Genomic DNA, 143,715 nt, shown 5'->3' with positions numbered 1-143,715 from the left:
GCCGGGGAGAGCGACCTCACACGTGCCCTACGCCTGGTGGACTGGGTAACCCACACCTCCAATGCACGAGCGAAAGTTGTGGGGATAAATGCCGTTGGGGCAATCCTGGCCGGAAATCCCTATCTCCACCAGGTCCGGGGATTTACAGACTTAATCGCTGAGCTGCATAAAGCCCAGGAAGCGGTGCAAGCTCGGGAAGTAGCCAATTGTGCCCAGCAACAATGGACTACGACCGCCACAAAGCATCCGTCTCAGATTCACCCACCGGAGGTTTCACGGCCCGACCCCCCCAGAGGTTTTTCCCTGCCTGTCGGAGCCGTCAGCGGTGGGGAGGAAACATTCGCGCCACCGACGCTTCACCCCACAGCCGGATTCAGGGACTCCTGTGCGACCAGCTGTGGTGAGTGTTAAGGACGCTGGTGCTTCTGGGACTGTGTTTTCTGGGGCCGTTCATGGGGAGGGTAAAGACAGTACACGGCGTTTACCTACCTTCGTGGTAACTGACCTCTCACAAGTTGGCATTTTCAAAACATCCATAACAGTAGCTGACTGTGTTTCATCCACTCCACCACCAACTCCAGTCTCACTTCAACCAGTACATCAGCCTTTAGCCAGTTCATTAGCCCAGCCTGCATCTATGCCATTAGCCCGATCACCCGTTCCCTCCATACTGGAGGCTGTGTCTGTGCCACCCATTTTGAATCTCGTTCCTAGCACCCATTTTGAGCGGAGAGACAAATGCATTAAAACCACTCTAGTTTCTCAGAAACTGGCTAATTTAGAGACTGTTACTCGCCCCAGGGCCTCCCCAGAGGCTGGGTCTCAGCCCCCAGCAGACTCAGGACCCCTGGCGGTTAAGAAGCCAGCTGAGGACCACACCCGGCCGTCGCTGCCTGAGCAGACCCAATGCTCTGTGCAGCTGCAGTCTGCCATGTGTTTGCCAGAGGCCCGTGCGCCTGCTGGTTCTGTTGCGTCCCTGCCAGAGGCCCGTGTGCCTGCTGGTTCTTTTCTGTCTCTGCCAGAGGTCTCCGCACCTGCTGGTTCTGTCCTGTGTGTGCCTGGGGCTTTAGTGCCCACTGGTTCTGAGACTGTTTTTGCTGGGGGGCCCGAGGAGCCCGTCCAGCCTTCTGCCTCGTCAGCTGGGGGGCCCGAGGAGCCCGTCCAGCCTTCTGCCTCGTCAGCTGGGGGGCCCGAGGAGCCCGTCCAGCCATCTGCCTCGTCAGCTGAGGGGCCCGAGGAGCCCGTCCAGCCTTCTGCCTCGTCAGCTGGGGGGCCCGAGGAGCCCGTCCAGCCTTCTGCCTCGTCAGCTGGGGGGCCTGAGGAGCCCGTCCAGCCCTCAGCTGCAGTCTCATCACCAGCTGCAGTCTCATCACCCTCGCCTGGTCCAGCTTCTGCTTCCTCATCAGCATCGCCTGGTCCGGCTCCAGCCTCCTCATCAGCATCGCCTGGTCCGGCTCCAGCCTCCTCATCAGCCTCATCAGCTTCGTCTGGTCCAGCCTCCGCCTCGTCTGGTCCAGCCTCCGCTTCGCCTGGGGCTGCAGGGGCCACGCAGCCTTCAGGTCCCCTACTACCACCTCCACATCGTCGGTCATCTGCCAGGCCGCTTGTTGGGCATCTCCGCCACTGTGGACGCCCTCCTGAACGCCGCCACTACCTTCCACGTGGCCGGCCTCCGGACTTGTTTCCACACCGCTGTTGCCGTCCGCACAGTCGGCCCCCAGAGCTGTTTCCACGCCGCTGTTGCCGTCTGCACGGTCGGCCCCCAGAACTGTTTCCACACCACTGCCTACTGCGTGGCCGGCCTCCGGACCTGCCCCACTGCTGCTGCCTTTCACGCGGTCGGCTCCTGGAACTGAACTGTTTTGGCCTCCGGGTCGGCCCCCTGACCTTGTCCGTCTGGGCCTTTTCGGACTATGTCCCTCCGTCCTGGACCCCCACCGCCCGCCCTGGTCGGGTCGTTTTCTGTTTTTTGGTTCGTGGGGGTTTTTTTTGGCTTTGGTCCGTTTTTGTGTTTCTGTTGGGCTGTCTGGTGCCAGCCCTTGAGGGGGGGGGGGGGGGGGGGGGGGGGTACTGTCATGGTCCTGAGTCTGAGGACTCAGTGTTTTGTGTTCCTTGTGCTTTTGTTCATTCAGAGTGTGTATTCTGTTGTGATTTTGCCAGGTTTCTGTTCTTTGCCTGCCTGCTTCCACTTCTCTGTGTTCCCTCTGTCTGTCCATGGTGTTATTGTGTCTGCTCATGAGTCTGCCTGTCAAGTTCAGTGTCCGGTCTGGTTCTCTGTGTCTGTTAGTTTCCTGTTTTATTCTGAAAGTTCATGTCTCATGTCAGTGTGTTCAGTTTTACCTCTCCCCTGTCTCGTTAGCCTTATTGCTCCCAGCTGTGTCTCCCTCCTGTGGCCCATTCCCTGATTACTCCCCATGTATTTAAGCCCTGTGTTTTCATGTGCTCTCTGTCGCGTCGTCTGTTTAACTCCATGTCAGTCTGCATTATTCTGTTACCTGGTATTCATTCTGCGTCTCTCTGCCATCTCTCTTTGTGCATTTCGCTGCTCCTCCCATGAGTGTCTGGTTTAAGTTTTGTTCTTTAGTTTTCCCAGTTTAGGTTTGTTTACTCCCCGCTCTGCTCTTCCTGTTTTGTCACTTTATCACCTCTGCAAATAAATTTTCACTCGCACCCCAGTCAGTGCCTGCATCTTGGATCCTTTTCTCAATTCACCACACGACTGCTGTGCAGCCGTGACACATACATACATAAGTCACTTATAAATAAATAGTTGGAAAAGAAACATGTGTAGTTGTAGCAGCAAACAGTGTGTTAAGTGGATGCGTTGTACAAGGAGATGGCCACAGGCAGGAAAGATTTCCTGTGTCGTTCAGTGGTGCATCATGGGTAATCTCAGTCTCTCACTGAACGAGCTCCTGTGACTGACCAGCGTGTCATGGAGTGGGTGGGAGGTGTTATCCAACATTGTCTTTATCTTGGACAGCATCCGCCTCTCCGACACCACCTTGAGGGAGTCCAGCTCCATCCCCACAACATTGCTGGCCTTACGGATCAGTTTATGTCTGTTGGCATCTGCGACCCTCAGCCTGCTCCCCCAGCATGCAACAGCATAGAGGATCGCACTGGCCACAACAGACTCGTAGAAAATCCTCAGCATTTTCTGGCAGCTGTTGAAGGACCTCAGTCGCCTCAAAAAATAGAGACTACTCTGGCCCTTCCTGTAAAGTGCTGTGGTGTTTTTAGCCCAGTCCAGTTTATTGTCAATGTGTACTCCAAGGTATTTATAGTCCTCCACAATGTCAACACTAACCCCCTGGATTGAAACAGGGGTCAAGTGTTTCCTGGTCTTCCTGAAGTCCACGATCAGTTCCTTGGTCTTTGCCACGTTGAGCTGCAGATGATTCTGCTCACACCACGTGACAAAGGAGTCGACCACAGCCCGGTACTCTGTCTCATCATCCCTGCTGATGCATCCAACCACCGCAGAGTCATCAGAAAACTTCTGAAGATGGAGGTCTCTGTGCAGTGGCTGAAGTCTGTGGTGTAGAGGGTGAAGAGGAAGGGGGAGAGGACAGTCCCCTGTGGTGCCCCTGTGTTGCTAATCACCTTGTCAGACACACACTGTGGGAGACGTACATATTGTGGTCTTCCTGTCAGGTAATCAACAATCCAGGACACCAGAGAAGCATCCACCTGCATCGCTGACAACTTATCACCCAGGAGGGTCGGCCTGATGGTGTTGAAAGCACTGGAAAAGTCAAAAAACATGACCCTCACAGTGCTCGCCGGCTGGTCCAGATGGGTGTAGACACGATTGAGCAGGTAGATGATGGCGTCCTCTGTTCCGAGACGAGGCTGATAAGCGAACTGAAGGGGATCCAGATGTGGTCTTACTATGGGTCGCAGCTGGTCCAGGATGAGCCTTTCCAGGGTCTTCATGATGTGGGAGGTCAGTGCCACGGGCCTGTAATCCTGGGGGCCACTGGGACGAGGCGTCTTTGGTACAGAGAGAATACACACTCACACTGGGAATTCCACAGTGTGTCCTTTAATGCACCTGATAATGGATTGCATTTATATAGCGCTTTTCGAGACGCTCAAAGCGCTTTTACAATACCACTATTCATTCACTCTCACATTCACACACTGGTGGAGGCAGCTACAGTTGTAGCCACAGCTGCCCTGGGGCAGACTGACAGAAGCGAGGCTGCCATATCGCGCCATCGGCCCCTCTGGCCAACACCAGCAGGTGAAGTGTCTTGCCCAAGGACACAACGACCGAGACTGTCCGAGCCGGGGCTCGAACCGGCAACCTTCCGATTACAAGACGAACTGCCAACTCTTGAGCCACGATCGACCTTCTCTTCGGCAACCATATAAGCCCGGTTGAACGGCTGCAGCTTAACAAACATAGTGTTTACAAACATAGCACAGTGTTCGTACAACCCATAACGTTGCAAAAGAAAGGTGTCTGGAGAGGTAAAACATAAAATCCGTCCCTCCTCATGCACTAGCGTGCAAGCACATGTCCACACATTCACAGAGAGGGCAGTGGCGCATACCGATGACAACATTAACCCTCAACTTGGGTTGTCTTAAAGAGACACTATACCACTGTGACTTTTACATGTCACAGCAAAAAAGCCACCAACAGCAGGTTGAAGTGTAAACGCTGTGGGGAAACAGGAGGAGTGATACATCTCCTGTTTCCCCACAAAACAGCACAACCAAGGACTTAGAAGCACAATATAAAATACAAGTTAAAATGCTGGGTCACAAAGAACCGTGACAGACTCACCTTTAACTGCCCAAGACAAAGTTATGTGACATTAGTGATGTTTGTACTAACTTGGTTTTAAAGCTTTTACTTTAACTTATACGCTGTTCAATAGTTGTAGTTGATGATTTTATGGATAATTAAAGTCATATATAAGGAGGATTTTTGCTTCGGTTTTCTCATATTTTTTTCTCAGTCTCATCTTTTGTCATTTCAACTCCATGTGTGGCAGATTCCAACCTCAGCCAAGCTTTCCTATAACTATAAAAGACTATAAAGACACATCTCCGGGATGCACTGGTACGCATCTTCAGTGATGTATCCTGGGGTCATCAGGTGTTTCGGGTCTCACAACATCATACACCCTCGCCCAGGCGACCCAGCTGGGGGTGATCAGGCCCCGACTTGCGTACCAGTAGCTACCCACGGATCAGCCCTCTTGATCCACAGCCACCTTGTGGCTTTCTCTGCCGCTTCACTCACAGCCTGGATGGCCCTCTTCTTGGCTGCCCCAGCCATGCCCAGCCAGCCTAGGACTTTGCATAGTGATCGTCCTGCAAAGCCCCTACAACCCACTTCTATGGGCTCATAGAAAGTCTTCCAGCCCCTTCCCCTGCACTCCTGCACTAGTTCCTAGTACTTTCCTCGTTTCCTTTCATTGGCCTCCTCGATCTGCTCTTCCCAGGACACTGTGAGTTCCAGCATGATCAGCTGTTTTGAGGCCTCAGAAATAATTATCATGTCTGAACGGAGGGATGTTTTTGCAATGTTCTGAGGGAACTGTAGCTGTTTACCCAGGTCAGCCTGTAGCTGCCAATCAGAGGCTGTGTTGAAGAGGCCGGTAGTTAAATTCGGGCGCACCTGGGGTTTCTCTCCAGCCTTAATGAAAGAGATTGCCTTCCTCGGAGCATGATGATGCTTGCTGGTGCTGATTGCTGAGGCAATCTTTTCAGCAACTACTCTGAGCACCTGGTCGTGCCGCCAACGATACCGACCATCGGCCAGGGCCCTTGGGCAGCTGCTAAGGAGGTGTTCTAGGGTCCCTCTTCCAGAGCACAGGGGACAGACAGGTGTCTCGCTCTTCCCCCACAGATGGAGGTTTGCTGGGCTTGGCAGAGTATCGTATACTGCCTGCACTAGGAATCGGATCCGGTGGAAGTCTGCCTGCATGATGTTTGCCCAGGTGACCTTGCGCTGCAAGGTGCTCTCCCACCTTGTCCATGCTCTCTGCCGCTTAAGGCCTACAGCTCGACTTACTCGCCCCTCCTCCACACCTGCTCGGACCTCTTCCTGGAGTAGCTGGTGTCTCTCCTTTCCCTGTGCCCTGCTGACCTGGGCCTTTGGGAAGTACCCCAAGCCTGCTCCCCCTGTTGCTAAGACCCTCACCAGTGTTTTCTGCCTTAGGTGTGACTCCGCCACCTCAACTGCCTTCTCAGCCTTCCACTTTCTTCCTGTCCTTACCTCAATACCTGCTGATGCCACCTTGCAGTCTTTAGAATCTCTGTACTGTAGGGCTTCTTCTAGAGCGGGTATTGGACGAATGTCACCAATTTTCTAAAGAAATATATTTCAGAAGGTTCTGTTGACATGAAAATCTCACCAGATGTGGCAACAACCCATCAAATCCACACATGCAAAGTAATCAAACCACACGTTTCCATAGATTATGTGTAATAAAGAGAAATAAGACAGGGAAAAAGTCTTGAACACACTTGCTGCAGTTTGTTTAACACTTTGTACAAAAGCCTTTGTGTATGATGACAGCATCAAGATGCCTCCTGGTGGACAAATTAGTCGAACACATGTATTCTGTGCGCTGTGGGCGTGGCTCTACACAAAGTGACAGATAGTCTCTGAGGTAACCACCATGAGATGCTCAAATGCTCTTAACTTGCACATTACATGTGCTCAGACGTTTCTCCACATCAACAGGGCCCCTTCTATAAACTGTGAGGATTCAGGTCAATGGCCGTTCTATCAGCTTTAGTTTCTCTCTCTGAAACCAGCTGGCTGTGTTTGGGATCATTGTTTGCTGAAATGTCAACCCTTGTTTCATCTTCATCAACACAAATTTTACACTAGAGGGTGTATTTACAAATGTACTTACAATGTCTCAGAGTTTATGAAAAATCTAATATTAAACAGTTCCTAAAATAAGCACACTGGTCAACTGGCTGATTCATTTCTTTTATTTTTGTGTCTTCAGTCTCCTGTGAATGTGGAGTCAGTGTTTCTTCCCCAAGATCTATGTTTGAATTTTAAGTTGCTTTCAGATCATGTGAATGATCACACAGATCAGACTTGGTGCAGATAAAGTTAAAGGTGCAGATACATTTGAATTAAACTTGAATGAGCCCTTTCCACATCTGATCTCTGCTCTTGTTACAGTCACAGTTTCCAGGAAGCTCCACAAGTGTGACGTGCTGGAGAAGAGGTTTGTTTGGCAGCCTGACAGTCACACACTTCACTAGTGGCCAATACCACGTCTTTGCCTTATTACCTTCTCTTTGTCTTGAATCATTACTTGAAGAAGAAATGACATAACTAAAAGTTCATATTAAATAAACTGAAACTAGCAAACCCAAAGTAACAAATGAGTTTTGCATCAATCATTGGTTTTTAATTTGAGATTGTTTCGAGTTCGAAAAATGTTGAGCAACAGAACACACCAGCAGAGGCTCAGGAGAGTGCAATCAGACAATGAGTTTATTAAAACACACGCAGGAGAAGAAGTATACAGCATCACATCAGCAAAACGCCTCCCCCTAAGAATACACAAGATGATGATTTCATAGCATCAGGGTTTTACGCCCCCTCGTGCGTCAATTACAGATTAAAATACATCGATTACAGTCAATGGTACATCTTAAATGTGTAAAAAGAGATACAAAAGTTCAGTTTTTGATAACACCTGCCATACATGGTAATACATTTCAAGCCTACATGGTCCCTGAAGACTAATCCCTTTCTTAACTGCTCTCCTGTCATCTGTTACCAAGTAGACTAACATGCAGTTAGAAGCTAAATGAATTCCAGACCTTTGGCCTGGCAAGTTTCTAGATTATATGTGTTTGCAAGCGTGTACGCGGCCTTCTATGTTCCAGGTCACCCACACAATGGATTGTGAAGACATAGCGCTTCACAAAGCTTGAGACCTTTAATAGACTGAACATCAACTCTGAATGAGCACAAATATGCAATGTGTATAAAATGATCATAGCTACACCTGTAATGAAAAAGGTTAATATGATGGCAAACATCTTTGATACAATATCAATCCTGTAAGTAATATTATTAAGGCAATGTTAATAATGCAGGTTATATTATTGCAGTAAAAATAATTTCTGTATCTCCACAAGATCTACGTATGTCCAAGAATGCTAATCACAAACTGCTAATGAACTTCTACCATGGAGCTCCTTCTGCTGCACACTGTGGTTCAGCTGCTGTGGAGGACAAGAGGAAACTGCAGCGGGTGGTGAGGGCAGCAGAGCGGCCCTGGGCCCGACACTAACCTCCCTCAGAGACATTTATATACTGGCAATGTCATCCTCAAGGACCCCTCGCACCCTGGACACTCACCGTGCACCACCACCCATCACATTGCACCTTATATTGCACTGATCACCTCCTCCTTTGTCTGGCATATAACTTGTATATAAAAAAAGCAGGAACTCCAGCAACACTTGAGGGAAGAAGAACAACTTTAATAATTGACCACCGCGTTTCGGCTTGTGGCCTTCATCACGGTCATAGTAAAACATTGTAAAGAATTGCTTAAATACAAGACAGGAAACAGAAAAAAATTCAAATTAACCAGTCAAAACTTCATAGATAGGTCAGCTGACATATAATAGGTAGGTATTGGTTAATTGGTTAAGTCCCGCCCAAGTAAATACTGGGCTAGATCATTAATGATGAGGAGGGGGAGACATAACCCCCATATGTCTGAAAATAACACATGCATGAAATGCATAAGAAGGATGCTATAAATATACACACAGATTTTAAACAAACAAAACAAAAACAGGGGGGCAGTCTTTAATGGTAAAAGCACGTTAGAATTAGAAAACAAGATTACATCATCACATGGGAACACATTTGTTAAAAGAACCTTATTTATGTCTCTAAATTGTAAAGTCTCTAAAGATTAGACTTAAAATGTAGACTTAAGATGAGATGTCTAGCACGCTACTCCTTCTTTGGCTGAACTAACAAGATTACTTGAATAAACATTACTCATGTGAGAGTAATTTAACTGATAAAATTAGGATAAAAAAATAAAAATAATTCTTTTTAAAAAAGATGTAGTTCATAAAACCTCATTGATCGAAAAATGCTCATTCATACCTCTGGGGTGCAGACTCTTAAAACGGAATATCCAAGATGCTTCTCTTTTTTTCCGGATAAAATTTATGTTGCCACCTCTTTGGTTTAGTTTAATGGCTTCAATGCCGGAAAAATAATGGTGAATTTGGATGTTTATCATTGAAGTGTCTTGCAACAGGGCTGGTTGAATCATTCCTCTTGATCGAACTTCTGTGTTCATTAATTCAATCTTTAAGAGGGCGGGATGTTTCTCCTATATATATCTTATTGCATGGGCACTGTATCATGTAGATTACATTTTTAGTTCTGCATGTGATAAAGCCCTTTGTGGCAATGGCTTTGTCACCTATAGGGTCTTTGAATGATTTGACATTTTTGGTGTATTGACAATTAATGCATCCCCCACACTTGAAATGACCATGTAGGTTATGAGTTATCAGGGTTTGATCTGGAGCGTCACCATTGGTGATCAGGTAGATTCTGTTCCAGTTATAGTCCCATAAATCATGAAGCTTGCTGCCAGAAAAGCTTCAAATCTCCTTTAAAAGCTATTTGTGGTCTTGGTTGTGGTCACTGATATCATTTGCAAAAACCCCAGTGTGAGAATTGTTGTGTGTGTGTGTGTGTGTGTGCGTGCGTGTGCGCGTGTGTGCGTGCGTGCGTACATGCGTGTGTGTGTGTGATTAACATTATCGTGCAAACGAACCAACAGAGTTTGATTCTACCATGAAGCTTCTGATGAAACTTATCACAGTAGATCACCACCTTAGTTAAAGTGGGTGAAAGGTCACAGATAGAGACAGGGTGGGGCTGAGTGTCAGTGATGTGGGTGGAGATGGTGGAGATAAAGTGAGCAGACCAGAGGCGTCCTCGCTGAGTCTCCTGTGAGACGAGCAGTTAAAGGACTCCAGATGTTCACCACAGCAGAGACAGTGAGGGGACGGAGGCCTCCTGTGGACTCACAGTCAGCTCCATGTGTGTCATGGTCCCCGCACCTCGCCAGCTGACGCCAGTCAGACACTTAGTTTTGTTCATTCTCCCTCTCTCGCCTCTGCTCTCTCTTTCTCCTGCCGGGGCGGAGCTCAGTGTGGGCTCCCGCCCCTGGCCCACGCACCTGGGGATGATCAGCACCCCTGCCACCGATCACGAATTAGAGCACTACTTAAGATGGCGGACCTGCTCAACTCGTCGCTGGATCGTTGAGCCGTCAGCATTCCCCCTGGACCCGTTCCCTGTGCACTGTGACTGAGCGTGAGCCAGAGTGCTGGTGGAGAGAAGAGGAGCTGTTTGTGAAATCCGTGTGAAAACCTTCTCTTCCTGGACTCCGGCCCCTTTCACACCCGGACCCTGGAATCCCGGCCCCTTTTCCCAAACACCGTTGTACACATGTTTCACTGTGGAGAGCACTGTAAATAAATTCACTCTTGTTTGAAGGAGTTTCTGGTCTGCGCTGAGTCTGCCTCACTACCCATGACAATGTGTGTCTGTTTGTGTTATTATCCTGTCAGGAGAGCTTAGAAGTTATTATTACATTTGTGAGGAGAATATAACCGACACCTTAGTGAAGGGGGGGGGTTGTCTAAAATATCTGCCAATGTCCCGTTACTGAGACAATATGACAATGTACATCAAAGGCAACACAATTTGTCTAACATACACCTTTACAGACTAGTGTCTAAAACGCGTCTGTGTATAAGGGGGCCCCACAGTGTCAGGATCAAAGATGAAGTCATTGTATAAATTCACACTGAAATATCACTTTATAAAACTCGCCCCAGTATGAGGAGACGGGTGTGAGTGGTATGTGCACGGACGGAGGGATCAGGTCTGGAGGGGGGTGCCCGCGCATTCATGAAGGTGGTGTGGACGTGGAGAAGACAGGACCCACTCACAGGCTGAGTGGTCAATAAAGAGATGCTGAAAGCGTGTTCATGGAAACATCGTCGGGTCTGCCGTGGTATGTTTACAACGGGACTTCTGCTCCTGAACCTCTGCGCACAGCGTCTGCAGGTCGGGGCTGTACGAAGTCACTTTATCTCTACAGGACTGTAAGCTGTCGTCTGTGAGGCGTGAGCGTGTTTGTTTGAACACAGTTCACGGTGGAGCTGCTGACATAATGTGGATCCCAAGATCCATAACTGGCCTACCTGGGGCTGAAAGTCTCCATAAATGCAGGCGTTTCGGCGGCTACACCGGCTTCCACGAGTGTGACGCTTATTTTGAGAAAATAATAGAATATAAATTTATTTTTATATTTCAATATCACAATAATCTTCCAATGTAGAACTACAAGTTAAAAAAGAACTAAGATAAATCAAATCCACTTCAGCTAAACACTTCTAATTTCTTTCCATCTTACATGCTGTGACTGCAGCCATTCCCACATCTCTGTGAATGGGACTCATGGACATGGATCAGTGGTTGTTGATCAATGGTCCTGAGAATCTGCATAATTAAGATGAAGGAACGGAGCTCCCAGCCCATCGTTCCTGCAGCTGCTTTCAGTCTTTATGCAAATGTCCTGTTTGTAAGACTGAAACCTGCAGCTGAGACTGAAGACGTCACCTGATGATGACGACACGTTTCTCCCACAAAACGCTGCGTCCAGATGAACAGAAGCAACAGACTCACTTTCCTGGATGATTGAGATGCATCAAGACTTCATTGTGTGTTACTTCTCATTCAGCACAGACACATTATTCCTGTTAGGTCATGTCAGCTGTCACTCAGTACAAGCACAACTGTGAACAACACAAACTTCTCTTCAATGTGTCACAGAAACACTAAGTGTGAGAGCCTGTATGACACACAGGACAGACTGTAAGCTCTGCTGGCTGCACAGCACTTTGTAGCAGTTTTCCAACATGTCCTCCACCCGTGATGTCAGTGGTGGGACCCCAGTCACAGCACTCAGCACCACCTCCTTTAAATGTATTTTATAGCAGTTCCTCCCGTTACTCGGTGCAACGCTTCTTAAATGTGTTTTTGCAGGATAAAACACAGCAGGTGGTGTAGAGAGGACGTCAGCTGACGGAGCAGAGGGAGGCAGACTGTGGATAAATGACAGAGTGAGAGGAGAGCAACCATGACAGAAGCACAGGTGTGGCAGATAGAAGTGGCTTTATAGACACTTATTGTCAGTCCTCGTGCATGCTGTGGAAATAAGTGTCTGTGTCATGAGGTGACATGTGAGCTTATCTTTGGTCAATAATGTCATGATCGGCTGTGTGCAGGCAGGAATTTGACCCAAACGCAAACTCACTGGAGACAAGACTGAACTCAAAATGGCAGCTTTTATTGCTGAACACAAAACTCTACAAAACCTAAACTGGGAAGACTCTAACAAAACACACATAGGGAGCCACAGGTAGAAACAGAAAGAGAAGAGAAAAGAAAAGAAGAAAAAAACAAAAACAAAAACAACCCCCCCCCCCCAAAAAAACAACAACAACAAACAAACAAACAAACAAACAAAAAAACTAGGGTTAGGAGGCAGCAGGGCAGCCAGGTTTACGTAGTACTCAGGGTTGTAACATCGTACACAAAATCACACCTCATATGCTTAACATAGTCTGTCCATTTAGACCATATTCCCTGGAAGTTTAAGAGAAAATGACACTTTTTCCATCGTATAGATCTCTTGTACAGAATGGATCCAGTCTTCTATCGTTGGTGGTTCAGGCTTAAGCCATCTTCTCGTAAGAGGCTTTTTACTTACGGCCAGAAGGATGTACAGGAGTCTTCTGTCGTTGGAATCCAGTTTATCCACTGGTGCATTGCACAAAAACATGGTCTCAAAAGTTGAAGGAAAAACAAATGAAAAAACATTTTGTAAATGATCATGGATTAGAGAGCAATACTGGCGAATATCTTTACAGTCCCAAAAGATGTGGAAATGGTTAGCTCCGTCTCCCCCACATCTCCAACATTTATCACCAAGTCCTCGATATCTTTGTTGAGCAGGGGTAATGAAAAATCTCATGATGCTTTTCCAGCTAAATTCATGCCAAACATTAGACCCAGTGGTAGCCCACTGTATCTTGCATGCGTGAGCCCAACACTTCTCTGTAATTGTCAAATTACCCTCCTTTTCCCACTTCGCTTTAATATACAGAGTGCTGTCGTTTTTACACCGCCGGATGCTGTTATATAATTTAGAAATAATTTTACTTTGCACTTCAGATTTGGTTAGTAATAAGAATGTTTCTACAAATTAAGTTGTGATTAAAATAATTTCTGATCTGTAGATATCTAAAAAAATCATCAGATCCCAAGTCATGTTTACTCCTCAAGAGATTTATTCTAAAGACACTTCTTCAGCTGAGAATCTAAAGGTAGAAACACACAGACGCTGCAGCTTTTACTTGCAAGGGCATGATCACAGATGCTCCCACCAGAGTGGGGCCTGTGATGTGCGCTCTGTTCTTGCACTTGTCTTTATTTATATACAAACGCAATACAACAGTGAATACATCTATTCATAGGCAGAGGGATGTTAGTGTGTAGGGAGTGTGTGTGTGGTTCTCTTCTTGTTAGTGCAGATAAAGTGTCCAGCTCTCCTCTTCCTGGCAGGAGTGAAATAATCACAGCTGGTTCAGCTTTTATCGCTGTGAGGAAGAATTTATCAAATCTAAGTCATCAAAAGGTCATCATGCAGTATTCTGTCACATGCAAACTTATATCACTCAAAGCTTATACTGACTGCTAAGTACAATTTTATATTGACAAACTGAAGGAGGAACACACTGAGAAAAAAAAGGAACAAAAAAGGGCAGCTCTTGGATTTACGTGAGCATCTCGCGTGTGTTTAACACGATTGCCTCAGGCTTTAAAGATCTGTACGAAATTCAACTTCATTGCATCAAATACAGGAAATCATAGCTTTCCTGTATTTCCTCCATTGTTGGCATGCTGGTTAGTGCTGTTGCTCCACAGTAAGAAGCTCCTGGGCTCAAGGCCACAGTCTGGCTAGTTTGCAGTGGTTTCTCTCTGGGTATTCTGGTTTCCAGTGTGAGAGGAAAAGTCAGGCAGTTATTAGAGCTAGGTTAACTGATGATTCTAAATTATCCATGAATGTAAACGGCTGTGTGTTTCTATCTGATAGACTGGTGAGCTGTCCGGGGTGTACCCTGCCTGGTAACCTATCACTTCAGGGTTATTTCCCGGCCCTGCTGCAACCAGGATAAAGATAGGAGGATGGTAGTTGTTGTAGACCCCTTCAATTTTTATGGTAACCAGGATCTAGACTTGATACTGAGACAAAAACGGTGCCGACTTTAGGATTAGTGAATGTCCACAACAATTCACCCAGCCTGTAGAAGAAGGGTGGAGGTTTTGTCTTGCTTTGTTTTGTGTTTGCAGGAGCAGAAGGATTACAGAGACTAAAGGGGGAGGCTGTAGCTTCACATGAGTGTGAGCTGCAGACTGAACCCTTTGGTTGCTAATGTTGAGTCACTGATGTTTGCATTAAGAAAATTGTGTTTTATTAGCTGTGTTTTAATTAAGGTATCACATTATATTGTTGGGAATGTTAAATGCTAAAGTGAAGAAAAGCTTTGATTTCACTCATGACTGAACATGTTATTATTAACCATAGCAGGCCACTGTAAAGAGTCAATTAACTGTTATAGAGGGAAAAAAGGCCAAAAACTCTGTGAATACCTATGAATAACAGGCAATGATAGACTTGTCACATTCAAAATAGAGATATGTAATAACAAACACGGGTCCGTGTCATTTAGGTTCTCCATTGAAATAGTCAATCATTTAGAAAAGTAGAATATATATATATATGTCTCAACGCTGTTTCTCAATAATATTAAAAACCTAAAAACTATTGTTGTGGAAGATAGAAGTCACTGTGACAGCCCTCTGACTGTGGAGGACGTTTGTAATCCTATTTCTGCACTTAAGGCCAACAAATCTCCCGGCACAGATGGTTTGACTGCAGAGTTTTATGAATCATTTTCTAATCTCCTGGCTCCGTTCTTACTGCAGCTTTTCATAGGAAGTGTAGAGAATAACAGCCTCCCTCCTACTCTTACTCAGGGTCTCATAACACTTATTCCAAAGCCAAACAAAGACTTACTTCTTATTGATAATTGGAGACCCATCTGTCTGCTCAATGATGACTATGAGATTATGACTTTAGTACTTGCTAACAGAATGAAAGAGTTCTTGGACACAATTATGGATGAGACACAATCAGGCTTTATGAGAAACAGACACCTTTCTAAGAACAATCCGTCCAGCCCTTAGTGTTATTAGTGATTTCTCTGAGGCATCTGCTTTATGTCTAAATCTTAAAAACATGTGAATTACTAGCAATTAAAGGCTGCACTGCAAATGCTCTCTGTAACATTTCTGTTAAACAAGAAGTCACACACCCAGGACTGTTAACATCCAAAGACCAAAAGTCAAGATGCTCGTCAAACTTGTCAAACAGTGTTGGGGAATTCTCTTTTTTTTTTTTTTTTTTTTAACGATCAGAAATGCTTTTATTTCTCAATGTATACGTTTTAAACAGTCATCGTAATTTCTCTTTTTTTATCAGCCATAGTAGACATGTCCAACTGGGACTTAACCCACATATGGTTGCTGGAGTCTATCCCAGCTATCACAGGGTGAGAAGCACCATACAATCTTAGCAGTTGCAGGTTTAACCATTCATGCTCACATTCACACCACATCAGTTTAGAACCACAATATAACCTATTATGTCAGCATTGAGGGCAGGCTGGGGGGTTTGTACCATTTTCTCTCCAGGAAGCTTTGGGTGGTTCCTTCCGGTGGAGCTACCTTCCTGGGCTTTCTGTTCCCTGCATCTGGAAGTAATAATTCATTAGAGACCTCCATATTTAAGGACCGGTTGTGGCCGTGATTTTCTGGCAAACTGTTATACCTACCTTCATGAATTTATGATCCACCTGCTCAACCACCAGAAGAACTCTCCTGTTTCTCTTTTTTTCACTTTCCCACTCTCAACTGGCCCTGCTTCCTGCACCTTCCACATTGCTCCCCACCTCTGTGAGACTCAATATGCTCTGGACCCAAACCACCATGCTCTTTACCCTGCTCCAGAACCCAGCCTGCCCACAGACCTACCTCCTCTCTTCCTCCACTCTGGGAGCCACAAATCCTCCCAGACCCCCAGCATCCGACTCCTCTCCCTTCACTACTGCACCTCTTGAAAAAAATAAAATAGCTCCAACAGAAAGACTCAAACAAGGTGATGTGGCATGGAAAGCTTCCAAAGGTTGCATGAAAACTGAGTAAATTAAAATAATTTACTGCAGTTCTAACTGTAAAAAAATCATCAGTAGAAAAAACACAACTCTGCTAAGATTAACACACATCTATATAAAGCAGGAAAACATCAGTAAATCATTTTTATCTTTCAATAAGGGGATGGGAAAGTCTCACATTAGGATGTGCTAGTTACTGTTTTCTACTGAATACATTTTTAGAAATTGTGACCTGAATATTATTTTGCTGAATGTCTTTAACCGAATGACTGACTTTCCTGTCTTTTTCTTTCGTTTCATTCCTCGCCTCAGCTCTCACACCAAAAGAAACCAATGATCATTTTATGACAGTTAAAAATAGAATAATGGTGGACACAGATTGCAACGTGATTGGAGAATAATGTGCTCAATTATTTGTGTGTGTGCGTTTTAAAATACATGAACACAAAAAGTGGGTAAGACATCTTTTCTGAGAGTGTATCTTTCAAAGGTCTCTAGAAAACATCAGTGGGTACTTCTAGTGTTGGGTGGTTATCCTTCAACTTGAGGGTATTAACTGTTAAACATTATGGTGTTAAGGTTAGGACAATGTGCTTGATTTTTTTTTTTTTTTTGTCCCGTTTGGATCTTTAGCATCAGAATTGTTGTCTTAAGGCCAAGAAAGATGCCAAGCGGATTTATTTTACCAAGTGGATCATCATGGCCTTGCCATATTGGTCCATTTGATTGACCTTTATTATAATTATGAATTTATTTTATTTTCAGTTGCTACAAACGGGACAGACATGACTGGGGGATAGGACAGGGAGAAAGAATGAAAGAAAGAGGGAGAGAAAGAAAACCAAAGGGGAGAAGAGACGGTGAGAAAGGGGGGGAAGAGAGAAAAAACAAACACCTGGGTCACCTGTATGGAGAAAAAAAACAGAAGAGAAAGCAAACAACAAAGAGCAACATAATAAAAAAACAGCACCATCACAATAAACTAGCTAGCAGTAGATATCAGTAGATACTAAATAATAAACGATATTGTGCAGCACGCAAGATAGACAGTGCACAATGTGCTTTGAGGCAGCAGCCAAGAAAGCTGTAGTCCGCGTCTGTGAATACCCGTGTGTACACCTGTGTGCATACCTGTGTGGATCAGCATGCTTGCATTCCAAAGGTTTCTCCATGTAATGATCTGCTAGAGGGTGTGGGGGGGCCACAGCCCCGTCCTCCAGGGCATGAAGCAGGTATGGAGGAGATCAAAACTCGAGACATCCAGAGGCCCCCAGAACACAAGAGACCATGGAAGACCAACAGAGGGGCAGCCGCGCCACTGTCCCAGAAAGAGCTGAGGAGAGTCCCAGATGAGGGCTCACTCAGCAGCCGCGGAGCAGAAGCCAGGGGGAGTTGCAGTGACGCGCCCGTGAGCTCCGCCGGCAGCCAGCTGTGCCTGAGTGACCGAGCCCCAGGCCGAGAGGCCGGGGGCACCCCACCTCCAAAGTGGCCCGAGCGAGCCCCAGGCTCCAGGCCCCGATAAGCGGTCACCAGGGAGTGAGCCGGTGTGTACCTGGACACCCATCCCCACACACAAAGAACCACCAATGCACCGACACCTGAGGGAGTCCGCCACTGGCAGGGGAAGTGGTGGTAGGGAATTCTCAATGGTGCTTGGTGCCATACCCTCAGGGACTTTAATGTTATATAAAAACACTGACAGCTCAATATCTGCCTCAGTCACTCTCCCTGATCCAGCTGAGTCAGCAGTGGGAAAAATCTGCTTTTCACAGGAACTTGGTAACAGCAATAAGAGAATACGTAGTTTATTCCAAGAAGATATCGTCTCTCTCCCATATATAGAATATCTTACTGGAACCGACATGTTCCAGATATCACCTGGAAGACAGTCTGGATGATCCCATAAATATCTAATTGTGAACAAGGTGAAGGAAATCTCATATAAAATTCTTCATAAATGTGACCCAGCCAGTCACTATATGGTAACATTTAAAAGAGACATAAATACTAATTGAACTTTCTGTGGGGATCATCCAGAAACTGTGGCACATCTCTTTTGGTTCCTCTACACAGAGATTCTGGAAGAATTTAGCAGTTTTGTTATTGTCTATATTTTAAGGGAGTTTTCTTTACGATGGGAAAATGTTTTATTCTGTTTCTTTAAGTTCCCCAGGAAGAATGATAAATGTTTTTTTTATAAAAAATTTGTTAATACTTTTAGCTATTTTATATCCATAAATGTAAGTTTATTAATAAAACACCATATTTCTGCCGTTTTATAAGGATATGAATTGTACATACAATCAATTTCAGACTCAACCAACAAAAAGCCTCTCAGAACAATATTTATATGTAGATTTTTTTCGCCTCCTCATATCATCATTTTTTTACTCCTGGTTCTGTATGTTCATGTTCTGTTCTTTTGTAAACTTCATCTGTTTGTATGTTGTATACTCATTGTGTTTCAATAAAGTTCGATTTAAAAAAAGGTACGTTCTAAAGGAAGCTTCAGACGTCACTGATCACGTGACTCTGGCCAAACGAATCAAGCCTCGACACGGTGCTTCTGAAGCAGCGCGTTGATCTTTCTGACACACGCACCGGAGCGTCAGCTTCAAGCGGACCATCACTACGTCTCACATCTAAAGGTGTCAAGGTAACTTTGAACTGAGTTCAGTCAATCTGGAGTTTTTCCAAGTTTTCTGTTGCTCTCTGTGAGAGAAGAGCGTTAAAGGCGGGGCTCTCCAGAGTCCAGCAAAACAGGAAACCACAGCTGGGTGTGTGTAAGTGTGCAAACCAATAGAATGCATCGTGGTGGGGGGGGCATCACGGGCAAGAAAAAAATAAAATAATCGGTCGTACCCATGCTTCCCCGACGTCATGCCAGCGCATATTGGGAAATTCGTAGGCACCGATCGGTTTTCTATCAGCCATTTGCTGGGAGTAAGGGCGCCCTCCGTTTGCGAGGTGCGCCTGCTGCTGGCGGCACAGGGAGGAGAGGGCGGGGCGGCGGGGAGTCTCTGGCTGGCTGGAGCGGCATCTAATAACCAACTCGCAAAACAAAATAAAAACAACAAACAGATATTATGATACAGACTTATAATCTGCACCCATGTTTTTTCTACATTCTATAAAGTTAGCGCGAGAGCCCTCGGTGCGCCTGCGCGCTGCTGAAGTCAAAGTAAACTTTATTGTCATCTCCGCTACAGACAGTCCAGCATATAGAGACGAGACGACGAGGCTGCAGTTACAGCGGTGCAAGTAAACAAACAATAAATATAAGAAGAGTAAGAAAATAAATCTACACTTTAGGACTCGGGGTAAAGGATCAATAACAATTTAATTTATAATTTACAGTTTGATGATTTAAAGTCTCACACAACCCGTCAAAAGGGGCGGGGCCGGCTGCTTCCAAGTAGAGCACATTTCATTTATAATGATGTAAATCCAAGCCCATCATGGATTCACGATCTGAATCCTGGGTTGTGTGAAATCCCAGAAATCAACCTTAGACAAAGTGAATCTGTGAACTAAGGTGTAGGTCTGTTAGGTTAATTGTGCTGATCCTCGGGTTGGGGGATTTGTGTTTGTACTGGAGCGCAAAATTCAAACCAATGGCAGATGGACAACAAAAGTTCAAAGCCATCAGGTGCTCAGTTTATGTATTTATTTTTGGCCTGCATCAGTAAGAAATGCCAAATTATATACACAAAGTTACAGGAATCACCACTCCTGTTATTCATGATGATTTCAGTAACATCACATAATAACATGTAACATCCTGTAAGCACAGTCTGCCTGTGTCTTTTCTCTGCAAATGAACATTTTCAGCCAATATAGGTAATACATCAACATGGCTGCCGTGGCTAAGTTAGGAATATTTATAATGTCATTTCAAAACTTGCATATGATCTGCAATTTGTAGCAGATCTACTGACTGTCACAGCAGCTGGAGCAGTCTCAAATGCAGGTCAGTCCACTGCTGCCCCCTGTGGCCAAGTGCCATAGCTACTGCTGGATGAACTCGTGACACATCTGCACCTGTTTCTATGAACACATTGAGTCTGAGTGGCTGCACTTACACTGGTGCATTCAAACATATTGAAAGATGGCAGCAATGTGGATTGTCAAGACTCAAACCAACCATTGAGCAAAGACAGCAGGATCACTTGTTTCTGTTTGTTATACAGCCAGATTTACTCGTGACACACATGTGCAGCTGCTTTATCACCTATTCTGAATTTGTTTCAAGCACAATACATTTGTTACACATGTTGGGATATTGTGTTTGTTTTAAATGTTATATACCTGTGTGGTATGTGACTTGTGTTGCCATGACGCCAGGTCTCTCTTGGAAATGAGATTTTTAATCTTAATGAGATTTTTTTTTACCTGGATAAATAAAGGACTAATTTGTAACTTTCAGTGTTTTCCGGTCTTCCAAAAGAAAAAAAACCTTCAACTACATGACATGCAGTTGTGTATTTGTTTTCACCTTATCATACACTTGAAGTTTTACAAATCCCCACTTCTTTAGTGAATATCATTTCAGTCTCAGACAACCTCGTTTCTCTTACAGAGGTTGAATGCACCTTCTGCGGATGGCGGTACCACACAGTGTGCGTGGACTTCCCCTGCACAGAAGGCAACTACAAATGCTGTGAATGCTAAATAAACAGAAACAAATGATCCCTGTTGTCTTTGCTTGATGATTGGTTTGAGTCTTGACAATCCACATTGCTGGCGTTGCATCTTTCAAAGCCAGCAATGGCAGGTATCAGTGCTCAAAGCTTTTGTGTTTGTTTCCAACAAGTTGCCCACCTCGGGAAACAAAAATGTGTTCTTTTACTTGTCAGATGAACATATGAGACACTTTGACTCTTCAGTGCAGTGTGGAGCCTAACAAAGATCTGTTTTGTGTCCCAGCTGATCAGCAGGAGGAGGAGAGTCTGACGGAGCAGCAGAGGAACATTTTCAGCTACTTGGACTCAGCTCAGCCACTACAGAGGAAACAATGAGCTCAACACAGAAGGTGACAGACAGAGCAGGACCATGTGACCAAAGATATTTATCACCATATACATCTGAACATTTGCCATAACGATGTAGCTGACGATAGAATTGACAGCAGACAAAATACTTTACAGCTGCACAACTTTATTAAAAAGCCATCAATGTATTTTCACTGAAACAAGCAGCTGTTGTTTATGTGCATTAAAGTTATATAAAAATGTAACAGTGCAAATGCAAATTCCTCGCTGACAGTTTAACCAAAAGGCGTTTCCAGTGGAAACTGGCCGACACATCCTGAGCATAACCATGTATAATATCCACTAAACTTCAGAAGAGGTTATACAGTCGTGGCCAAAAGGTTTGAGAATTGCATAAATATTGGAACCTGGAGAAGTTGCTGCTTAAGTTTTTATAATAGCATTTTGCCTGCACTCCAGAATGTTATGAGGAGTGATCAGATGAACTGCATCGTCCTTCTTTGCCATGAAAACGAACTTAATCCCCAAAAAGCCTTACCACTGCATTTCATTGCTGTCATCAAAGGACCTGCTGAGACCATTTCAGTGATCGTCTTCTTAACTCAGGTGAGAATGTTGGCGAGCACGAGGCTGGAGATCATCATGGCTGTATCCCGATTCAGGTTCTGCAGCTTTAAAGTCCTCAAGGGCCGCGTACTCAAAGGCCGCTAAGGCCGAAGTGCGAGGCTCGTAGGCTCGTGAAATGGGACGTCTAGCCTCCGTCGCGCTGCCCAGGTTGCCTAGCAACCATGATACTAACAGCTGGAAACGTTTCATACAGCTGTGTTTGACAGAAATGAAGGAGAACATATTTAGTTCATTTGTTTCTACATGAGCTCTGTGTGATTTGATGAGTATCTGAGGCTGAGACCACAGGACTGTGAAACATGATTGTTGGGCTTCATTTCTGTGCTGAACAGTCGTTTAAGATTAGCTGTAAATAACAATTAGCTGATGTTGTTCATGAGACTAAAGTCATCTCACTGTGGTAATGTAAATATAATATGGCCAATATTATAGTTATTATATTAATCACTTCACTCACAGACAAGTATCTGTGACAGTGTGTATACAGATGTGTTATACATAAGAGACAAATATTGTTCATTTAATATGTTGGTACTAAATTTGGCTCAATGCTTACATACATGTGTAAAAGCAAATGTAGGAGCTGTGATAACTGTGTCTGATAGAATGAAGAGCAGACTGATATATGAAATATTCCTTTATTGGGTGAGAAAATCAGACCATGTCATAACTGCTGTAAGTCACACAGAATAGATATCAGAGCCTTAAACAGGCTGACGTCTGCTAAATGGGTCAAACTGGGCAGAAAGTCTACAAACACATAACATCCTTATAGAATATGATGTAACACTATAGATCAACTTAGCTCAGAATATATAAAGCATATAAACAATTACAGCAATATGATGCAACACACACAGCAGCTACTGATCCAAAATACTCAAAGCTTCATAGAACTGAAACCAACATTTATTTTAGCTCCATTCTGCTGCTGATACAGACTTTAGGTTTCTGAACATTAAACTTGTTGCTGCCTTTCATAGTGTGTAACTTGAAGGCCCTGAGTACTCTGAGTACTTTCTCCCACACTGGAAACACTGGGATGATCACATTATGTGAACATTACCTAATAAGACTGATTCAGCACAGACAGTTATGTTAAACTTTCCTAGCAGTCCTTCACAAACAGGGAACAGTCTGTCTATTCTCTCCATCTGTCAGCTGCTGCTGGCTCTTCCTCCTCCTCTTCCTCACACACTGCTGAGTTTGTCCTGGTGGATCATCAGGGCTGCAAAGCCTCACAGATGATGTGCAGCAGTGGGTCCCTCAGTCTGTCCTCACTCTGGACACTTGCAGGTGTCACACATGGAAATCAAATGTGTGATAAGCTGCAGGATTCAAACACAAGTGTAACTTATAAACACACGTTCATACTTTTATTCCACAATCAGAGAGAAAGAAACAGAGAGAGAGTGCAGGACAGACAGACAGGTGACAGTCTCAGGTGTACACACTGCTACACAACAGCACAGAGAAGCAGGATTTAGTGTTTGTGTTATTACGAGTGTAAACAAGAAGAGTTCCAGATGGTGCAGTGGACACATGTGTGACTGCTGTGATTAAAGCATCTTTCTTTCAGCTTAACGAGTGAACCGTCAGCTCGTTCAAACACACGTTAAAGTGCGTTTGGCTCGACACCACCGAACAGAGGCAGCAATATAACACAGCTAACATTAACAGTGCAGTGAATCCTGCTTGTGCCGTGATGTTCAGGACTGCAAACCGAGCAGCATCACTGACTTTCAGCTTGTTGTGTTTGTGGATATATGACTGACTTTAATTATCCACAAAATCATCACAATCTCTGTCAGATTAAGGTCGACTATTGAACGGCGTATATTTTAAAGGCTTTAAAACCAAGTTAACGCTGAAAGTACAAACATCACTAATGTCACATAACTCTGCCGACAAGGCATAGCTATGGCTATGAAATGCTCTTTGTGTATCACTTCTTCATTATGAAAGATGTCATTAATGCACTAGTAATGTCTCATCTGGAGTATTGTTCAATCATTTGGTCAGCAGCTAATAAGACAGATCTTAACAGACTTCAGTTAGTCCAGAATAAGGCGTCCAGATTAGTGTGAAGATGTTCATACTATACTAATATTGATCAAATGCATAATAACCTTTCTTGGCTTCCTGTACAGGCTAAAATATTCTATGGCTTACTTGTAGTTCTAAAGAAAGCAATTCTGTTAAACACACCACATTTATTCTGCTCAGCTGCAGTATCCAGATGAAATACATCATCATATTACACAGTTTTCAACAAACTGCAATTTAGTAAATGCTCGAGTTAAAAGTAACGTTTTGTAAAACTGTTACATTTAGAGCAACTTTTAAGTGGAATAAGTTGCCTTAAAAAATTAGAGAATTATTCAAAACTTCAATGAACACTTAAAAGCCGATTTACAGAGCTTTTAGTTGTTGTAAATATTGTAAGACATGATTTGTTTTTGAAATTTGTGTAATGTGCCTCAATGTTATTGATATTATTATTATTGATTGCTTATATTTGAACAATTGTGAAACCTCACTGTGGATGTAAGAGTGAAATTATGTGGATATCTTGAATCCACTTTATTGTGTAATATTTTATGTGAGTATTTGACGGAAGACGAGCAACATCTGTTGTGGAAGCTAACGGGGTTCCTTTAGAATAAACAAACAGGATTTATTATCACTGAATAATTCTGTATAAATCTATACAAATTATAGAAATATGTAATAGGAACCAACAAAATAATCTAAATTATAAAATAATGTGTGTGTGTGTGTGTGTGTGTGTGTGTGTGTGTGTGTGTGTGCATGATTTTAGTGTTTGAACAGTCATGAATTATCTTTAACAGCAGGTTGGATGTAATGTGTTAGAACTACCAGCAGGTGGGGATAAGAGACCTTTAAGGTGTTTGGTGCCACGCTCCACCTCCAGGTTTAAAACTAGTGTTAATGGAGTTTGAAGGCTGAGTTTGTTCCACGACTGCATTTCACTCACTGCCTCTGTTTGTATCTCTGTCACTGCAGGACCAACATGGAGCCAGAAGTCAGCGCTCTCAGGAGGCCGACAAACCTCACAGAAGAAAGGGAGAGAAAAAACACACCTGTGACGAGTGTGGGATGGAGTTTACTCTGAAGGCTTCACTAAAACAGCATCAGGTCATCCACACTGGAGAGAGACCGTTCAGCTGTGAACAGTGTGGAAAGTCTTTTTCCTGGATGCGTTCCCTAAAAACACACCAACTCATCCACAGTGGAGTTAAAGCGTACAGCTGTGATCAGTGTGGCAGAGCTTTTACTCACAGTAGCAGCTTACAGAGTCATCTAGTTACCCACTCTGGAATTAAGCCATACAGCTGTGATCAGTGTGGCAGAGCTTTTACTCGCAGTAGCCACTTACAGAGTCATCTAGTTACCCACTCTGGAATTAAGGCATACAGCTGTGATCAGTGTGGCAGAGCTTTTACTCGCAGTAGCCACTTACAGAGTCATCTAGTTACCCACTCTGGAATTAAGGCATACACCTGTGACGAGTGTGGGAAGGGTTTTACTGAGAAGGCTTCACTAAAACATCATCAGGTCATCCACACTGGAGAGAGACCGTTCAGCTGTAACATGTGTGGAAAGTCTTTTTCCTTGAAGCGTTCCCTAAAAAGACACCAACTCATCCACAGTGGAGTTAAAGCGTACAGCTGTGATCAGTGTGGCAGAGCTTTTACTCGCAGTAGCAGCTTACAGAAGCATCTAGTTACCCACTCTGGAATTAAGGCATACAGCTGTGACATCTGTGGAAAAACTTTCAGCCAAAGAGGGCACCGAAATGAACATCTACGCATTCACACCAGACATGATGTGTACTGCTGTGAACAGTGTGGCAAATACTTTACAACAGACGCACAGTTACAACAACACATGTTTACCCACACTGAGGAGAGACCTTATCAATGTGACCTGTGTGAGAAGACTTTTAAATCTCCACGTCACCTGAGACGACACCAACAGATCCACACCAGAAAGAGACTCTACAAGTGCAGCTACTGTGAGGTATGTATTTATATTGTTATCTTGTCATTTTAGCCTGACTGTTTGGAACAACTCTGCTCATTAAACTGTGTTAGCATGTTAGCAATTCTACTGCATGGAAAAGCAGCTCTGAGTGATTATTCAGATTTTCCTTTCAGTTATGATTTTAGTATTACTGTAGTATTATGGTGGTAGTATTGTAGTTATTGCAGCCCAGTAAACTGAGTGTGTTAACTGAAACAGTCAAATGTAGTTGGACGTCTGCAGAGATGCTCTTTATTTCAGGCGACGTTCAGGATACAAATGTTGAAGGACTGACTTACACTGTCTTTGTGTCTTTGTTTAGAAGCAGAGCGACACAGATGGATCCAGTTCTCAACCCTGTCATCACCGTGGTGGTGGGAAAGACTTTCTTTGTGACCTCTGTGGAAAAATCTTCAGTCAGCAAAATACCCTAAAAGTACATCAACGTAGACACACTGGAGACAAACTGAAATACTGCAAAGAATGTGGGAGAAGCTTCCCCACATCAGGTGGATTAAAAACACATGAACTGATTCACAGTGGGGTTAAAAAGCACCTCTGTGATCAGTGTGGGTCATCCTTCACCACTGAAGGTGAACTTAAAAGACACAAACGAGTCCACACAGGAGAGAAACCACACAAGTGCAGACACTGTGAGAGAAGCTTCTCACATTCACATGGTCGTAACAGGCATGAACGTACGCACATGGAAGGAAACTACAGCTGTGACCAGTGTGACAAGAGCTTCAGGAATCTCAGTTCATACTCTGCACACAAACGATCCCACGTTACTAATAAACTGTTTCACTGTTACCAATGTGCCCAAACATTCACCTCATTGTCTGCTCTGTGCAAACATCAGCGCGATCACTCAGGGCTGAAATCACTCCCATCACTGGATCACAGTGAATCTGAAGACACAGAAAGATCCTCTGGTTTCTGTGTCGGACTCAAAAAGCTTGAGATCAGGCTCCACAGAGTTCAGATAGAATCATTTAAACTTGTGTTGAACTGAACTGGTTGCTGGGCTGAACTTCTACATAATACAGATTAGAGCTGGGCGATAGAACGATAACGATATGTATCGCGATATAACTTTTACTCGATAGAGAAATTAAGCTATCGCGATAGACTTCGCCGCTCTTGTCCTCTTTAAAAAAAAAAAAAAAAAGGTCAGCCAATCCAAATTAAGTAGCGCAGAGCCGAACCAATCACAGCCGCAGCGTCACGTCGCGTGACTTGTTACGTACAGCACAAGTGCCAAGCCACACGTGTTTGTGTTTGGGAAGCAGCCAGCGGGTAATGGAGCCAGCGCGTAATGGAGGAAATGAGTGTGCCGACTAGAAAAATCAACCGAGCGTGACCGAAGAGAAAACAGATGATGGTTGCAATGCCGGAGAGATTGTCGAACGGAAGAGCCATAGAAGTTCCGTAGTGTGAAGGTATTTCGGCTATTTCAAGTCTGACAAAAAACAGAGTAGCGTGCACTGTAAATGTGCCGAAAGCAAGTCTGGAAATACAATAAACTGGTGCATGCGTCACACTGTGCGCCACGTTATTGTTTCGGTGAAATGAATTTCTACAATACTGTTACTGTTAATTCTACTCTCTGCAGTGTTTAAATGCTTACATATACACACAGTTACTGTCCCTCCACACATACGACTCGGTTCTGCTTCTGTGCCCCAGCTTTGTTTACTTTTTCCCACCGAGGCTTCTAGACTTCTGATTGGCCAACATTTCTGCACGGTTAGGAATCTAGCGCCACCTGCTGCTTTGGCATGTTCATAGCAGCGTTTTCCTTCATTTCTGCCTTTATGTGTGGACGGGATTATTTTTAAAACGAAAACGGAAAATCTCCGTTTTCAAAAATACCCGTGTACGTGTGGACGTAGCCTCAGTCTCTGACTGGAAGCGCTAATTCGTCATTCGGCTTTTGTCAGACGAAAGTAACTGTTAAAACTGTTTGAAAAGCTAAGCTATACAACAAGGAGAGATTGAGAATTTCCTTTTAGTTCTCAGTTTATTTGATATTGACAAAAGTTAGTCAGTTTTGTCTGTTCTTCTGTAAAACAAACTAAGATTTATTTTTAGAATTAATATTTTGTTTCTAAGTGGAATTGACAATTTAGTCTGTTTCGTTTGTTCTATTTTGAAACTTAAACGCTTTAGCGGCTGCCTTTTGTGTAGTTTGCAATATTTGCCTTTATCTATCTGAAAAAGTCTCATGTTCCTTAAGTACATCTACCCTGTTGAACTTATTATGGGAAATAAATATTTAAATAAAAACAAGCTGCTGATTATTTCACATTTTACTTGTGAGCAACGGCACATTTAAATCTTACAAATATAGTTATTTGGCTTATATCGTGATAGATATCGTTATCGCCTGAAATGAAAAAAACATATCGTGATATGAAAAAATCTCATATCGCCCAGCTCTAATACAGATCTACATGGGATCTTCTTTTCTGTTGTTTTACTGAGTCAGTTTTGTCCTTTTTTCTCTGTCCTGGTTTTGCTCGTCTGTAAATGATTGAAACTCAGTCAAATAGTTCATTGTTCTCCAGCAAAACGTTTTGGAAACTCATGTTTAACCTTTGAAACTCTGACATGTTTTAGCACACAAGGCTTCATCGGGGAGTTCACTCATGATTGGACCATGAGAACAAAGGATTTTAGTTCTTTCAAAGAGAGTCTTGGAGATGTTTGATGTTTCTGTTTTTCTGAAACCACCTGAAAAAAAAACTATTTTTCTTGCTTTATGTAGTGTGGAAGTTTTTAATGTTTCTTCATCTGTGATGTTCTTGAATGTGTTCACGTGAAGATGGTACAAATAAACTGTCCTTTCAGCTTTAGCTCCTAATTTATTCATTATTTATGGATGTAGCACAGCAGCCGTCTCTTGATTAACACATGGAGGGCTCGGGATCTGATGGTGTCGTCTCCCTAATTTGCCCACTCAGTAAATCTCACTCATGGCCAAGAAATTGAAATAAACCTTGTTTCCCTGCTGGATAGTGATCCACTGTAACTCTGCTCCTCCTTCCTGTTTAGGATTTCTGTGGCTGAAGTAAAATTCCCTCTTTTACCAACCCGTTCTCACTCCCGACGCGTAAAATAATGACGATTTGTCACGTCCCTTAACTTCTCATGCTGACGCCTAAGGTACCCTTCCACGTTTTTATGTGACGCTGTGGGTTGTCAATTCATTCCAATATGAACGTGCTCGCGGCGATCAGAGATGCTTCGAGCAGAGGCTCCAGCCATCCATTTACTCCAATAATAACCCCGTCACGGCGAAACATGACGCCGTGAAGCACAATCTAACTGGAGACCCGGGGACCCTCTCCGCGAACGGGTTTTTCTCCCTAATTTAATGCTTTCTTTTAATGACATCGTTAACATTTCTCAACAAAAACACGTGAAAGTATCACTGATAATTCAACAATAAAATGGCTTCATGTTGTGGCCATCACACAGTGTTTTCCAAACTGATTCACGATCTGAAAGTGCGCAGATTTAACGTACATAATCCTTTGTTAGGTTTATTATTTTCATTTCACACGTAAAACACATTTATAGATTCATTCACCACTCCTGTTAGTTTTGGATGCGCTCGGCTCCAGCCAATCAGACGCAACCTGTGTAAGCAAAGGCTGACGGGAGAACGGAGAGACCCATTTATAAGAATAAGAAAATGAGGCGGAACTGATTGATTCTAATGCAGGTATGTAAAAAATACATATATTTAACATAATACCTTGATGTGTGTTTCAAAGTTTGTTTTTTCATAAACGCTTCAAACAAACAGAGGTAAACGTTATGTTATTTGAATTTTTGTTTAAAGTTTATGTCAAATTAAGTTGGTTAACTTAAGATGTTTGATAATCTTTGCTTTAATCATGGACTGTATTTTAGGTGTTCCCTTTTTTCCTTGTTAATTGCGTAGAATGATGCACGGAGTGAACCTCAGCCAAGACCAGTGCGCTGGAAAACACGTGACAGACAGGGAGCTTTTATTCCTCAAAGACCATCAACCAGTCGAAGTACTAGTTGCATGCCACGTGGTCAGTGTTCACACAACCATTGATTTTATCTCACAACTTGTTTTCACCGAAGAATTTCAGTAAGTAAATATTCTTCATCCCCCCCCCCCCAGTGTCCAGAGAGCAGCATCAATGTCCACGTGAAGAACCTGGTTATGTTGCCAGTGTCAACCCAACAAAAGGTACTTTACCTTCTTGTATATGTTGTGATTTCTGTTTACTTTTATATTTGTTGTTATAGTTGAGTTATGCAGGGCTTTTGTGGAGTCCTAAGAAACATACTGCCCAGAGTGTTTTTCACTTTGTGGAAGAGTTTCTTCCTTTCTTTATTTTTTTTCTGTTAGTGTGTGGAACTGAGGTGCTTCGTCAGGAGCTCCTTCAGTTGTTGGAGGATGGAGAAGAGGACGCAGCCATGACTTGTGAGACGTCGTCTGAGTCAGCTGCTACTCACTGGGCGATCAGAAATATGGTGTCCTCGCAAAAGTGGAAAGAGGCCAGGCCTTGTCTTATAGACAATATGTTAGCTACTCTGGATCCACAGTCACACCGTGTGTGTCAGTGTGGCAAACAAGTAGTTGTGAGGTGTCTGGACTGCCTGTCTCTTCCATTCCTTTGTGCTGACTGTGATATTGCAGTTCACACACGCTTTGTCCTGCACAACAGAGAGGCAGTAACAGGAGGGTTTTTGCAGCCTTCATCAGAGTTTCACAAGCCAATAGGTACAGTTTTTAAGTCTTATGCATTTCTTGCTATGTATGAGTATGAGTGGGTGCTGTTATTGTATATTTATTGTGTATCAGTTAATTTCTAATTCTTTTTATATATATTGTGTGTTTTAATGTTAGTTCGGCTGTTGCCTGTGCAAAGGCCAGACTGTGTGTGACTGCCCAGCAGGTAACGTTGAGGTTTCACCCGGCGCAATTGTGGCTCTTGTAACCATAAATGGTAAGTTGCCCTTTTGTCACACACTACATACACAATAGATGTGTTTGGAGGTTTTATTGCAAATTGTGCATTGCTATCTTTGTTTTAATTACCCTCGGCCCGCAGTATATGTGGGCACCTGTCAAAGGTCATTTGGATTTACCAGACCGATTTGAAAACAACATGAAAAAAATGAATGCTTTGAGCCATGACTGAATTTCTCCTGATCCTTTCTAAAGGCCGTTATAACCTTGCACCAGCTGTGGCCTAATGTGGTCCCCCTCAGTTAAGGACATCCTGGGTAGTGGATATTGGCCTGGCACCTTAAATTTCTGCACCCTGTTTTCAATGGATGTCTTTCAGTCTTTCTATGACATTAAGAAGGCTGCACCAGGGATGTCACTTAAGGCATTTGTCAAAATGCTGGATGAACGAACAGCCCATTTTGGAAGGGTGAGTTTCTAAATTTGCCAAGTTTAAGGAAATTGTGCAAATCAATGTTTATGCTGACTGTCCTTGAATATTCTGTTGTATGTCCTCTATGTAAAAGAATGGCCGAATATCAGCTGATGCCTTCAGTAAAAGTTTCTTGGAGTGGAGTGCTGTAAAGTTTGAGGTGGACAGGATGTGCAAGGAGCCATGCTTTAGCTGCCCTGCCTGCACTCCACACATGCTTGCCGTCTCAGTTGATGGAAACCGCAAGCTTTATCGCTTTCAGTCTAATGCAAGGTACATTATGCATTGTGGACATAAGTCAAATATGGATTTGTAGAAAAATGTATTTTAATGTTTCTTTTCAAACAACTGTCACTGTGTTCGTTCAGCACTTCAGAGCAGGGGAACTTTGAAGGTGTCTTCATTGAGAAAGATGAGGAAGTTGCTGAGTTTGTGAAATACATCCAGAGACACACAAATCATGTAAGATACACATATATATTAGTGCTGTTAATCTTGTTAAAATGACGTTAATGCCGTAACCATATACACTTACGTGTGTGTGTGTGTGTGTAGACATATATGGATGGGTCGATATTTTTTTTTAATTTTTCTCTTGGTGTTGTCGTAATACTATTTACTTTACTTTATCTTAATGTGTACTTAATTTTGTCACCATGTGTATTTAAAAAAAACAACATGATTTTTATTTTGTGTTATCAGTGCTGTCCTGGGGAGATCTGAGGTCTTGTGTGACTCGAGGCTAATTCAGCTAATTGTTATGCATTTGTTTTAAAAAGTTTGTCCCTGATAGGGCTTCATCATGTCATGTCTTTTATGTTAAAATCTTTGAGTGTATAGGTCCCGGGGAAAGGGTTGTGCGGATCTTCATCTTGGACTGCAGCAAAGGAGTCGTCCAAAAAGTCCACTGGGAAGTTGGATGAGGAGGGCATGGAAATAGCTGTTTGTCGCCACGGAGTCCTCTTAGCTGCATTGAACATGTTTCGAGGGGAGATCTTTGCTTACCCCCTTTTTCTCCAGAGGAAGTTGGCAGCTAGCGTCCCAGGACATATTACGTTCCTTTGCTCCGATGTGGCCTGTAAATATTTCCCCTATTTAACCAAGGTGGCTCAGCAGTGCCCTGAGCTGAGGAACCTCTTGTCAATGCTTCCTCTTCTCTCCGTCATGCATGCAAAGCTCACACTTGGAAATGCGAGGTATACTGCAGCTTGTAGTTTTGGATTAGTTTGAGACATTTTGTTATAAGGTTGAATGAATTCAGCAGTCATGTATTGTGACCTCCTTTCTATAGATCAAATGGGGAGGTGCGTTTCAGGATGGGGCCGGTTCAACAGTTGGAGAAGAGGTGGAACAAGTAAACAGTTTCCTGTCTAGGGCGGCCATCACAACGAAGTACATGTCTAAAGCAGGTGTGTGTCCGTGTCTGAGATTCCACTCAGTCTCCTGCTCATTAATTCTAATTTGTATACTAACTGAAATGCAGGGCGAACAGACATGCTGACCCTCCTGGCTTTGGGCTGGAACAAAAGGAAAGTGGAACAACTGGGCCGCACTTTGAGCCAGTGATATCTAAAGGTCATTTTTTCAACACCCATTTTAATGTGTGTGGTAATGGGGGGAAAACACCAGTACTCTTTTAATGTCAATATGAATGACATTTATGAATGCATTCTTAGATCATAAGGATCCTTAGAGAACAAGTGGAGCCTGAATGCGAGCAGAAATGAGCTGGGTGTGGATGACGACACACTGCAGCAATGGGCTGAAGGTGAGTCTCAATATAATAAGAGATAAGAGATAAGATAAGATAAGATAGAACTTTATTAATCCCTCGGGTGGGTTCCTCTGGGAAATTCGACTTCCAAAAAAAGCACAGCACCGACCAAAGTTACAGTTACAGAACTGTTATATATATATATATATACACACACACACACACACACACACACACACACACACACACACACACACACACACACACACACACACACACACACATATAAATACAGAGACAAATATAAATAAAATATACAAAGGGGATAAATAGAATAAATAGGAATAAAAAATAAAAATACAAGTGAATTGCACATTTCAAGTATTGAGTCTATTGCACTGTTGACTATTTACAAAAAGTATTGCACAAGGTATTGCACAGTGAGGTGCAGAGGCACTACAGCTTAGTTGTTCCCCCCTCCTTTGTCCTCCTGTTTCCCCTCCCTCTCCCCTCCAGAGAGGAGTTAAACAGTCTGATGGCGTGTGGGACAAAGGATGTATAACTCATGTATAACAATAGGACCCACCATGGCCTCATTAAAGAACTTAGAGTTAAGATCTTTCTGACAGTGTCAACAAACAATGAAAAATAAGCCTTGGAAAAGCAAATTTATGGCAGAGTTGTTGCGTTTCATCAAATTGGATAGAACCTGGGTTGAAATGATGTCGTACTAGTTGGTTTTATAAACCTGAACACCAACATACTTGTTATCTCATGATTATCATGAGATAGCAGCACATGAAGGCTCCAGATGTCTTATAATGAATGTCATCAAGTCAGTGATTACAGAGTCCAGTGTAGTTTGGTGACTGTTACTCATCCTGTGCTCTGATTAATATTCCTCTCACTTAGAAAGTGATCAAACTGATGGCAGCCTTGGAGCGTTGCAGGCACGAATAGAGGAGCTTGTCGTCATCATCAGAGTGCGAACACAAAGTCTTTACAGACAAAATGGTACGTCCCAGTTTCTTTGAAACGGACCGTTTGATGCTGAGTTTGTACAGCTTGTGCAGCTACTTTGTAAACAGAATAAAATCAGATCCAGGTTTGTTTAAGCTGGATGTGATTTGTTCCAGCAAACAAATTGATGAGTGTAGATTAAAATGTAACTATATACATTATGTGAAGGTGTGAATTTTTTATGATTATTTACAGATAGCAACAAGAGGCGACACAGAATTCGCAAGGTCATCTTAGTTGAGAAGAAACGCTTGGCGGCTGCTGTTGACGACTACAACAAGCTCGCTGAACCAACAAAGCAAATCGTATCCAGTGATGCCCTCATGCAGAGCGACGTTTGGCCCTGGCAGAGCACAAGTGAACGTAAGCTCTTGATTTCTAAATATCCTTTTTAAACAAACTCCCAGTATCTGAGCAGTAGTTGAATGTTTTGTTCTTGAATCATAATATGCTGCTATGTTTTCCCATCTGATGTTGTTAAACTGTAGCTGCTGCTGACCTCCGGACAAAGAGAAAGGTCTTTGAGAAGGTGATGGCTGTGAGGCGCCTGAGAGAGGAGGAGATGATGCTCTGCAGGGAGATGCAGCATCACTGGACAGTGTTGCGAATGCGTTCTGTGGTGTTGGGGACAATCTCCTCAGACTGTAAGCACTTTATTTATTTATAAATTTTTTTGATGAATCGATTGAAAATAAGAGCAGATGCTAAAGTCTTACTGGATCTTTTACCTATATCTAGATTGCTAGCTAACACTGCCTTCTCCCTTTTAAAAAAATGTTTAATTACAGCATCCTAATTCCTTGTGTTTATGAGGTGATGTTTTTTTTTGTTTGTTTTTTTTACTTTTCTCATATTTATTTGTTTTGTTCTTTTTACAGCCTCCTTTGTTGGCATGTCGGAGGATGCACAGAAGGGACTCTGTAGCCTGGTTTTAAAAAAACAAAGTGAACTGAAAGCTGAAATGCTCAAAGTAAAGGACGTGTACAAGAGAATCCTCAGCCACCAACCACTCCTGGAAATGGACTCGGAGGAGGAGGAGGACATTCCAGACGATGCCACTGAGAGTGATTTGAGCACTTCTGATGAAGACTGATTGTGTCATCATTGATGTTTTGTTTGGTAAAATAAAAAGTTAATCACATCTCTGTTCAATGTGATTTTTCAACAGACATTTTACATTTTGAGAAGAAAAATGGAATTTCCTTGGTGCAGTTGTTTACCCTGAATCATTATTTCCCATCTAATTTAATGACTAGTGTACATGTTCAGATACGATAACATAATTTAATTTATGGGATGCTTTCTGGGCTGCTCAAATTATCACAAAATTTAAAAGCACCAGGCAGCACACTCACAAGGACATGTTTTGTTCAGTGTTTTGTCGAAGAAATCAACAAGTACAATAGATGTTTGCTGTAGTGGTGTGTTTGTTAAGAAGCATGCCAGCACACTGGTGAACTGACAGTCCCAGAATGCACCCGAGCCAGTGACTCGCCCCAGAGCAAATGAAATTGCTTATCTAGAAAGACAACCGTGATCAAAGAAGAAGTAAAAGAGTAGGGAACAAATGGTAAGGGAAGGTACTGTGGGGTAGGAAAGAAAGGCCAGAGCTGTGCAAAATGACCTCCAGCAGGCCACAAATGTGCACGTCTGCTCAAACGGTCAGAAATGGACTCCATGAGGGTGGTATGAGGGCCCGACGTCCACAGGTGGGGTTGTGCTTACAGCCCAACACCGTGCCGGATGTTTGGCATTTGCCAGACAACACAAAGATTGGCAACTTTGCCACTGGAGCCCTGTGCTCCTCACAGATGAAAGCAGGTTCACACTGAGCACTTGTGACAGTCTGGAGACGCCGTGGAGAACCTTCTGCTTCCTGCAACATCCTCCAGCATGAGTTTGGCAGTGGGTCAGTTTTGGTGTGGGGTGGCATTTCTTTGGGGAGCTGCACAGCCCTCCATGTGTTCGGCAGAGGTAGCCTGACTGCCATTAGGTACTGAGATGAGATCCTCAGACCCCTTGTGAGACCATATGCTGGTGCGGTTGGCCCCGGGTTCCTCCTAATGCAAGACAATCCTAGACCTCATGTGGCTGGAGTGTGTCAGCAGTTCCTGCAAGACGAAGGCATTGATGCTGTGGACTGGCCCGCCCATTCCCCAGAACTGAATCCATTTGAGGACATCTGGGACATCACGTCTCGCTCCATCCACCAACTGCACCACAAAATGTCCAGGAGTGGGCAGATGCTTTAGTCCTGGAGTCTGGGAGGAGATCCATCAGGAGAGCATCTGCCACTTCATCAGGAGCATGCCCAGGTGTTGTAGGGAGGTCATACAGGCATGTGGAGGCCACACAGACTAGTGAGCCTCATTTTGACATGTTTTGAGGACATTACATAAAACCAGATTAATGATTCTGTATTGCATTGATCAAGGAACCAACCCAATAGGAGCTAAAGGAATCCTCTTGACATTACTTCACTCAGTAAGTTTATACTATGTTTAATGTGCATTTTCTTCATCAGTTTAGAACATAACATGTTAGCGCTCCCTGGTCCTTTTTGGAGACAGATCCTGAGACAGCAGGCAGCTATGGAGAACTCGTGTCAGCTGTGGTAATTAAGGAATACTTTGATTTAATATTGATTTCATCACAACTATCCTCAGGCACATATTCCTGGATATATACAATGACATAAGTAAACTCCCATTTTAGAATCATTGCCTTCTTTGATCTGACTTATTGCCTCAGACTTTGGCCCCGTGTCCCCAAAACTACAGAGAATCCATGACACTGGGTAAGAGGCCTTGATCATGTTATAAGTGAGAGAGTTTGGTGTAACAGTGGTTGAACATGCCAAATCAATCCACAACATACTGCCATTCCCCAGCTGTAACCTGCATATGCATCTAACCAAAATCCAGTACCACAGCCACATGATAGACGTACAGATGAGGTTAAAGGGCTGTCTCATTTTGCCAGATAGCTTCATCCCAAAAAAGATCAACATTCTTCAAAAACAAAAGTTTGTGAATATTTGCTTTTTTGCCAGGCCTAAACCAACCTGTTAAACTTATCAAATTATTGTCATAGATACGAACCTATTGATTGAAACAGAATAATCCATTGAAGCCTCCATCATCATCCACGATCACTGTTACTGTTCAGATTATTTTATCTCTGTTTTCCTCTAGAATGTTTTGAAAATCAGCATTTGATCAACAGACTTTTTAAAAGTTTATTTTGATCCTATTGTTTACGTGTGTAATTGCATTTTTATTGAAATTATGACAGGAAAACCCTCAATCAAATTGTATCTTTGATATCTAATAATAATATTAACCATAATGTTACATATGTAATATGTACACAATAATATTGTGCAAACAAACAAGAAAAATAGCAAAAAATGTCAATTTTTTTAATACCCTGTATATAAAAACCACATATGACCACAACTCCAAATGTGCAATTGTCACTGCATCTAAACATGACATATTACAAAAAGGTAGAAACATATAATATACAATATGTTCTGAAGCTGGTACTGGTGCAGTTAACTTTGCTTTAGGCTCCCATACACAGTAGGTGTTACTTGCAGTGCAGTATTACTTTACCTTGTAATATGTTATAATAAGCAAGTCACTTCTATATTTATGAGCATGTAGACAATAATGTTGGCTGATATGTAAAACTATGAGATGTCGAGTGCAGGGAAGATATTATTGATCGATCAGATTCATGAATATGTTAGGTACTTAAGCCACAATTAGAGAGTGAAACAGAGACACTGGTTGAAATGTATAGTAAATATTTTATTTTGAACTTTTATGCTGAACTACAAGCTGTGAACTGTGCGATCTCTGCCACCTGTGGTGCCTGGTTTACTGTGTGTAAAACTGCGCAGGTTCCCATGTGTCATCCCACACTTTGCCACTGTCAGGAGAAAAACATAACAAACAACAACCACACACAAAATAGGACAATTTAGGTTGTGACATATGACAATTTTTTAGGATGAAATATCTTCTATATTCATGTCATGCTTTATACACCTTCATTGTAATATAAATTAATCAAATCAAGTCAGAGAGTATTAATATATGAAGCAGACGTCAAGCAGGACCACAGCAGCAGCCACGATCCATCGGAACCTGCTGGATGAGAGAGCACAGAAACTCCAGGGAAGAAGTTTAGTTAGTAACATGCATGAACTGCATTACTGAGACATGTATGTTTACAGATGGTGGTGAGGGAGAGGGGGAGAGTTTTCAGTAAAAGGAGACGTGACTGCATCTTCAACCAATACTGAGCCTGCATAACCCTGAAAGAGACAGAGAGAGAGGGGGGGGACACTAACCCCCAGCAGTCTGGTCCTATTACAGCATAACTAAGGGCTGAGCTGAACCAGCCCTAACTATAAGCTCTATAAAGAAGTAAAGTCTTATGCCTACTCTTAAAAGTGTTGACCATGTCCACCTCCAAAACTCATAATGAGCATGATGTCAGGAGGACTTTAAAGAACGTAAACATCAGGAAGGCAGCATGACCAGGTCGTATCAGGTGGTCTGTTCTTATTTAATTTCCTATTTGGAGCGAAATCCTGACTCAGTGGCTGAATTAGTGAAGATTCATCAAATACAAAAGCTTATGGATAGTCAGTCAGGCACAGTTCAAATCTGGGAAGTCCAAAGACGCAAACAAATCTGCACAACAGCAGGCTAAATTACTTACATTTACAACTCTCCTGTCTACTATCTCTTCATATTTGAAAATCTTCTGTGTACGGTGTTTTCGGCATTCTGAAAAATAACAAATGAAATATTTACATGAGTTCTGTAAAACTGGAAAAAATGCAAAAATTAAGAAAAAGAAATCTTAACAAACTTAACGAACCTGTCATGTGTTTCGTACATTTACAATACCATAACGTCTAACCTTTCCTTGTCCTTTTTTTGTTTGGGACATCCGAGGTGTACACCGTAGAAATTGAGGGAGATGCAGGATGTGGAGATGGAGAGGAGGATGCAGGAGGAAGCAGAGATGGAGAGGAGGATGCAGGAGGAAGCAGAGATGAAGAGGAGGATGCAGGAGGAAGCAGAGATGGAGAGGAGGATGCAGGAGGAAGCAGAGATGAAGAGGAGGATGCAGGAGGAAGCAGAGATGAAGAGGAGGATGCAGGAGGAAGCAGAGATGGAGAGGAGGATGCAGGAGGAAGCAGAGATGAAGAGGAGGATGCAGGAGGAAGCAGAGATGGAGAGGAGGATGCAGGAGGAAGCAGAGACAGAGAGGAATATGCAGGAGGAAGCAGAGATGAAGAGGAGGATGCAGGAGGAAGCAGAGATGGAGAGGAGGATGCAGGAGGAAGCAGAGATGGAGAGGAGGATGCAGGAGGAAGCAGAGATGAAGAGGAGGATGCAGGAGGAAGCAGAGATGGAGAGGAATATGCAGGAGGAAGCAGAGATGAAGAGGAGGATGCAGGAGGAAGCAGAGATGGAGAGGAGGATGCAGGAGGAAGCAGAGATGGAGAGGAGGATGCAGGAGGAAGCAGAGATGAAGAGGAGGATGCAGGAGGAAGCAGAGATGAAGAGGAGGATGCAGGAGGAAGCAGAGATGGAGAGGAGGATGCAGGAGGAAGCAGAGATGAAGAGGAGGATGCAGGAGGAAGCAGAGATGGAGAGGAATATGCAGGAGGAAGCAGAGATGAAGAGGAGGATGCAGGAGGAAGCAGAGATGGAGAGGAGGATGCAGGAGGAAGCAGAGATGGAGAGGAGGATGCAGGAGGAAGCAGAGATGGAGAGGAGGATGCAGGAGGAAGCAGAGATGAAGAGGAGGATGCAGGAGGAAGCAGAGATGGAGAGGAGGATGCAGGAGGAAGCAGAGATGGAGAGGAGGATGCAGGAGGAAGCAGAGATGGAGAGGAGGATGCAGGAGGAAGCAGAGACAGAGAGGAGGATGCCGGAGGAAGCAGAGATGGAGAGGAGGATGCAGGAGGAAGCAGAGATGGAGAGGAGGATGCAGGAGGAAGCAGAGACAGAGAGGAGGATGCAGGAGGAAGCAGAGATGGAGAGGAGGATGCAGGAGGAAGCAGAGATGGAGAGGAGGATGCAGGAGGAAGCAGAGACAGAGAGGAGGATGCCGGAGGAAGCAGAGATGGAGAGGAGGATGCAGGAGGAAGCAGAGACAGAGAGGAGGATGCAGGAGGAAGCAGAGATGGAGAGGAGGATGCAGGAGGAAGCAGAGATGGAGAGGAGGATGCAGGAGGAAGCAGAGATGGAGAGGAGGATGCAGGAGGAAGCAGAGACAGAGAGGAGGATGCAGGAGGAAGCAGAGACAGAGAGGAATATGCAGGAAGAAGCAGAGATGGAGAGGAGGATGCAGGAGGAAGCAGAGATGGAGAGGAGGATGCAGGAGGAAGCAGAGACAGAGAGGAATATGCAGGAAGAAGCAGAGATGGAGAGGAGGATGCAGGAGGAAGCAGAGACAGAGAGGAATATGCAGGAAGAAGCAGAGATGGAGAGGAGGATGCAGGAGGAAGCAGAGATGGAGAGGAGGATGCAGGAGGAAGCAGAGATGGAGAGGAGGATGCAGGAGGAAGCAGAGATGGAGAGGAGGATACAGGAGGAAGCAGAGCTGGAGAGGAGGATGCAGGAGGAAGCAGAGATGGAGAGGAGGATACAGGAGGAAGCAGAACTGGAGAGGAGGATGCAGGAGGAAGCAGAGATGGAGAGGAGGATGCAGGAGGAAGCAGAGACAGAGAGGAGGATGCAGGAGGAAGCAGAGACAGAGAGGAATATGCAGGAAGAAGCAGAGATGGAGAGGAGGATGCAGGAGGAAGCAGAGATGGAGAGGAGGATGCAGGAGGAAGCAGAGATGGAGAGGAGGATGCAGGAGGAAGCAGAGCTGGAGAGGAGGATGCAGGAGGAAGCAGAGATGAAGAGGAGGATGCAGGAGGCTGACAGAGGGAAGATGTTGGTTCAGGCTCTAAATGAAGAATAAATTCCTGGTTTAGAGCCTCTGGGTCTGGGACTGGTCCAGCATCGACACTGTCAGCAGAGGATGGTCCAGCTGCTGGTGTAGAACGTTTAGCAGGAGGTGAAGCTTGTAATTCTGAAAAATTTTAAATATTAAACATTCATTAAAATGGGTTGAAAAAATGTACAGTACACATAAACACATAATAAGTAGTGATTTGCATGTTTTCAGTTAAGTTTTACTAAAGATACAACTGGTAAATATTGGCATCAAATAAGTCATCTCACACACTCACTGACCCAAATCATTCAGTACAAGTGCCCTCGGGGGTAGTGTGACATCTGTAGTGCTTTTCTACATTGTACATTAAAAAATTAATGAGTGTGACTATAAATCCAGATAGATAATGACTTTTTCCTCTGATGACACTACTTTCCTGACTTTGTAGTGAATAACATTTGACACTTCAAGCTAGTACTGTGACTTAGGAGTTTTGTACAATGGTGATGCTAACTACCTCAGGGAGGTAATCAGGTGACCTCTTAAGAAGTATATAAGTTATTTAAGAATCTTGGTGTTCATATTGGTAACATTATAACATTTGTTATACTAGAAAGTCTCGAAGAGAATTATCAGGTCTGGTTTTTGTGAAGATTTTTAAAATTACATTTGTATATACATGAGTGTGAAAGACCATACTATACACACACACACACATACAAAATTGTTCAGGTGGGTAACACCAGAGGTTCAGTATGGCTAGCTTTGGTGATGTGACCGACACATGGGGAGGTAATAAGGCAGATATAACACTATTTTCATGTTAGCAACAGGACATGTAGGGCAGCTGTCACCTCACAGCAAGAAGGTTACTGGTCTGAAACTTGGCTGAATAATAGAATAGAACAGAACAGAATAGAGTAGAGTAGAATAGAATAGCTGGTGACTGTTAACTATCCTCATCCTCACCATCTTGTTTGTCTCTATGTACCCCGTGATGATCTGCCTACTTATCTAGGGTGTACCATGAGTATCACCCAAAGACAGCTAGGATAGGCTACCTGATAAGGACACCTGGTTACAGATAATGGACAAAGCATATCTTACTTCTCAGAAGGTGTTCATAAAGCTTCCTCATCTTCATGAGGATGTCACGTGCAGCACCTTCCGCTGGTTCGATCTGAGTGATCACGTCCCCTACTATACGGCCCTTACGGTCAAACTGTCCAAGAAACAGAATTGGTTGGTAGCCCAGGGCGTGTAGCTTTGAAACCTGCAAGAACAACAAAGAAAAACATGCAGCCAGTCTTTCATGTAAGCAAACGGATGTATAACAAACCTTTAAGTTTCACATCTTTGTTGTTTTATTGTTGTCGATAGTTAAAAAGTATTTATGGTGACCAAACCTGTAAATGTATGATAAAATCCATCTTGAAATGTTTTGTCTCTCAGTTAATAGCCGATTAAATTAAAAATCAGAAGTAGCTTAAATAAAAATAGTTTTTAACAAGTTTTTTCTAGTTGGATGTCTTTAGTGTGATGATGTTATTCTGATGTGAATAACTTTTTTATTTATGCTCTTTTATAAATTAATATTTTATGTGTATATACATGTCTTGTTAGTTTCTTACTTCATGATATACAAGAAAACATTGACAACTGTGATTAATAAAGAATTGTCTAGCAGACCAACCACTTATTAGATCAGAACTTTTAAACTTACTGACAACTGGGCTGAATTAACCACCCTGCTCGCATTTCTGTTTTTTTTAACAGAGGCAGCCCAGTTACTGTTTTTAAACTGTTCTTGTTTCTTTTTCAATCCCTCCTTTAGGTTCAGGCTGCCCAGGCATCCACTGCATGTCTTCCTGTTGCAGGTGTTTGGGGCCTGACAGGAAGGGCATGGTTTGGTTTTTGGCTTTGTCATTTCTGCAAATGAAAATGGAACATGTAGGGATTATTTCAGGTCTGTTTTGGTGAAACGATTACAAAAATAATTTATGACCAAAGAAATAACTTATGTTACGAGGCAGTATTACACCATATTTAGAAAAAAAATCAATTACGAGATTAAAGTCGTTAATATTGAGTTAATTACGTGAATAGGGTTAAAAAAAAACCTGAATTGATTACAGAAAAGATACATTGCTAAAATAGAGCAGTACTAACATTAGCTGGGTGGCCAAGCAAGTGTCTTACACATGAGAATACATCACAAAAAAAATTAAATAAACTTTTGCAGAAGTAGTTCTCTTGGTACACAGACTGCTCTGTGAAAACATTTCAAGTTTAATATCAGTTTAATATCACTGAAATTAATATTTCAGTGAACATGCAAATTACCCACAGTTTATCACAACTTACTTAGCTAGGATCTGCCTCGTGTCCAGTCGAAAACTTCGCTGCAGGACCGTGAGTTGAAAGATACATTTACTGCGACTCCCAAGATGCATTGCAGTAAAAACCATCCAATCGCCTTGCTTAAGATCTGTTGACGTGTCGCTAAAGGCGCGCTGTAGATAAATATTGCAATTTGTAAAAAATAAAATACTAAAATTTGCAATTTTTAATTACATAATTAAACACTGGGCCAGTTTAATTTCGTATTATCGCTGGTTATTATTTTAGAGTAAATAAAGGAATAACGGGTAGCACCAAGCTGTTGTTATCTTCATTCCCATAGCGACGGCGGTCGAGGATTATGGGTAGTGTGCAGTTACGGGATTAGTGCGTCTGCGTAAATTGGTCTGATTGGCTGGAGCCGAGCGCATCCAAAACTAACAGGAGTGGTGAATGAATCTATAAATGTGTTTTACGTGTGAAATGAAAATAATAAACCTAACAAAGGATTATGTACGTTAAATCTGCGCACTTTCAGATCGTGAATCAGTTTGGAAAACACTGTGTGATGGCCACAACATGAAGCCATTTTATTGTTGAATTATCAGTGATACTTTCACGTGTTTTTGTTGAGAAACGTTAACGATGTCATTAAAAGAAAGCATTAAATTAGGGAGAAAAACCCGTTCGCGGAGAGGGTCCCCGGGTCTCCAGTTAGATTGTGCTTCACGACGTCATGTTTCGCCGTGACGGGGTTATTATTGGAATAAATGGATGGCTGGAGCCTCTGCTCGAAGCGTCTCTGATCGCCGCGAGCGCGTTCATATTGGAATGAATTGACAACCCACAGCGTCACATAAAAAGGTGGAAGGGTACCTTAGGCGTCAGCATGAGAAGTTAAGGGACGTGACAAATCGTCATTATTTTACGCGTCGGGAGTGAGAACGGGTTGGTAAAAGTATATCCTTGCTGTACCCTTAATGCTATTTATGCTAAATTAACCGCTGCCTTTGCCCCTTTGGGATTATTCTTATGTCACTGGGATGTTGACCTTTGACCTTCACATTAGAGAGATGGGCAGACATAATTAGTGTATGAATTTTAAAGTAACAGGTAATAAAGAGAGTGTAGCAAATGTAGTCAGGTTTATTACTCTGTATCACACATGAGTGCCCGAGGGAGGCGGGGCTGACTGGGGAGACGCAGGAAACAGAGAGACAGGGCTGACTCGACATGAAACGATGAAACGTGGGACACGGGAACAGAAACTAAACACAGGCTGAAATGAACACTGAGGGAGGGAGAACTAAGATTACTGAGAGCCTGATAAATAAGAAGAACAAAAAGCAAGAAAAACAAGAGTCAAAGAAAAGCAAAAACACAAAGCATTGGGCCAGGACCCACTGCTGTGACATTTATATGTGATAAAAACATTAAAAACTGCTCACATGTTGAAATCTTTCTACGTATACTTTAGGTTCAGCTCTCCAGCCTGGCATTTGGTTAAGCATGATTCAAACATTTGATTTTGTTTAACTGGTTTTAATTATAGTTACTTTTTGTGAACATTTGTTGCAGCATTTAAAAATACATCATTTATTTTCAAACTTTTATTTGATTTAGAGCATCATATTTGACCAACGTAAATGTTTTAATTTCATATAAAATAACTGAAACAGTGAACTAAATATCTGAAATCTTTCCTTCCTTAAAAGTTATAATCCTACTTAAGTTATAGTGCAAACGCTTAAGCAACAAATATACTTGATGCTAATTAATTAATATTTCCCTTTGATGTTGCAACTATGCGGTCACTTCTGTCTTTAAACAAAATAATATTTTCCAGTTACAGAAATCATAAAGTCCAAACTAAAGTGCTACTGTTGCTATATGCATTTTATATAAATCATGGATGATGGTCCTGACATGAAGGAAGAGAAAGTTACAGGTTGCATCCTTTGACTTTGTCTCCGTGCCTTTGGGCCATTTTCAGAAGGACAGATGTTTCTGTTCAATTCTTAAATCAATTTTTTCAAACACAAACACTATTTTAAAGCTTCTAGAGAGTAAAATATTAATGATAATTATAATAACAATAATAAAAACAAAAGCTCTCAGATCCATCAAACCAAGCAGCAGAAAGAACAATAACTGAAGAGAAAACTTTAACCTTGTAGACTTCATTATGTTCCAGCTGCTCTACAGACGCTGTGACCTCGAACTTAAGCAGGTCGTAACGTATGTGCAGCTCAATAACTTCATAATCAGACCCTGTGGTATTTAGGCAGCAGAACAACTAAGAATAACAACTACAAATAATGTTTTTAGGTTTCTGTTGTACTGCAAGGTTCTGTACAGGAGAACCAAACCAAGAGCAAATATTACGTCTCATTTACACCTGAGCACGAAGAGCCATCAACATTTAGCAAATTGAATCATCTTTGTTTAGATGCAAGAAGAATCATATAGAAATAAAAAAGTAGAAATAGAAATCCAGAGCAAAGATATCCTCTAATTCAGCGTAGCACATGTGCAGCTGCTGCGATTCACGTAAGCATTCAGCTCGTCGCTGCTGCAGATTTTTCTCTCGCTGTTCTGGCTCACAGCGCTGCAAACACAAAAATAAATATCCCCAAAGGTGTGAAAGGGAGCTAATTAGTAAGAGTATTGTTACTCTCCGCAGGAGTAGTCCAGCAGTAGAAACCAGTCCAATAACAAGGTGTGTAACATCTAGCAGGGTGACAGAAAAACCCAGGGTAACTTCTAAGGACCTCAACGTCTCTCTCACATTGTGTTTTTAAACATGCTTCCATTTGTCACTTCAGTCTTTACTCTGAAATACAGGAAGAGAAATCATGGCTGAAACAATTTCTCATGAAACCAGGGGTGTGGTCCAACAGTCAGTTTGGTGAGGAAGGTTCCTAACTGAGAGAAGTGACCCAGAAGTATCTGTGTAGCAGCCACAATGAATCCAGATCATGAGCTGATCCGTGACTGCCTTTGTACAACTTTTACAAAGTGACTGCAAACATTGTGGAAGGATTCATAGCGTTTGATTGCTTGTGTGAATGTATTAAACAGGAAACCAGGAGCTGCAGAAACCCAGTAATGCTGGGTTTCTGCAGCTGCGTGTGCGTTTATTATTATGGCTCCAGGTTACATTTCAGGTCTTCTCAGCCCACACCGCCCCACTCGAACTCTGCGCTCCTCCAGTCAGATGCTGTCATTAGTTCCACGCTCCCAGTTCAAATCTAGAGGTGACAGCTTTCTCCATTGCTGTCGTCCCCCTTTCATAAAATCCTCTTCATCCTTGGAAGTCTTCAAATCCAATCTGAAGCCCCTCCTATTTTCCAAGGATCTCTCTGACACCTCTGTTATTGTGTTTCAGCTATTCTGCTCTTTTATCTCATTGGATGATGTTTGCATGTGTAGACACGTGTACGTGTAGTTTAAGTTCACATATGTGTGCTTGAGTGTGAATGTGTACATTTTTGTATATGGATGTGCATATTTGCATGTACACATATTTTTTTACAAACATATACGGATGTCTCACTGTTTCTATGATGTTTTCATCTTATCTATTTTAATTCTTTTCACCATATCATCCCTCTGTTCAGCACTTTGGCCGACACTTGATGTCTTTTAAATGTGCTATATAAATAAAGATGACTTATATTTGCATCCGTGTGTCAGAGTGTGTGTTCTTACCTTTAATTTAGGACACGCACACACAGCATAGAGTGAACAGGGACTATTATTGTCCCACAAGGAGCAACAGGACAATTGACCTACTGTATGCTAATGTGAGAGGTGCATACAGAGCCACCCCCCTCCCCCCACTAGGGAAGTCAGACCACAACCTGGTTTACCTACAGCCACAATACACACCCCTCGTCCAAAGGCAGCCGGTCACAACGTGCTCCATCCGGAGATGGACCCCAGAAAAGGAGGATGCTCTGAGAGACTGCTATGACACCACAGACTGGGATGTGCTCCTGAGCCCACATGGTGAGGACATAGAGGGGGCGACACACTGTCTTACAGACTACCTCAACTTTTGTGTGGACACAGTCGCCCCTGCTAAGACGGTACGGTGTTATCCTAATAACAAACCGTGGGTAACACAGGAAGTCAAAGCTGTCCTCAACATGAAGAAGAAGGCTTTCAGGAGCAAAGTGAAGGAGGAGATGAAAGCAGCACAGCGGGAGGTGAAACGCTGCCTGAGGGAAGCAAAGGACACCTACAGGAGGAAGGTGGAGCAGAAGTTGGAGAGGAACAATATGAGGGAGGTCTGGAATGGTGTGAAAACCATCACAGGCCACAACACCAAGAAAAGCACAGTGGGGGGGACTGTGGAGAAGGCAAACGAACTCAACAACTTCTTCAACAGGTTTGACCAGCCCACAACCCCCCCACCCTCACCCTCACTACAGAGTCCTCTCCCCACTCTCCTGCCTCCCTCGCTTCCCCCCCTTCCTGACACCATGACACCCCCCTCCTCCAATCAGCAGCAAGACATCTCCCCCCCTCCCCTCCTCCCAAACATCTCCCAGTGTCACAGTGGATCAGGTCAGGAGGCAACTGAGGAAGCTTCGCCCCAGAAAGGCAGCAGGCCCAGACAAGGTGTGTCCTAGGATGCTAAAGGCATGTGCTGCTGAACTTGGGGAGCCGCTACAACGAGTCTTCAACCTCAGTCTGCGACTGGGGAGAGTGCCCGCCCTCTGGAAGACATCCTGCATCGTCCCGGTCCCCAAAAAGAACCGGCCCAATGAGCTGAATGACTTCCGACCGGTGGCACTGACGTCACATCTTATGAAGACTCTAGAGCGGCTCTTCCTCAACCTCCTCCGACCACAGGTACAACATGCCCAGGACCCACTACAGTTTGCATACAAGGCAGGTGTCGGAGTGGAGGATGCCATCCTGTACCTCCTACACAGAGCCCACTCACACCTGGATGAGGGATACTGTTTCTTGACTTTTCCAGTGCCTTTAATACCATCCGGCCCTGTATGCTTCAGGAAAAACTGAACAGGATGGAGGTGGACCCCTGCCTGGTGGCTTGGATCTCCGACTACCTCACCGACAGACCACAGTACGTCAGGCTGAAGGACATCACGTCTGACACAGTGGTCAGCAGCACAGGAGCACCACAGGGAGCTGTGCTGTCCCCTCTTCTCTTCACCCTGTACACCTCTGACTTCTGCTACAACTCTGAATTATGCCATATTCAGAAGTTTGCAGATGACACGGCCATCATGGGGTGTATCTGGGATGATCAGGAAGAGGAGTACAGAAGTCTGGTGAGGAACTTTGTCGCATGGAGTCACACAAACCACCTGCAACTCAACACCTCAAAGACTAAGGAACTGGTTGTGGACTTCGGGAGGTCCAGAGAAGGTCCACTGCCGGTTCAGATAGAGGGGGAGGAGGTGGAGGTGGTCAACAAGTACAAGTACCTCGGGCTGTGGGTGGACAATAAACTGGACTGGTCATGCAACACAGAGCACCTGTATAAAAAAAGCCCAAAGCCGACTGTACTTCCTCAGGAGGCTGAGGTCTTTTAACATCTGCAGGAAGCTCCTGAGGATGTTTTACCAGTCGGTGGTTGCTGGAGTACTTTTCTATGCTGTGGTGTGCTGGGGGAGCAGCACAGCAAAGAAGGACTCATCCAGGCTGGAGAAACTGATCAGGAGGGCTAGCTCTGTGGTCGGCATGAAGCTGGACACTCTGGTGACAGTGGCAGAGAAAAGGACATTAAAGAAACTGATGGACATTATGGACAATGCTGGGCATCCTCTGCACACGGCCATAAACAATCAGAAGAGTCTGTTCAGTGACAGGTTGCTTCTCCCCAAGACAAGAACTAACAGACTTAATAACTCCTTTGTCCCACACGCCATCAAACTGTTTAACTCCTCTCTGGAGGGGAGAGGGAGGGGAAACAGGAGGACAAAGGAGGGGGGAACAACTAAGCTGTAGTGCCTCTTCACCTCACTGTACAATACCTTGTGCAATACTTTTGTAAATAGTCAACAGTGCAATAGACTCAATACTTGAAATGTGCAATTCACTTGTATTTTTATTTTTTATTCCTATTTATTCTATTTATCCCCTTTGTATATTTTATTTATATTTGTCTCTGTATTTATATATGTGTGTGTGTGTGTGTGTGTGTGTGTGTGTGTGTGTGTGTGTGTGTGTGTGTGTGTGTGTGTGTGTGTGTGTGTGTGTGTGTGTGTGTATATATATATATAACAGTTCTGTAACTGTAACTTCGGTCGTTGCTGTGCTTTTTTTTGGAAGTCGAATTTCCCAGAGGAACCCACCCGAGGGATTAATAAAGTTCTATCTTATCTTATCTTATCTTATCTTATCTTATCTTATCTTATCTTATCTTATCTTATCTTATCTTATCTTATTAAGCGTGTGGCCTGTGTGTATCTATGCCAGTGAAACTGGATCTGCTCATTTTGAATATTGAAAAATATTGTGACTTAAGACAAACATAATAACTAAAACAGAGCAGAAACACGACAATTCAGCAGAAAAGTAACAACTTAAGCAGAAATATTGGAAAATGAGCAGCTGAAAAAAGATGAATAAGGTGACGTTCACTCAAAACTACTTGTTGTTCAACTGTGAAAAACTGGCAGAAATGTTAAAAACGCACGAAAGAACAGCCAGCAGATACACACAATTAGAAATATGAGCACATATGGAAACACAAATGCACAGAGACACACAGGATGTCAGTCAACCACTCTGAATATTCAATTTGAATCTTCCTGGTTTTATGGATTCCTGTCAAACGACTGGCCATAATTTCCTAACCGTAGGGGCTGGAGCGGTCATTCTTAGACCGTTCTGTTCAGAGGAGATGGGGGAATCTTCAAGTGTTGATAGTTCATAATTAAAATATAAATTATTAAAGATATATGGCTTATAATGCACCATAACTGAGTAGAGTTGAACTGCCTTGACTTGCCCTCAAACAACGGTTTGTAAGTCTAAATCTATTTGGAGCATCGATATCATTCTTTCACTGTCACATACAGCAGGCTTTGGTGAACAGTTAAGGCAATATTTTCCGGTCTCAGGCACATTTCATACACTGTGCTCTGCAGACAGGCACACGGACCTTTCAGGTCTACAAAAAGTTTAAAATGAAAAGCTCACAGGTGTGTTTTTATTAACTCAGTGTTGCAGAATCACAGTGATTCATTAAAAACGTCTGCAGAAGTTGCAAACTTATGATTCATGTCATAAGTTATGATACACTGCTCTCCCCTGCATAAGCTGTTTTTATAGTATCAGCATTGGTATCAGCAATACTGGCCATACATTTACTTGGTATCACATCTATCCCACAATCTGCAGTACTGCACACACTAAGATCACAGTGGACAGATTCTGTCTCTATGCTGGGAACGTCTGTTTTTCCCGGGATCAGCTGTTGCAGATTGTTGGTGCATGGAGGGCTGGGGCCTCTTCTGCCCCCCCTAACGGAGACCACGTAGGTAGTCGGAGGCTGTAAGACAGCGGCTCTCTGGAGAAATCTGATATCTCAGGAGGATGACAGGATTCAACCAGAGAAGCTGCTTCATTATAAAGTCTGTGGTTTATAACTGAAAGCTATGATACACATAAACAGCCGTCCATGCACTTAAGTAGTGAGTGAGTATTCACTCCAGTGATGACCTGTGAGAAAAAAACTGCACACACAGCGAGCGGGCGACCATAAGATTATTATTGCCAAGCAAGAACCTGCAGCTCGAGCAGGCTGAAGAAATCCTTTAATGCTGATGCAGGCTTCACAGTGTAGAAACGAGAACTCTAAGAAACAAAAGAGCAGAAGTCATGTATGAAACACAACACAGTTAACATGTGAAGCACTTAAAAGAAAACACAAATAAAACACTTCCAGTGAGGCGTGGCGATTTAAACATTGCCTGTACTGCTCAGCAGTTGTAATGGCATCAAGAATATCTGCACATAGTTCATAATTACAATTAGAATGAACATTTCTTTCACTAAACTCAAAGTCACTCATTATAGAGCGACATCACTATTTTAACGCAGATGCTCTGATGTAGTAGGTCCAAATACAGGATGGTGGGTCACCCACCCTCCTGCTCCAACATGGTAGGAAAATTATACGGTAGAAAATGTTTATATTCATAACAATGTGAATTTTCTGCTTTAAATACTTTTATATATGTTTTTAAAATGGTCCCTCCACCCACTTTTAGTCCTTTTTCAGACATTGAAATCGGAGGAAATGTTCCAAAAATGTGCTGATTTGAAAGTGAATGATGCCGATCTTTGTTTCCATAGCACAGATTTGTCTGAGACATCATCGAGTGTCAGCCTGTGCCTCTAAGGAGCGTCCAGCGTCCTGTTCATTGTCCATTTCTATCATAATGCACGCACTGGGGTTAAATATTGAATAACAATGTTCTTCCAACTTACGTTTTTCCCCACAGAGTTCAGACTCAATACTGTTAATAACAGACAATCATAGGGTCCTGCTGTCCACACTGTTATAGTTCTTACAAAAATACAGGCTGAAACATACAGATAGGAGCAGCTAAGAGAAGAAGAAATGTGCTGAAACTGTCAGAAAGGAGATTTATTTGTTTCCACTTTACATGTGTGTGAGCATGTGAAAGTTTGTGGATGTTCTTTGTCTGTGTGTCTGTATATAAGATGTAAGGGCGGTGGCCACAGAGATGGTCCTGGTGTTTCACTGGGATGCTCTCTCCACATTGCAATGTGTTTATTAAACCCACTTCAAATCAAGCTCACTGGGTGTGTTGCAGAGTATATAGTTAGTGTAGTTGTTGTTTTGTTTTGTGTGTCAGTTCTACTACTAAGTGTCTGTAATGTCGGGTTGTGTTTAGTGGTTGAGAGGAGGCGGCAAAAACACTTAGCAGGATAGTCAAAATCAGAATCAGAATCAGAATCAGAATACTTTATTGATCCCTGGGGGAAATTATTTTTTGTTACAGTGCTCCATTTTAAACCAACATTAAGACAAGACAGACAATACACTAACTAAGAATAGTACAATATATACATATATATACATACATACTGTCATGGTCCTGAGTCTGAGGACTCAGTGTTTTGTGTTCCTTGTGCTTTTGTTCATTCAGAGTGTGTATTCTGTTGTGATTTTGCCATTTGTTAGGTTTCTGTTCTTTGCCTGCCTGCTTCCACTTCTCTGTGTTCCCTCTGTCTGTCCATGGTGTTATTGTGTCTGCTCATGAGTCTGCCTGTCAAGTTCAGTGTCCGGTCTGGTTCTCTGTGTCTGTTAGTTTCCTGTTTTATTCTGAAAGTTCATGTCTCATGTCAGTGTGTTCAGTTTTACCTCTCCCCTGTCTCGTTAGCCTTATTGCTCCCAGCTGTGTCTCCCTCCTGTGGCCCATTCCCTGATTACTCCCTATGTATTTAAGCCCTGTGTTTTCCTGTGCTCTCTGTCGCGTCGTCTGTTTAACTCCATGTCAGTCTGCATTATTCTGTTACCTGGTATTCATTCTGCGTCTCTCTGCCATCTCTCTTTGTGCATTTCGCTCCTCCTCCCGTGAGTGTCTGGTTTAAGTTTTGTTCTTTAGTTTTCCCAGTTTAGGTTTGTTTACTCCCCGCTCTGCTCTTCCTGTTTTGTCACTTTATCACCTCTGCAAATAAATTTTCACTCGCACCCCAGTCAGTGCCTGCATCTTCGATCCTTTTCTCAATTCACCACACGACTGCTGTGCAGCCGTGACAGTACGACGCGACCACAAGATGGATCCAGCGGTCTTGGCCGGGGAGAGCGACCTCACACGTGCCCTACGCCTGGTGGACTGGGTAACCCACACCTCCAATGCACGAGCGAAAGTTGTGGGGATAAATGCCGTTGAGGCAATCCTGGCCGGAAATCCCTATCTCCACCAGTTCCGGGGATTTACAGACTTAATCGCTGAGCTGCATAAAGCCCAGGAAGCGGTGCAAGCTCGGGAAGTAGCCAATTGTGCCCAGCAACAATGGACTACGACCGCCACAAAGCATCCGTCTCAGATTCACCCACCGGAGGTTTCACGGCCCGACCCCCCCAGAGGTTTTTCCCTGCCTGTCGGAGCCGTCAGCGGTGGGGAGGAAACATTCGCGCCACCGACGCTTCACCCCACAGCCGGATTCAGGGACTCCTGTGCGACCAGCTGTGGTGAGTGTTAAGGACGCTGGTGCTTCTGGGACTGTGTTTTCTGGGGCCGTTCATGGGGAGGGTAAAGACAGTACACGGCGTTTACCTACCTTCGTGGTAACTGACCTCTCACAAGTTGGCATTTTCAAAACATCCATAACAGTAGCTGACTGTGTTTCATCCACTCCACCACCAACTCCAGTCTCACTTCAACCAGTACATCAGCCTTTAGCCAGTTCATTAGCCCAGCCTGCATCTATGCCATTAGCCCGATCACCCGTTCCCTCCATACTGGAGGCTGTGTCTGTGCCACCCATTTTGAATCTCGTTCCTAGCACCCATTTTGAGCGGAGAGACAAATGCATTAAAACCACTCTAGTTTCTCAGAAACTGGCTAATTTAGAGACTGTTACTCGCCCCAGGGCCTCCCCAGAGGCTGGGTCTCAGCCCCCAGCAGACTCAGGACCCCTGGCGGTTAAGAAGCCAGCTGAGGACCACACCCGGCCGTCGCTGCCTGAGCAGACCCAATGCTCTGTGCAGCTGCAGTCTGCCATGTGTTTGCCAGAGGCCCGTGCGCCTGCTGGTTCTGTTGCGTCCCTGCCAGAGGCCCGTGTGCCTGCTGGTTCTTTTCTGTCTCTGCCAGAGGTCTCCGCACCTGCTGGTTCTGTCCTGTGTGTGCCTGGGGCTTTAGTGCCCACTGGTTCTGAGACTGTTTTTGCTGGGGGGCCCGAGGAGCCCGTCCAGCCTTCTGCCTCGTCAGCTGGGGGGCCCGAGGAGCCCGTCCAGCCATCTGCCTCGTCAGCTGAGGGGCCCGAGGAGCCCGTCCAGCCTTCTGCCTCGTCAGCTGGGGGGCCCGAGGAGCCCGTCCAGCCTTCTGCCTCGTCAGCTGGGGGGCCTGAGGAGCCCGTCCAGCCCTCAGCTGCAGTCTCATCACCAGCTGCAGTCTCATCACCCTCGCCTGGTCCAGCTTCTGCTTCCTCATCAGCATCGCCTGGTCCAGCTTCCGCTTCATCATCAGCATCGCCTGGTCCAGCTTCCGCTTCATCATCAGCATCGCCTGGTCCAGCTTCCGCTTCCTCATCAGCATCGCCTGGTCCAGCATCTGGTCCAGCATCTGGTCCAGCATCGCCTGGTCCAGCATCGCCTGGTCCAGCATCGCCTGGTCCAGCATCGCCTGGTCCAGCATCGCCTGGTCCAGCATCCGCTTCAGCATCAGCTGCTTCGTCTGGTCCAGCATCCGCTTCAGCATCAGCTGCTTCGTCTGGTCCAGCATCCGCATCCTCATCAGCTGCTTCGTCTGGTCCAGCATCCGAATCCTCATCAGCAGCTGCTTCGTCTGGTCCAGCATCCGCATCATCCTCATCAGCTGCTTCGTCTGGTCCAGCCTCTGCATCATCCTCATCAGCTGCTTCGTCTGGTCCAGCCTCTGCATCATCCTCATCAGCTGCTTCGTCTGGTCCAGCCACTGCTTCATCCTCATCAGCTGCTTCGTCTGGTCCAGCCACTGCTTCATCCTCATCAGCTGCTTCGTCTGGTCCAGCCACTGCTTCATCCTCATCAGCTGCTTCGTCTGGTCCAGCCACTGCTTCATCCTCATCAGCTGCTTCGTCTGGTCCAGCCACTGCTTCATCCTCATCAGCTGCTTCGCCTGGTCCGGCTCCAGCCTCCGCTTCATCCTCGCCTGGTCCGGCTCCAGCCTCCTCATCAGCATCGCCTGGTCCGGCTCCAGCCTCCTCATCAGCATCGCCTGGTCCGGCTCCAGCCTCCTCATCAGCCTCATCAGCTTCGTCTGGTCCAGCCTCCGCCTCGTCTGGTCCAGCCTCCGCTTCGCCTGGGGCTGCAGGGGCCACGCAGCCTTCAGGTCCCCTACTACCACCTCCACATCGTCGGTCATCTGCCAGGCCGCTTGTTGGGCATCTCCGCCACTGTGGACGCCCTCCTGAACGCCGCCACTACCTTCCACGTGGCCGGCCTCCGGACTTGTTTCCACACCGCTGTTGCCGTCCGCACAGTCGGCCCCCAGAGCTGTTTCCACGCCGCTGTTGCCGTCTGCACGGTCGGCCCCCAGAACTGTTTCCACACCACTGCCTACTGCGTGGCCGGCCTCCGGACCTGCCCCACTGCTGCTGCCTTTCACGCGGTCGGCCCCTGGAACTGAACTGTTTTGGCCTCCGGGTCGGCCCCCTGACCTTGTCCGTCTGGGCCTTTTCGGACTATGTCCCTCCGTCCTGGACCCCCACCGCCCGCCCTGGTCGGGTCGTTTTCTGTTTTTTGGTTCGTGGGGTTTTTTTTTGGCTTTGGTCCGTTTTTGTGTTTCTGTTGGGCTGTCTGGTGCCAGCCCTTGAGGGGGGGGGTACTGTCATGGTCCTGAGTCTGAGGACTCAGTGTTTTGTGTTCCTTGTGCTTTTGTTCATTCAGAGTGTGTATTCTGTTGTGATTTTGCCATTTGTTAGGTTTCTGTTCTTTGCCTGCCTGCTTCCACTTCTCTGTGTTCCCTCTGTCTGTCCATGGTGTTATTGTGTCTGCTCATGAGTCTGCCTGTCAAGTTCAGTGTCCGGTCTGGTTCTCTGTGTCTGTTAGTTTCCTGTTTTATTCTGAAAGTTCATGTCTCATGTCAGTGTGTTCAGTTTTACCTCTCCCCTGTCTCGTTAGCCTTATTGCTCCCAGCTGTGTCTCCCTCCTGTGGCCCATTCCCTGATTACTCCCCATGTATTTAAGCCCTGTGTTTTCATGTGCTCTCTGTCGCGTCGTCTGTTTAACTCCATGTCAGTCTGCATTATTCTGTTACCTGGTATTCATTCTGCGTCTCTCTGCCATCTCTCTTTGTGCATTTCGCTCCTCCTCCCATGAGTGTCTGGTTTAAGTTTTGTTCTTTAGTTTTCCCAGTTTAGGTTTGTTTACTCCCCGCTCTGCTCTTCCTGTTTTGTCACTTTATCACCTCTGCAAATAAATTTTCACTCGCACCCCAGTCAGTGCCTGCATCTTGGATCCTTTTCTCAATTCACCACACGACTGCTGTGCAGCCGTGACACATACATACATAAGTCACTTATAAATAAATAGTTGGAAAAGAAACATGTGTAGTTGTAGCAGCAAACAGTGTGTTAAGTGGATGCGTTGTACAAGGAGATGGCCACAGGCAGGAAAGATTTCCTGTGTCGTTCAGTGGTGCATCATGGGTAATCTCAGTCTCTCACTGAACGAGCTCCTGTGACTGACCAGCGTGTCATGGAGTGGGTGGGAGGTGTTATCCAACATTGTCTTTATCTTGGACAGCATCCGCCTCTCCGACACCACCTTGAGGGAGTCCAGCTCCATCCCCACAACATTGCTGGCCTTACGGATCAGTTTATGTCTGTTGGCATCTGCGACCCTCAGCCTGCTCCCCCAGCATGCAACAGCATAGAGGATCGCACTGGCCACAACAGACTCGTAGAAAATCCTCAGCATTTTCTGGCAGATGTTGAAGGACCTCAGTCGCCTCAAAAAATAGAGACTACTCTGGCCCTTCCTGTAAAGTGCTGTGGTGTTTTTAGCCCAGTCCAGTTTATTGTCAATGTGTACTCCAAGGTATTTATAGTCCTCCACAATGTCAACACTAACCCCCTGGATTGAAACAGGGGTCAAGTGTTTCCTGGTCTTCCTGAAGTCCACGATCAGTTCCTTGGTCTTTGCCACGTTGAGCTGCAGATGATTCTGCTCACACCACGTGACAAAGGAGTCGACCACAGCCCGGTACTCTGTCTCATCATCCCTGCTGATGCATCCAACCACCGCAGAGTCATCAGAAAACTTCTGAAGATGGAGGTCTCTGTGCAGTGGCTGAAGTCTGTGGTGTAGAGGGTGAAGAGGAAGGGGGAGAGGACAGTCCCCTGTGGTGCCCCTGTGTTGCTAATCACCTTGTCAGACACACACTGTGGGAGACGTACATATTGTGGTCTTCCTGTCAGGTAATCAACAATCCAGGACACCAGAGAAGCATCCACCTGCATCGCTGACAACTTATCACCCAGGAGGGTCGGCCTGATGGTGTTGAAAGCACTGGAAAAGTCAAAAAACATGACCCTCACAGTGCTCGCCGGCTGGTCCAGATGGGTGTAGACACGATTGAGCAGGTAGATGATGGCGTCCTCTGTTCCGAGACGAGGCTGATAAGCGAACTGAAGGGGATCCAGATGTGGTCTTACTATGGGTCGCAGCTGGTCCAGGATGAGCCTTTCCAGGGTCTTCATGATGTGGGAGGTCAGTGCCACGGGCCTGTAATCCTGGGGGCCACTGGGACGAGGCGTCTTTGGTACAGAGAGAATACACACTCACACTGGGAATTCCACAGTGTGTCCTTTAATGCACCTGATAATGGATTGCATTTATATAGCGCTTTTCGAGACGCTCAAAGCGCTTTTACAATACCACTATTCATTCACTCTCACATTCACACACTGGTGGAGGCAGCTACAGTTGTAGCCACAGCTGCCCTGGGGCAGACTGACAGAAGCGAGGCTGCCATATCGCGCCATCGGCCCCTCTGGCCAACACCAGCAGGTGAAGTGTCTTGCCCAAGGACACAACGACCGAGACTGTCCGAGCCGGGGCTCGAACCGGCAACCTTCCGATTACAAGACGAACTGCCAACTCTTGAGCCACGATCGACCTTCTCTTCGGCAACCATATAAGCCCGGTTGAACGGCTGCAGCTTAACAAACATAGTGTTTACAAACATAGCACAGTGTTCGTACAACCCATAACGTTGCAAAAGAAAGGTGTCTGGAGAGGTAAAACATAAAATCCGTCCCTCCTCATGCACTAGCGTGCAAGCACATGTCCACACATTCACAGAGAGGGCAGTGGCGCATACCGATGACAACATTAACCCTCAACTTGGGTTGTCTTAAAGAGACACTATACCACTGTGACTTTTACATGTCACAGCAAAAAAGCCACCAACAGCAGGTTGAAGTGTAAACGCTGTGGGGAAACAGGAGGAGTGATACATCTCCTGTTTCCCCACAAAACAGCACAACCAAGGACTTAGAAGCACAATATAAAATACAAGTTAAAATGCTGGGTCACAAAGAACCGTGACAGACTCACCTTTAACTGCCCAAGACAAAGTTATGTGACATTAGTGATGTTTGTACTAACTTGGTTTTAAAGCTTTTACTTTAACTTATACGCTGTTCAATAGTTGTAGTTGATGATTTTATGGATAATTAAAGTCATATATAAGGAGGATTTTTGCTTCGGTTTTCTCATATTTTTTTCTCAGTCTCATCTTTTGTCATTTCAACTCCATGTGTGGCAGATTCCAACCTCAGCCAAGCTTTCCTATAACTATAAAAGACTATAAAGACACATCTCCGGGATGCACTGGTACGCATCTTCAGTGATGTATCCTGGGGTCATCAGGTGTTTCGGGTCTCACAACATCATACACCCTCGCCCAGGCGACCCAGCTGGGGGTGATCAGGCCCCGACTTGCGTACCAGTAGCTACCCACGGATCAGCCCTCTTGATCCACAGCCACCTTGTGGCTTTCTCTGCCGCTTCACTCACAGCCTGGATGGCCCTCTTCTTGGCTGCCCCAGCCATGCCCAGCCAGCCTAGGACTTTGCATAGTGATCGTCCTGCAAAGCCCCTACAACCCACTTCTATGGGCTCATAGAAAGTCTTCCAGCCCCTTCCCCTGCACTCCTGCACTAGTTCCTAGTACTTTCCTCGTTTCCTTTCATTGGCCTCCTCGATCTGCTCTTCCCAGGACACTGTGAGTTCCAGCATGATCAGCTGTTTTGAGGCCTCAGAAATAATTATCATGTCTGAACGGAGGGATGTTTTTGCAATGTTCTGAGGGAACTGTAGCTGTTTACCCAGGTCAGCCTGTAGCTGCCAATCAGAGGCTGTGTTGAAGAGGCCGGTAGTTAAATTCGGGCGCACCTGGGGTTTCTCTCCAGCCTTAATGAAAGAGATTGCCTTCCTCGGAGCATGATGATGCTTGCTGGTGCTGATTGCTGAGGCAATCTTTTCAGCAACTACTCTGAGCACCTGGTCGTGCCGCCAACGATACCGACCATCGGCCAGGGCCCTTGGGCAGCTGCTAAGGAGGTGTTCTAGGGTCCCTCTTCCAGAGCACAGGGGACAGACAGGTGTCTCGCTCTTCCCCCACAGATGGAGGTTTGCTGGGCTTGGCAGAGTATCGTATACTGCCTGCACTAGGAATCGGATCCGGTGGAAGTCTGCCTGCATGATGTTTGCCCAGGTGACCTTGCGCTGCAAGGTGCTCTCCCACCTTGTCCATGCTCTCTGCCGCTTAAGGCCTACAGCTCGACTTACTCGCCCCTCCTCCACACCTGCTCGGACCTCTTCCTGGAGTAGCTGGTGTCTCTCCTTTCCCTGTGCCCTGCTGACCTGGGCCTTTGGGAAGTACCCCAAGCCTGCTCCCCCTGTTGCTAAGACCCTCACCAGTGTTTTCTGCCTTAGGTGTGACTCCGCCACCTCAACTGCCTTCTCAGCCTTCCACTTTCTTCCTGTCCTTACCTCAATACCTGCTGATGCCACCTTGCAGTCTTTAGAATCTCTGTACTGTAGGGCTTCTTCTAGAGCGGGTATTGGACGAATGTCACCAATTTTCTAAAGAAATATATTTCAGAAGGTTCTGTTGACATGAAAATCTCACCAGATGTGGCAACAACCCATCAAATCCACACATGCAAAGTAATCAAACCACACGTTTCCATAGATTATGTGTAATAAAGAGAAATAAGACAGGGAAAAAGTCTTGAACACACTTGCTGCAGTTTGTTTAACACTTTGTACAAAAGCCTTTGTGTATGATGACAGCATCAAGATGCCTCCTGGTGGACAAATTAGTCGAACACATGTATTCTGTGCGCTGTGGGCGTGGCTCTACACAAAGTGACAGATAGTATCTGAGGTAACCACCATGAGATGCTCAAATGCTCTTAACTTGCACATCACATGTGCTCAGATGTTTCTCCACATCAACAGGGCCCCTTCTATAAACTGTGAGGATTCAGGTCAATGGCCGTTCTATCAGCTTTAGTTTCTCTCTCTGAAACCAGCTGGCTGTGTTTGGGATCATTGTTTGCTGAAATGTCAACCCTTGTTTCATCTTCATCAACACAAATTTTACACTAGAGGGTGTATTTACAAATGTACTTACAATGTCTCAGAGTTTATGAAAAATCTAATATTAAACAGTTCCTAAAATAAGCACACTGGTCAACTGGCTGATTCATTTCTTTTATTTTTGTGTCTTCAGTCTCCTGTGAATGTGGAGTCAGTGTTTCTTCCCCAAGATCTATGTTTGAATTTTAAGTTGCTTTCAGATCATGTGAATGATCACACAGATCAGACTTGGTGCAGATAAAGTTAAAGGTGCAGATACATTTGAATTAAACTTGAATGAGCCCTTTCCACATCTGATCTCTGCTCTTGTTACAGTCACAGTTTCCAGGAAGCTCCACAAGTGTGACGTGCTGGAGAAGAGGTTTGTTTGGCAGCCTGACAGTCACACACTTCACTAGTGGCCAATACCACGTCTTTGCCTTATTACCTTCTCTTTGTCTTGAATCATTACTTGAAGAAGAAATGACATAACTAAAAGTTCATATTAAATAAACTGAAACTAGCAAACCCAAAGTAACAAATGAGTTTTGCATCAATCATTGGTTTTTAATTTGAGATTGTTTCGAGTTCGAAAAATGTTGAGCAACAGAACACACCAGCAGAGGCTCAGGAGAGTGCAATCAGACAATGAGTTTATTAAAACACACGCAGGAGAAGAAGTATACAGCATCACATCAGCAAAACGCCTCCCCCTAAGAATACACAAGATGATGATTTCATAGCATCAGGGTTTTACGCCCCCTCGTGCGTCAATTACAGATTAAAATACATCGATTACAGTCAATGGTACATCTTAAATGTGTAAAAAGAGATACAAAAGTTCAGTTTTTGATAACACCTGCCATACATGGTAATACATTTCAAGCCTACATGGTCCCTGAAGACTGATCCCTTTCTTAACTGCTCTCCTGTCATCTGTTACCAAGTAGACTAACATGCAGTTAGAAGCTAAATGAATTCCAGACCTTTGGCCTGGCAAGTTTCTAGATTATATGTGTTTGCAAGCGTGTACGCGGCCTTCTATGTTCCAGGTCACCCACACAATGGATTGTGAAGACATAGCGCTTCACAAAGCTTGAGACCTTTAATAGACTGAACATCAACTCTGAATGAGCACAAATATGCAATGTGTATAAAATGATCATAGCTACACCTGTAATGAAAAAGGTTAATATGATGGCAAACATCTTTGATACAATATCAATCCTGTAAGTAATATTATTAAGGCAATGTTAATAATGCAGGTTATATTATTGCAGTAAAAATAATTTCTGTATCTCCACAAGATCTACGTATGTCCAAGAATGCTAATCACAAACTGCTAATGAACTTCTACCATGGAGCTCCTTCTGCTGCACACTGTGGTTCAGCTGCTGTGGAGGACAAGAGGAAACTGCAGCGGGTGGTGAGGGCAGCAGAGCGGCCCTGGGCCCGACACTAACCTCCCTCAGAGACATTTATATACTGGCAATGTCATCCTCAAGGACCCCTCGCACCCTGGACACTCACTGTGCACCACCACCCATCACATTGCACCTTATATTGCACTGATCACCTCCTCCTTTGTCTGGCATATAACTTGTATATAAAAAAAGCAGGAACTCCAGCAACACTTGAGGGAAGAAGAACAACTTTAATAATTGACCACCGCGTTTCGGCTTGTGGCCTTCATCACGGTCATAGTAAAACATTGTAAAGAATTGCTTAAATACAAGACAGGAAACAGAAAAAAATTCAAATTAACCAGTCAAAACTTCATAGATAGGTCAGCTGACATATAATAGGTAGGTATTGGTTAATTGGTTAAGTCCCGCCCAAGTAAATACTGGGCTAGATCATTAATGATGAGGAGGGGGGGACATAACCCCCATATGTCTGAAAATAACACATGCATGAAATGCATAAGAAGGATGCTATAAATATACACACAGATTTTAAACAAACAAAACAAAAACAGGGGGGCAGTCTTTAATGGTAAAAGCACGTTAGAATTAGAAAACAAGATTACATCATCACATGGGAACACATTTGTTAAAAGAACCTTATTTATGTCTCTAAATTGTAAAGTCTCTAAAGATTAGACTTAAAATTAGGACTTAAGATGAGATGTCTAGCACGCTACTCCTTCTTTGGCTGAACTAACAAGATTACTTGAATAAACATTACTCATGTGAGAGTAATTTAACTGATAAAATTAGGATAAAAAAATAAAAATAATTCTTTTTAAAAAAGGTGTAGTTCATAAAACCTCATTGATCGAAAAATGCTCATTCATACCTCTGGGGTGCAGACTCTTAAAACGGAATATCCAAGATGCTTCTCTTTTTTTCCGGATAAAATTTATGTTGCCACCTCTTTGGTTTAGTTTAATGGCTTCAATGCCGGAAAAATAATGGTGAATTTGGATGTTTATCGTTGAAGTGTCTTGCAACAGGGCTGGTTGAATCATTCCTCTTGATCGAACTTCTGTGTTCATTAATTCAATCTTTAAGAGGGCGGGATGTTTCTCCTATATATATCTTATTGCATGGGCACTGTATCATGTAGATTACATTTTTAGTTCTGCATGTGATAAAGCCCTTTGTGGCAATGGCTTTGTCACCTATAGGGTCTTTGAATGATTTGACATTTTTGGTGTATTGACAATTAATGCATCCCCCACACTTGAAATTACCATGTAGGTTATGAGTTATCAGGGTTTGATCTGGAGTGTCACCATTGGTGATCAGGTAGATTCTGTTCCAGTTATAGTCCCATAAATCATGAAGCTTGCTGCCAGAAAAGCTTCAAATCTCCTTTAAAAGCTGTTTGTGGTCTTGGTTGTGGTCACTGATATCATTTGCAAAAACCCCAGTGTGAGAATTGTTGTGTGTGTGTGTGTGTGTGCGTGCGTGCGTGCGTGCGTGTGCGCGTGTGTGCGTGCGTGCGTACATGCGTGTGTGTGTGTGTGTGATTAACATTATCCTGCAAACGAACCAACAGAGTTTGATTCTACCATGAAGCTTCTGATGAAACTTATCACAGTAGATCACCACCTTAGTTAAAGTGGGTGAAAGGTCACAGATAGAGACAGGGTGGGGCTGAGTGTCAGTGATGTGGGTGGAGATGGTGGAGATAAAGTGAGCAGACCAGAGGCGTCCTCGCTGAGTCTCCTGTGAGACGAGCAGTTAAAGGACTCCAGATGTTCACCACAGCAGAGACAGTGAGGGGACGGAGGCCTCCTGTGGACTCACAGTCAGCTCCATGTGTGTCATGGTCCCCGCACCTCGCCAGCTGACGCCAGTCAGACACTTAGTTTTGTTCATTCTCCCTCTCTCGCCTCTGCTCTCTCTTTCTCCTGCCGGGGCGGAGCTCAGTGTGGGCTCCCGCCCCTGGCCCACGCACCTGGGGATGATCAGCACCCCTGCCACCGATCACGAATTAGAGCACTACTTAAGATGGCGGACCTGCTCAACTCGTCGCTGGATCGTTGAGCCGTCAGCATTCCCCCTGGACCCGTTCCCTGTGCACTGTGACTGAGCGTGAGCCAGAGTGCTGGTGGAGAGAAGAGGAGCTGTTTGTGAAATCCGTGTGAAAACCTTCTCTTCCTGGACTCCGGCCCCTTTCACACCCGGACCCTGGAATCCCGGCCCCTTTTCCCAAACACCGTTGTACACATGTTTCACTGTGGAGAGCACTGTAAATAAATTCACTCTTGTTTGAAGGAGTTTCTGGTCTGCGCTGAGTCTGCCTCACTACCCATGACAATGTGTGTCTGTTTGTGTTATTATCCTGTCAGGAGAGCTTAGAAGTTATTATTACATTTGTGAGGAGAATATAACCGACACCTTAGTGAAGGGGGGGGGTTGTCTAAAATATCTGCCAATGTCCCGTTACTGAGACAATATGACAATGTACATCAAAGGCAACACAATTTGTCTAACATACACCTTTACAGACTAGTGTCTAAAACGCGTCTGTGTATAAGGGGGCCCCACAGTGTCAGGATCAAAGATGAAGTCATTGTATAAATTCACACTGAAATATCACTTTATAAAACTCGCCCCATTATGAGGAGACGGGTGTGAGTGGTATGTGCACGGACGGAGGGATCAGGTCTGGAGGGGGGTGCCCGTGCATTCATGAAGGTGGTGTGGACGTGGAGAAGACAGGACCCACTCACAGGCTGAGTGGTCAATAAAGAGATGCTGAAAGCGTGTTCATGGAAACATCGTCGGGTCTGCCGTGGTATGTTTACAACGGGACTTCTGCTCCTGAACCTCTGCGCACAGCGTCTGCAGGTCGGGGCTGTACGAAGTCACTTTATCTCTACAGGACTGTAAGCTGTCGTCTGTGAGGCGTGAGCGTGTTTGTTTGAACACAGTTCACGGTGGAGCTGCTGACATAATGTGGATCCCAAGATCCATAACTGGCCTACCTGGGGCTGAAAGTCTCCATAAATGCAGGCGTTTCGGCGGCTACACCGGCTTCCACGAGTGTGACGCTTATTTTGAGAAAATAATAGAATATAAATTTATTTTTATATTTCAATATCACAATAATCTTCCAATGTAGAACTACAAGTTAAAAAAGAACTAAGATAAATCAAATCCACTTCAGCTAAACACTTCTAATTTCTTTCCATCTTACATGCTGTGACTGCAGCCATTCCCACATCTCTGTGAATGGGACTCATGGACATGGATCAGTGGTTGTTGATCAATGGTCCTGAGAATCTGCATAATTAAGATGAAGGAACGGAGCTCCCAGCCCATCGTTCCTGCAGCTGCTTTCAGTCTTTATGCAAATGTCCTGTTTGTAAGACTGAAACCTGCAGCTGAGACTGAAGACGTCACCTGATGATGACGACACGTTTCTCCCACAAAACGCTGCGTCCAGATGAACAGAAGCAACAGACTCACTTTCCTGGATGATTGAGATGCATCAAGACTTCATTGTGTGTTACTTCTCATTCAGCACAGACACATTATTCCTGTTAGGTCATGTCAGCTGTCACTCAGTACAAGCACAACTGTGAACAACACAAACTTCTCTTCAATGTGTCACAGAAACACTAAGTGTGAGAGCCTGTATGACACACAGGACAGACTGTAAGCTCTGCTGGCTGCACAGCACTTTGTAGCAGTTTTCCAACATGTCCTCCACCCGTGATGTCAGTGGTGGGACCCCAGTCACAGCACTCAGCACCACCTCCTTTAAATGGATTTTATAGCAGTTCCTCCCGTTACTCGGTGCAACGCTTCTTAAATGTGTTTTTGCAGGATAAAACACAGCAGGTGGTGTAGAGAGGACGTCAGCTGACGGAGCAGAGGGAGGCAGACTGTGGATAAATGACAGAGTGAGAGGAGAGCAACCATGACAGAAGCACAGGTGTGGCAGATAGAAGTGGCTTTATAGACACTTATTGTCAGTCCTCGTGCATGCTGTGGAAATAAGTGTCTGTGTCATGAGGTGACATGTGAGCTTATCTTTGGTCAATAATGTCATGATCGGCTGTGTGCAGGCAGGAATTTGACCCAAACGCAAACTCACTGGAGACAAGACTGAACTCAAAATGGCAGCTTTTATTGCTGAACACAAAACTCTACAAAACCTAAACTGGGAAGACTCTAACAAAACACACATAGGGAGCCACAGGTAGAAACAGAAAGAGAAGAGAAAAGAAAAGAAGAAAAAAACAAAAACAAAAACAACCCCCCCCCCCCAAAAAAACAACAGCAAACAAACAAACAAACAAACAAACAAACAAACAAACTAGGGTTAGGAGGCAGCAGGGCAGCCAGGTTTACGTAGCACTCAGGGTTGTAACATCGTACACAAAATCACACCTCATATGCTTAACATAGTCTGTCCATTTAGACCATATTCCCTGGAAGTTTAAGAGAAAATGACACTTTTTCCATCGTATAGATCTCTTGTACAGAATGGATCCAGTCTTCTATCGTTGGTGGTTCAGGCTTAAGCCATCTTCTCGTAAGAGGCTTTTTACTTACGGCCAGAAGGATGTACAGGAGTCTTCTGTCGTTGGAATCCAGTTTATCCACTGGTGCATTGCACAAAAACATGGTCTCAAAAGTTGAAGGAAAAACAAATGAAAAAACATTTTGTAAATGATCATGGATTAGAGAGCAATACTGGCGAATATCTTTACAGTCCCAAAAGATGTGGAAATGGTTAGCTCCGTCTCCCCCACATCTCCAACATTTATCACCAAGTCCTCGATATCTTTGTTGAGCAGGGGTAATGAAAAATCTCATGATGCTTTTCCAGCTAAATTCATGCCAAACATTAGACCCAGTGGTAGCCCACTGTATCTTGCATGCGTGAGCCCAACACTTCTCTGTAATTGTCAAATTACCCTCCTTTTCCCACTTCGCTTTAATATACAGAGTGCTGTCGTTTTTACACCGCCGGATGCTGTTATATAATTTAGAAATAATTTTACTTTGCACTTCAGATTTGGTTAGTAATAAGAATGTTTCTACAAATTAAGTTGTGATTAAAATAATTTCTGATCTGTAGATATCTAAAAAAATCATCAGATCCCAAGTCATGTTTACTCCTCAAGAGATTTATTCTAAAGACACTTCTTCAGCTGAGAATCTAAAGGTAGAAACACACAGACGCTGCAGCTTTTACTTGCAAGGGCATGATCACAGATGCTCCCACCAGAGTGGGGCCTGTGATGTGCGCTCTGTTCTTGCACTTGTCTTTATTTATATACAAACGTAATACAACAGTGAATACATCTATTCATAGGCAGAGGGATGTTAGTGTGTAGGGAGTGTGTGTGTGGTTCTCTTCTTGTTAGTGCAGATAAAGTGTCCAGCTCTCCTCTTCCTGGCAGGAGTGAAATAATCACAGCTGGTTCAGCTTTTATCGCTGTGAGGAAGAATTTATCAAATCTAAGTCATCAAAAGGTCATCATGCAGTATTCTGTCACATGCAAACTTATATCACTCAAAGCTTATACTGACTGCTAAGTACAATTTTATATTGACAAACTGAAGGAGGAACACACTGAGAAAAAAAAGGAACAAAAAAGGGCAGCTCTTGGATTTACGTGAGCATCTCGCGTGTGTTTAACACGATTGCCTCAGGCTTTAAAGATCTGTACGAAATTCAACTTCATTGCATCAAATACAGGAAATCATAGCTTTCCTGTATTTCCTCCATTGTTGGCATGCTGGTTAGTGCTGTTGCTCCACAGTAAGAAGCTCCTGGGCTCAAGGCCACAGTCTGGCTAGTTTGCAGTGGTTTCTCTCTGGGTATTCTGGTTTCCAGTGTGAGAGGAAAAGTCAGGCAGTTATTAGAGCTAGGTTAACTGATGATTCTAAATTATCCATGAATGTAAACGGCTGTGTGTTTCTATCTGATAGACTGGTGAGCTGTCCGGGGTGTACCCTGCCTGGTAACCTATCACTTCAGGGTTATTTCCCGGCCCTGCTGCAACCAGGATAAAGATAGGAGGATGGTAGTTGTTGTAGACCCCTTCAATTTTTATGGTAACCAGGATCTAGACTTGATACTGAGACAAAAACGGTGCCGACTTTAGGATTAGTGAATGTCCACAACAATTCACCCAGCCTGTAGAAGAAGGGTGGAGGTTTTGTCTTGCTTTGTTTTGTGTTTGCAGGAGCAGAAGGATGACAGAGACTAAAGGGGGAGGCTGTAGCTTCACATGAGTGTGAGCTGCAGACTGAACCCTTTGGTTGCTAATGTTGAGTCACTGATGTTTGCATTAAGAAAATTGTGTTTTATTAGCTGTGTTTTAATTAAGGTATCACATTATATTGTTGGGAATGTTAAATGCTAAAGTGAAGAAAAGCTTTGATTTCACTCATGACTGAACATGTTATTATTAACCATAGCAGGCCACTGTAAAGAGTCAATTAACTGTTATAGAGGGAAAAAAGGCCAAAAACTCTGTTAATACCTATGAATAACAGGCAATGATAGACTTGTCACATTCAAAATAGAGATATGTAATAACAAACACGAGTCCGTGTCATTTAGGTTCTCCATTGAAATAGTCAATCATTTAGAAAAGTAGAATATATATATATGTCTCTCTGATTGTTCACAGCTGAACGGTCTCTCTCCAGTGTGGATAACCTGATGCTGTTTTAGTGAAGCCTTCAGAGTAAACTCCATCCCACACTCGTCACAGGTGTGTTTTTTCTCTCCCTTTCTTCTGTGAGGTTTGTCGGCCTCCTGAGAGCGCTGACTTCTGGCTCCATGTTGGTCCTGCAGTGACAGAGATACAAACAGAGGCAGTGAGTGAAATGCAGTCGTGGAACAAACTCAGCCTTCAAACTCCATTAACACTAGTTTTAAACCTGAAGGTGGAGCATGGCACCAAACACCTTAAAGGTCTCTTATCCCCACCTGCTGGTAGTTCTAACACATTACATCCAACCTGCTGTTAAAGATAATTCATGACTGTTCAAACACTAAACACACACACACACACACACACACACACACACACACACACACACACACACACACACACACATTATTTTATAATTTAGATTATTTTGTTGTTTCCTATTACATATTTCTATAATTTGTATAGATTTATACAGAATTATTCAGTGATAATAAATCCTATGTTTGTTTATTCTAAAGGAACCCCGTTAGCTTCCACAACAGATGTTGCTCGTCTTCCATCAAATACTCACATAAAATATTACACAATAAAGTGGATTCAAGATATCCACATAATTGCACTCTTACATCCACAGTGAGGTTTCACAATTGTTCAAATATAATGGTACAATCAGAGGCACCAATCAGAGCACTGGTAACACTAACCCACCAATCTGATTGGTTAGGGGTGTGACCGGCTAGGGGGTGGAGGGAGTGTCCGAAGGGTATATATACACTGCACTTCGCCTACTCCTTCATTGAAGAATCTTCATTGAAGAATCCTCTCCAAGGAAAGAAAATTCATCGCCCTGCCCTGAAGAATCCTCTGGTGTACGGACCTCCTCTCCAAGGAAAGAAAATGCAGAGGAGACTCACCACTCAGCAGGCCTTGGAAATGATCCTGAGGGAAGTCGACCCTTGTGACTCGGATGGAGAAGACCTAGCAGTTCAGCCGGATTCGGACTCAGAGCTGTCTGATCAGTCTTCCGGTTAGTTTCATTTCATGTTATTTCCTTTTTCATTTCAAACAAGTAAGTGGATGTAGTTAGTAAGTAAGATATTTCAGACATTATTCTGATACAGAGGAGGAGATACTGGAATTATAATTAGTATCTATGCATGCATTTGTGATTTTGTTTGACCTTCCCATTTTGCTCACAATTTGAATTTGTTCACACTGCAGATGAGGAGACTGCTTCTCCACCGAAAAAGAGACCTTGTTTGGGGACTGAGACAGCGAAAGATGGCACAGTGTGGCGTGAAGAACATGTGGGGACCCGTCTCCCTTTCACCCCAATAGAAGCGTACGCTGCAGATGGAGAGCCAACGGCTAAGGCCAGGAGAAGTATCTCAAGTCGCCTTCAGAGCTTCCTGTGTTTCGTCACTCTTGACATGCTTCGTAGCATTCAAGAATGGACTATTCAACATGCACAGCAAACGGAGGATGTTCATTGGTTCATGGACCTCCCTGAACTAATGGCATTTATTGCAATTGTGATCTTGTGGGGGGTTTGCAGGCTTCCATCTCTAAATGACTGCTGGTCAGCAAACCTGGGAAACCCACAGATAATTGGAACTATGGCACGAAACCGCTTCCAAGACATCATGCAACACCTACGCTTTGATGACAAGTTCACCCGCTGTGATCGAGCAAAGACTGACAAGTTTGCTGCAATTTCCAGTGTGTGGGGATCATTTGTCACCAACTGCATTACGTGCTACAACCCTGGTCTACATATCACCGTTGATGAACAGCTTTTCCCATCAAAGACTCAGTGCTGTTTCCTGCAGTATATTGCAAGTAAACCGGACAAGTTTGGGATCAAGTTTTGGGTGGCCTGCGACCTAAAATCCAAGTACATTTGCAATGTCTTCCCATATCTTGGCAAGGACCCCAGTCGTCCCACTGGGGAGAGACTTTCTGAAAATGTAGTGATGAGGCTGATGGAACCATTCCTAGACAAGGGCAGAAATGTTACCACGGACAATTTTTTCACATCGCTTTCACTTGCGCAAAAACTTCTTGGACGGAAAACCACCATCCTCGACACAGTCAACAAGATTCGCAGGGAAATTCCTCAATCCACTAGACAGACAGATTGCAATGAATTCACCACTCAGGTATGTTGCAGGTCTTTTGTGGTTCTATGTTTATGTGTTTCATTGTGTGTAAAAGGGCTATGGAAATAACAATTTATCTTATTTCTTAGGTGTTTTCAACCTCTGCTGCCACGCTGACGGCGTATGCGGCCAAACGGAAGAAGACAGTCTATATTCTTAGCAGCATGCACGGCGTGGTTCAGACTGATAACACTACCAAAAGGAAGCCAAACACTGTCACCCTTTACAACAAAACAAAGTGTGGCGTGGATGTGATGGACCAGATGGTTCGGGAGTACACTGTCCGCAAAGGAACACGGCGCTGGCCAGTCGCCGTGTTTTATAACATGATTGACATGGCAGCACTGAATGCACATGTGCTGTATCAAGCATGCACCGGGACGAAGGAAAGACGGGTGGACTTCCTGGTGGCGCTTGCAACAGAGTTGGCTCACTCTCATGTAGCTGCGAAGAAGGCAAGAAAAGATCAGTTGCTTCGGGCAGAACCCTCCACACCGAGCCCTGGAAAAAGGGCCACGTGTCAGGTCAAACACAGATGCAAAAAAAATCAGGCCACTGTGCGATGTGTTCACTGCTACAGGTACACATGTGGTAAATGCAGACGACAGATACCGTGGCAGTGCCAGGATTGTGAGTGATTGCTGACAATGTTGAATTATTTGTAAATATGTGTACAAATGGTTGGTTTTTTGTACTGTTTTTAACAATAAATCTCAGCAACAAAGGACATACACCCATGTGTGTTGATTTCTCCCCAAGATGGCAAACTGAAACACTCCAAGTTGGTGACTTTTGGAGATTTATTTCCCTGGATGATTGAGAATGCATCAAGATGAAACACAAAAGGAAGTTCACAGCTTTTAGCAGCTCCCCCACCCCCTCAATCACTCACCCCCACTCCCCTCCCTCCAGAATTCCTAGGTAACGACCTAATATACATATGAATGACTCCAGCATTTGACTGACTGCTCTCCGGCTTTTAAAGGTAGAAACGCAAAATGATGACTCCGCGGGGGTCTAAGGTAGAAAACCAAAATGACTGCTCTCCGGGGGTCTAAGTGTTAACCGAATGACTGACTTTCCTGTCTTTTTCTTTCGTTTCATTCCTCGCCTCAGCTCTCACACCAAAAGAAACCAATGATCATTTTATGACAGTTAAAAATAGAATAATGGTGCACACAAATTGCAACGTGATTGGAGAATAATGTGCTCAATTATTTGTGTGTGTGCGTTTTAAAATACATGAACACAAAAAGTGGGTAAGACATCTTTTCTGAGAGTGTATCTTTCAAAGGTCTCTAGAAAACATCAGTGGGTACTTCTAGTGTTGGGTGGTTATCCTTCAACTTGAGGGTATTAACTGTTAAACATTATGGTGTTAAGGTTAGGACAATGTGCTTGATTTTTTTTTTTTTTTGTGTCCCGTTTGGATCTATAGCATCAGAATTGTTGTCTTAAGGCCAAGAAAGATGCCAAGCGGATTTATTTTACCAAGTGGATCATCAGGACCTTGCCATATTGGTCCATTTGATTGACCTTTATTATAATTATGAATTTATTTTATTTTCAGTTGCTACAAACGGGACAGACATGACTGGGGGATAGGACAGGGAGAAAGAATGAAAGAAAGAGAGGGAGCGAAAGAAAACCAAAGGGGAGAAGAGACGGTGAGAAGGGGGGGAAGAAAGAAAAAAAAAACACCTGGGTCACCTGTATGGAGAAAAAAAACAGAAGAGAAAGCAAACAGCAAAGAGCAACATAATAAAAAACAGCACCATCACAATAAACTAGCTAGCAGTAGATATCAGTAGATACTAAATAATAAACGATATTGTGCAGCACGCAAGATAGACAGCGCACAATGTGCTTTGAGGCAGCAGCCAAGAAAGCTGTAGTCCGCGTCTGTGATCACCCGTGTGTACACCTGTGTGCATACCTGTGTGGATCAGCATGCTTGTATTCCAAAGGTTTCTCCATGTAACGATCTGCTAGAGGGTGTGGGGGGGCCACAGCCCCGTCCTCCAGGGCATGAAGCAGGTATGGAGGAGATCAAAACTCCAGACATCCAGAGGCCCCCAGAACACAAGAGACCAAGGAAGACCAACAGAGGGGCAGCCGCGCCACTGTCCCAGAAAGAGCTGAGGAGAGTCCCAGATGAGGGCTCACTCAGCAGCCGCGGAGCAGAAGCCAGGGGGGGTTGCAGTGACGCGCCCGTGAGCTCCGCCGGCAGCCAGCTGTGCCTGAGTGACCGAGCCCCAGGCCGAGACGCCGGGGGCACCCCACCTCCGAAGTGGCCCGAGCGAGCCCCAGGCTCCAGGCCCCGATAACCGGCCGCCAAGGAGTGAGCCGGTGTGTACCTGGACGCCCACCCCCGGACACAAAGAACCACCAACGCACCGACACCTGAGGGAGTCCGCCACTGGCAGGGGAAGTGGTGGTAGGGAATTCTCAATGGTGCTTGGTGCCATACCCTCAGGGACTTTAATGTTATATAAAAACACTGACAGCTCAATATCTGCCTCAGTCACTCTCCCTGATCCAGCTGAGTCAGCAGTGGGAAAAATCTGCTTTTCACAGGAACTTGGTAACAGCAATAAGAGAATACGTAGTTTATTCCAAGAAGATATCATGTCTCTCCCATATATAGAATATCTTACTGGAACCGACATGTTCCAGATATCACCTGGAAGACAGTCTGGATGATCCCATAAATATCTAGTTGTGAACAAGGTGAAGGAAATCTCATATAAAATTCTTCATAAATGTGACCCAGCCAGTCACTATATGGTAACATTTAAAAGAGACATAAATACTAATTGAACTTTCTGTGGGGATCATCCAGAAACTGTGGCACATCTCTTTTGGTTCCTCTACACAGAGATTCTGGAAGAATTTAGCAGTTTTGTTATTGTCTATATTTTAAGGGAGTTTTCTTTACGATGGAAAATGTTTTATTCTGTTTCTTTAAGTTCCCCAGGAAGAATGATAAATGTTTTTTTATAAAAAATTTGTTAATACTTTTAGCTAGTTTATATCCATAAATGTAAGTTTATTAATAAAACACCATATTTCTGCCTTTTTATAAGGATATGAATTGTACATACAATCAATTTCAGACTCAACCAACAAAAAGCCTCTCAGAACAATATTTATATGTAGATTTTTTTCGCCTCCTCATATCATCATTTTTTTACTCCTGGTTCTGTATGTTCATGTTCTGTTCTTTTGTAAACTTCATCTGTTTGTATGTTGTATACTCATTGTGTTTCAATAAAGTTCGATTTAAAAAAAGGTACGTTCTAAAGGAAGCTTCAGACGTCACTGATCACGTGACTCTGGCCAAACGAATCAAGCCTCGACACGGTGCTTCTGAAGCAGCGCGTTGATCTTTCTGACACACGCACCGGAGCGTCAGCTTCAAGCGGACCATCACTACGTCTCACATCTAAAGGTGTCAAGGTAACTTTGAACTGAGTTCAGTCAATCTGGAGTTTTTCCAAGTTTTCTGTTGCTCTCTGTGAGAGAAGAGCGTTAAAGGCGGGGCTCTCCAGAGTCCAGCAAAACAGGAAACCACAGCTGGGTGTGTGTAAGTGTGCAAACCAATAGAATGCATCGTGGTGGGGGGGCATCACGGGCAAGAAAAAAATAAAAGAATCGGTCGTACCCATGCTTCCCCGACGTCATGCCAGCGCATATTGGGAAATTCGTAGGCACCGATCGGTTTTCTATCAGCCATTTGCTGGGAGTAAGGGCGCCCTCCGTTTGCGAGGTGCGCCTGCTGCTGGCGGCACAGGGAGGAGAGGGCGGGGCGGCGGGGAGTCTCTGGCTGGCTGGAGCGGCATCTAATAACCAACTCGCAAAACAAAATAAAAACAACAAACAGATATTATGATACAGACTTATAATCTGCACCCATGTTTTTTCTACATTCTATAAAGTGAGCGCGAGAGCCCTCGGTGCGCCTGCGCGCTGCTGAAGTCAAAGTAAACTTTATTGTCATCTCCGCTACAGACAGTCCAGCATATAGAGACGAGACGACGAGGCTGCAGTTACAGCGGTGCAAGTAAACAAACAATAAATATAAGAAGAGTAAGAAAATAAATCTACACTTTAGGACTCGGGGTAAAGGATCAATAACAATTTAAATTTATAATTTACAGTTTGATGATTTAAAGTCTCACACAACCCGTCAAAAGGGGCGGGGCCGGCTGCTTCCAAGTAGAGCACATTTCATTTATAATGATGTAAATCCAAGCCCATCATGGATTCACGATCTGAATCCTGGGTTGTGTGAAATCCCAGAAATCAACCTTAGACAAAGTGAATCTGTGAACTAAGGTGTAGGTCTGTTAGGTTAATTGTGCTGATCCTCGGGTTGGGGGATTTGTGTTTGTACTGGAGCGCAAAATTCAAACCAATGGAAGATGGACAACAAAAGTTCAAAGCCATCAGGTGCTCAGTTTATGTATTTATTTTTGGCCTGCATCAGTAAGAAATGCCAAATTATATACACAAAGTTACAGGAATCACCACTCCTGTTATTCATGATGATTTCAGTAACATCACATAATAACATGTAACATCCTGTAAGCACAGTCTGCCTGTGTCTTTTCTCTGCAAATGAACATTTTCAGCCAATATAGGTAATACATCAACATGGCTGCCGTGGCTAAGTTAGGAATATTTATAATGTCATTTCAAAACTTGCATATGATCTGCAATTTGTAGCAGATCTACTGACTGTCACAGCAGCTGGAGCAGTCTCAAATGCAGGTCAGTCCACTGCTGCCCCCTGTGGCCAAGTGCCATAGCTACTGCTGGATGAACTCGTGACACATCTGCACCTGTTTCTATGAACACATTGAGTCTGAGTGGCTGCACTTACACTGGTGCATTCAACATATTGAAAGATGGCAGCAATGTGGATTGTCAAGACTCAAACCAACCATTGAGCAAAGACAGCAGGATCACTTGTTTCTGTTTGTTATACAGCCAGATTTACTCGTGACACACATGTGCAGCTGCTTTATCACCTATTCTGAATTTGTTTCAAGCACAATACATTTGTTACACATGTTGGGATATTGTGTTTGTTTTAAATGTTATATACCTGTGTGGTATGTGACTTGTGTTGCCATGACGCCAGGTCTCTCTTGGAAATGAGATTTTTAATCTCAATGAGATTTTTTTTTACCTGGATAAATAAAGGACTAATTTGTAACTTTCAGTGTTTTCCGGTCTTCCAAAAGAAAAAAAACCTTCAACTACATGATATGCAGTTGTGTATTTGTTTTCACCTTATCATACACTTGAAGTTTTACAAATCCCCACTTCTTTAGTGAATATCATTTCAGTCTCAGACAACCTCGTTTCTCTTACAGAGGTTGAATGCACCTTCTGCGGATGGCGGTACCACACAGTGTGCGTGGACTTCCCCTGCACAGAAGGCAACTACAAATGCTGTGAATGCTAAATAAACAGAAACAAATGATCCCTGTTGTCTTTGCTTGATGATTGGTTTGAGTCTTGACAATCCACATTGCTGGCGTTGCATCTTTCAATGCCAGCAATGGCAGGTATCAGTGCTCAAAGCTTTTGTGTTTGTTTCCAACAAGTTGCCCACCTCGGGAAACAAAAATGTGTTCTTTTACTTGTCAGATGAACATATGAGACACTTTGACTCTTCAGTGCAGTGTGGAGCCTAACAAAGATCTGTTTTGTGTCCCAGCTGATCAGCAGGAGGAGGAGAGTCTGACGGAGCAGCAGAGGAACATTTTCAGCTACTTGGACTCAGCTCAGCCACTACAGAGGAAACAATGAGCTCAACACAGAAGGTGACAGACAGAGCAGGACCATATGACCAAAGATATTTATCACCATATACATCTGAACATTTGCCATAACGATGTAGCTGACGATAGAATTGACAGCAGACAAAATACTTTACAGCTGCACAACTTTATTAAAAAGCCATCAATGTATTTTCACTGAAACAAGCAGCTGTTGTTTATGTGCATTAAAGTTATATAAAAATGTAACAGTGCAAATGCAAATTCCTCGCTGACAGTTTAACCAAAAGGCGTTTCCAGTGGAAACTGGCCGACACATCCTGAGCATAACCATGTATAACATCCACTAAACTTCAGAAGAGGTTATACAGTCGTGGCCAAAAGGTTTGAGAATTGCATAAATATTGGAACCTGGAGAAGTTGCTGCTTAAGTTTTTATAATAGCATTTTGCCTGCACTCCAGAATGTTATGAGGAGTGATCAGATGAACTGCATCGTCCTTCTTTGCCATGAAAACGAACTTAATCCCCAAAAAGCCTTACCACTGCATTTCATTGCTGTCATCAAAGGACCTGCTGAGACCATTTCAGTGATCGTCTTCTTAACTCAGGTGAGAATGTTGGCGAGCACGAGGCTGGAGATCATCATGGCTGTATCCCGATTCAGGTTCTGCAGCTTTAAAGTCCTCAAGGGCCGCGTACTCAAAGGCCGCTAAGGCCGAAGTGCGAGGCTCGTAGGCTCGTGAAATGGGACGTCTAGCCTCCGTCGCGCTGCCCAGGTTGCCTAGCAACCATGATACTAACAGCTGGAAACGTTTCATACAGCTTTGTTTGACAGAAATGAAGGAGAACATATTTAGTTCATTTGTTTCTACATGAGCTCTGTGTGATTTGATGAGTATCTGAGGCTGAGACCACAGGACTGTGAAACATGATTGTTGGGCTTCATTTCTGTGCTGAACAGTCGTTTAAGATTAGCTGTAAATAACAATTAGCTGATGTTGTTCATGAGACTAAAGTCATCTCACTGTGGTAATGTAAATATAATATGGCCAATATTATAGTTATTATATTAATCACTTCACTCACAGACAAGTATCTGTGACAGTGTGTATACAGATGTGTTATACATAAGAGACAAATATTGTTCATTTAATATGTTGTCATTACTAAATTTGGCTCAATGCTTACATATATGTGTAAAAAGCAAATGTAGGAGCTGTGATAACTGTGTCTGATAGAATGAAGAGTAGACTGATATATGAAATATTCCTTTATTGGGTGAGAAAATCAGACCATGTCATAACTGCTGTAAGTCACACAGAATAGACATCAGAGCCTTAAACAGGCTGACGTCTGCTAAATGGGTCAAACTGGGCAGAAAGTCTACAAACACATAACATCCTTATAGAATATGATGTAACACTATAGACCAACTTAGCTCAGAATATATAAAGCATATAAACAGTTACAGCAACATGATGCAACAAACACAGCAGCTACTGATCCAAAATCCTCAAAGCTTCATAGAACTGAAACCAACATTTATTTTAGTTCCATTCTGCTGCTGATACAGACTTTAGGTTTCTGAACATTAAACTTGTTGCTGCCTTTCATAGTGTGTAACTTGAAGGCCCTGAGTACTCTGAGTACTTTCTCCCACACTGGAAACACTGGGATGATCACATTATTTGAACATTACCTAATAAGACTGATTCAGCACAGACAGTTATGTTAAACTTTCCTAGCAGTCCTTCACAAACAGGGAGCAGTCTGTCTATTCTCTCCATCTGTCAGCTGCTGCTGGCTCTTCCTCCTCCTCTTCCTCACACACTGCTGAGTTTGTCCTGGTGGATCATCAGGGCTGCAAAGCCTCACAGATGATGTGCAGCAGTGGGTCCCTCAGTCTGTCCTCACTCTGGACACTTGCAGGTGTCACACATGGAAATCAAATGTGTGATAAGCTGCAGGATTCAAACACAAGTGTAACTTATAAACACACGTTCATACTTTTATTCCACAATCAGAGAGAAAGAAACAGAGAGAGAGTGCAGGACAGACAGACAGGTGACAGTCTCAGGTGTACACACTGCTACACAACAGCACAGAGAAGCAGGATTTAGTGTTTGTGTTATTACGAGTGTAAACAAGAAGAGTTCCAGATGGTGCAGTGGACACTGTTAAGGTTCAAAATTGAGGAGGGAGAGTACAAACCACTCTTGGACCAAGAGCTTCTGGACCAAGAGTGGTTTGTACTCTCCCTCCTCAATTTTGAACCTTAACATTTGGGGGCTTCGTCCGGTGGTTGAGGAGGGAGAATTGGAGGTTTAGATGGAGAAATTTGGTGGTCTCTGAGGTGGTCTGACGGGCAGACATGAATTCCAGTGGTCGAAGTGAGTGGGCATAAGCCGGCTTATCCAAAAGGTAAGGCACTACCTGTTGAATTATTTCCAAAGTGTGCCAAATTGGATATGATAAAATTTAAGTCTACTCACTGAAGTTACTGGTGGATGTCTGTTTTGATTTTGATGAAAATTTCATGAGTTGAAGCAGTTAGAGTTCTGCTAAGAAGAAATGAAAGCAGTAAAGTCTGCTAAAGCAGTTTGAGTCTGCCAGGAAAAGTTTAAATACTGGGTTGAAGTCCCAAAGAAATTGAGTTAGAGTCTCAAGTAGTTTGGTAGGGAATTGGTTACTTTGTTGGTTAGAGTCCAAATTTGGTTATGAGAGTGGACCTGAGCGGTCATTTTGTGAGTTGGAGTCTCCATTGACCACTAGGTTGCACCTGCCTCAGTCATACACTTTGTTGGGTGTTGATTGTTGTTTCAAAGTATTATAAATTATTCTAGAACGGCAGTTCGAGTCTGCTAGGAAGCGCAGAGCCCGGAGGTTACGCTCCCTCCTTGTCGTGGACGCGCGACATTGACCTGTCGGCGAACAGGGTTAGTTCAGTTTGGCTTAACTGTGGGGTACAGGGCATCCTGGAATGAAGCTAGGAGTTAGAGTCTCCTTACCGTTTGGAACGGTACCTGCGCTTTTTTGGACAGGAGAAGTTGGACTTCGGGCGTGTAACTTTAACCTAATACTTCAGCGTAAGCCTTGGCTGGGAAATGCCAAAAATAGAGCTTCAGGCAAAGTTTGGGTTGGTTGACGCTTTTAAATTGTGTTAGGGACTTTAGAGATGAGGCCAGAAACAGTTAAAGTCTTGATACTGGTTAATTGGTCGCAAAAAACTCAGGGAGTTCATCCGCTGGGCGGTTATTTTAAATTTGTCGAAATTGGGTAGGCGCTAAAGCTGACAGATCTGACAGTGGTTGTAAATATAAGACGTCGTTGTAATATAGAATAAGAAAATTTGGTGTGAGAGATCTCTGTGTGTCGAGTCAGTAATGCACTGACTGCCTGCTGCTATTTTTAGATGTGTGTGTGTGAGTGTGAAAATGCAAGGCAAGGCAAGGCAAGGCAAGTTTATTTGTATAGCACAATTCAACAACAAGGTGATTCAAAGTGCTTTACAGAGACATTAGAAACAAGAACAAATAAAAAGCATGATTTAAAATTGATTAAAACAAGCAAATAAACTAACTAACTAATTAACAAACAAACAAACAAACAATCAAAACAGTATATAAAATCAAAACAGATAAAATCAGAACATGCTTACTAATGCAAATGAGTAAGCAGTGAACTGTTTAAGCCACAGTTGGTTTTACAAATACTGCTGCAAACATTGTTGAGTGTGTGTTTAAAATGCCATTTATGTTTATTAGAGGACTACTGGCTGTCTGCGTACAGAGTGTCTTCCCACACGTGTGTTCATTAAAATCATTGTTGGACCAAGATCCTCTGGACCATGAGTGGTTTGTACTCTCCCTCCTCAATTTTGAACCTTAACATTTGCATCTGCGTCATTCCACAACACATGTGTGACTGCTGTGATTAAAGCATCTTTCTTTCAGCTTAACGAGTGAACCGTCAGCTCGTTCAAACACACGTTAAAGTCCGTTTGGCTCGACACCACCGAACAGAGGCAGCAATATAACACAGCTAACATTAACAGTGCAGTGAATCCTGCTTGTGCCGTGATGTTCAGGACTGCAAACCGAGCAGCATCACTGACTTTCAGCTTGTTGTGTTTGTGGATATATGACTGACTTTAATTATCCACAAAATCATCACATTCTCTGTCAGATTAAGGTCGACTATTGAACGGCGTATATTTAAAAGGCTTTAAAACCAAGTTAACGCTGAAAGTACAAACATCACTAATGTCACATAACTCTGCCGACAAGGCATAGCTATGGCTATGAAATGCTCTTTGTGTATCACTTCTTCATTATGAAAGATGTCATTAATGCACTAGTAATGTCTCATCTGGAGTATTGTTCAATCATTTGGTCAGCAGCTAATAAGACAGATCTTAACAGACTTCAGTTAGTCCAGAATAAGGCGTCCAGATTAGTGTGAAGATGTTCATACTATACTAATATTGATAAAATGCATAATAACCTTTCTTGGCTTCCTGTACAGGCTAAAATATTCTATGGCTTACTTGTAGTTCTAAAGAAAGCAATTCTGTTAAACACACCACATTTATTCTGCTCAGCTGCAGTATCCAGATGAAATACATCATCATATTACACAGTTTTCAACAAGCTGCAATTTAGTAAATGCTCGAGTTAAAAGTAACGTTTTGTAAAACTGTTACATTTAGAGCAACTTTTAAGTGGAATAAGTTGCCTTAAAAAATTAGAGAATTATTCAAAACTTCAATGAACACTTAAAAGCCGATTTACAGAGCTTTTAGTTGTTGTAAATATTGTAAGACATGATTTGTTTTTGAAATTTGTGTAATGTGCCTCAATGTTATTGATATTATTATTATTGATTGCTTATATTTGAACAATTGTGAAACCTCACTGTGGATGTAAGAGTGCAATTATGTGGATATCTTGAATCCACTTTATTGTGTAATATTTTATGTGAGTATTTGACGGAAGACGAGCAACATCTGTTGTGGAAGCTAACGGGGTTCCTTTAGAATAAACAAACATAGGATTTATTATCACTGAATAATTCTGTATAAATCTATACAAATTATAGAAATATGTAATAGGAAACAACAAAATAATCTAAATTATAAAATAATGTGTGTGTGTGTGTGTGTGTGTGTGTGTGTGTGTGTGTGTGTGTGTGTGTGTGTGTGTGTGTGTGTGCATGATTTTAGTGTTTGAACAGTCATGAATTATCTCTAACAGCAGGTTGGATGTAATGTGTTAGAACTACCAGCAGGTGGGGATAAGAGACCTTTAAGGTGTTTGGTGCCACGCTCCACCTTCAGGTTTAAAACTAGTGTTAATGGAGTTTGAAGGCTGAGTTTGTTCCACGACTGCATTTCACTCACTGCCTCTGTTTGTATCTCTGTCACTGCAGGACCAACATGGAGCCAGAAGTCAGCGCTCTCAGGAGGCCGACAAACCTCACAGAAGAAAGGGAGAGAAAAAACACACCTGTGACGAGTGTGGGAAGGGTTTTACTGTGAGGGCTAAACTAAAACAGCATCAGGTCATCCACACTGGAGAGAGACCGTTCAGCTGTGAACAGTGTGGAAAGTCTTTTTCCTGGATGCGTTCCCTAAAAACACACCAACTCATCCACAGTGGAGTTAAAGCGTACAGCTGTGATCAGTGTGGCAGAGCTTTTACTCACAGTAGCAACTTACAGAGTCATCTAGGTACCCACTCTGGAATTAAGGCATACAGCTGTGACGAGTGTGGGAAGGGTTTTACTGAGAAGGCTAAACTAAAACAGCATCAGGTCATCCACACTGGAGAGAGACCGTTCAGCTGTGACTTGTGTGGAAAGTCTTTTTCCAGGAAGGGTTACCTAAAAAAACACCAACTCATCCACAGTGGAGTTAAAGCGTACAGCTGTGATCAGTGTGGCAGAGCATTTACTCAAAGTAGCAGCTTACAGAAGCATCTAGTTACCCACTCTGGAATTAAGGCATACAGCTGTGACATCTGTGGAAAAACTTTCAGCCTGAGAGAGAGCCGAAATAAACACCTACGCATTCACACCAGACATGATGTGTACTGCTGTGAACAGTGTGGCAAATACTTTACAACAGACGCACAGTTACAACGACACATGTTTACCCACACTGAGGAGAGACCTTATCAATGTGACCTGTGTGAGAAGACTTTTAAATCTCCACATGACCTGAGACAACACCAACAGATCCACACCAGAAAGAGACTCTACAAGTGCAGCTACTGTGAGGTATGTATTTATATTGTTATCTTGTCATTTTAGCCTGACTGTTTGGAACAACTCTGCTCATTAAACTGTGTTAGCATGTTAGCAATTCTACTGCATGGAAAAGCAGCTCTGAGTGATTATTCAGATTTTCCTTTCAGTTATGATTTTAGTATTACTGTAGTATTATGGTGGTAGTATTGTAGTTATTGCAGCCCAGTAAACTGAGTGTGTTAACTGAAACAGTCAAATGTAGTTGGACGTCTGCAGAGATGCTCTTTATTTCAGGCGACGTTCAGGATACAAATGTTGAAGGACTGACTTACACTGTCTTTGTGTCTTTGTTTAGAAGCAGAGCGACACAGATGGATCCAGTTCTCAACCCTGTCATCACTGTGGTGGTGGGAAAGACTTTCTTTGTGACCTCTGTGGAAAAACCTTCAGTCAGCAAAATACCCTAAAAGTACATCAACATAGACACACTGGAGACAAACTGAAATACTGCAAAGAATGTGGGAGAAGCTTCACCACATCAAGTGATTTAAAACGACATGAACTGATTCACAGTGGGGTTAAAAAGCACCTCTGTGATCAGTGTGGGTCATCCTTCACCACTGAAGGTCAGCTTAAATCACACAAACGAGTCCACACAGGAGAGAAACCACACAAGTGCAGACACTGTGAGAGAAGCTTCTCACATTCAGGTAATCGTAACATTCATGAACGTACACACATGGAAGGAAACTACAGCTGTGACCAGTGTGACAAGAGCTTCAGGAATCTCAGTTCATACTCTGCACACAAACAATCCCACGTTACTAATAAACTGTTTCACTGTTACCAATGTGCCCAAACATTCACCTCATTGTCTGCTCTGTGCAAACATCAGCGCGATCACTCAGGGCTGAAATCACTCCCATCACTGGATCACAGTGAATCTGAAGACACAGAAAGATCCTCTGGTTTCTGTGTCAGACTCAAAAAGCTTGAGATCAGGCTCCACAGAGTTCAGATAGAATCATTTAAACTTGTGTTGAACTGAACTGGTTGCTGGGCTGAACTTCTACATAATACAGATCTACATGGGATCTTCTTTTCTGTTGTTTTACTGAGTCAGTTTTGTCCTTTTTTCTCTGTCCTGGTTTTGCTCGTCTGTAAATGATTGAAACTCAGTCAAATAGTTCATTGTTCTCCAGCAAAACGTTTTGGAAACTCATGTTTAACCTTTGAAACTCTGACATGTTTTAGCACACAAGGCTTCATCGGGGACTTCACTCATGATTGGACCATGAGAACAAAGGATTTTAGTTCTTTCAAAGAGAGTCTTGGAGATGTTTGATGTTTCTGTTTTTCTGAAACCACCTGAAAGAAAAACTATTTTTCTTGCTTTATGTAGTGTGGAAGTTTTTAATGTTTCTTCATCTGTGATGTTCTTGAATGTGTTCACGTGAAGATGGTACAAATAAACTGTCCTTTCAGCTTTAGCTCCTAATTTATTCATTATTTATGGATGTAGCACAGCAGCCGTCTCTTGATTAACACATGGAGGGCTCGGGATCTGATGGTGTCGTCTCCCTAATTTGCCCACTCAGTAAATCTCACTCATGGCCAAGAAATTGAAATAAACCTTGTTTCCCTGCTGGATAGTGATCCACTGTAACTCTGCTCCTCCTTCCTGTTTAGGATTTCTGTGGCTGAAGTAAAATTCCCTCCATCCATCACTTATCCCAGCTAACCCAAAGTGAAATAAAGTTTTGCTGGTCTTAAAAAAGCATTACAATAATGGGCATTACCAATGCAAACTGAATGATACAGAAGATGAAAGAAGAGACTTTGATCAGTTAATAAAGCTCATGATCTGGATTCATTGTGGCTGCTACACAGATACTTCTGGGTCACTTCTCTCAGTTAGGAACCTTCCTCACCAAACTGACTGTTGGACCACACCCCTGGTTTCATGAGAAATTGTTTCAGCCATGATTTCTCTTCCTGTATTTCAGAGTAAAGACTGAAGTGACAAATGGAAGCATGTTTAAAAAACACAATGTGAGAGAGACGTTGAGGTCCTTAGAAGTTACCCTGGGTTTTTCTGTCACCCTGCTAGATGTTACACACCTTGTTATTGGACTGGTTTCTACTGCTGGACTACTCCTGCGGAGAGTAACAATACTCTTACTAATTAGCTCCCTTTCACACCTTTGGGGATATTTATTTTTGTGTTTGCAGCGCTGTGAGCCAGAACAGCGAGAGAAAAATCTGCAGCAGCGACGAGCCGAATGCTTACGTGAATCGCAGCAGCTGCTCATGTGCTACGCTGAATTAGAGGATATCTTTGCTCTGGATTTCTATTTCTACTTTTTCATTTCTATATGATTCTTCTTGCATCTAAACAAAGATGATTCAATTTGCTAAATGTTGATGGCTCTTCGTGCTCAGGTGTAAATGAGACGTAATATTTGCTCTTGGTTTGGTTCTCCTGTACAGAACCTTGCAGTACAACAGAAACCTAAAAACATTATTTGTAGTTGTTATTCTTAGTTGTTCTGCTGCCTAAATACCACAGGGTCTGATTATGAAGTTATTGAGCTGCACATACGTTACGACCTGCTTAAGTTCGAGGTCACAGCGTCTGTAGAGCAGCTGGAACATAATGAAGTCTACAAGGTTAAAGTTTTCTCTTCAGTTATTGTTCTTTCTGCTGCTTGGTTTGATGGATCTGAGAGCTTTTGTTTTTATTATTGTTATTATAATTATCATGAATATTTTACTCTCTAGAAGCTTTAAAATAGTGTTTGTGTTTGAAAAAATTGATTTAAGAATTGAACAGAAACATCTGTCCTTCTGAAAATGGCCCAAAGGCACGGAGACAAAGTCAAAGGATGCAACCTGTAACTTTCTCTTCCTTCATGTCAGGACCATCATCCATGATTTATATAAAATGCATATAGCAACAGTAGCACTTTAGTTTGGACTTTATGATTTCTGTAACTGGAAAATATTATTTTGTTTAAAGACAGAAGTGACCGCATAGTTGCAACATCAAAGGGAAATATGAATTAATTAGCATCAAGTATATTTGTTGCTTAAGCGTTTGCACTATAACTTAAGTAGGATTATAACTTTTAAGGAAGGAAAGATTTCAGATATTTAGTTCACTGCTTCAGTTATTTTATATGAAATTAAAACATTTACGTTGGTCAAATATGATGCTCTAAATCAAATAAAAGTTTGAAAATAAATGATGTATTTTTAAATGCTGCAACAAATGTTCACAAAAAGTAACTATAATTAAAACCAGTTAAACAAAATCAAATGTTTGAATCATGCTTAACCAAATGCCAGGCTGCAGAGCTGAACCTAAAGTATACGTAGAAAGATTTCAACATCTGAGCAGTTTTTAATGTTTTTATCACATATAAATGTCACAGCAGTGGGTCCTGGCCCAATGCTTTGTGTTTTTGCTTTTCTTTGACTCTTGTTTTTCTTGCTTTTTGTTCTTCTTATTTATCAGGCTCTCAGTAATCTTAGTTCTCCCTCCCTCAGTGTTCATTTCAGCCTGTGTTTAGTTTCTGTTCCCGTGTCCCACGTTTCATCGTTTCATGTCGAGTCAGCCCTGTCTCTCTGTTTCCTGTGTCTCCCCAGTCAGCCCCGCCTCCCTCGGGCACTCATGTGTGATACAGAGTAATAAACCTGACTACATTTGCTACACTCTCTTTATTACCTGTGACTTTAAAATTCATACACTAATTATGTCTGCCCATCTCTCTAATGTGAAGGTCAAAGGTCAACATCCCAGTGACATAAGAATAATCCCAAAGGGGCAAAGGCAGCGGTTAATTTAGCATAATTAGCATTAAGGGTACAGCAAGGATATACTTTTACTTATTGTGGCAGGGGTGTGGTCTCTGGCCTGCTGCAGTGGAGGCTGGTGGCGGGACGTTGGACGGCACAGGTGAGGGTGATGGAGCTCATGACTCTCCCCTTTATAGTGACGGAGGAGACTGGCGTGGGGGAAGCGTGTAGTGGAGGAAGCCGAGGAGAGAGCTGGTTTCTGGCTACAAAGACGGCGTCAAACCAGAAAAGATTGCTCGTGGTCCAATAATGTGTCAATCACCTGTGAATCAAACTGTGTGTGGGTCAGTTTATGTCACAGTGTTGTTTAGTATATCTTCACTTGTCTCACTCTCCTTCTGTTCTGTCCATCAGGACGATCCTCAGCGCTTACACAGATCCTCCATCGATGTTTTGGATCCAATCAGTGATCAGTTCTACGAGGAGGCCTGGATGTTCACCAGCGCTCGCTACACCTCCATCTACCCGAAGGTGAGTGTACTCCTTTGTACTCAGATTAACATTTTATTTCTTAAAATACATTTTCATATATGAGCTTTCTATTATTTCATGGGCCATTTAATCAATATTAAAATTACAAGCATATCAACAAAGGTGAAGCTGGTTTGTTCCACTTGCTGTCACACAGTCATGGAGGAATACATCCATCCATCCATCCATCCATCCATCCATCCATCTTCATCCGCTTTATCCGAGGCCGGGTCGCGGGGGCAGCAGCCTAAGCAAAGAGGCCCAGACCTCCCTCTCCCCAGCCACCTCCTCCAGCTTGGAGATATAATCTCTCCAGCGTGTCCTGGGTCTGCCCCGGGGCCTCCTCCCGGTGGGACATGCCTGGAACACCTCACCCAGGAGGCGCCCAGGGGGCATCCTTGTCAGAGGCCCGAACCACCTCAGCTGGCTCCTTTCGATGTGGAGCAGCAGATGCTCTACTCTGAGCCCCTCCCGGATGGCCGAACTTCTCACCCTATCTCTAATGGAGGAATACAATAAATACATAATCAGTCATAGATCCTGAACAATGACATTAAAAGAAAGTCTGTGGCTCTAAAGACTAAACAGTATAAAGACATGCTCCAAGCTGCTGTTTCTCTCCTAAATGGCCTGCATTTGTATAGCGCTTTTCTAGTCCATAGGACCCCAAAGCGCTTTACACTACATTCAGTCATCCACCCATTCACACACACATTCACACACACATTCATACACTGGCGATAGCAAGCTACATTGTAGCCACAGCTGCCCTGGGGCACACTGACAGAGGCGAGGCTGCCGGACACAGGCGCCACCGGGACCTCTCTCCTACTCCTCTAGGTTTTCCACTGTCGGCCATCCAGCGATGCTGGAGGGCTACCTGGCCAATGCTGGCCTACACAAAGAGGTCCCGGCTCGGAGGAGCTGAAGAAGATCCTTGCCTTCCTCATCAGTTTCCTCTTCAGTTCCTATCCCAACAAAACCTTCTTGCACCTATTAGCTCCAAAGAGGCTATGGTGCCCGTGGAGGTCTGGACCTGAGGCCTGTGCTCATCACGTGGATAGAAAACACTCTGACACCATTCTGGAGGTCTGATGGGACTCTGACCAAAACACAGATGAAATAAAACTTGTGGCTGGAGCTTTTAAAATTACTTTTTCACCTCATAGATTAATGCTCATGATTGCATGTTAGCAAGACAGCATCTCCCCAAGGTGAAACTCTCAGGAGACATTTACTCTTAAACTGTAATCTGGTTGAGACTACTTGAGGAGATCTTAGTAGCGAGTATGTGGATTTAGTCTCTTCACCAACAGCAGACAGACCCATGCCAAGAAAGCAGACATGTTCTCAAAGAAAGCCGAGAGCAGAGATTGGAAAAAGCTAAAAAGAAAAAGCTGCAGCTTCAGACGACTATCTGCCTGTAAGGCTGAAAAAGTCCAGTTACGCTCTAATTTGGAAAAGCTCCCAGTTTTGGTGACCTGGACTTTTATTTGCCCTCTTCTGCTACAGATGTTGACTGTGACCTCAGAGGCCAACTGGACCACACAGCTGCAGCAGGAGTGAGGGAGAGGAGTCTTCATCCAGCTTCAAAGAAAACATCCAGGTAAAGTGACGTGGATCAGCGGATAAAGCCGTCTCCACTTTCAAAGGAGATCCTCTGAGAGAGAGACTCTGAGCCGTTTTAGCCTCAAATTATAGGACTTTATAGTACAGCAACACTTTTAAAGGACAAAAATAACATAAACTGTGACTGTAATACAAACAAAGTATTGCATGTGTTTTTAAAAGTGTTCCTCCGATGGGCAGGATATCACTATTAGACTGTCCCACCAGCCAACTTCAACAAGAGACCACAGCAGCATTCAGTGATCAGCACAGATGTTCCTCTAACACTCAGCATCTGATCCCTGTTGGTCTGTGTGCTTCTGCTTTTGCTCAGTTAGAAACCCTGCAGCAACCCGACCCAAAACTGTGTCTTCTTGTTGGCCTCAACGTTGAAGTGTCAAACGTCCAACATCTGGAAAGGAAACCACGCCAGTGTACTGTGATGTTTCACCAACATGTGGCAGACGCTGGTCCTGCCTTTCATGCTGACATCAGCAGAGAGCCCCGCCTACCTCAAAGCCTCCCCTGTCATGTATTGATCAGGATGATTATGAAGATGAGCGAGTGCAAATAAGACTGTAAAAGTCCACGAGCAGAATGTTTGGATGCTTTCTAATGATTCATGAATATCATGAGAGTGTTTGTGTGTTTTGTCTTTTCTTTGCTGACGTTTCTTACTAACAAAGACAATTTACGCTCTGTGTGTGTTTTCATCCTTACCAGCCACACTCTGACTGCAATGAAGGAAACAAAGTGTAGAAATCGTCGACTCAGTGACTTCATAAAATATTGAAGTGGTTCAGGTAGAGCCAGTTTTTAAATGACCATGAACACTGAGCGTATTGTATCTGTACAGCATGTTTTTCTATTAGACAGATTTGTAACAGAGGCCTTGCTCTCAGTAAGTTTGAAATCCTTGTCTGATTTATTTTGTAATCTCTGATCTTTGTGTATCCTGCTCAGTTTGCATGCTGCCTGTAGGAGTTTCTGTCTTTGTATTTGAAGAGAATTCATTGAATATACTCAGCTGCTTCCCTTTGGTGCCTCACACATCACTGAAGTTTTTCAGTGTCCAGTTATTTGTTTTTAATAGCTGTTTGAATTCTCTGTATGTTTGACCCTGTAGACTGTTTAATGGACTGCTCGTCTTCCTGTTTGTAACCACTGCCTGTTTAGGACTAAAGATTTGGATTTTTGACTTTAACACAGCCTCTGCGTGTCGTCCCTTTGTGTCCTCGTCCTCTGTGAATGTGTCACAGATGTTTCCATGATAATAACACAGCTTTCCCACAGTGGCTTGCAGCAGCATTTATTCACAGCACATTTGAGAAAGGTTCAGATTAACTCGATGAGTTTATATTCAGAATGATTCTGACAGTGGGCCACTGTGAATTGTGATCTTTCATCAGGTCAATGTTTAAGTTCAGTATTTCAAAGCAGGAGCTATGAACAGTCATCGTGTTGGCATTATTGATTGCAGTTATGTTGATTGCAGTTATTTACATCAGACTTCTTCTCTGAGATAAGAGCACCATTTCTGGGAAAGATGACAGTATTTCCAGGCTGGATGCTGTTTGCAGGGAGAACTGAATGAAAGTCTCCTGCACCTCAGCGCTGAGGTCCACACCTGTGAACACAGATGAGGTCAATCTGCTGCAGCACGTAGAGCTTTACTGATCAGCAGGTTCAAAGGATTCAGCAGAGCGTAGAGTCAGAGCTAAATGCCACATCACCATAGAGTTTGTTAACAACAGCTTTCTTTGCCCTTTGTCTCGATGGACTGAATCAGGGATACTCGTCATACTTCACCTCAACCACGTCACTGAGAGACCCCAGCCTGACACAGCAGCAGAGATGATGAAAGCAGAAACAGCAAACAGATGCTTCAGTTGTGTTTCTCTCTGTGTGTGCGCTCACGCCCACTTGTGTGTGTGAACTTTCCACGTACCTCAGCTTGTTTCTCCAACATGAGCCATCAGGGCTGAAAAACATCACTAACACATGAATTCTTTCTCTTTTTGTTATCACCTGTGATCATGTGTCTCATGTTTCTGTCATTCACCAGTTCTTGTATAGTTACGTGTAACTAGACTTCTGTGGGACGTAAATGATTGTTTTGTATGCAGATCTGTACAAAGGATGGAAACACTTGATTACAAAGGAGATCTCAGCTGTGTTGTTGTGGATGGACTTCAACGTATTTGTTAAAAAAGAGAATAAAGCAAAGTGGTTTAGCTGTTTGGGAGTTTTTGTTTGATTCCATTCAGTTTTATTTCTATGGAGTCAAATAATAAGAAAGGCTCTAGAACAGCCCTGAGTTTGTCCAGGTGACACTCCTCTGAAGAACAAAGACAAAGAGGAAGAAGGGGACTCGTTTTCAAGTCTTGTTTCTTTCAAAATAAAAGCTGAAATGTTTTGGAAGCATGATAATATTTCAGCCAGGATGCCGTCTCCAAGGAGACCTGCACCTCAGCGCTGAGCTCCACATCACGCCCTGTGAAAGCACAGATATAAATCTGCTGCAGTGAGAAGAACTTTACCCAACACAAGTGTAGAAGTAGACATTTGACTTTACCTACAACCTGTTAACAACAAAGCTTTCATTGCCTCTGCTGTTGATGTCATGTAGGACTAATCATACTTCACATCAGCCATGCACACGTCAGAGGATCTCCAGGCTTTCAGTAATAAAGCCAAGCAGATGATGTGAACATAGCAATAGTAAAACATGCATCATAATCAGCTGTATGTGTCGACTATGTGGCACCTCAGTCTTGTTGGCATGAAGAAAAGTTGTGTAACATGTAGCATAAGGGCTGCAAAGACATCATGTAGACAGCAGTCGTCTGTTAGTCGTAACGTATCTCCTGTTAAAGAGTTAAATGTGCGTTCTCCATCTCTGTCCTCTCACAGCTCGCCGTCTACCAACTCAACCCGTTCTCACTCCCGACGCGTAAAATAATGACGATTTGTCACGTCCCTTAACTTCTCATGCTGACGCCTAAGGTACCCTTCCACGTTTTTATGTGACGCTGTGGGTTGTCAATTCATTCCAATATGAACGCGCTCGCGGCGATCAGAGACGCTTCGAGCAGAGGCTCCAGTCATCCATTTACTCCAATAATAACCCCGTCACAGCGAAACATGACGCCGTGAAGCACAATCTAACTGGAGACCCGGGGACCCTCTCCGCGAACGGGTTTTTCTCCCTAATTTAATGCTTTCTTTTAATGACATCGTTAACATTTCTCAACAAAAACACGTGAAAGTATCACTGATAATTCAACAATAAAATGGCTTCATGTTGTGGCCATCACACAGTGTTTTCCAAACTGATTCACGATCTGAAAGTGCGCAGATTTAACGTACATAATCCTTTGTTAGGTTTATTATTTTCATTTCACACGTAAAACACATTTATAGATTCATTCACCACTCCTGTTAGTTTTGGATGCGCTCGGCTCCAGCCAATCAGACGCAACCTGTGTAAGCAAAGGCTGACGGGAGAACGGAGAGAACCATTTATAAGAATAAGAAAATGAGGCGGAACTGATTGATTCTAATGCAGGTATGTAAAAAATACATATATTTAACATAATACCTTGATGTGTGTTTCAAAGTTAGTTTTTTCATAAACGCTTCAAACAAACAGAGGTGACTGATCTCGGAAACGGTGTAATGTATTTAAAAATGGCTACAGCTACCGTCAGCATGCTTGCTAGGTAACGACTACACGTGTCTACTGCAGCATTAGCCATTTAATCCAACGATGATGGATTAAATCTATTACAAACGTTAAAGGACTTGTGTGCTGCAAAATACCCTCACATGGTGCGCAAAGCAGTTTTTGCGCTAAGAGTTCTGCTAGCTCTTTACAAACTGATGATGCTAACGTTAATTGCTAACATTAACCGGAGCGCCAAGACTGAAAATCATTTGAGTTGCGTTAGTTATGTGTTTATGTCACTGAGTTCTGCAAAAATCTCTTTCCTCTTTAGCTTGAAAATGAGTGATTCAGAGGATCCCGAGCTGGAGGAAGAGCTTCAGGCTGCTGACGAACTCCTTCAAGATATGCAGGTAACATTTTTAGTGGAAACAGTTGTTAAAGAGGGAACACATATTTTGTACGGAGTAAACGTTATGTTATTTGAATTTTTGTTTAAAGTTTATGTCAAATTAAGTTGGTTAACTTAAGATGTTTGATAATCTTTGCTTTAATCATGGACTGTATTTTAGGTGTTCCCTTTTTTCCTTGTTAATTGCGTAGAATGATGCACGGAGTGAACCTCAGCCAAGACCAGTGCGCTGGAAAACACGTGACAGACAGGGAGCTTTTATTCCTCAAAGACCATCAACCAGTCGAAGTACTAGTTGCATGCCACGTGGTCAGTGTTCACACAACCATTGATTTTATCTCACAACTTGTTTTCACCGAAGAATTTCAGTAAGTAAATATTCTTCATCCCCCCCCCCCAGTGTCCAGAGAGCAGCATCAATGTCCACGTAAAGAACCTGGTTATGTTGCCAGTGTCAACCCAACAAAAGGTACTTTACCTTCTTGTATATGTTGTGATTTCTGTTTACTTTTATATTTGTTGTTATAGTTGAGTTATGCAGGGCTTTTGTGCAGTCCTAAGAAACATACTGCCCAGAGTGTTTTTCACTTTGTGGAAGAGTTTCTTCCTTTCTTTATTTTTTTTCTGTTAGTGTGTGGAACTGAGGTGCTTCGTCAGGAGCTCCTTCAGTTGTTGGAGGATGGAGAAGAGGACGCAGCCATGACTTGTGAGACGTCGTCTGAGTCAGCTGCTACTCACTGGGCGATCAGAAATATGGTGTCCTCGCAAAAGTGGAAAGAGGCCAGGCCTTGTCTTATAGACAGTATGTTAGCTACTCTGGATCCACAGTCACACCGTGTGTGTCAGTGTGGCAAACAAGTAGTTGTGAGGTGCCTGGACTGCCTGTCTCTTCCATTCCTTTGTGCTGACTGTGATATTGCAGTTCACACACGCGTTGTCCTGCACAGCAGAGAGGCAGTAACAGGAGGGTTTTTGCAGCCTTCATCAGAGTTTCACAAGCCAATAGGTACAGTTTTTAAGTCTTATGCATTTCTTGCTATGTATGAGTATGAGTGGGTGCTGTTATTGTATATTTATTGTGTATCAGTTAATTTCTAATTCTTTTTATATATATTGTGTGTTTTAATGTTAGTTCGGCTGTTGCCTGTGCAAAGGCCAGACTGTGTGTGACTGCCCAGCAGGTAACGTTGAGGTTTCACCCGGCGCAATTGTGGCTCTTGTAACCATAAATGGTAAGTTGCCCTTTTGTCACACACTACATACACAATAGATGTGTTTGGAGGTTTTATTGCAAATTGTGCATTGCTATCTTTGTTTTAATTACCCTCGGCCCGCAGTATATGTGGGCACCTGTCAAAGGTCATTTGGATTTACCAGACCGATTTGAAAACAACATGAAAAAAATGAATGCTTTGAGCCATGACTGAATTTCTCCTTATCCTTTCTAAAGGCCGTTATAACCTTGCACTGCCAGTGGTGAGCTGCACCAGCTGTGGCCTAATGTGGTCCCCCTCAGTTAAGGACATCCTGGGTAGTGGATATTGGCCTGGCACCTTAAATTTCTGCACCCTGTTTTCAATGGATGCCTTTCAGTCTTTCTATGACATTAAGAAGGCTGCACCAGGGATGTCACTTAAGGCATTTGTCAAAATGCTGGATGAACGAACAGCCCATTTTGGAAGGGTGAGTTCCTAAATTTGCCAAGTTTAAGGAAATTGTGCAAATCAATGTTTATGATGACTGTCCTTGAATATTCTGTTGTATGTCCTCTATGTAAAAGAATGGCCGAATATCAGCTGATGCCTTCAGTAAAAGTTTCTTGGAGTGGAGTGCTGTAAAGTTTGAGGTGGACAGGATGTGCAAGGAGCCATGCTTTAGCTGCCCTGCCTGCACTCCACACATGCTTGCCGTCTCAGTTGATGGAAACCGCAAGCTTTATCGCTTTCAGTCTAATGCAAGGTACATTATGCATTGTGGACATAAGTCAAATATGGATTTGTAGAAAAATGTATTTTAATGTTTCTTTTCAAACAACTGTCACTGTGTTCGTTCAGCACTTCAGAGCAGGGGAACTTTGAAGGTGTCTTCATTGAGAAAGATGAGGAAGTTGCTGAGTTTGTGAAATACATCCAGAGACACACAAATCATGTAAGATACACATATATATATTAGTGCTGTTAATCTTGTTAAAATGACGTTAATGCCGTAACCATATACACTTACGTGTGTGTGTGTGTGTGTGTGTGTGTGTGTGTGTGTGTGTGTGTGTGTGTGTGTGTGTGTGTGTGTGTGTGTGTAGACATATATGGATGGGTCGATATTTTTTTTTATTTTTCTCTTGGTGTTGTCGTAATACTATTTACTTTACTTTATCTTAATGTGTACTTAATTTTGTCACCATGTGTATTTAAAAAAAACAACATGATTTTTATTTTGTGTTATCAGTGCTGTCCTGGGGAGATATGAGGTCTTGTGTGACTCGAGGCTAATTCAGCTAATTGTTATGCATTTGTTTTAAAAAGTTTGTCCCTGATAGGGCTTCATCATGTCATGTCTTTTATGTTAAAATCTTTGAGTGTATAGGTCCCGGGGAAAGGGTTGTGCGGATCTTCATCTTGGACTGCAGCAAAGGAGTCGTCCAAAAAGTCCACTGGGAAGTTGGATGAGGAGGGCATGGAAATAGCTGTTTGTCGCCACGGAGTCCTCTTAGCTGCATTGAACATGTTTCGAGGGGAGATCTTTGCTTACCCCCTTTTTCTCCAGAGGAAGTTGGCAGCTAGCGTCCCAGGACATATTACGTTCCTTTGCTCCGATGTGGCCTGTAAATATTTCCCCTATTTAACCAAGGTGGCTCAGCAGTGCCCTGAGCTGAGGAACCTCTTGTCAATGCTTCCTCTTCTCTCCGTCATGCATGCAAAGCTCACTCTTGGAAATGCGAGGTATACTGCAGCTTGTAGTTTTGGATTAGTTTGAGACATTTTGTTATAAGGTTGAATGAATTCAGCAGTCATGTATTGTGACCTCCTTTCTATAGATCAAATGGGGAGGTGCGTTTCAGGATGGGGCCGGTTCAACAGTTGGAGAAGAGGTGGAACAAGTAAACAGTTTCCTGTCTAGGGCGGCCATCACAACGAAGTACATGTCTAAAGCAGGTGTGTGTCCGTGTCTGAGATTCCACTCAGTCTCCTGCTCATTCATTCTTATTTGTATACTAACTGAAATGCAGGGCGAACAGACATGCTGACCCTCCTGGCTTTGGGCTGGAACAAAAGGAAAGTGGAACAACTGGGCCGCACTTTGAGCCAGTGATATCTAAAGGTCATTTTTTCAACACCCATTTTAATGTGTGTGGTAATGGGGGGAAAACACCAGTACTCTTTTAATGTCAATATGAATGACATTTATGAATGCATTCTTAGATCATAAGGATCCTTAGAGAACAAGTGGAGCCTGAATGTGAGCAGAAATGAGCTGGGTGTGGATGACGACACACTGCAGCAATGGGCTGAAGGTGAGTCTCAATATAATGCACTCATGTATAACAATAGGACCCACCATGGCCTCATTAAAGAACTTAGAGTTAAGATCTTTCTGACAGTGTCAACAAACAATGAAAAATAAGCCTTGGAAAAGCAAATTTATGGCAGAGTTGTTGCGTTTCATCAAATTGGATAGAACCTGGGTTGAAATAATGTCGTACTAGTTGGTTTTATAAACCTGAACACCAACATACTTGTTATCTCATGATTATCATGAGATGGCAGCACATGAAGGCTCCAGATGTCTTATAATGAATGTCATCAAGTCAGTGATTACAGAGTCCACTGTAGTTTGGTGACTGTTACTCATCCTGTGCTCTGATTAATATTCCTCTCACTTAGAAAGTGATCAAACTGATGGCAGCCTTGGAGCGTTGCAGGCACGAATAGAGGAGCTTGTCGTCATCATCAGAGTGCGAACACAAAGTCTTTACAGACAAAATGGTACGTCCCAGTTTCTTTGAAACGGACCGTTTGATGCTGAGTTTGTACAGCTTGTGCAGCTACTTTGTAAACAGAATAAAATCAGATCCAGGTTTGTTTAAGCTGGATGTGATTTGTTCCAGCAAACAAATTGATGAGTGTAGATTAAAATGAAACTATATACATTATGTGAAGGTGTGAATTTTTTATGCTTATTTACAGATAGCAACAAGAGGCGACACAGAATTCGCAAGGTCATCTTAGTTGAGAAGAAACGCTTGGCGGCTGCTGTTGACGACTACAACAAGCTCGCTGAACCAACAAAGCAAATCGTATCCAGTGATGCCCTCATGCAGAGCGACGTTTGGCCCTGGCAGAGCACAAGTGAACGTAAGCTCTTGATTTCTAAATATCCTTTTTAAACAAACTCCCAGTATCTGAGCAGTAGTTGAATGTTTTGTTCTTGAATCATAATATGCTGCTATGTTTTCCCATCTGATGTTGTTAAACTGTAGCTGCTGCTGACCTCCGGACAAAGAGAAAGGTCTTTGAGAAGGTGATGGCTGTGAGGCGCCTGAGAGAGGAGGAGATGATGCTCTGCAGGGAGATGCAGCATCACTGGACAGTGTTGCGAATGCGTTCTGTGGTGTTGGGGACAATCTCCTCAGACTGTAAGCACTTTATTTATTTATAAATTTTTTTGATGAATCGATTGAAAATAAGAGCAGATGCTAAAGTCTTACTGGATCTTTTACCTATATCTAGATTGCTAGCTAACACTGCCTTCTCCCTTTTAAAAAAATGTTTAATTACAGCATCCTAATTCCTTGTGTTTATGAGGTGATGTTTTTTTTTGTTTGTTTTTTTTACTTTTCTCATTTATTTGTTTTGTTCTTTTTACAGCCTCCTTTGTTGGCATGTCGGAGGATGCACAGAAGGGACTCTGTAGCCTGGTTTTAAAAAAACAAAGTGAACTGAAAGCTGAAATGCTCAAAGTAAAGGACGTGTACAAGAGAATCCTCAGCCACCAACCACTCCTGGAAATGGACTCGGAGGAGGAGGAGGACATTCCAGACGATGCCACTGAGAGTGATTTGAGCACTTCTGATGAAGACTGATTGTGTCATCATTGATGTTTTGTTTGGTAAAATAAAAAGTTAATCACATCTCTGTTCAATGTGATTTTTCAACAGACATTTTACATTTTGAGAAGAAAAATGGAATTTCCTTGGTGCAGTTGTTTACCCTGAATCATTATTTCCCATCTAATTTAATGACTAGTGTACATGTTCAGATACGATAACATAATTTAATTTATGGGATGCTTTCTGGGCTGCTCAAATTATCACAAAATTTAAAAGCACCAGGCAGCACACTCACAAGGACATGTTTTGTTCAGTGTTTTGTCGAAGAAATCAACAAGTACAACTGAGATGTTTGCTGTAGTGGTGTGTTTGTTAAGAAGCATGCCAGCACACTGGTGAACTGACAGTCCCAGAATGCACCCGAGCCAGTGACTCGCCCCAGAGCAAATGAAATTGCTTATCTAGAAAGACAACCGTGATCAAAGAAGAAGTAAAAGAGTAGGGAACAAATGGTAAGGGAAGGTACTGTGGGGTAGGAAAGAAAGGCCAGAGCTGTGCAAAATGACCTCCAGCAGGCCACAAATGTGCACGTCTGCTCAAACGGTCAGAAATGGACTCCATGAGGGTGGTATGAGGGCCCGACGTCCACAGGTGGGGTTGTGCTTACAGCCCAACACCGTGCCGGATGTTTGGCATTTGCCAGACAACACAAAGATTGGCAACTTTGCCACTGGCGCCCTGTGCTCCTCACAGATGAAAGCAGGTTCACACTGAGCACTTGTGACAGTCTGGAGACGCCGTGGAGAACCTTCTGCTTCCTGCAACATCCTCCAGCATGAGTTTGGCAGTGGGTCAGTTTTGGTGTGGGGTGGCATTTCTTTGGGGAGCTGCACAGCCCTCCATGTGTTCGGCAGAGGTAGCCTGACTGCCATTAGGTACTGAGATGAGATCCTCAGACCCCTTGTGAGACCATATGCTGGTGCGGTTGGCCCCGGGTTCCTCCTAATGCAAGACAATCCTAGACCTCATGTGGCTGGAGTGTGTCAGCAGTTCCTGCAAGACGAAGGCATTGATGCTGTGGACTGGCCCGCCCATTCCCCAGAACTGAATCCATTTGAGGACATCTGGGACATCACGTCTCGCTCCATCCACCAACTGCACCACAAAATGTCCAGGAGTGGGCAGATGCTTTAGTCCTGGAGTCTGGGAGGAGATCCATCAGGAGAGCATCTGCCACTTCATCAGGAGCATGCCCAGGTGTTGTAGGGAGGTCATACAGGCATGTGGAGGCCACACAGACTAGTGAGCCTCATTTTGACATGTTTTGAGGACATTACATAAAACCAGATTAATGATTCTGTATTGCATTGATCAAGGAACCAACCCAATAGGAGCTAAAGGAATCCTCTTGACATTACTTCACTCAGTAAGTTTATACTATGTTTAATGTGCATTTTCTTCATCAGTTTAGAACATAACATGTTAGCGCTCCCTGGTCCTTTTTGGAGACAGATCCTGAGACAGCAGGCAGCTATGGAGAACTCGTGTCAGCTGTGGTAATTAAGGAATACTTTGATTTAATATTGATTTCATCACAACTATCCTCAGGCACATATTCCTGGATATATACAATGACATAAGTAAACTCCCATTTTAGAATCATTGCCTTCTTTGATCTGACTTATTGCCTCAGACTTTGGCCCCGTGTCCCCAAAACTACAGAGAATCCATGACACTGGGTAAGAGGCCTTGATCATGTTATAAGTGAGAGAGTTTGGTGTAACAGTGGTTGAACATGCCAAATCAATCCACAACATACTGCCATTCCCCAGCTGTAACCTGCATATGCATCTAACCAAAATCCAGTACCACAGCCACATGATAGACGTACAGATGAGGTTAAAGGGCTGTCTCATTTTGCCAGATAGCTTCATCCCAAAAAAGATCAACATTCTTCAAAAACAAAAGTTTGTGAATATTTGCTTTTTTGCCAGGCCTAAACCAACCTGTTAAACTTATCAAATTATTGTCATAGATACGAACCTATTGATTGAAACAGAATAATCCATTCAAGCCTCCATCATCATCCACGATCACTGTTACTGTTCAGATTATTTTATCTCTGTTTTCCTCTAGAATGTTTTGAAAATCAGCATTTGATCAACAGACTTTTTAAAAGTTTATTTTGATCCTATTGTTTACGTGTGTAATTGCATTTTTATTGAAATTATGACAGGAAAACCCTCAATCAAATTGTATCTTTGATATCTAATAATAATATTAACCATAATGTTACATATGTAATATGTACACAATAATATTGTGCAAACAAACAAGAAAAATAGCAAAAAATGTCAATTTTTTTAATACCCTGTATATAAAAACCACATATGACCACAACTCCAAATGTGCAATTGTCACTGCATCTAAACATGACATATTACAAAAAGGTAGAAACATATAATATACAATATGTTCTGAAGCTGGTACTGGTGCAGTTAACTTTGCTTTAGGCTCCCATACACAGTAGGTGTTACTTGCAGTGCAGTATTACTTTACCTTGTAATATGTTATAATAAGCAAGTCACTTCTATATTTATGAGCATGTAGACAATAATGTTGGCTGATATGTAAAACTATGAGATGTCGAGTGCAGGGAAGATATTATTGATCGATCAGATTCATGAATATGTTAGGTACTTAAGCCACAATTAGAGAGTGAAACAGAGACACTGGTTGAAATGTATAGTAAATATTTTATTTTGAACTTTTATGCTGAACTACAAGCTGTGAACTGTGCGATCTCTGCGGCCTGTGGTGCCTGGTTTACTGTGTGTAAAACTGCACAGGTTCCCATGTGTCATCCCACACTTTGCCACTGTCAGGAGAAAAACATAACAAACAACAACCACACACAAAATAGGACAATTTAGGTTGTGACATATGACAATTTTTTAGGATGAAATATCTTCTATATTCATGTCATGCTTTATACACCTTCATTGTAATATAAATTAATCAAATCAAGTCAGAGAGTATTAATATATGAAGCAGACGTCAAGCAGGACCACAGCAGCAGCCACGATCCATCGGAACCTGCTGGATGAGAGAGCACAGAAACTCCAGGGAAGAAGTTTAGTTAGTAACATGCATGAACTGCATTACTGAGACATGTATGTTTACAGATGGTGGTGAGGAAGAGGGGGAGAGTTTTCAGTAAAAGGAGACGTGACTGCATCTTCAACCAATACTGAGCCTGCATAACCCTGAAAGAGACAGAGAGAGAGGGGGGGGACACTAACCCCCAGCAGTCTGGTCCTATTACAGCATAACTAAGGGCTGAGCTGAACCAGCCCTAACTATAAGCTCTATAAAGAAGTAAAGTCTTATGCCTACTCTTAAAAGTGTTGACCATGTCCACCTCCAAAACTCATAATGGACTTTGGAGGTGGACAGCTATCAAGCTCCTCACAGAAGAGCAGCTTGACAGCTAAAAGCTCCCAATTTACTTTAGTCCAAATACATGAATTCAAATTGAGGTGATAACTATTTATCAACAATATGAATGTCTGTTCCCGTCCAACAAAGTTGTTACTACATACCATGTTGAGCAAGGCTTCCACTTGACTTTAACTTCTTCTTTTTCCTGAAAAACATGATATAAACAAACAATTAATTAAGAAAGACATGCAAGTTGCATACAAAAAGGAGCTTATAAACATTTGTGTACTATTGAATGGCTCAATATATTATACAATTAGTTTACAAAAACATAAGAACCACTACAATGCTTGTACTGCCAGCATCGAGTGCATGTCAGCAAAGCAACACTGCTTACATTGTGGCTCACAAGCAAAACTAACTGAAGCAGATGTTACTGAATGGGAAGGAGCACCTCCACATCAATCACTCCTTCTGAGCATGATGTCAGGAGGACTTTAAAGAACGTAAACATCAGGAAGGCAGCACGACCAGGTCGTATCAGGTGGTCTGTTCCTATTTAATGTCCTATTTGGAGCGAAATCCTGACTCAGTGGCTGAATTAGTGAAGATTCATCAAATACAAAAGCTTATGGATAGTCAGTCAGGCACAGTTCAAATCCGGGAAGTCCAAAGACGCAAACAAATCTGCACAACAGCAGGCTAAATTACTTACATTTACAACTCTCCTGTCTACTATCTCTTCATATTTGAAAATCTTCTGTGTACGGTGTTTTCGGCATTCTGAAAAATAACAAATGAAATATTTACATGAGTTCTGTAAAACTGGAAAAAATGCAAAAATTAAGAAAAAGAAATCTTAACAAACTTAACGAACCTGTCATGTGTTTCGTACATTTACAATACCATAACATCTAACCTTTCCTTGTCCTTTTTTTGTTTGGGACATCCGAGGTGTACACCGTAGAAATTGAGGGAGATGTAGGATGTGGAGATGGAGAGGAGGATGCAGGAGGAAGCAGAGATGAAGAGGAGGATGCAGGAGGAAGCAGAGATGAAGAGGAGGATGCAGGAGGCTGACAGAGGGAAGATGTTGGTTCAGGCTCTAAATGAAGAATAAATTCCTGGTTTAGAGCCTCTGGGTCTGGGACTGGTCCAGCATCGACACTGTCAGCAGAGGATGGTCCAGCTGCTGGTGTAGAACGTTTAGCAGGAGGTGAAGCTTGTAATTCTGAAAAATTTTAAATATTAAACATTCATTAAAATGGGTTGAAAAAATGTACAGTACACATAAACACATAATAAGTAGTGATTTGCATGTTTTCAGTTAAGTTTTACTAAAGATACAACTGGTAAATATTGGCATCAAATAAGTCATCTCACACACTCACTGACCCAAATCATTCAGTACAAGTGCCCTCGGGGGTAGTGTGACATCTGTAGTGCTTTTCTACATTGTACATTAAAAAATTAATGAGTGTGACTATAAATCCAGATAGATAATGACTTTTTCCTCTGATGACACTACTTTCCTGACTTTGTAGTGCATAACATTTGACACTTCAAGCTAGTACTGTGACTTAGGAGTTTTGTACAATGGTGATGCTAACTACCTCAGGGAGGTAATCAGGTGACCTCTTAAGAAGTATATAAGTTATTTAAGAATCTTGGTGTTCATATTGGTAACATTATAACATTTGTTATACTAGAAAGTCTCGAAGAGAATTATCAGGTCTGGTTTTTGTGAAGATTTTTAAAATTACATTTGTATATACATGAGTGTGAAAGACCATACTATACACACACACACATACAAAATTGTTCAGGTGGGTAACACCAGAGGTTCAGTATGGCTAGCTTTGGTGATGTGACCGACACATGGGGAGGTAATAAGGCAGATATAACACTATTTTCATGTTAGCAACAGGACACGTAGGGCAGCTGTCACCTCACAGCAAGAAGGTTACTGGTCTGAAACTTGGCTGAATAATAGAATAGAACAGAACAGAATAGAGTAGAGTAGAATAGAATAGCTGGTGACTGTTAACTATCCTCATCCTCACCATCTTGTTTGTCTCTATGTACCCCGTGATGATCTGCCTACTTATCTAGGGTGTACCATGAGTATCACCCAAAGACAGCTAGGATAGGCTACCTGATAAGGACACCTGGTTACAGATAATGGACAAAGCATATCTTACTTCTCAGAAGGTGTTCATAAAGCTTCCTCATCTTCATGAGGATGTCACGTGCAGCACCTTCCGCTGGTTCGATCTGAGTGATCACGTCCCCTACTATACGGCCCTTACGGTCAAACTGTCCAAGAAACAGAATTGGTTGGTAGCCCAGGGCGTGTAGCTTTGAAACCTGCAAGAACAACAAAGAAAAACATGCAGCCAGTCTTTCATGTAAGCAAATTGATGTATAACAAACCTTTAAGTTTCACATCTTTGTTGTTTTATTGTTGTCGATAGTTAAAAAGTATTTATGGTGACCAAACCTGTAAATGTATGATAAAATCCATCTTGAAATGTTTTGTCTCTCAGTTAATAGCCGATTAAATTAAAAATCAGAAGTAGCTTAAATAAAAATAGTTTTTAACAAGTTTTTTCTAGTTGGATGTCTTTAGTGTGATGATGTTATTCTGATGTGAATAACTTTTTTATTTATGCTCTTTTATAAATTAATATTTTATGTGTATATACATGTCTTGTTAGTTTCTTACTTCATGATATACAAGAAAACATTGACAACTGTGATTAATAAAGAATTGTCTAGCAGACCAACCACTTATTAGATCAGAACTTTTAAACTTACTGACAACTGGGCTGAATTAACCACCCTGCTCGCATTTCTGTTGTTTTTAACAGAGGCAGCCCAGTTACTGTTTTTAAACTGTTCTTGTTTCTTTTTCAATCCCTCCTTTAGGTTCAGGCTGCCCAGGCATCCACTGCATGTCTTCCTGTTGCAGGTGTTTGGGGCCTGACAGGAAGGGCATGGTTTGGTTTTTGGCTTTGTCATTTCTGCAAATGAAAATGGAACATGTAGGGATTATTTCAGGTCTGTTTTGGTGAAACGATTACAAAAATAATTTATGACCAAAGAAATAACTTATGTTACGAGGCAGTATTACACCATATTTAGAAAAAAAATCAATTACGAGATTAAAGTCGTTAATATTGAGTTAATTACGTGAATAGGGTTAAAAAAAAAACCTGAATTGATTACAGAAAAGATACATTGCTAAAATAGAGCAGTACTAACATTAGCTGGGTGGCCAAGCAAGTGTCTTACACATGAGAATACATCACAAAAAAAATTAAATAAACTTTTGCAGAAGTAGTTCTCTTGGTACACAGACTGCTCTGTGAAAACATTTCAAGTTTAATATCAGTTTAATATCACTGAAATTTATATTTCAGTGAACATGCAAATTACCCACAGTTTATCACAACTTACTTAGCTAGGATCTGCCTCGTGTCCAGTCGAAAACTTCGCTGCAGGACCGTGAGTTGAAAGATACATTTACTGCGACTCCCAAGATGCATTGCAGTAAAAACCATCCAATCGCCTTGCTTAAGATCTGTTGACGTGTCGCTAAAGGCGCGCTGTAGATAAATATTGCAATTTGTAAAAAATAAAATACTAAAATTTGCAATTTTTAATTACATAATTAAACACTGGGCCAGTTTAATTTCGTATTATCGCTGGTTATTATTTTAGAGTAAATAAAGGAATAACGGGTAGCACCAAGCTGTTGTTATCTTCATTCCCATAGCGACGGCGGTCGAGGATTATGGGTAGTGTGCAGTTACGGGATTAGTGCGTCTGCGTAAATTGGTCTGATTGGTTGGAGCCGAGCGCATCCAAAACTAACAGGAGTGGTGAATGAATCTATAAATGTGTTTTACGTGTGAAATGAAAATAATAAACCTAACAAAGGATTATGTACGTTAAATCTGAGCACTTTCAGATCGTGAATCAGTTTGGAAAACACTGTGTGATGGCCACAACATGAAGCGATTTTATTGTTGAATTATCAGTGATACTTTCACGTGTTTTTGTTGAGAAACGTTAACGATGTCATTAAAAGAAAGCATTAAATTAGGGAGAAAAACCCGTTCGCGGAGAGGGTCCCCGGGTCTCCAGTTAGATTGTGCTTCACGACGTCATGTTTCGCCGTGACGGGGTTATTATTGGAGTAAATGGATGGCTGGAGCCTCTGCTCGAAGCGTCTCTGATCGCCGCGAGCACGTTCATATTGGAATGAATTGACAACCCACAGCGTCACATAAAAACGTGGAAGGGTACCTTAGGCGTCAGCATGAGAAGTTAAGGGACGTGACAAATCGTCATTATTTTACGCGTCGGGAGTGAGAACGGGTTGGTAAAAGTATATCCTTGCTGTACCCTTAATGCTAATTATGCTAAATTAACCGCTGCCTTTGCCCCTTTGGGATTATTCTTATGTCACTGGGATGTTGACCTTTGACCTTCACATTAGAGAGATGGGCAGACATAATTAGTGTATGAATTTTAAAGTAACAGGTAATAAAGAGAGTGTAGCAAATGTAGTCAGGTTTATTACTCTGTATCACACATGAGTGCCCGAGGGAGGCGGGGCTGACTGGGGAGACACAGGAAACAGAGAGACAGGGCTGACTCGACATGAAACGATGAAACGTGGGACACGGGAACAGAAACTAAACACAGGCTGAAATGAACACTGAGGGAGGGAGAACTAAGATTACTGAGAGCCTGATAAATAAGAAGAACAAAAACCAAGAAAAACAAGAGTCAAAGAAAAGCAAAAACACAAAGCATTGGGCCAGGACCCACTGCTGTGACATTTATATGTGATAAAAACATTAAAAACTGCTCAGATGTTGAAATCTTTCTACGTATACTTTAGGTTCAGCTCTCCAGCCTGGCATTTGGTTAAGCATGATTCAAACATTTGATTTTGTTTAACTGGTTTTAATTATAGTTACTTTTTGTGAACATTTGTTGCAGCATTTAAAAATACATCATTTATTTTCAAACTTTTATTGGATTTAGAGCATCATATTTGACCAACGTAAATGTTTTAATTTCATATAAAATAACTGAAACAGTGAACTAAATATCTGAAATCTTTCCTTCCTTAAAAGTTATAATCCTACTTAAGTTATAGTGCAAACGCTTAAGCAACAAATATACTTGATGCTAATTAATTAATATTTCCCTTTGATGTTGCAACTATGCGGTCACTTCTGTCTTTAAACAAAATAATATTTTCCAGTTACAGAAATCATAAAGTCCAAACTAAAGTGCTACTGTTGCTATATGCATTTTATATAAATCATGGATGATGGTCCTGACATGAAGGAAGAGAAAGTTACAGGTTGCATCCTTTGACTTTGTCTCCGTGCCTTTGGGCCATTTTCAGAAGGACAGATGTTTCTGTTCAATTCTTAAATCAATTTTTTCAAACACAAACACTATTTTAAAGCTTCTAGAGAGTAAAATATTCATGATAATTATAATAACAATAATAAAAACAAAAGCTCTCAGATCCATCAAACCAAGCAGCAGAAAGAACAATAACTGAAGAGAAAACTTTAACCTTGTAGACTTCATTATGTTCCAGCTGCTCTACAGACGCTGTGACCTCGAACTTAAGCAGGTCGTAACGTATGTGCAGCTCAATAACTTCATAATCAGACCCTGTGGTATTTAGGCAGCAGAACAACTAAGAATAACAACTACAAATAATGTTTTTAGGTTTCTGTTGTACTGCAAGGTTCTGTACAGGAGAACCAAACCAAGAGCAAATATTACGTCTCATTTACACCTGAGCACGAAGAGCCATCAACATTTAGCAAATTGAATCATCTTTGTTTAGATGCAAGAAGAATCATATAGAAATGAAAAAGTAGAAATAGAAATCCAGAGCAAAGATATCCTCTAATTCAGCGTAGCACATGTGCAGCTGCTGCGATTCACGTAAGCATTCAGCTCGTCGCTGCTGCAGATTTTTCTCTCGCTGTTCTGGCTCACAGCGCTGCAAACACAAAAATAAATATCCCCAAAGCTGTGAAAGGGAGCTAATTAGTAAGAGTATTGTTACTCTCCGCAGGAGTAGTCCAGCAGTAGAAATCAGTCCAATAACAAGGTGTGTAACATCTAGCAGGGTGACAGAAAAACCCAGGGTAACTTCTAAGGACCTCAACGTCTCTCTCACATTGTGTTTTTAAACATGCTTCCATTTGTCACTTCAGTCTTTACTCTGAAATACAGGAAGAGAAATCATGGCTGAAACAATTTCTCATGAAACCAGGGGTGTGGTCCAACAGTCAGTTTGGTGAGGAAGGTTCCTAACTGAGAGAAGTGACCCAGAAGTATCTGTGTAGCAGCCACAATGAATCCAGATCATGAGCTGATCCGTGACTGCCTTTGTACAACTTTTACAAAGTGACTGCGAACATTGTGGAACGATTCATAGCGTTTGATTGCTTGTGTGAATGTATTAAACAGGAAACCAGGAGCTGCAGAAACCCAGTAATGCTGGGTTTCTGCAGCTGCGTGTGCGTTTATTATTATGGCTCCAGGTTACATTTCAGGTCTTCTCAGCCCGCACCGCCCCACTCGAACTCTGCGCTCCTCCAGTCACATGCTGTCATTAGTTCCACGCTCCCAGTTCAAATCTAGAGGTGACAGCTTTCTCCATTGCTGTCGTCCCCCTTTCATGAAATCCTCTTCATCCTTGGAAGTCTTCAAATCCAATCTGAAGCCCCTCCTATTTTCCACGGATCTCTCTGACACCTCTGTTATTGTGTTTCAGCTATTCTGCTCTTTTATCTCATTGGATGATGTTTGCATGTGTAGACACGTGTACGTGTATTTTAAGTTCACATATGTGTGCTTGAGTGTGAATGTGTACATTTTTGTATATGTGCATATTTGCATGTACACATATTTTTTTACAAACATATACGGATGTCTCAATGTTTCTATGATGTTTTCATCTTATCTATTTTAATTCTTTTCACCATATCATCCCTCTGTTCAGCACTTTGGCCGACACTTGATGTCTTTTAAATGTGCTATATAAATAAAGATGACTTATATTTGCATCCGTGTGTCAGAGTGTGTGTTCTTACCTTTAATTTAGGACACGCACACACAGAGCATAGAGTGAACAGGGACTATTATTGTCCCACAAGGAGCAACAGGACAATTGACCTACTGTATGCTAATGTGAGAGGTGCATACAGAGCCACCCCCCTCCCCCCACTAGGGAAGTCAGACCACAACCTGGTTTACCTACAGCCACAATACACACCCCTCGTCCAAAGGCAGCCTGTCACAACGCGCTCCATCCGGAGATGGACCCCAGAAAAGGAGGATGCTCTGAGAGACTGCTATGACACCACAGACTGGGATGTGCTCCTGAGCCCACATGGTGAGGACATAGAGGGGGCGACACACTGTCTTACAGACTACCTCAACTTTTGTGTGGACACAGTCGCCCCTGCTAAGACGGTACGGTGTTATCCTAATAACAAACCGTGGGTAACACAGGAAGTCAAAGCTGTCCTCAACATGAAGAAGAAGGCTTTCAGGAGCAAAGTGAAGGAGGAGATGAAAGCAGCACAGCGGGAGGTGAAACGCTGCCTGAGGGAAGCAAAGGACACCTACAGGAGGAAGGTGGAGCAGAAGTTGGAGAGGAACAATATGAGGGAGGTCTGGAATGGTGTGAAAACCATCACAGGCCACAACACCAAGAAAAGCACAGTGGGGGGGGGGGGGGGGGACTGTGGAGAAGACAAACGAACTCAACAACTTCTTCAACAGGTTTGACCAGCCCACAACCCCCCCACCCCCACCCTCACCTTCACTACAGAGTCCTCCCCCCACTCTCCTGCCTCCCTCGCTTCCCCCCCTTCCTGACACCATGACACCCCCTCCTCCAATCCCTCTCTCAGCAGCAAGACATCTCCCCCCCTCCCCTCCTCCCAAACATCTCCCAGTGTCACAGTGGATCAGGTCAGGAGGCAACTGAGGAAGCTTCGCCCCAGAAAGGCAGCAGGCCCAGACAAGGTGTGTCCTAGGATGCTTAAGGCGTGTGCTGCTGAACTTGGGGAGCCGCTACAACGAGTCTTCAACCTCAGTCTGCGACTGGGGAGAGTGCCCGCCCTATGGAAGACATCCTGCATCGTCCTGGTCCCCAAAAAGAACCGGCCCAATGAGCTGAATGACTTCCGACCGGTGGCACTGACGTCACATCTTATGAAGACTCTAGAGCGGCTCTTCCTCAACCTCCTCCGACCACAGGTACAACATGCCCAGGACCCACTACAGTTTGCATACAAGGCGGGTGTCGGAGTGGAGGATGCCATCCTGTACCTCCTACACAGAGCCCACTCACACCTGGATGGGGGAAAAGGCACGGTCAGGATCCTGTTTCTTGACTTTTCCAGTGCCTTTAACACCATCCGGCCCTGTATGCTTCAGGAAAAACTGAACAGGATGGAGGTGGACCCCTGCCTGGTGGCTTGGATCTCCGACTACCTCACCGACAGACCACAGTACGTCAGGCTGAAGGACATCACGTCTGACACTGTGGTCAGCAGCACAGGAGCACCACAGGGAACTGTGCTGTCCCCTCTTCTCTTCACCCTGTACACCTCTGACTTCTGCTACAACTCTGAATTATGCCATATTCAGAAGTTTGCAGATGACACGGCCATCATGGGGTGTATCTGGGATGATCAGGAAGAGGAGTACAGAAGTCTGGTGAGGAACTTTGTCGCATGGAGTCACACAAACCACCTGCAACTCAACACCTCAAAGACTAAGGAACTGGTTGTGGACTTCGGGAGGTCCAGAGAAGGTCCACTGCCGGTTCAGATAGAGGGGGAGGAGGTGGAGGTGGTCAACAAGTACAAGTACCTCGGACTGTGGGTGGACAATAAACTGGACTGGTCATGCAACACAGAGCACCTGTATAAAAAAGCCCAAAGCCGACTGTACTTCCTCAGGAGGCTGAGGTCTTTTAACATCTGCAGGAAGCTCCTGAGGATGTTTTACCAGTCGGTGGTTGCTGGAGTACTTTTCTATGCTGTGGTGTGCTGGGGGAGCAGCACAGCAAAGAGGGACTCATCCAGGCTGGAGAAACTGATCAGGAGGGCTAGCTCTGTGGTCGGCATGAAGCTGGACACTCTGGTGACAGTGGCAGAGAAAAGGACACTAAAGAAACTGATGGACATTATGGACAATGCCAGGCATCCTCTGCACACGGCCATAAACAATCAGAAGAGTCTGTTCAGTGACAGGTTGCTTCTCCCCAAGACAAGAACTAACAGACTTAAAAACTCCTTTGTCCCACACGCCATCAGACTGTTTAACTCCTCTCTGGAGGGGAGAGGGAGGGGAGACAGGAGGACAAAGGAGGGGGGAACAACTAAGCTGTAGTGCCTCTTCACCTCACTGTACAATACCTTGTGCAATACTTTTTGTAAATAGTCAACAGTGCAATAGACTCAATACTTGAAATGTGCAATTCACTTGTATTTTTATTTTTTATTCCTATTTATTCTATTTATCCCCTTTGTATATTTTATTTATATTTGTCTCTGTATTTATATATGTGTGTGTGTGTGTGTGTGTATATATATATATATATATATATATAACAGTTCTGTAACTGTAACTTCGGTCGTTGCTGTGCTTTTTTTGGAAGTCGAATTTCCCAGAGGAACCCACCCGAGGGATTAATAAAGTTCTATCTTATCTTATCTTATCTTATCTTATCTTATCTTATCTTATCTTATCTTATCTTATCTTATCTTATCTTATTAAGCGTGTGGCCTGTGTGTATCTATGCCAGTGAAACTGGATCTGCTCATTTTGAATATTGAAAAATATTGTGACTTAAGAGAAACATAATAACTAAAACAGAGCAGAAACACGACAATTCAGCAGAAAAGTAACAACTTAAGCAGAAATATTGGAAAATGAGCAGCTGAAAAAAGCTGAATAAGGTGACGTTCACTCAAAACTACTTGTTGTTCAACTGTGAAAAACTGGCAGAAATGTTAAAAACACACGAAAGAACAGCCAGCAGATACACACAATTAGAAATATGAGCACATATGGAAACACAAATGCACAGAGACACACAGGATGTCAGTCAACCACTCTGAATATTCAATTTGAATCTTCCTGGTTTTATGGATTCCTGTCAAACGACTGGCCATAATTTCCTAACCGTAGGGGCTGGAGCGGTCATTCTTAGACCGTTCTGTTCAGAGGAGATGGGGGAATCTTCAAGTGTTGATAGTTCATAATTAAAATATAAATTATTAAAGATATATGGCTTATAATGCACCATAACTGAGTAGAGTTGAACTGCCTTGACTTGCCCTCAAACAACGGTTTGTAAGTCTAAATCTATTTGAAGCATCGATATCATTCTTTCATTGTCACATACAGCAGGCTTTGGTGAACAGTTAAGGCAATATTTTCAGGTCTCAGGCACATTTCATACATTGTGCTCTGCAGACAGGCACACGGACCTTTCAGGTCTACAAAAAGTTTCAAATGAAAAGCTCACAGGTGTGTTTATTAACTCAGTGTTGCAGAATCACAGTGATTCATTAAAAACGTCTGCAGAAGTTGCAAACTTATGATTCATGTCATAAGTTATGATACACTGCTCTCCCCTGCATAAGCTGTTTTTATAGTATCAGCAATACTGGCCATACATTTACTTGGTATCACATCTATACCACAATCTGCAGTACTGCACACACTAAGATCACAGTGGACAGATTCTGTCTCTATGCTGGGAACGTCTGTTTTTCCCGGGATCAGCTGTTGTAGATTGTTGGTGCATGGAGGGCTGGGGCCTCTTCTGCCCCCCCTAACGGAGACCACGTAGGTAGTCGGAGGCTGTAAGACAGCGGCTCTCTGGAGAAATCTGATACCTCAGGAGGATGACAGGATTCAACCAGAGAAGCTGCTTCATTATAAACGAGTCTGTGGTTTATAACTGAAATCTATGATACACATAAACAGCCGTCCATGCACTTAAGTAGTGAGTGAGTATTCACTCCAGTGATGAGCTGTGAGAAAGAAACTGCACACACAGCGATCGGGCGACCATAAGATTATTATTGCCAAGCAAGAACCTGCAGCTCGAGCAGGCTGAAGAAATCCTTTAATGCTGATGCAGGCTTCACAGTGTAGAAACGAGAACTCTAAGAAACAAAAGAGCAGAAGTCATGTATGAAACACAACACAGTTAACATGTGAAGCACTTAAAAGAAAACACAAATAAAACACTTCCAGTGAGGCGTGGCGATTTAAACATTGCCTGTACTGCTCAGCAGTTGTAATGGCATCAAGAATATCTGCACATAGTTCATAATTACAATTAGAATGAACATTTCTTTCACTAAACTCAAAGTCACTCATTATAGAGCGACATCACTATTTTAACGCAGATGCTCTGATGTAGTAGGTCCAAATACAGGATGGTGGGTCACCCACCCTCCTGCTCCAACATGGTAGGAAAATTATACGGTAGAAAATGTTTATATTCATAACAATGTGAATTTTCTGCTTTAAATACTTTTATATATGTTTTTAAAATGGTCCCTCCACCCACTTTTAGTCCTTTTTCAGACATTGAAATCGGAGGAAATGTTCCAAAAATGTGCTGATTTGAAAGTGAATGATGCCGATCTTTGTTTCCATAGCACAGATTTGTCTGAGACATCATCGAGTGTCAGCCTGTGCCTCTAAGGAGCGTCCAGCGTCCTGTTCATTGTCCATTTCTATCATAATGCACGCACTGGGGTTAAATATTGAATAACAATGTTCTTCCAACTTACGTTTTTCCCCACAGAGTTCAGACTCAATACTGTTAATAACAGACAATCATAGGGTCCTGCTGTCCACACTGTTATAGTTCTTACAAAAATACAGGCTGAAACATACAGATAGGAGCAGCTAAGAGAAGAAGAAATGTGCTGAAACTGTCAGAAAGGAGATTTATTTGTTTCCACTTTACATGTGTGTGAGCATGTGAAAGTTTGTGGATGTTCTTTGTCTGTGTGTCTGTATATAAGATGTAAGGGCGGTGGCCACAGAGATGGTCCTGGTGTTTCACTGGGATGCTCTCTCCACATTGCAATGTGTTTATTAAACCCACTTCAAATCAAGCTCACTGGGTGTGTTGCAGAGTATATAGTTAGTGTAGTTGTTGTTTTGTTTTGTGTGTCAGTTCTACTACTAAGTGTCTGTAATGTCGGGTTGTGTTTAGTGGTTGAGAGGAGGCGGCAAAAACACTTAGCAGGATAGTCAAAATCAGAATCAGAATCAGAATCAGAATACTTTATTGATCCCTGGGGGAAATTATTTTTTGTTACAGTGCTCCATTTTAAACCAACATTAAGACAAGACAGACAATACGCTAACTAAGAATAGTACAATATATACATATATATACATACATACTGTCATGGTCCTGAGTCTGAGGACTCAGTGTTTTGTGTTCCTTGTGCTTTTGTTCATTCAGAGTGTGTATTCTGTTGTGATTTTGCCATTTGTTAGGTTTCTGTTCTTTGCCTGCCTGCTTCCACTTCTCTGTGTTCCCTCTGTCTGTCCATGGTGTTATTGTGTCTGCTCATGAGTCTGCCTGTCAAGTTCAGTGTCCGGTCTGGTTCTCTGTGTCTGTTAGTTTCCTGTTTTATTCTGAAAGTTCATGTCTCATGTCAGTGTGTTCAGTTTTACCTCTCCCCTGTCTCGTTAGCCTTATTGCTCCCAGCTGTGTCTCCCTCCTGTGGCCCATTCCCTGTTTAACTCCATGTCAGTCTGCATTATTCTGTTACCTGGTATTCATTCTGCGTCTCTCTGCCATCTCTCTTTGTGCATTTCGCTCCTCCTCCCGTGAGTGTCTGGTTTAAGTTTTGTTCTTTAGTTTTCCCAGTTTAGGTTTGTTTACTCCCCGCTCTGCTCTTCCTGTTTTGTCACTTTATCACCTCTGCAAATAAATTTTCACTCGCACCCCAGTCAGTGCCTGCATCTTGGATCCTTTTCTCAATTCACCACACGACTGCTGTGCAGCCGTGACACATACATACATACATAAGTCACTTATAAATAAATATTTGGAAAAGAAACATGTGTAGCTGTAGCAGCAAACAGTGTGTTAAGTGGATGCGTTGTACAGGGAGCCACAGGCAGGAAAGATTTCCTGTGTCGTTCAGTGGTGCATCATGGGTAATCTCAGTCTCTCACTGAACGAGCTCCTGTGACTGACCAACATGTCATGGAGTGGGTGGGAGGTGTTATCCAACATTGTCTTTATCTTGGACAGCATCCGCCTCTCCGACACCACCTTGAGGGAGTCCAGCTCCATCCCCACAACATTGCTGGCCTTACGGATCAGTTTATTAAGTCTGTTGGCATCTGCGACCCTCAGCCTGCTCCCCCAGCATGCAACAGCATAGAGGATCGCAGTGGCCACAACAGACTCGTAGAAAATCCTCAGCATTTTCCGGCAGCTGTTGAAGGACCTCAGTCGCCTCAAAAAATAGAGACGACTCTGGCCCTTCCTGTAAAGTGCTGTGGTGTTTTTAGCCCAGTCCAGTTTATTGTCAATGTGTACTCCAAGGTATTTATAGTCCTCCACAATGTCAACACTGACCCCCTGGATTGAAACAGGGGTCAAGTGTTTCCTGGTCTTCCTGAAGTCCACGATCAGTTCCTTGGTCTTTGCCACGTTGAGCTGCAGATGATTCTGCTCACACCACGTGACAAAGGAGTCGACCACAGCCCGGTACTCTGTCTCATCATCCCTGCTGATGCATCCAACCACCGCAGAGTCATCAGAAAACTTCTGAAGATGGAGGTCTCTGTGCAGTGGCTGAAGTCTGTGGTGTAGAGGGTGAAGAGGAAGGGGGAGAGGACAGTCCCCTGTGGTGCCCCTGTGTTGCTGATCACCTTGTCAGACACACACTGTGGGAGACGTACATATTGTGGTCTTCCTGTCAGGTAATCAACAATCCAGGACACCAGAGAAGCATCCACCTGCATCGCTGCTAACTTATCACCCAGGAGGGTCGGCCTGATGGTGTTGAAAGCACTGGAAAAGTAAAAGAACATGACCCTCACAGTGCTCGCCGGCTGGTCCAGATGGGTGTAGACACGATTGAGCAGGTAGATGATGGCGTCCTCTGTTCCGAGACGAGGCTGATAAGCGAACTGAAGGGGATCCAGATGTGGTCTTACTATGGGTCGCAGCTGGTCCAGGATGAGCCTTTCCAGGGTCTTCATGATGTGGGAGGTCAGTGCCACGGGCCTGTAATCCTGGGGGCCACTGGGACGAGGCGTCTTTGGTACAGAGAGAATACACACTCACACTGGGAATTCCACAGTGTGTCCTTTAATGCACCTGATAATGGATTGCATTTATATAGCGCTTTTCGAGACGCTCAAAGCGCTTTTACAATACCACTATTCATTCACTCTCACATTCACACACTGGTGGAGGCAGCTACAGTTGTAGCCACAGCTGCCCTGGGGCAGACTGACAGAAGCGAGGCTGCCATATCGCGCCATCGGCCCCTCTGGCCATCACCAGCAGGTGAAGTGTCTTGCCCAAGGACACAACGACCGAGACTGTCCGAGCCGGGGCTCGAACCGGCAACCTTCCGATTACAAGACGAACTGCCAACTCTTGAGCCACGATCGACCTTCTCTTCGGCAACCATATAAGCCCGGTTGAACGGCTGCAGCTTAACAAACATAGTGTTTACAAACATAGCACAGTGTTCGTACAACCCATAACGTTGCAAAAGAAAGGTGTCTGGAGAGGTAAAACATAAAATCCGTCCCTCCTCATGCACTAGCGTGCAAGCACATGTCCACACATTCACAGAGAGGGCAGTGGCGCATACCGATGACAACATTAACCCTCAACTTGGGTTGTCTTAAAGAGACACTATACCACTGTGACTTTTACATGTCACAGCAAAAAAGCCACCAACAGCAGGTTGAAGTGTAAACGCTGTGGGGAAACAGGAGGAGTGATACACCTCCTGTTTCCCCACAAAACAGCACAACCAAGGACTTAGAAGCACAATATAAAATACAAGTTAAAATGCTGGGTCACAAAGAACCGTGACAGACTCACCTTTAACTGCCCAAGACAAAGTTATGTGACATTAGTGATGTTTGTACTAACTTGGTTTTAAAGCTTTTACTTTAACTTATACGCTGTTCAATAGTTGTAGTTGATGATTTTATGGATAATTAAAGTCATATATAAGGAGGATTTTTGCTTCGGTTTTCTCATATTTTTTTCTCAGTCTCATCTTTTGTCATTTCAACTCCATGTGTGGCAGATTCCAACCTCAGCCAAGCTTTCCTGTAACTATAAAAGACTATAAAGACACATCTCTGGGATGCACTGGTACGCATCTTCAGTGATGTATCCTGGGGTCATCAGGTGTTTCGGGTCTCACAACATCATACACCCTCGCCCAGGCGACCCAGCTGGGGGTGATCAGGCCCCGACTTGCGTACCAGTAGCTACCCACGGATCAGCCCTCTTGATCCACAGCCACCTTGTGGCTTTCTCTGCCGCTTCACTCACAGCCTGGATGGCCCTCTTCTTGGCTGCCCCAGCCACGCCCAGCCGGCCTAGGACTTTGCATAGTGATCGTCCTGCAAAGCCCCTACAACCCACTTCTATGGGCTCATAGAAAGTCTTCCAGCCCCTTCCCCTGCACTCCTGCACTAGTTCCTAGTACTTTCCTCGTTTCCTTTCATTGGCCTCCTCGATCTGCTCTTCCCAGGACACTGTGAGTTCCAGCATGATCAGCTGTTTTGAGGCCTCAGAAATAATTATCATGTCTGAACGGAGGGATGTTTTTGCAATGTTCTGAGGGAACTGTAGCTGTTTACCCAGGTCAGCCTGTAGCTGCCAATCAGAGGCTGTGTTGAAGAGGCCGGTTGTTAAATTCGGGCGCACCTGGGGTTTCTCTCCAGCCTTAATGAAAGAGATTGCCTTCCTCGGAGCATGATGATGCTTGCTGGTGCTGATTGCTGAGGCAATCTTTTCAGCAACTACTCTGAGCACCTGGTCGTGCCGCCAACGATACCGACCATCGGCCAGGGCCCTTGGGCAGCTGCTAAGGAGGTGTTCTAGGGTCCCTCTTCCAGAGCACAGGGGACAGACAGGTGTCTCGCTCTTCCCCCACAGATGGAGGTTTGCTGGGCTTGGCAGAGTATCGTATACTGCCTGCACTAGGAATCGGATCCGGTGGAAGTCTGCCTGCATGATGTTTGCCCAGGTGACCTTGCGCTGCAAGGTGCTCTCCCACCTTGTCCATGCTCTCTGCCGCTTAAGGCCTACAGCTCGACTTACTCGCCCCTCCTCCACACCTGCTCGGACCTCTTCCTGGAGTAGCTGGTGTCTCTCCTTTCCCTGTGCCCTGCTGACCTGGGCCTTTGGGAAGTACCCCAAGCCTGCTCCCCCTGTTGCTAAGACCCTCACCAGTGTTTTCTTCCTTAGGTGTGACTCCGCCACCTCAACTGCCTTCTCAGCCTTCCACTTTCTTCCTGTCCTTACCTCAATACCTGCTGATGCCACCTTGCAGTCTTTAGAATCTCTGTACTGTAGGGCTTCTTCTAGAGCGGGTATTGGACGAATGTCACCAATGTCACCAATTTTCTAAAGAAATATATTTCAGAAGGTTCTGTTGACATGAAAATCTCACCAGATGTGGCAACAACCCATCAAATCCACACATGCAAAGTAATCAAACCACACGTTTCCATAGATTATGTGTAATAAAGAGAAATAAGACAGGGAAAAAGTCTTGAACACACTTGCTGCAGTTTGTTTAACACTTTGTACAAAAGCCTTTGTGTATGATGACAGCATCAAGATGCCTCCTGGTGGACAAATTAGTCGAACACATGTATTCTGTGCGCTGTGGGCGTGGCTCTACACAAAGTGACAGACAGTCTCCGAGGTAACCACCATGAGATGCTCAAATGCTCTTAACTTGCACATCACATGTGCTCAGATGTTTCTCCACATCAACAGGGCCCCTTCTATAAACTGTGAGGATTCAGGTCAATGGCCGTTCTATCAGCTTTAGTTTCTCTCTCTGAAACCAGCTGGCTGTGTTTGGGATCATTGTTTGCTGAAATGTCAACCCTTGTTTCATCTTCATCAACACAAATTTTACACTAGAGGGTGTATTTACAAATGTACTTACAATGTCTCAGAGTTTATGAAAAATCTAATATTAAACAGTTCCTAAAATAAGCACACTGGTCAACTGGCTGATTCATTTCTTTTATTTTTGTGTCTTCAGTCTCCTGTGAATGTGGAGTCAGTGTTTCTTCCCCAAGATCTATATTTGAATTTTAAGTTGCTTTCAGATCATGTGAATGATCACACAGATCAGACTTGGTGCAGATAAAGTTAAAGGTGCAGATACATTTGAATTAAACTTGAATGAGCCCTTTCCACATCTGATCTCTGCTCTTGTTACAGTCACAGTTTCCAGGAAGCTCCACAAGTGTGACGTGCTGGAGAAGAGGTTTGTTTGGCAGCCTGACAGTCACACACTTCACTAGTGGCCAATACCACGTCTTTGCCTTATTACCTTCTCTTTGTCTTGAATCATTACTTGAAGAAGAAATGACATAACTAAAAGTTCATATTAAATAAACTGAAACTAGCAAACCCAAAGTAACAAATGAGTTTTGCATCAATCATTGGTTTTTAATTTGAGATTGTTTCGAGTTCGAAAAATGTTGAGCAACAGAACACACCAGCAGAGGCTCAGGAGAGTGCAATCAGACAATGAGTTTATTAAAACACACGCAGGAGAAGAAGTATACAGCATCACATCAGCAAAACGCCTCCCCCTAAGAATACACAAGATGATGATTTCATAGCATCAGGGTTTTACGCCCCCTCGTGCGTCAATTACAGATTAAAATACATCGATTACAGTCAATGGTACATCTTAAATGTGTAAAAAGAGATACAAAAGTTCAGTTTTTGATAACACCTGCCATACATGGTAATACATTTCAAGCCTACATGGTCCCTGAAGACTGATCCCTTTCTTAACTGCTCTCCTGTCATCTGTTACCAAGTAGACTAACATGCAGTTAGAAGCTAAATGAATTCCAGACCTTTGGCCTGGCAAGTTTCTAGATTATATGTGTTTGCAAGCGTGTACGCGGCCTTCTATGTTCCAGGTCACCCACACAATGGATTGTGAAGACATAGCGCTTCACAAAGCTTGAGACCTTTAATAGACTGAACATCAACTCTGAATGAGCACAAATATGCAATGTGTATAAAATGATCATAGCTACACCTGTAATGAAAAAGGTTAATATGATGGCAAACATCTTTGATACAATATCAATCCTGTAAGTAATATTATTAAGGCAATGTTAATAATGCAGGTTATATTATTGCAGTAAAAATAATTTCTGTATCTCCACAAGATCTACGTATGTCCAAGAATGCTAATCACAAACTGCTAATGAACTTCTACCATGGAGCTCCTTCTGCTGCACACTGTGGTTCAGCTGCTGTGGAGGACAAGAGGAAACTGCAGCGGGTGGTGAGGGCAGCAGAGCGGCCCTGGGCCCGACACTAACCTCCCTCAGAGACATTTATATACTGACAATGTCATCCTCAAGGACCCCTCGCACCCTGGACACTCACTGTGCACCACCACCCATCACATTGCACCTTATATTGCACTGATCACCTCCTCCTTTGTCTGGCATATAACTTGTATATAAAAAAAGCAGGAACTCCAGCAACACTTGAGGGAAGAAGAACAACTTTAATAATTGACCACCGCGTTTCGGCTTGTGGCCTTCATCACGGTCATAGTAAAACATTGTAAAGAATTGCTTAAATACAAGACAGGAAACAGAAAAAAATTCAAATTAACCAGTCAAAACTTCATAGATAGGTCAGCTGACATATAATAGGTAGGTATTGGTTAATTGGTTAAGTCCCGCCCAAGTAAATACTGGGCTAGATCATTAATGATGAGGAGGGGGGGACATAACCCCCATATGTCTGAAAATAACACATGCATGAAATGCATAAGAAGGATGCTATAAATATACACACAGATTTTAAACAAACAAAACAAAAACAGGGGGGCAGTCTTTAATGGTAAAAGCACGTTAGAATTAGAAAACACGATTACATCATCACATGGGAACACATTTGTTAAAAGAACCTTATTTATGTCTCTAAATTGTAAAGTCTCTAAAGATTAGACTTAAAATTAGGACTTAAGGTGAGATGTCTAGCACGCTACTCCTTCTTTGGCTGAACTAACAAGATTACTTGAATAAACATTACTCATGTGAGAGTAATTTAACTGATAAAATTAGGATAAAAAAATTAAAATAATTCTTTTTAAAAAAGGTGTAGTTCATAAAACCTCATTGATCGAAAAATGCTCATTCATACCTCTGGGGTGCAGACTCTTAAAACGGAATATCCAAGATGCTTCTCTTTTTTTCCGGATAAAATTTATGTTGCCACCTCTTTGGTTTAGTTTAATGGCTTCAATGCCGGAAAAATAATGGTGAATTTGGATGTTTATCGTTGAAGTGTCTTGCAACAGGGCTGGTTGAATCATTCCTCTTGATCGAACTTCTGTGTTCATTAATTCAATCTTTAAGAGGGCGGGATGTTTCTCCTATATATATCTTATTGCATGGGCACTGTATCATGTAGATTACATTTTTAGTTCTGCATGTGATAAAGCCCTTTGTGGCAATGGCTTTGTCACCTATAGGGTCTTTGAATGATTTGACATTTTTGGTGTATTGACAATTAATGCATCCCCCACACTTGAAATTACCATGTAGGTTATGAGTTATCAGGGTTTGATCTGGAGTGTCACCATTGGTGATCAGGTAGGTTCTGTTCCAGTTATAGTCCCATAAATCATGAAGCTTGCTGCCAGAAAAGCTTCAAATCTCCTTTAAAAGCTATTTGTGGTCTTGGTTGTGGTCACTGATATCATTTGCAAAAACCCCAGTGTGAGAATTGTTGTGTGTGTGTGTGTGCGTGCGTACATGCGTGTGTGTGTGTGATTAACATTATCGTGCAAACGAACCAACAGAGTTTGATTCTACCATGAAGCTTCTGATGCAACTTATCACAGTAGATCACCACCTTAGTTAAAGTGGGTGAAAGGTCACAGATAGAGACAGGGTGGGGCTGAGTGTCAGTGATGTGGGTGGAGATGGTGGAGATAAAGTGAGCAGACCAGAGGCGTCCTCGCTGAGTCTCCTGTGAGACGAGCAGTTAAAGGACTCCAGATGTTCACCACAGCAGAGACAGTGAGGGGACGGAGGCCTCCTGTGGACTCACAGTCAGCTCCATGTGTGTCATGGTCCCCGCACCTCGCCAGCTGACGCCAGTCAGACACTTAGTTTTGTTCATTCTCCCTCTCTCGCCTCTGCTCTCTCTTTCTCCTGCCGGGGCGGAGCTCAGTGTGGGCTCCCGCCCCTGGCCCACGCACCTGGGGATGATCAGCACCCCTGCCGCCGATCACGAATTAGAGCACTACTTAAGATGGCGGACCTGCTCAACTCGTCGCTGGATCGTTGAGCCGTCAGCATTCCCCCTGGACCCGTTCCCTGTGCACTGTGACTGAGCGTGAGCCAGAGTGCTGGTGGAGAGAAGAGGAGCTGTTTGTGAAATCCGTGTGAAAACCTTCTCTTCCTGGACTCCGGCCCCTTTTCCCAAACACCGTTGTACACATGTTTCACTGTGGAGAGCACTGTAAATAAATTCACTCTTGTTTGAAGGAGTTTCTGGTGTCATGGTCCTGGGTCGGTGACCCAGCGCTTTTAGTTTGTTATCATTTTCTAGATGATGATTGTTTAAGTTCTGTGTTATTTTCGATCTGCCTCTGAGTCTGCGTCTGTATCTGTCTGTCTATGGTGTCTCCCCATCTGTTTGTGAATCTGTCTGTTTAGTTCAATGTCTTGTCTGGTTCCATGTATCTGAGTTTCCTGTTTTATTGTGAAGGTCCGTGTCATATGTGAGTGTGATCAGTTTACGTTTCCCCTGTCCCGTCAGCCCAGATTTCTCCCAGCTGTGTTGCCCTCCTGTCTCGCATCCCCTGATTACTGGTGTGTATTAAGCCCTGTGTGTTCTCCTGCCTGTTGCCGGTTCGTCTGTGTTACTTCGTGTCAGTCTGCGTTACCCTGTGTTCCACAGTGTCCTGTTCCTCGTCTGCGTCTCTCTGCTTTTCATCCCCTTTGTCGTATGCTCCCAGGTCTGTTATTTTTAGTTCTCCCAGTTTAGGTGTCTTCAGTTATTTGTCATGCTCCACTGCTTGTTTGCCACTACACCTTTGTAAATAAACCTCACCAGTATTTCATCCACTGCCTGCATCTTGGGTCCTGCTTCCTCCACACCACACGGCTCGCCTTACCAGCCGTGACAGTACGAACCGGCCACAATGGACCCAGCAGCATTCAACCCGCCCGAGGAGCTCCGGGAGGATATCATTTATTCTGTGGACCGTTTAATTAATTTATGGCTGGGGCATGAGGAGAAGGGATTCCGCCAAGCCATAACTAATCGATTGGAGCGACTGGTTTCCGGTCTCCCCTGGCTGTTCAGCTTACTCCACCCACTTGTTCAGAATTTCTTTCTGAACGAGCTGCACCTTCACCCCCCTACCGCTCGTCTGCTCAGCCCACCGGAGGATATGCAGTCCGAACTGCCGGATGTGGAGTTACCCGGCCTGTCGGAGCGTTCTCCGAGGAGGAAGCAACGTTCATGTCGTAGGCGCCTCACCCCACAGCCGGGTGGTGGGACTTCAGAACCGCCGGCTGTGGTGAGTGAAAATGACACTCTTTCTGTTTCACCAGACTTTGGGACTGTTAATTCTGGGGCTGTGTTTATTCAGTTAGCCACCCGGCCTAAAGCCCAGTCGCCACCTCCACCACATTCAGCCTCACTACCCATAGCTCAGTTACAGTCACAGCCAGACTTACTACAAACTATGCTACAGTCCATAACCCAGTCTATAGCTCAGTTGGCAGAGGAATCATTAGCCCTATCATCAGTTCAGCCTCCTGTTCAGCAGCCACTAGCCCTGCGTCCTGTGTCACCAGCTCCTCCAGTACAACAACCTGAATCTATGCTATCCGAAGGGAATTGTTTTTCATCCGTCCATTGTAAGCAGAGAGACAAACCAGTTAATAACGTAATCATCCCTCAACAGCTGACCAGTCCTGAGACTGTGATGCACTCCAGGGCCTCCCCAGAGGCTGGGTTTCAGCCCTCAGCCCACTCTGGACCCCTGGAGGCTAGGAACCCAGCTGAGGACTGCACAGAGCTGTCGCTGCCTGAGCAGGGTCAATGCTCTGCGCAGCTGCAGGCCGCTATGTGTTTGCCAGAGGCCCGTGTGCCTGCTGGTCCTGTTCTGTCCCTGCCAGAGGCCCGTGTGCCTGCTGGTCCTGTTGCGTTCCTGCCAGAGGCCCGTGTGCCTGCTGGTTCTGTTGCGTCCCTGCCAGAGGTCTCCGCACCTGCTGGTTCTGTTCTGTGTGTGCCAGGGGCTCCAGTGCCCACTGGTTCTGAGACTGTCTTTGCTGGGGGGCCCGTGGAGCCCGTCCAGCCTTCTGCCTCGTTAGCTGGGGGGCCCGAGGAGCCCGTCCAGCCTCCTTCCTCGTCAGCTGGGGGGCCCGAGGAGCCCGTCCAGCCACCAGCTGCTCCACCAGCAGCCTCATCCACGCTTGCAGCAGCAGTTTCATCCATGCCGCCACCTGCTGCAGCGCCTCCGTCTGCATCCTCCACGCCGTTGCCTGGCCCGGCCTCTGCTGCATCCTCCACGCCGTCGCCTGGTCCGGATTCAGCATCCTCAGCGTCGCCTGGTCCAGCGCATGCTTCGGCTTCATCCGCTTCACCTGGTCCAGCCACTGCTTCATCCTCGCCTGGTCCAGCCACTGCTTCATCCTCGCCTGGTCCAGCCACTGCTTCATCCTCGCCTGGTCCAGCCTCCGTGTCTTCATCCTCGCCTGGTCCAGCCTCCGCATCACCTGCAGTGGCCTCGTCTTCAGCTTCCTCATCAGCTGCTTTGCCTGGTCCAGCTTCAGCATCCTCATCAGCTGCTTTGCCTGGTCCAGCTTCAGCATCCTCATCAGCTGCTTTGCCTGGTCCAGCTTCAGCATCCTCATCAGCTGCTTTGCCTGGTCCAGCTTCAGCATCCTCATCAGCTGCTTTGCCTGGTCCAGCTTCAGCATCCTCATCAGCTGCTTTGCCTGGTCCGGCCTCTGCATCATCATCAGCTGCTTTGCCTGGTCCGGCCTCTGCATCATCATCAGCTGCTTTGCCTGGTCCAGCCTCTGCATCATCGTCTGGTCCAGCCTCTTCCTCCTCGTCTGGTCCAGCCTCTTCCTCCTCGTCTGGTCCAGCCTCTTCCTCCTCGTCTGGTCCAGCCTCTTCCTCCTCGTCTGGTCCAGCGTCTTCCTCCTCGTCTGGTCCAGCGTCTTCCTCCTCGTCTGGTCCAGCCTCCGCTTCGTCTTCCTCCTCGTCTGGTCCAGCCTCCGCTTCAGCTTCCGCCTCGTCTGGTCCAGCCTCCGCTTCACCTGGGGCTGCAGGGGCCACGCAGCCTTCAGGTCCCCTACTACCACCTCCACATCGTCGGTCATCTGCCTGGCCGCCTGTTGGGCATCTCCGCCACCGTGGACGCCCTCCTGAACGCCGCCACTGCCTTCCACGTGGCCGGCCTCCGGACCTGTTTCCACGCCGCTGTTGCCGTCCGCACGGTCGGCCCCCAGAACTGTTTCCATGCCGCTGTTGCCGTCCGCACGGTCGGCCCCCAGAACTGTTTCCACGCCACTGCCTACTGCGTGGCCGGCATCCGGACCTGCCCCGTTGCCATTCGCATGGTCGGCTTCCTGAACTTGACCATCTGGGCCTTTTTGGACTCTGTCCCTCCGTCCTGGGCCCCCTCCGCCCGCCCTGGTCGGGTTGTTTTCTGTTTTGTTTTGGTCCGTTTTTTCGTTTCTGCTGGGCTGTCTGGTGCCAGCCCTTGAGGGGGGGGTACTGTCATGGTCCTGGGTCGGTGACCCAGCGCTTTTAGTTTGTTATCATTTTCTAGATGATGATTGTTTAAGTTCTGTGTTATTTTCGATCTGCCTCTGAGTCTGCGTCTGTATCTGTCTGTCTATGGTGTCTCCCCATCTGTTTGTGAATCTGTCTGTTTAGTTCAATGTCTTGTCTGGTTCCATGTATCTGAGTTTCCTGTTTTATTGTGAAGGTCCGTGTCATATGTGAGTGTGATCAGTTTACGTTTCCCCTGTCCCGTCAGCCCAGATTTCTCCCAGCTGTGTTGCCCTCCTGTCTCGCATCCCCTGATTACTGGTGTGTATTAAGCCCTGTGTGTTCTCCTGCCTGTTGCCGGTTCGTCTGTGTTACTTCGTGTCAGTCTGCGTTACCCTGTGTTCCACAGTGTCCTGTTCCTCGTCTGCGTCTCTCTGCTTTTCATCCCCTTTGTCGTATGCTCCCAGGTCTGTTATTTTTAGTTCTCCCAGTTTAGGTGTCTTCAGTTATTTGTCATGCTCCACTGCTTGTTTGCCACTACACCTTTGTAAATAAACCTCACCAGTATTTCATCCACTGCCTGCATCTTGGGTCCTGCTTCCTCCACACCACACGGCTCGCCTTACCAGCCGTGACATCTGGTCTGCGCTGAGTCTGCCTCACTACCCATGACAATGTGTGTCTGTTTGTGTTATTATCCTGTCAGGAGAGCTTAGAAGTTATTATTACATTTGTGAGGAGAATATAACCGACACCTTAGTGAAGGGGGGGGGTTGTCTAAAATATCTGTCAATGTCCCGTTACTGAGACAATATGACAATGTACATCAAAGGCAACACAATTTGTCTAACATACACCTTTACAGACTAGTGTCTAAAACGCGTCTGTGTATAAGGGGGCCCCACAGTGTCAGGATCAAAGATGAAGTCATTGTATAAATTCACACTGAAATATCACTTTATAAAACTCGCCCCAGTATGAGGAGACGGGTGTGAGTGGTATGTGCACGGACGGAGGGATCAGGTCTGGAGGGGGGTGCCCGCGCATTCATGAAGGTGGTGTGGACGTGGAGAAGACAGGACCCACTCACAGGCTGAGTGGTCAATAAAGAGATGCTGAAAGCGTGTTCATGGAAACATCGTCGGGTCTGCCGTGATATGTTTACAACGGGACTTCTGCTCCTGAACCTCTGCGCACAGCGTCTGCAGGTCGGGGCTGTACGAAGTCACTTTATCTCTACAGGACTGTAAGCTGTCGTCTGTGAGGCGTGAGCGTGTTTGTCTTTAACATAGTTCACGGTGGAGCTGCTGACATAATGTGGATCCGAAGATCCATAACTGGCCTACCTGGGGCTGAAAGTCTCCATAAATGCTGGCGTTTCGGCGGCTACACCGGCTTCCACGAGTGTGACGCTTATTTTGAGAAAATAATAGAATATAAATTTATTTTTATATTTCAATATCACAATAATCTTCCAATGTAGAACTACAAGTTAAAAAAGAACTAAGATAAATCAAATCCACTTCAGCTAAACACTTCTAATTTCTTTCCATCTTACATGCTGTGACTGCAGCCATTCCCACATCTCTGTGAATGGGACTCATGGACATGGATCAGTGGTTGTTGATCAATGGTCCTGAGAATCTGCATAATTAAGATGAAGGAACGGAGCTCCCAGCCCATCGTTCCTGCAGCTGCTTTCAGTCTTTATGCAAATGTCCTGTTTGTAAGACTGAAACCTGCAGCTGAGACTGAAGACGTCACCTGATGATGACGACACGTTTCTCCCACAAAACGCTGCGTCCAGATGAACAGAAGCAACAGACTCACTTTCCTGGATGATTGAGATGCATCAAGACTTCATTGTGTGTTACTTCTCATTCAGCACAGACACATTATTCCTGTTAGGTCATGTCAGCTGTCACTCAGTACAAGCACAACTGTGAACAACACAAACTTCTCTTCAATGTGTCACAGAAACACTAAGTGTGAGAGCCTGTATGACACACAGGACAGACTGTAAGCTCTGCTGGCTGCACAGCACTTTGTAGCAGTTTTCCAACATGTCCTCCACCCGTGATGTCAGTGGTGGGACCCCAGTCACAGCACTCAGCACCACCTCCTTTAAATGGATTTTATAGCAGTTCCTCCCGTTACTCGGTGCAACGCTTCTTAAATGTGTTTTTGCAGGATAAAACACAGCAGGTGGTGTAGAGAGGACGTCAGCTGACGGAGCAGAGGGAGGCAGACTGTGGATAAATGACAGAGTGAGAGGAGAGCAACCATGACAGAAGCACAGGTGTGGCAGATAGAAGTGGCTTTATAGACACTTATTGTCAGTCCTCGTGCATGCTGTGGAAATAAGTGTCTGTGTCATGAGGTGACATGTGAGCTTATCTTTGGTCAATAATGTCATGATCGGCTGTGTGCAGGCAGGAATTTGACCCAAACGCAAACTCACTGGAGACAAGACTGAACTCAAAATGGCAGCTTTTATTGCTGAACACAAAACTCTACAAAACCTAAACTGGGAAGACTCTAACAAAACACACATAGGGAGCCACAGGTAGAAACAGAAAGAGAAGAGAAAAGAAAAGAAGAAAAAAACAAAAACAAAAACAACCCCCCCCCCAAAAAAAAACAACAGCAAACAAACAAACAAACAAACAAACAAACAAACAAACAAAAAATCTAGGGTTAGGAGGCAGCAGGGCAGCCAGGTTTACGTAGTACTCAGGGTTGTAACATCGTACACAAAATCACACCTCATATGCTTAACATAGTCTGTCCATTTAGACCATATTCCCTGGAAGTTTAAGAGAAAATGACACTTTTTCCATCGTATAGATCTCTTGTACAGAATGGATCCAGTCTTCTATCGTTGGTGGTTCAGGCTTAAGCCATCTTCTCGTAAGAGGCTTTTTACTTACGGCCAGAAGGATGTACAGGAGTCTTCTGTCGTTGGAATCCAGTTTATCCACTGGTGCATTGCACAAAAACATGGTCTCAAAAGTTGAAGGAAAAACAAATGAAAAAACATTTTGTAAATGATCATGGATTAGAGAGCAATACTGGCGAATATCTTTACAGTCCCAAAAGATGTGGAAATGGTTAGCTCCGTCTCCCCCACATCTCCAACATTTATCACCAAGTCCTCGATATCTTTGTTGAGCAGGGGTAATGAAAAATCTCATGATGCTTTTCCAGCTAAATTCATGCCAAACATTAGACCCAGTGGTAGCCCACTGTATCTTGCATGCATGAGCCCAACACTTCTCTGTAATTGTCAAATTACCCTCCTTTTCCCACTTCGCTTTAATATACAGAGTGCTGTCGTTTTTACACCGCCGGATGCTGTTATATAATTTAGAAATAATTTTACTTTGCACTTCAGATTTGGTTAGTAATAAGAATGTTTCTACAAATTAAGTTGTGATTAAAATAATTTCTGATCTGTAGATATCTAAAAAAATCATCAGATCCCAAGTCATGTTTACTCCTCAAGAGATTTATTCTAAAGACACTTCTTCAGCTGAGAATCTAAAGGTAGAAACACACAGACGCTGCAGCTTTTACTTGCAAGGGCATGATCACAGATGCTCCCACCAGAGTGGGGCCTGTGATGTGCGCTCTGTTCTTGCACTTGTCTTTATTTATATACAAACGTAATACAACAGTGAATACATCTATTCATAGGCAGAGGGATGTTAGTGTGTAGGGAGTGTGTGTGTGGTTCTCTTCTTGTTAGTGCAGATAAAGTGTCCAGCTCTCCTCTTCCTGGCAGGAGTGAAATAATCACAGCTGGTTCAGCTTTTATCGCTGTGAGGAAGAATTTATCAAATCTAAGTCATCAAAAGGTCATCATGCAGTATTCTGTCACATGCAAACTTATATCACTCAAAGCTTATACTGACTGCTAAGTACAATTTTATATTGACAAACTGAAGGAGGAACACACTGAGAAAAAAAAGGAACAAAAAAGGGCAGCTCTTGGATTTACGTGAGCATCTCACGTGTGTTTAACACGATTGCCTCAGGCTTTAAAGATCTGTACAAAATTCAACTTCATTGCATCAAATACAGGAAATCATAGCTTTCCTGTATTTCCTCCATTGTTGGCATGCTGGTTAGTGCTGTTGCTCCACAGTAAGAAGCTCCTGGGCTCAAGGCCACAGTCTGGCTAGTTTGCAGTGGTTTCTCTCTGGGTATTCTGGTTTCCAGTGTGAGAGGAAAAGTCAGGCAGTTATTAGAGCTAGGTTAACTGATGATTCTAAATTATCCATGAATGTAAACGGCTGTGTGTTTCTATCTGATAGACTGGTGAGCTGTCCGGGGTGTACCCTGCCTGGTAACCTATCACTTCAGGGTTATTTCCCGGCCCTGCTGCAACCAGGATAAAGATAGGAGGATGGTAGTTGTTGTAGACCCCTTCAATTTTTATGGTAACCAGGATCTAGACTTGATACTGAGACAAAAACGGTGCCGACTTTAGGATTAGTGAATGTCCACAACAATTCACCCAGCCTGTAGAAGAAGGGTGGAGGTTTTGTCTTGCTTTGTTTGTGCAGGAGCAGAAGGATGACAGAGACTAAAGGGGGAGGCTGTAGCTTCACATGAGTGTGAGCTGCAGACTGAACCCTTTGGTTGCTAATGTTGAGTCACTGATGTTTGCATTAAGAAAATTGTGTTTTATTAGCTGTGTTTTAATTAAGGTATCACATTATATTGTTGGGAATGTTAAATGCTAAAGTGAAGAAAAGCTTTGATTTCACTCATGACTGAACATGTTATTATTAACCATAGCAGGCCACTGTAAAGAGTCAATTAACTGTTATAGAGGGAAAAAGGCCAAAAACTCTGTGAATACCTATGAATAACAGGCAATGATAGACTTGTCACATTCAAAATAGAGATATGTAATAACAAACACGAGTCCGTGTCATTTAGGTTCTCCATTGAAATAGTCAATCATTTAGAAAAGTAGAATATATATATATATATATATATATATATATATATATATATATATATATGTCTCAACGCTGTTTCTCAATAATATTAAAAACCTAAAAACTATTGTTGTGGAAGATAGAAGTCACTGTGACAGCCCTCTGACTGTGGAGGACGTTTGTAATCCTATTTCTGCACTTAAGGCCAACAAATCTCCCGGCACAGATGGTTTAACTGCAGAGTTTTATGAATCATTTTCTAATCTCCTGGCTCCGTTCTTACTGCAGCTTTTCATAGGAAGTGTAGAGAATAACATCCTCCCTCCTACTCTTACTCAGGGTCTCATAACACTTATTCCAAAGCCAAACAAAGACTTACTTCTTATTGATAATTGGAGACCCATCTGTCTGCTCAATGATGACTATGAGATTATGACTTTAGTACTTGCTAACAGAATGAAAGAGTTCTTGGACACAATTATGGATGAGACACAATCAGGCTTTATGAGAAACAGACACCTTTCTAAGAACAATCCGTCCAGCCCTTAGTGTTATTAGTGATTTCTCTGAGGCATCTGGTTTATGTCTAAATCTTAAAAACATGTGAATTACTAGCAATTAAAGGCTGCACTGCAAATGCTCTCTGTAACATTTCTGTTAAACAAGAAGTCACACACCCAGGACTGTTAATATCCAAAGACCAAAAGTCAAGATGCTCGTCAAACTTGTCAAACAGTGTTGGGGAATTCTCTTTTTTTTTTTTTTTTTTTTAACGATCAGAAATGCTTTTATTTCTCAATGTATACGTTTTAAACAGTCATCGTAATTTCTCTTTTTTTATCAGCCATAGTAGACATGTCCAACTGGGACTTAACCCACATATGGTTGCTGGAGTCTATCCCAGCTATCACAGGGTGAGAAGCACCATACAATCTTAGCAGTTGCAGGTTTAACCATTCATGCTCACATTCACACCACATCAGTTTAGAACCACAATATAACCTATTATGTCAGCATTGAGGGCAGGCTGGGGGGTTTGTACCATTTTCTCTCCAGGAAGCTTTGGGTGGTTCCTTCCGGTGGAGCTACCTTCCTGGGCTTTCTGTTCCCTGCATCTGGAAGTAATAATTCATTAGAGACCTCCATATTTAAGGACCGGTTGTGGCCGTGATTTTCTGGCAAACTGTTATACCTACCTTCATGAATTTATGATCCACCTGCTCAACCACCAGAAGAACTCTCCTGTTTCTCTTTTTTTCACTTTCCCACTCTCAACTGGCCCTGCTTCCTGCACCTTCCACATTGCTCCCCACCTCTGTGAGACTCAATATGCTCTGGACCCAAACCACCATGCTCTTTACCCTGCTCCAGAACCCAGCCTGCCCACAGACCTACCTCCTCTCTTCCTCCACTCTGGGAGCCACAAATCCTCCCAGACCCCCAGCATCCGACTCCTCTCCCTTCACTACTGCACCTCTTGAAAAAAATAAAATAGCTCCAACAGAAAGACTCAAACAAGGTGATGTGGCATGGAAAGCTTCCAAAGGTTGCATGAAAACTGAGTAAATTAAAATAATTTACTGCAGTTCTAACTGTAAAAAAATCATCAGTAGAAAAAACACAACTCTGCTAAGATTAACACACATCTATATAAAGCAGGAAAACATCAGTAAATCATTTTTATCTTTCAATAAGGGGATGGGAAAGTCTCACATTAGGATGCGCTAGTTACTGTTTTCTACTGAATACATTTTTAGAAATTGTGACCTGAATATTATTTTGCTGAATGTCTTTAACCGAATGACTGACTTTCCTGTCTTTTTCTTTCGTTTCATTCCTCGCCTCAGCTCTCACACCAAAAGAAACCAATGATCATTTTATGACAGTTAAAAATAGAATAATGGTGCACACAGATTGCAACGTGATTGGAGAATAATGTGCTCAATTATTTGTGTGTGTGCGTTTTAAAATACATGAACACAAAAAGTGGGTAAGACACATCTTTTCTGAGAGTGTATCTTTCAAAGGTCTCTAGAAAACATCAGTGGGTACTTCTAGTGTTGGGTGGTTATCCTTCAACTTGAGGGTATTAACTGTTAAACATTATGATGTTAAGGTTAGGACAATGTGCTTGATTTTTTTTTTTTTTTGTGTCCCGTTTGGATCTTTAGCATCAGAATTGTTGTCTTGAGGCCAAGAAAGATGCCAAGCGGATTTATTTTACCAAGTGGATCATCATGGCCTTGCCATATTGGTCCATTTGATTGACCTTTATTATAATTATGAATTTATTTTATTTTCAGTTGCTACAAACGGGACAGACGTGACTGGGGGATAGGACAGGGAGAAAGAATGAAAGAAAGAGAGGGAGAGAAAGAAAACCAAAGGGGAGAAGAGACGGTGAGAAGGGGGGGAAGAAAGAAAAAACAAACACCTGGGTCACCTGTATGGAGAAAAAAAACAGAAGAGAAAGCAAACAACAAAGTGCAACATAATAAAAACAGCACCATCACAATAAACTAGCTAGCAGTAGATATCAGTAGATACTAAATAATAAACGATATTGTGCAGCACGCAAGATAGACAGCGCACAATGTGCTTTGAGGCAGCAGCCAAGAAAGCTGTAGTCCGCGTCTGTGAATACCCGTGTGTGCACCTGTGTGCATACCTGTGTGGATCAGCATGCTTGTATTCCAAAGGTTTCTCCATGTAACGATCTGCTAGAGGGTGTGGGGGGGCCACAGCCCCGTCCTCCAGGGCATGAAGCAGGTATGGAGGAGATCAAAACTCGAGACATCCAGAGGCCCCCAGAACACAAGAGACCAAGGAAGACCAACAGAGGGGCAGCCGCGCCACTGTCCCAGAAAGAGCTGAGGAGAGTCCCAGATAAGGGCTCACTCAGCAGCCGCGGAGCAGAAGCCAGGGGGGGTTGCAGTGACGCGCCCGTGAGCTCCGCCGGCAGCCAGCCGTGCCTGAGTGACCGAGCCCCAGGCCGAGAGGCCGGGGGCACCCCACCTCCGAAGTGGCCCAAGCGAGCCCCAGGCTCCAGGCCCCGATAAGCGGTCACCAGGGAGTGAGCCGGTGTGTACCCGGACGCCCACCCCCAGACACAAAGAACCACCAACGCACCGACACCTGAGGGAGTCCACCACTGGCAGGGGAAGTGGTGTTGGGGAATTCTCAATGGTGCTTGGTGCCATACCCTCAGGGACTTTAATGTTATATAAAAACACTGACAGCTCAATATCTGCCTCAGTCACTCTCCCTGATCCAGCTGAGTCAGCAGTGGGAAAAATCTGCTTTTCACAGGAACTTGGTAACAGCAATAAGAGAATACGTAGTTTATTCCAAGAAGATATCGTCTCTCTCCCATATATAGAATATCTTACTGGAACCGACATGTTCCAGATATCACCTGGAAGACAGTCTGGATGATCCCATAAATATCTAGTTGTGAACAAGGTGAAGGAAATCTCATATAAAATTCTTCATAAATGTGACCCAGCCAGTCACTATATGGTAACATTTAAAAGAGACATAAATACTAATTGAACTTTCTGTGGGGATCATCCAGAAACTGTGACACATCTCTTTTGGTTCCTCTACACAGAGATTCTGGAAGAATTTAGCAGTTTTGTTATTGTCTATATTTTAAGGGAGTTTTCTTTACGATGGGAAAATGTTTTATTCTGTTTCTTTAAGTTCCCCAGGAAGAATGATAAATGTTTTTTTATAAAAAATTTGTTAATACTTTTAGCTATTTTATATCCATAAATGTAAGTTTATTAATAAAACACCATATTTCTGCCTTTTTATAAGGATATGAATTGTACATACAATCAATTTCAGACTCAACCAACAAAAAGCCTCTCAGAACAATATTTATATGTAGATTTTTTTCGCCTCCTCATATCATCATTTTTTTACTCCTGGTTCTGTATGTTCATGTTCTGTTCTTTTGTAAACTTCATCTGTTTGTATGTTGTATACTCATTGTGTTTCAATAAAGTTCGATTTAAAAAAAGGTACGTTCTAAAGGAAGCTTCAGACGTCACTGATCACGTGACTCTGGCCAAACGAATCAAGCCTCGACACGGTGCTTCTGAAGCAGCGCGTTGATCTTTCTGACACACGCACCGGAGCGTCAGCTTCAAGCGGACCATCACTACGTCTCACATCTAAAGGTGTCAAGGTAACTTTGAACTGAGTTCAGTCAATCTGGAGTTTTTCCAAGTTTTCTGTTGCTCTCTGTGAGAGAAGAGCGTTAAAGGCGGGGCTCTCCAGAGTCCAGCAAAACAGGAAACCACAGCTGGGTGTGTGTAAGTGTGCAAACCAATAGAATGCATCGTGGTGGGAGGGGGGGGCATCACGGGCAAGAAAAAAATAAAATAATCGGTCGTACCCATGCTTCCCCGACGTCATGCCAGCGCATATTGGGAAATTCGTAGGCACCGATCGGTTTTCTATCAGCCATTTGCTGGGAGTAAGGGCGCCCTCCGTTTGCGAGGTGCGCCTGCTGCTGGCGGCACAGGGAGGAGAGGGCGGGGCGGCGGGGAGTCTCTGGCTGGCTGGAGCGGCATCTAATAACCAACTCGCAAAACAAAATAAAAACAACAAACAGATATTATGATACAGACTTATAATCTGCACCCATGTTTTTTCTACATTCTATAAAGTGAGCGCGAGAGCCCTCGGTGCGCCTGCGCGCTGCTGAAGTCAAAGTAAACTTTATTGTCATCTCCGCTACAGACAGTCCAGCATATAGAGAGACGAGACGACGAGGCTGCAGTTACAGCGGTGCAAGTAAACAAACAATAAATATAAGAAGAGTAAGAAAATAAATATAACTTTAGGACTCGAGGTAAAGGATCAATAACAATTTAAATTTATAATTTACAGTTTGATGATTTAAAGTCTCACACAACCCGTCAAAAGGGGCGGGGCCGGCTGCTTCCAAGTAGAGCACATTTCATTTATAATGATGTAAATCCAAGCCCATCATGGATTCACGATCTGAATCCTGGGTTGTGTGAAATCCCAGAAATCAACCTTAGACAAAGTGAATCTGTGAACTAAGGTGTAGGTCTGTTAGGTTAATTGTGCTGATCCTCGGGTTGGGGGATTTGTGTTTGTACTGGAGCGCAAAATTCAAACCAATGGAAGATGGACAACAAAAGTTCAAAGCCATCAGGTGCTCAGTTTATGTATTTATTTTTGGCCTGCATCAGTAAGAAATGCCAAATTATATACACAAAGTTACAGGAATCACCACTCCTGTTATTCATGATGATTTCAGTAACATCACATAATAACATGTAACATCCTGTAAGCACAGTCTGCCTGTGTCTTTTCTCTGCAAATGAACATTTTCAGCCAATATAGGTAATACATCAACATGGCTGCCGTGGCTAAGTTAGGAATATTTATAATGTCATTTCAAAACTTGCATATGATCTGCAATTTGTAGCAGATCTACTGACTGTCACAGCAGCTGGAGCAGTCTCAAATGCAGGTCAGTCCACTGCTGCCCCCTGTGGCCAAGTGCCATAGCTACTGCTGGATGAACTCGTGACACATCTGCACCTGTTTCTATGAACACATTGAGTCTGAGTGGCTGCACTTACACTGGTGCATTCAAACATATTGAAAGATGGCAGCAATGTGGATTGTCAAGACTCAAACCAACCATTGAGCAAAGACAGCAGGATCACTTGTTTCTGTTTGTTATACAGCCAGATTTACTCGTGACACACATGTGCAGCTGCTTTATCACCTATTCTGAATTTGTTTCAAGCACAATACATTTGTTACACATGTTGGGATATTGTGTTTGTTTTAAATGTTATATACCTGTGTGGTATGTGACTTGTGTTGCCATGACGCCAGGTCTCTCTTGGAAATGAGATTTTTAATCTTAATGAGATTTTTTTTTACCTGGATAAATAAAGGACTAATTTGTAACTTTCAGTGTTTTCCGGTCTTCCAAAAGAAAAAAACCTTCAACTACATGACATGCAGTTGTGTATTTGTTTTCACCTTATCATACACTTGAAGTTTTACAAATCCCCACTTCTTTAGTGAATATCATTTCAGTCTCAGACAACCTCGTTTCTCTTACAGAGGTTGAATGCACCTTCTGCGGATGGCGGTACCACACAGTGTGCGTGGACTTCCCCTGCACAGAAGGCAACTACAAATGCTGTGAATGCTAAATAAACAGAAACAAATGATCCCTGTTGTCTTTGCTTGATGATTGGTTTGAGTCTTGACAATCCACATTGCTGGCGTTGCATCTTTCAAAGCCAGCAATGGCAGGTATCAGTGCTCAAAGCTTTTGTGTTTGTTTCCAACAAGTTGCCCACCTCGGGAAACAAAAATGTGTTCTTTTACTTGTCAGATGAACATATGAGACACTTTGACTCTTCAGTGCAGTGTGGAGCCTAACAAAGATCTGTTTTGTGTCCCAGCTGATCAGCAGGAGGAGGAGAGTCTGACGGAGCAGCAGAGGAACATTTTCAGCTACTTGGACTCAGCTCAGCCACTACAGAGGAAACAATGAGCTCAACACAGAAGGTGACAGACAGAGCAGGACCATATGACCAAAGATATTTATCACCATATACATCTGAACATTTGCCATAACGATGTAGCTGACGATAGAATTGACAGCAGACAAAATACTTTACAGCTGCACAACTTTATTAAAAAGCCATCAATGTATTTTCACTGAAACAAGCAGCTGTTGTTTATGTGCATTAAAGTTATATAAAAATGTAACAGTGCAAATGCAAATTCCTCGCTGACAGTTTAACCAAAAGGCGTTTCCAGTGGAAACTGGCCGACACATCCTGAGCATAACCATGTATAATATCCACTAAACTTCAGAAGAGGTTATACAGTCGTGGCCAAAAGGTTTGAGAATTGCATAAATATTGGAACCTGGAGAAGTTGCTGCTTAAGTTTTTCTAATAGCATTTTGCCTGCACTCCAGAATGTTATGAGGAGTGATCAGATGAACTGCATCGTCCTTCTTTGCCATGAAAACGAACTTAATCCCCAAAAAGCCTTACCACTGCATTTCATTGCTGTCATCAAAGGACCTGCTGAGACCATTTCAGTGATCGTCTTCTTAACTCAGGTGAGAATGTTGGCGAGCACGAGGCTGGAGATCATCATGGCTGTATCCCGATTCAGGTTCTGCAGCTTTAAAGTCCTCAAGGGCCGCGTACTCAAAGGCCGCTAAGGCCGAAGTGCGAGGCTCGTAGGCTCGTGAAATGGGACGTCTAGCCTCCGTCGCGCTGCCCAGGTTGCCTAGCAACCATGATACTAACAGCTGGAAACGTTTCATACAGCTTTGTTTGACAGAAATGAAGGAGAACATATTTAGTTCATTTGTTTCTACATGAGCTCTGTGTGATTTGATGAGTATCTGAGGCTGAGACCACAGGACTGTGAAACATGATTGTTGGGCTTCATTTCTGTGCTGAACAGTCGTTTAAGATTAGCTGTAAATAACAATTAGCTGATGTTGTTCATGAGACTAAAGTCATCTCACTGTGGTAATGTAAATATAATATGGCCAATATTATAGTTATTATATTAATCACTTCACTCACAGACAAGTATCTGTGACAGTGTGTATACAGATGTATCATATATAAGAGACAAATATTGTTCTTTTAATATGTTGTCATTACTAAATTTGGCTCAATGCTTACATATATGTGTAAAAGCAAATGTAGGAGCTGTGATAACTGTGTCTGATAGAATGAAGAGCAGACTGATATATGAAATATTCCTTTATTGGGTGAGAAAATCAGACCATGTCATAACTGCTGTAAGTCACACAGAATAGATATCAGAGCCTTAAACAGGCTGACGTCTGCTAAATGGGTCAAACTGGGCAGAAAGTCTACAAACACATAACATCCTTATAGAATATGATGTAACACTATAGATCAACTTAGCTCAGAATATATAAAGCATATAAACAGTTACAGCAATATGATGCAACAAACACAGCAGCTACTGATCCAAAATACTCAAAGCTTCATAGAACTGAAACCAACATTTATTTTAGCTCCATTCTGCTGCTGATACAGACTTTAGGTTTCTGAACATTAAACTTGTTGCTGCCTTTCATAGTGTGTAGCTTGAAGGCCCTGAGTACTCTGAGTACTTTCTCCCACACTGGAAACACTGGGATGATCACATTATGTGAACATTACCTAATAAGACTGATTCAGCACAGACAGTTATGTTAAACTTTCCTAGCAGTCCTTCACAAACAGGGAACAGTCTGTCTATTCTCTCCATCTGTCAGCTGCTGCTGGCTCTTCCTCCTCCTCTTCCTCACACACTGCTGAGTTTGTCCTGGTGGATCATCAGGGCTGCAAAGCCTCACAGATGATGTGCAGCAGTGGGTCCCTCAGTCTGTCCTCACTCTGGACACTTGCAGTCGTCACACATGGAAATCAAATGTGTGATAAGCTGCAGGATTCAAACACAAGTGTAACTTATAAACACACGTTCATACTTTTATTCCACAATCAGAGAGAAAGAAACAGAGAGAGAGTGCAGGACAGACAGACAGGTGACAGTCTCAGGTGTACACACTGCTACACAACAGCACAGAGAAGCAGGATTTAGTGTTTGTGTTATTACGAGTGTAAACAAGAAGAGTTCCAGATGGTGCAGTGGACACATGTGTGACTGCTGTGATTAAAGCATCTTTCTTTCAGCTTAACGAGTGAACCGTCAGCTCGTTCAAACACGTTAAAGTGCGTTTGGCTCGACACCACCGAACAGAGGCAGCAATATAACACAGCTAACATTAACAGTGCAGTGGATCCTGCTTGTGCCGTGATGTTCAGGACTGCAAATCGAGCAGCATCACTGACTTTCAGCTTGTTGTGTTTGTGGATATATGACTGACTTTAATTATCCATGAAATCATCACAATCTCTGTCAGATTAAGGTCGACTATTGAACGGCGTATATTTTAAAGGCTTTAAAACCAAGTTAACGCTGAAAGTACAAACATCACTAATGTCACATAACTCTGCCGACAAGGCATAGCTATGGCTATGAAATGCTCTTTGTGTATCACTTCTTCATTATGAAAGATGTCATTAATGCACTAGTAATGTCTCATCTGGAGTATTGTTCAATCATTTGGTCAGCAGCTAATAAGACAGATCTTAACAGACTTCAGTTAGTCCAGAATAAGGCGTCCAGATTAGTGTGAAGATGTTCATACTATACTAATATTGATCAAATGCATAATAACCTTTCTTGGCTTCCTGTACAGGCTAAAATATTCTATGGCTCACTTGTAGTTCTAAAGAAAGCAATTCTGTTAAACACACCACATTTATTCTGCTCAGCTGCAGTATCCAGATGAAATACATCATCATATTACACAGTTTTCAACAAGCTGCAATTTAGTAAATGCTCGAGTTAAAAGTAACGTTTTGTAAAACTGTTACATTTAGAGCAACTTTTAAGTGGAATAAGTTGCCTTAAAAAATTAGAGAATTATTCAAAACTTCAATGAACACTTAAAAGCCGATTTACAGAGCTTTTAGTTGTTGTAAATATTGTAAGACATGATTTGTTTTTGAAATTTGTGTAATGTGCCTCAATGTTATTGATATTATTATTATTGATTGCTTATATTTGAACAATTGTGAAACCTCACTGTGGATGTAAGAGTGAAATTATGTGGATATCTTGAATCCACTTTATTGTGTAATATTTTATGTGAGTATTTGACGGAAGACGAGCAACATCTGTTGTGGAAGCTAACGGGGTTCCTTTAGAATAAACAAACAGGATTTATTATCACTGAATAATTCTGTATAAATCTATACAAATTATAGAAATATGTAATAGGAACCAACAAAATAATCTAAATTATAAAATAATGTGTGTGTGTGTGTGTGTGTGTGTGTGTGTGTGTGTGCATGATTTTAGTGTTTGAACAGTCATGAATTATCTTTAACAGCAGGTTGGATGTAATGTGTTAGAACTACCAGCAGGTGGGGATAAGAGACCTTTAAGGTGTTTGGTGCCACGCTCCACCTTCAGGTTTAAAACTAGTGTTAATGGAGTTTGAAGGCTGAGTTTGTTCCACGACTGCATTTCACTCACTGCCTCTGTTTGTATCTCTGTCACTGCAGGACCAACATGGAGCCAGAAGTCAGCGCTCTCAGGAGGCCGACAAACCTCACAGAAGAAAGGGAGAGAAAAAACACACCTGTGACGAGTGTGGGAAGGAGTTTACTCTGAAGGCTTCACTAAAACAGCATCAGGTCATCCACACTGGAGAGAGACCGTTCAGCTGTGAACAGTGTGGAAAGTCTTTTTCCTGGATGCGTTGCCTAAAAACACACCAACTCATCCACAGTGGAGTTAAAGCGTACAGCTGTGATCAGTGTGGCAGAGCTTTTACTCGCAGTAGCCACTTACAGAGGCATCTAGTTACCCACTCTGGAATTAAGGCATACAGCTGTGATCAGTGTGGCAGAGCTTTTACTCAAAGTAGCCACTTACAGAGGCATCTAGTTACCCACTCTGGAATTAAGGCATACAGCTGTGATCAGTGTGGCAGAGCTTTTACTCAAAGTAGCCACTTACAGAGTCATCTAGTTACCCACTCTGGAATTAAGGCATACACCTGTGACGAGTGTGGGAAGGGTTTTACTGAGAAGGCTTCACTAAAACATCATCAGGTCATCCACACTGGAGAGAGACCGTTCAGCTGTAACATGTGTGGAAAGTCTTTTTCCTTGAAGCGTTCCCTAAAAAGACACCAACTCATCCACAGTGGAGTTAAAGCGTACAGCTGTGATCAGTGTGGCAGAGCTTTTACTCGCAGTAGCAGCTTACAGAAGCATCTAGTTACCCACTCTGGAATTAAGGCATACAGCTGTGACATCTGTGGAAAAACTTTCAGCCAAAGAGGGCACCGAAATGAACATCTACGCATTCACACCAGACATGATGTGTACTGCTGTGAACAGTGTGGCAAATACTTTACAACAGACGCACAGTTACAACAACACATGTTTACCCACACTGAGGAGAGACCTTATCAATGTGACCTGTGTGAGAAGACTTTTAAATCTCCACATGACCTGAGACGACACCAACAGATCCACACCAGAAAGAGACTCTACAAGTGCAGCTACTGTGAGGTATGTATTTATATTGTTATCTTGTCATTTTAGCCTGACTGTTTGGAACAACTCTGCTCATTAAACTGTGTTAGCATGTTAGCAATTCTACTGCATGGAAAAGCAGCTCTGAGTGATTATTCAGATTTTCCTTTCAGTTATGATTTTAGTATTACTGTAGTATTATGGTGGTAGTATTGTAGTTATTGCAGCCCAGTAAACTGAGTGTGTTAACTGAAACAGTCAAATGTAGTTGGACGTCTGCAGAGATGCTCTTTATTTCAGGCGACGTTCAGGATACAAATGTTGAAGGACTGACTTACACTGTCTTTGTGTCTTTGTTTAGAAGCAGAGCGACACAGATGGATCCAGTTCTCAACCCTGTCATCACTGTGGTGGTGGGAAAGACTTTCTTTGTGACCTCTGTGGAAAAACTTTCAGTCAGCAAATTACCCTAAAAGTACATCAACGTAGACACACTGGAGACAAACTGAAATACTGCAAAGAATGTGGGAGAAGCTTCACCACATCAAGTGGTTTAAAACGACATAAACTGATTCACAGTGGGGTTGAAAAGCACCTCTGTGATCAGTGTGGGTCATCCTTCACCACTGAAGGTGAACTTAAAAGACACAAACGAGTCCACACAGGAGAGAAACCACACAAGTGCAGACACTGTGAGAGAAGCTTCTCACATTCACATGGTCGTAACAGGCATGAACGTACACACATGGAAGGAAACTACAGCTGTGACCAGTGTGACAAGAGCTTCAGGAATCTCAGTTCATACTCTGCACACAAACGATCCCACGTTACTAATAAACTGTTTCACTGTTACCAATGTGCCCAAACATTCACCTCATTGTCTGCTCTGTGCAAACATCAGCGCGATCACTCAGGGCTGAAATCACTCCCATCACTGGATCACAGTGAATCTGAAGACACAGAAAGATCCTCTGGTTTCTGTGTCGGACTCAAAAAGCTTGAGATCAGGCTCCACAGAGTTCAGATAGAATCATTTAAACTTGTGTTGAACTGAACTGGTTGCTGGGCTGAACTTCTACATAATACAGATCTACATGGGATCTTCTTTTCTGTTGTTTTACTGAGTCAGTTTTGTCCTTTTTTCTCTGTCCTGGTTTTGCTCGTCTGTAAATGATTGAAACTCAGTCAAATAGTTCATTGTTCTCCAGCAAAACGTTTTGGAAACTCATGTTTAACCTTTGAAACTCTGACATGTTTTAGCACACAAGGCTTCATCGGGGAGTTCACTCATGATTGGACCATGAGAACAAAGGTTTTTAGTTCTTTCAAAGAGAGTCTTGGAGATGTTTGATGTTTCTGTTTTTCTGAAACCACCTGAAAGAAAAACTATTTTTCTTGCTTTATGTAGTGTGGAAGTTTTTAATGTTTCTTCATCTGTGATGTTCTTGAATGTGTTCACGTGAAGATGGTACAAATAAACTGTCCTTTCAGCTTTAGCTCCTAATTTATTCATTATTTATGGATGTAGCACAGCAGCCGTCTCTTGATTAACACATGGAGGGCTCGGGATCTGATGGTGTCGTCTCCCTAATTTGCCCACTCAGTAAATCTCACTCATGGCCAAGAAATTGAAATAAACCTTGTTTCCCTGCTGGATAGTGATCCACTGTAACTCTGCTCCTCCTTCCTGTTTAGGATTTCTGTGGCTGAAGTAAAATTCCCTCTTTTACCAACCCGTTCTCACTCCCGACGCGTAAAATAATGACGATTTGTCACGTCCCTTAACTTCTCATGCTGACGCCTAAGGTACCCTTCCACGTTTTTATGTGACGCTGTGGGTTGTCA

The 143,715-nt window shown here is 43.5% G+C and overlaps 6 protein-coding genes and 1 pseudogene across 11 annotated transcripts; 5 read left to right on the top strand and 2 right to left on the bottom strand.

The window, feature by feature from the left end:
- Nucleotides 1-18,906: 18,906 nt before the first annotated feature.
- Nucleotides 18,907-29,654, top strand: LOC146575338 (uncharacterized). Of its 2 annotated transcripts, none has more exons than XM_085269980.1 (4): nucleotides 18,907-19,006; nucleotides 21,277-21,382; nucleotides 24,996-26,012; nucleotides 26,338-29,654. In XM_085269980.1, exons 2-4 carry the CDS (start codon nucleotides 21,365-21,367, stop codon nucleotides 27,028-27,030), a joined length of 1,728 nt encoding a protein of 575 aa, XP_085126106.1. In that variant the 5' UTR covers nucleotides 18,907-19,006; nucleotides 21,277-21,364; the 3' UTR covers nucleotides 27,031-29,654. The 2 variants fall into 2 exon arrangements, with proteins under 2 accessions (XP_085126106.1, XP_085126107.1); XM_085269981.1 differs by lacking the exon at nucleotides 18,907-19,006 and adding an exon at nucleotides 20,997-21,124.
- A 1,602-nt stretch (nucleotides 29,655-31,256) lies between these two features.
- LOC146575337 (uncharacterized) lies at nucleotides 31,257-35,306 on the top strand (annotated as a pseudogene).
- Nucleotides 35,307-39,111: 3,805 nt separating this feature from the next.
- On the bottom strand, nucleotides 39,112-43,503 carry LOC146575336 (uncharacterized). The gene is made up of 5 exons (XM_085272542.1): nucleotides 42,877-43,503; nucleotides 42,261-42,426; nucleotides 41,025-41,288; nucleotides 39,765-40,004; nucleotides 39,112-39,284 (listed from the first exon to the last, which is right to left on the bottom strand). The coding sequence occupies exons 1-5, from the start codon at nucleotides 43,078-43,080 to the stop codon at nucleotides 39,112-39,114; spliced, it is 1,047 nt and encodes a 348-aa protein (XP_085128668.1). The 5' UTR covers nucleotides 43,081-43,503.
- Nucleotides 43,504-83,420: 39,917 nt separating this feature from the next.
- Nucleotides 83,421-143,340, top strand: LOC146575332 (uncharacterized). Of its 4 annotated transcripts, none has more exons than XM_085269957.1 (4): nucleotides 134,801-134,900; nucleotides 137,176-137,281; nucleotides 140,890-141,906; nucleotides 142,235-143,340. In XM_085269957.1, the coding sequence occupies exons 2-4, from the start codon at nucleotides 137,264-137,266 to the stop codon at nucleotides 142,922-142,924; spliced, it is 1,725 nt and encodes a 574-aa protein (XP_085126083.1). In that variant the 5' UTR covers nucleotides 134,801-134,900; nucleotides 137,176-137,263; the 3' UTR covers nucleotides 142,925-143,340. The 4 variants fall into 4 exon arrangements, with proteins under 4 accessions (XP_085126084.1, XP_085126083.1, XP_085126081.1 ...); XM_085269955.1 differs by having other exon boundaries at nucleotides 142,232-143,340; XM_085269956.1 differs by lacking the exon at nucleotides 134,801-134,900 and adding an exon at nucleotides 136,891-137,023 and having other exon boundaries at nucleotides 142,232-143,340.
- On the top strand, nucleotides 86,606-89,737 carry LOC146575335 (phospholipase D1-like). 2 transcript variants are annotated; one of them, XM_085269972.1, is made up of 4 exons: nucleotides 86,606-87,463; nucleotides 88,304-88,552; nucleotides 88,976-89,069; nucleotides 89,410-89,737. In XM_085269972.1, the coding sequence occupies exons 1-3, from the start codon at nucleotides 87,242-87,244 to the stop codon at nucleotides 89,027-89,029; spliced, it is 525 nt and encodes a 174-aa protein (XP_085126098.1). In that variant the 5' UTR covers nucleotides 86,606-87,241; the 3' UTR covers nucleotides 89,030-89,069; nucleotides 89,410-89,737. The 2 variants fall into 2 exon arrangements, 1 of the variants encoding a protein (XP_085126098.1); XR_014892106.1 differs by lacking the exons at nucleotides 86,606-87,463; nucleotides 89,410-89,737 and having other exon boundaries at nucleotides 88,426-88,886; nucleotides 88,976-88,989.
- Nucleotides 94,614-98,261, top strand: LOC146575334 (uncharacterized). The gene is made up of 10 exons (XM_085272476.1): nucleotides 94,614-94,830; nucleotides 94,928-95,106; nucleotides 95,202-95,295; nucleotides 95,731-96,086; nucleotides 96,182-96,244; nucleotides 96,612-96,658; nucleotides 97,029-97,130; nucleotides 97,332-97,499; nucleotides 97,625-97,780; nucleotides 98,013-98,261. The coding sequence occupies exons 1-10, from the start codon at nucleotides 94,648-94,650 to the stop codon at nucleotides 98,225-98,227; spliced, it is 1,563 nt and encodes a 520-aa protein (XP_085128602.1). The 5' UTR covers nucleotides 94,614-94,647; the 3' UTR covers nucleotides 98,228-98,261.
- On the bottom strand, nucleotides 101,431-104,721 carry LOC146575333 (uncharacterized). Its single transcript, XM_085269965.1, has 5 exons — nucleotides 104,453-104,721; nucleotides 103,837-104,002; nucleotides 102,555-102,866; nucleotides 102,351-102,418; nucleotides 101,431-101,840 (listed from the first exon to the last, which is right to left on the bottom strand). The coding sequence occupies exons 1-5, from the start codon at nucleotides 104,654-104,656 to the stop codon at nucleotides 101,748-101,750; spliced, it is 843 nt and encodes a 280-aa protein (XP_085126091.1). The 5' UTR covers nucleotides 104,657-104,721; the 3' UTR covers nucleotides 101,431-101,747.
- Nucleotides 143,341-143,715: the final 375 nt, after the last annotated feature.

The sequence above is a fragment of the Mchenga conophoros genome, linkage group LG4, assembly GCF_057382185.1.
Source record: "Mchenga conophoros isolate Kocher_MC1m ecotype Shallow Benthic linkage group LG4, M_conophoros_male_GT1.1, whole genome shotgun sequence".
Taxonomy (NCBI): Eukaryota; Metazoa; Chordata; class Actinopteri; order Cichliformes; family Cichlidae; genus Mchenga; species Mchenga conophoros.
Note: the sequence above shows the minus strand (reverse complement) of the source record. Positions and strands in the feature narration are given on the sequence as shown.

What these genes read in the sequence shown, in the direction of transcription:
- LOC146575336 (XM_085272542.1), bottom strand. Translation starts at nt 43,080, where the DNA reads ATGACAAAGCCAAAAACCAAACCATGCCCTTCCTGTCAGGCCCCAAAC. An exon ending in TTATGAACACCTTCTGAGAA is followed by an intron (nt 41,289 to 42,260) that starts GTAAGATATGCT and finishes AAAATTTTTCAG; the next exon opens with AATTACAAGCTTCACCTCCT. An exon ending in TCCTCCTGCATCCTCCTCTT is followed by an intron (nt 39,285 to 39,764) that starts CATCTCTGCTTC and finishes CATCCTCCTCTC; the next exon opens with CATCTCTGCTTCCTCCTGCA.
- LOC146575334 (XM_085272476.1), top strand. Translation starts at nt 94,648, where the DNA reads ATGTGGTCCCCCTCAGTTAAGGACATCCTGGGTAGTGGATATTGGCCT. An exon ending in TCCAGAGACACACAAATCAT is followed by an intron (nt 95,296 to 95,730) that starts GTAAGATACACA and finishes TTGAGTGTATAG; the next exon opens with GTCCCGGGGAAAGGGTTGTG. An exon ending in ACTGCAGCAATGGGCTGAAG is followed by an intron (nt 96,659 to 97,028) that starts GTGAGTCTCAAT and finishes CCTCTCACTTAG; the next exon opens with AAAGTGATCAAACTGATGGC.
- LOC146575335 (XM_085269972.1), top strand. Translation starts at nt 87,242, where the DNA reads ATGTGTCAATCACCTGTGAATCAAACTGTGTGTGGGTCAGTTTATGTC. An exon ending in ACACCTCCATCTACCCGAAG is followed by an intron (nt 87,464 to 88,303) that starts GTGAGTGTACTC and finishes CTACTCCTCTAG; the next exon opens with GTTTTCCACTGTCGGCCATC. An exon ending in ACTCTGACACCATTCTGGAG is followed by an intron (nt 88,553 to 88,975) that starts GTCTGATGGGAC and finishes CTTCTGCTACAG; the next exon opens with ATGTTGACTGTGACCTCAGA.
- LOC146575333 (XM_085269965.1), bottom strand. Translation starts at nt 104,656, where the DNA reads ATGACAAAGCCAAAAACCAAACCATGCCCTTCCTGTCAGGCCCCAAAC. An exon ending in TTAATTCAGCCCAGTTGTCA is followed by an intron (nt 104,003 to 104,452) that starts GTAAGTTTAAAA and finishes TTGTTCTTGCAG; the next exon opens with GTTTCAAAGCTACACGCCCT. An exon ending in CAAAAAAAGGACAAGGAAAG is followed by an intron (nt 102,419 to 102,554) that starts GTTAGATGTTAT and finishes GTTATTTTTCAG; the next exon opens with AATGCCGAAAACACCGTACA.
- LOC146575332 (XM_085269955.1), top strand. An exon ending in ACAAGTGCAGCTACTGTGAG is followed by an intron (nt 141,907 to 142,231) that starts GTATGTATTTAT and finishes GTCTTTGTTTAG; the next exon opens with AAGCAGAGCGACACAGATGG.
- LOC146575338 (XM_085269980.1), top strand. An exon ending in ACAAGTGCAGCTACTGTGAG is followed by an intron (nt 26,013 to 26,337) that starts GTATGTATTTAT and finishes GTCTTTGTTTAG; the next exon opens with AAGCAGAGCGACACAGATGG.